We start from the raw sequence: 114259 nt of genomic DNA on the forward strand, positions 1-114259 counted from the left end.
TTAAACTTTAAGTGTTTGTTGGCTCTGTATGCGACTCCTCGTTTTAGCTGCATTTGAAAGCAAGCTGTGCTACAATAAAACCTGATGCAGTGGTCAGCAATTTTCATCGCACTCGATGGTGGAAATCCCTTCAGAAAACATGGCTGTAATTCTAAGGGACACATAAAACATGTGTTAAAAAAAGAGGTCTGCACGGGTTAAAAGGTGAGGAGGCCAGGAAGTGGGTGAGAGATAATGTGTTCAAGTGAGAGAGTCCAAGGACAACTGCAGTAAAACCCAGGGAAAATATACAGAAAAGAAGTCATTACCAAAGAACATCATAAATTCACTCATAGTTCAGTTCCCCTGACCGGCCAGGTATTTAGATTTGGCATGAGAGAAGAAATAAGAAATACAGTGTGGGACTCTTCAAGGACAAGAAAACCATATTGTTTCCCACTGCTGCTCATAAATCCAAATACAAGTCTAAAGGAATCTGTCTTGATTATATCAGAGACACAATGAAGGTATCTGTGCATATATCACTGGCACAAATAGTACAAGGTCAGCAAGCCCTTTAGACTGCAGTGTAATAGGGGAGGGACGAACCACAGACTATACATGTCACTTCTCTGCTCACTTTTCCTGCTCTGTTGATACCTCTAGCTGTGAACATTTCATGTATTTTAACACAGGTTTAGCGTAACATTTCACTCCTTCAAAACCTCCACCTAAATACAAGAAAAAAATAAGGATTACTTAAACTTTTATAAGTATACGTGGGAGGAAATGGAAATACATCAGTGCTTTGTAAGAGACACTCACAGGCCTGTGAAGTGGATAAACAGCTCAGTGCATTTAGGCATGTAGACAGCTCGTGTCAGAGGTCAGAGGAGAACAACTAGATTACAACTAGGCAACAGTAACTAAAATAATCTCTAGTTACAGGATCTCTGGAAGCACATTGTCTACAGCAGCAGAAGACCAGGACAGGAAACTGAAGGCAAGCAAACCAAAACTGAACAACAGAGGCATAAAAAGAGCTGCTGGGTCTGATGAGTCTAAATTTCTATTTTGACAATCAGATGGTAGGGTCAGAATGTGGTGCAAACAACATGAAACCATGATTTCACCATGTGTTGTATCAACAGTTCAGGTTGCTGGTGGTGTTAAGAGATATATTTGGGCTCCTCCTTACTAATTCAGCTTACCTCCTTGTTGTTTCCACCCATACCCATCCCTTTATGACCAGTGTGTGATCGTCTGGTGGCTGCTTCCAGCAGGACAACATGCCTAAGGTGTCAAAGTTCAGTCATCTCAAACTGGTCTCTGGAACATCACAATGAGTTCACTGTTCTCAAATGGCCTCTACAATCACCAGATTCCAATCCAATAGACTTTTTGGATGTGGATGAATGTGAGATGCTCATCATTGATGTGGCAAATCTGCAGCAACTGTTTGCCATTAAAACTGCTACTTACTTTCGAGTTCCCTTAAACATATTTTTACTGTAAAATATAACATCATATGCTTTCCAGAGACTTTACATCACATCTTTTCTGAACTATAAAAGGATATCAGATTTGTTGTAATGTCCCCTCTGTCCCTGCACTTCACAGTCACTGAAACACTGCTCTGTTCAACATTTAAAAAAAAAACCCTGAAGGCGAGTGCAGAGCAGAGGTTATTTATCGGTGCAAAGACTTAGGTCAGGTTGTGGGCCCGTGCTAGCTAAACCACACCACAGTTCACAGGAACACATCCACTAAAAGTCCAAACACTATCATAACACTTCATGATTTTAACCAACGAGACTTTGGGCTCAGCAAAGAATCAAATACTATATTATGTAATTAACATTTACAGTAGTTCTCAGTTATTTTTCCTACCTTCATGGACATAAACATTTGCAACATTCAGCTGTATTCACTAAGGACAAAGCTTGTAACGTGATCCACCAGAGTGCGTTTACCTGATAGCACTTGTAGTACTTTGAATGTTTTCTGCTTGTGCATTTTTACCATTCATGCATCCACTTTAGAAACATTTACACCAGCACAACGCAGAGAAATCCCAAAAATGGTGTCTTTACAATCCTCTGCCGCTGAAACGTTTTCAGTCTACAGATGGAGAGATGGTTTCTGTAAGACAGCTATGAAGCGGCAGCTCTTGGACAACAGCTGCTGAATGGCGTTTGCCACATCGCAGAGCAGCGAGACGCTAGAGAGCAAATACCATTGGCATATTTTACTGCATTCCTCGATGCACACATACCACATACTCTGTTTGTTAGCATTTTGAATACTATTCTTTTTTTCATATTTAATTGACATGGGGTAAAGTTGAATTTGTGCAATATAAAGACAGGATAAATCCTAGGTGCAGATAAAAAACAACCCCTGCTTAATTTCTTCTCAACAAAGAACAATTTTATTTATTCCATTACTGAAGATTTTTTTAATTTTTTTTGGTCAAACAGATGTGAGGTGGAGGAAAGTACACTTGGTTAGAGAGGTGACCGTGCACAGGGCAGCAGGCAGGGGGCAGCAGACGAATGAGAGAAGGGATGCGGTTACTGGCAAGAAAGAAACAGAACAATGGAATGAAATCACAGAAAAACTGGAGTGTTTTCTACCAGTTCTTCAGGAAATATTTAAGCTATTCAAACAGATTTTAATTCCAGTGAAAACACAATTTTCTCATCTGTGGACAAAGGGACTTTGGTAGAAAAGCAAAGATTTTGTGTTAAAAGTGCTCAAGGGGCTGACAGATCTTGCATTACTGAGAATATAAACCATTTTGCTGCAATGATTAACACTATGCATTATATATAGATTGTTCTATTCATAACTGTTCAGTGTCTCTGTCGTGATTTCAGGAATCTTTTTCCCACCCAAACCTCTCTGTGCATTTTGTCCTCTTGTCTTCCCCCACCCCCATCGCAGGCTGTCAGCGAAGCTAAATATACCCGTCTTCTCACACGCATTCATGCAGCAATCCTTCAACATATATGCGCTCACACATCAGCGTGATCTAGCTCGCTCACACTCTGTGATCCAGTTTATGATGCTAAAAAACGACAACAACAATAACAAAAAAAAACCACAATACAATGTCCTGTCAAGGCAACATGTACACACATACTGGTCATTGTTCACATTCTCACACAGCAGTACAAAGGCATGGGCGCAGTTTCACACACAAGCACAGTAAGTGCACGCACACCCCCGTGTAAAGTGCACGCATGGAAGGGACGCTCTGAAGGACGAAGATGTACATGGAATGAATTCGAAGCTTAACATGCTCAGTGATACCCAAGTTATAACGCAGTGTGTAAGGCCGATTTGTGGATGGAGGAGGTTTAAAATACTGCAGAAAGAAATGCAACCAAGTCAAAATTAATGGGTGTACAACAACTCATTCACTCACACACACTCGCACATTAACTAAGCCCTGAATAAGACACTTTATGCTGGAAAAAATGAGAACAAAAAACAGAAAAAGCAAAAACATACAGCTTCTTGTTGCATTGCTCATTTTTCCTAACTCAATCATTCCTCACACTAAAAGGCAATCCAGGTGAATAAAACTAAAAACACTTACGATACTTAAAATAAAAAAATAAAAAATCACCAAAATGTAAAAGAAAAAAAGAAAAATCAAGCAACCAAAGTGAGCAAAACTGCCAATAAACTGAAGCACAAATTGGTCAACATCAGAATTTTTAAAAAAGACGTAAAGGCAGGTGATTAAAACAAAAATAAAAGTCTGAGTGACAATGAAGGACAACAAACAAAAGCACAGTGGAAACAAGAGAGGCACAAAAATAAAGGTGTGAGGGGGGAGGGAGAAAGACACAGTCAGCTAGAATGGCCTCCAACATCCCCCCCCCTCCCCCGCTTCTCTCACTCTGGAACAATCAGCTGCCGGCCCCCCTTCACCGGGGGGGCACCTCGCTTGTGTCTGCCAGTCCACTTTTGGCACACACGGAACCCAACACATGTTGCTCCGCCACGCCGAGAGGCCCGACCAATGATAGGGTGCCATCTATTGTCAGCGCATCGAACTGCTGTTTGGATGTCCAAAGACGCTGGTGAGTGTCAAAATTATGGGATTGGGAACTTGCACAACTACGCAAAAACCCGAGGAGCGTTTTGAGTGAAGAGTTGGGTCTGCTCTGGGTCGAAATAAATACTTTTTTCCTTCATCCTGTCGTGCGCTTAAGAATGACGGTGAAAGAAAGGTAACACGCATCATCATTACAAGGCAAAGTGGAGTGAGCGTCACATTGTGTGGTTGGTTTTTTTTGTTTTGTTTTTTTTAAATGAGAATTTACCCCAAATAAATACAAGAAAATAAAAAAATGTAAACAAAGTCTGCGTTGATGAACGTTGTGGAGATATCATGCATGTCATCTGGGAGGCTGAGCTACTTCAGTGTTCGGGTGTCCCGCTGCCCTGACTGGAAAGGTGCGAAGGTGTAGGCAAGGTGAAGAGGCGAAGAGCTCCTCCTACTCGACTTTTACACCCAACTTCTCTGTGTTTAGTAAGTAGAGGCTGTCGTCTATGAGGAAACTGGAGGAAGAACAAAGTATCGATTATTCACCATAAGGTAGTTGCATCTCAGTCCCCTAACATTTCTCTCAGTATTAGTGCCAAAACACTTATTTTCTCTGCAATTCCATCTCTCGCATATTTTTTACAAACCTGTAGAAAAGGAAATGCACTGGGATGGTGCTGAGGTGCCAAACAGCGTGGGCGTCTAAGACCCAAAGCAGTGGGGGAAAGTCCAGAAGCTCCAACAGGGCCAGACCGTGGAGCAGCACCACCACCAGGCCACACTTCCACCAGTACGGCAGGGTCCGCCGGTTCTGCCAGCACCAACAGAGCCACCACAAGAGGTTTACCATGCCTTTAAAGCCCAAAAAAGATGAGCAGAGAGCATTAAATCACAGATATCTGAAAGAGCTGATGCCTGAAGGACAGCAAGGAATGAATTCCTCACATATCAACCATATACAGGCTTATAGGTTACTTGTGGAAATGGACTCTACCGATTGTGGCGTTTGCAGCCATGTTGTAGCCGTAGTCAAAACTGACAAAGGTCAAGTAGGACACGTGTGAGGTAAAGACCAAAATGAGCAGGACTCCAACCATGCTGGACACACCGGGTCGCTTTAGGCCCAACGTTCTGGCAAAGAGAGGAAGGAAGGCAAGTAACGTGAGCATATTCAGAGAAGTAAGACAAAGAGTTATAACGACCACACTTGACAAATATTCTCTCTCGTTTTTAATCCAACTTTATCCTAGAAGATATTTGAACCAGGATTAATGATTACCATCTAGAATGTGGTTTCGGATGCTAGTTGGGTGTGGAAGGTTTGCTTACCTGACGCAGCACAGGTAGATTGAGTAAAGAATGACTGCTGTTGCACAGAAATAGTCCATTTTCTATAAGAAAAACATACAAAATCTTAACTTAAGATCAACCAGTGCTTGTTTACAGAAACTACACCACGCACAGCTCGAAGGTTGATCAGTAATGGCATTAGGATGTTGCTCATTTGCTAAGCTCATTAACCAATCAAAGAGCAGAATGCTCATCTCAACAGGTGGTCTGGCAAGTGGAAATGTACATTAGCAGTTTTCCTCTCTCGGTGTACATTAAAGTAAAGCTTTTATTTATTATTATTAAAACTAGATCATGTGACTGCATGTAAAACTGTAAAACACTGTTTAAACAGTGTTTCTGGCAGAAAACAAGCTGACTGAACACAAGTAAATGGAACAAAACGGGATTCAAAGGTGGGAGATCCCCAGTAGGACACACACAAATCAACTCTTTTTTCTTTTCTTTTTAAGGTAATAAGTTACTAGAGGTTTAAAAGCCCTTACCTCAGTGAGATAGGTGTCCCGCGTGTGAAACACTGTGGACCAGAACCAGGCATTGAGAGATACCTGAAAACACCCCACAAAGATTTAAATATTAAAGTCTGAATAACTCATTGTTTGGATAATTTCTGCATCAGACATAGAAGTTTTTGATAGAATGCATTTTTTGTTTATCATTTTAAAAAACACAGCCTATTAAACGCAACCTATTGGCCAGGTAATCTAGAAGCGCTTTCTATTAAGTTAGTAACTATTTCTTGAGGTATAACGCTGGGCAGTTAATAAATAACGGGTCAAGCAGATGGGCTACAGTAGCACAAGACCACACCGGCTGCCACTCCTGTCAGCTGAAAACAGGAAACTGAGGCTACGATTTATAGAAGAAGATTTAATATAAGATTGAAAACTTTTGTCCTTTCTGATGAGTCTCCACTTCTGCTTCAACATTCAGATGGTAGGGTCACAATTTGGCATAAACATGTCCATGTCCATCCCTTTATGGCTACAGTGTACCATCATCTCATAGCTGCTTCCAGCAAGATAGTGCAACATATCTCAAAGTTCAAATCCTCTCAAATGGCCTTCACAGTTACTACATTTCAATCCAGTAGAGCACCTTTGTGATGTACTGTGATGGGAGACTCAGATCAGGGATTCCAGCCACAAAATAAAATCAGTCTATCCAATCAGTGTACAGACACAGCCAGCATATAGACAACTTTGTCCTTTAGGTGATCAAGCATAACAAAGATAACTGACTTTTTGCCCTTTTGAAGTACAATAAACACAAACACACACTTTTTTAATGTTCTCCATCACATCCGGATACAGAAATCAACTCACCAGGGAGAAGGCGTTGATGGTGTGGTACATGGGGCTCTGTCGTGGCACCGTGCTCCGATAGCGCAGTAGCATGAGAAGGCAAGCCAGGCCATTCAGCAGAGAGGCCAACGCGGATGCCGGCTCCTCAAAACACAAGAAGCGTGCAAACGGCCACTGTAGGGGAAAAAAATAATTCGTCCATAATTTCAGATTTGACTGAAATCAATGAAATCTCACAGAATACATAAAAGTGGACAGCATATCCTTTATTGATCAACCTTGGGTAGGTAGTAACAAACCTTGCCGTGGAACTGTGGGACCCTGTACCCCTCAGCCTGGTAAAGGCCGACTGTGGTCCACATGCACTGATAGCGGCAGTCATCACGGCATGTCCAACCTGAACAAAGAGAGGAGCAGAGTGCAAGCACGTCAGAGCTGCAAATTTTGGTATTGATCGGATACAACTAAATACAGGGCCAGCATTGTTGACACCAATAACGATATCTGAATCATTATTAATTTGCAAACTCTGAACATAGTTTAATGACCATTAAATCGCTGTAATTTTTTTTTAAATTTCTACAAAAATTAGTTAACACAATTCAAATAAACTCAACTTTACTTGTAGCACCCAGTCACGACAACAGTTGAATTAAGGTGCTTTATATTGCAAGGTAAACGCCCTACAATAATACAGAGAAAACCCCAACAATCAACCTTATGAGCACTTTGGTGACATTGGGAAGGAAAAACTCCCTTTTAACAGGAAGAAACCTCCAGCAGACACAACAAAAGACATCTTTCAGATTTTCATGTAATTTGAAACCAGGTGTTTTGGAAACCTGGAATGCAAATGTGCCTGTCTCTACAGCACGTTGGGTCAGAGTCTGTTGTTTAAATGTGCTATAGGCTATAAGTCAAATAGACGTGCCAGACAACACAACAAGATTCACACGTTTTTTGTTTGGTTTATTTATAGCCCATACTTGAGGTGTATTTTGTCAATAAAATAAGCATGGAAGCGGTTTCAATTCTTGTATAGCAGTGAATAAACTTAAATACACAAGCAACTACAAAAGGCATTCCCTGGATATTTTATACAACTTTAAGCATAGAGGTAAAAGAAAACAATTAATTAAATATTTAAAGGGGTTGCCTTTTGGCTAACTAGTTGTGTAGACACAGCACAGAAAAGATAATAATGGCAGAAGGGTGGGGTGACAATAGAGCTGTTGGGAGAGCTTGACCAGCCTGAAAATCTGGTTTTTAGTGTTGAAGGCCATGAAACAAGGTCACAGTTTTCTTTTTAAAGGCATGTGAAGACTAAAAGTCACACATGTAGGCATCAGTACAAAGCACCTGCATGCACGAGTGAATATAATGAATGTAAACAGCAAATGAATGGGGGTCAGTTAGCAAATGTTGCTATACAGATATATGCATGTACAAGTTGCCACAATATTGATAAGCACTGATGGAAAAATCTATTGCTAGCAAGGTAAGTTAGCTTAACTTACCTGCCGACAAGAGCAACTCACCTGTCAGCGCCATGTACTGCGGCTGGGCAGACAGGAAGCCGTTTAGCCGAGCTCCGGTGCAGTTTGCGCGGATACACTGCTTCACACAGTCTCGGTAAACCGGCTCCTTGTCGCCTTGAGAGGATTGCACAGTGGTCACCGACATCAGGAGCAAGAGGACGGTGACCACAGCGGGGAGTGTGACAGATGTGCCGCGGAGTGAAACCACAGAGGCCATGGCGGTTCTTCTGGGCCCTTCAGGATTCACGAAGGCACGAACGGACGACAGCGGCGTGAAGCCTACAGCGCGCATCACCACGGGGCCATCCCCAGTTTGTGCGGACAAACCAGGCCTGAAATGTGTTACAGTACCGCTGATGGACCGGGAAATGCCCACTCTTCCTCTGCTCCCCTGAGCTCAGCCAAGTTTCAAACTCGAACAGCGTTTCCTGTCGACATTTCAAAATTAAAACAACTTTCCCGGAAGCGTATTTACTCAAGTTGTAGTAGCCTATATCATACAGGTCTCAGCTAGTATAACTTACCAAAATTCTTCTCATAAACATAATTTCTACGTCGTAATACGGCTTATTTGATAAATTCTGGCTACTATCTTAAGATTGGTTGCTTTTATTTTGAAGGAGGTAAGTTTTGTCGCAAAAACCTTTACATCCTGATTCAGTCCGCAACGTCACCAGGTCACGTGACCCATTGATCTTTTGATTTTTAAATAATAATATTAATGTAATATAATAATAATGTAAAGTATAATATATAAAATTGTTATGATAATAATAATATGCAATGCCTCAATAAAATTTATTTTATTGCATATAATACTAACCATTTGTTACCATTTGTTTTTCAATTTTTAGTTTTATAATTTCTCTAATTCATTTTTTCTTCCTGTCCTTTGTACTGCTGCTGTAACAAATGAATTTCTCCAATGATGGATTAAATAACGTTTATGTATAATAGTTTATTATTATTATTATTATTATTATTATTATTATTATTATTATTATTATTATTATTATTATTATTATTATCATAACAACAATAATAGTAATATCAGAAACTGCACCAGATTTGTCTGGGATTCATTCATGACAGGAATTCATTAATATATTTAGATTTTATTTTTTGCAAAAGTTTTTTTCCTTTCCTGGAAACGAAAATGGGAATTACATTTTTCAGTCTAAATGAGGTATTACACTGCAGGCAGGCCAGTTTAGCATCCAGACTCTTTCCCTTCAGAGGTGTGTTGTTGGAATCATTGCAGAGTGTTTTGCTGACAGTAAAAAGAAATCATCTTAATGGTTTTATATAGCTTTCCAAAACATATGTATCATTCAGCTTTAATGGTCCCTTCACAGATATATAGCTTGTCTGTTGCACGTGCACTGATCCAGATGTGCGCCAATAACAAACCAGTTTGGTGAGATCCACTTTTTCCACTTTTCACTGACTCTGTCGTAAAGAGCTCATGGCTGAGAAGATGATGCCATTTCTCAACAATGTTTAAATACTTCCATTTCTTTTTTTTCATGATTGAGTTTTATTTTGCAGTGCAGTGTCAAACTGTGCTCACTGACAGTGACAGCAGATTTTCTTTTTCACAACCGATTGCCATGGTTTTCACTAGGAAATCACATCTGCTGCTTGCCACAGCATTTTGTTTTGTTTTTTGGTCTTATCTCCAAACATTTTGAATCTTCTGATAATATAAATAACTGTAGATGGTGTCTTCATGCATGCTCAATCAACCAGATTAGTGAATCCCAAAAGGTTGATTCTGTTCATCTGAACGTAGCGTCGTCAGTGGGAGAAACGTTTCGTAACTCATCCAAGTGACTTCTTCAGTCTCAGCTGAGACTGCAACTGACGGAAGAAGTCACTTGGATGAGTTACGAAACGTTTCTCCCACTGACGACGCTACGTTCAGATGAACAGAATCAACCTTTTGGGAACTGTAGATAGTCTTCTTCTACTATCATTTTTCCCTTTAGGTGTCTCCATGGATCATCTGCCGCCATCTCACCCTAAAGCTAGCATCCTCTTAAGACACCCCAACCCTCTGTATGTCTTTTTATTGGAACCTTCTCAATAGATCTCCCTTTTTTCCTCCTGGCTGGCAGCGTCATATTCACTATCCTTTATCCAATATATGACACACAATATGTCTGCCTTTATTCTCTCTATCATATCAGCCAGCTCTCTCCCTTTCTCCTAATTCCTACATTTAAAGTCCCTACTCACCATCTCCACACTCCTGCCTCTCCTTCTCCCCCTGCTGCCTCCTAACACCTTCACTCTGTTGTCTTCCTTTGTCTTTGGCCATCAGTGGCTCCATTTCCACTGGCACCCCACTGGCCAACAGCACCAGAGGTGGTTGTTAATAACCTGGACCCCAACCGATCCGGCGTCTAAATCTTGTTCTTTTTGATCTGGTTGGGGGTGGGGGTTCAAAATTCCCAAATTCTTTGCAATTCTGTCTCAAGAAAAACGATTCAAAATTCTGGAACTTTCTGTATAATATTTTAAATTTAATATGTGAGTTTAAATCATTTGAAAATCTGATTTTGTCGCTATTTTATCCAACAACTTTTGGTTTTACTACTCACAGGGTGTCACATTTATTGGAATCAAGGATTGAAGTAGATTCAAAGGTAGACTACAGTTCTTCTGCTTACTATGTTGGTTTGTACCTTTACCCTGAAAGTGTGGCACCCACCCCTGATTTGGGATCATAGATTTATATTGAGAAATGGGATGATGGATAAAGTTCCCACTGATAATGCTTCACCATATGCATAATACAGTCAGTCGGTGCTCCACAGTCACCCCGCAGTCCTTTCACCCGCGCTCCCACTTAAACCAAGAGACACAGTGTGGTACGAAAGATAGTGGATTTTATTTGTACTTCTTTATTTGTTACAGTGGAGACACAGACACAGTCACAGCAGCAGGAGTGGAAACAGCAGTGAGGGTGAGGTGGGGGGAAAGAAAAATCAAAAACAAAGCTGTTTTGCTTTTGTTTAGCTTTTTTATGCCCAACCACCGTCTTTCACCATCTCTTTCTCTATTTACAAGACTTTTAAAATCGTGCTTTCCTCTTATTACTGTAACCTTTCCTTTCGTACCTGTGTTTAAAGAGTGACAAAATAAAAGAGAGGGGTAGGCAAACTATTATAGCGCAGTACTCCCACTCTTTTACTGTGCACTCCTGGCCAGTACAAACAGAAGGAGGGATCCATTAAACACTCTGTGCCCGGTTGAGACTAACAGACCGCCAGGGCCAGACTGCTCGCCTGTTTCAAGCAAGTGACTGTGCATGCACCACAGCACCCAAGAGACATTTTGACCAACCACACTGAACTGCATATGCATATATATGTAGGTATGATGCATGCACTGTTGGCCTCAACGCAGGAGGACAGAATGAGTCATGGGCGAGGAGGGGAGGGAAAAGATGGAGGAAGAAGAGGCAGGGACAGAGATAGAGAGAGCGTTTCGGTGTCACAAGATTATTTTTTATTGAAAATAATCCCATGTTCCCCTGTTGGTACTCACACACAAACACCCCCACAGCCTCCCGTCCTCTCACTGAACATCTCGATAGAGGAGACAAGTCTTTTCGTAAGAAGAAAGAGCCGACCCGGGCGCGAGTGTGTGCGAGGAGGATGAGGAGATTGGTGGAGAGGAGGAAGAATTAAGGGTCTGGACAAGTGTGGGTTTCAACAGAGGTAAGAGATGTCGAGGATTTATTCCTCCTTCTCCTCTCCGTGTGTGATGACGTAGCAGATGTTCTTGTAGTCAACGTTGCCAGCCACATCAGGGGGGAAGGCAGCCCAGAGGTTCTTCATCTGCAGATGAAGAGGAAATGAAGAAATGCGTTACAGCCTGGCAAAAAACAAGGGCCAAATCGCGCTGCAAGTCCGATGAGCTCACCTCCTCAGCGGTGAACCTGTCGCACTGGGTGGTCAAGAGCTCCTCGAGGCTGGAGAGGGAAAACGCAGGAAATTTAAGATTAAGATGAAAGATTACAGCAGGAAGAGATGGAAGATAAACGCAAATAAGCTTACAATTCCTTCTTGATGCTGCCAGTGCCCTCGGGGTCCAGGACCTTGAAAGCGCTCACGATGACGTCCTCAGGATCAGCACCTATGAAAACAAAGACATAGAAAAAAATAATAATTCAGAATTATGTTAATCACATAACATTAAGTGTTTAGATAAATAACAACCATCACCTTACAGCACCAAGTATTTCATGAAATAGAATACAAAGGACAACTGATATGTGCCAACACACCCTTCAGCTTCTCGCCGAACATTGTCAGGAACACGGTGAAGTTGATGGGGCCGCTGGCCTCCTTCACCATGGCCTCCAGCTCCTCATTCTTCACATTCAGCTGACCCATGCTGGCCAGCACGTCCCTGAGGTCGTCCTTGCTGATGATGCCATCTCTGTTCTGGTCGATGATTGTGAAAGCCTGGCACAGACCGGGAGATTAGTCAGAGATTAGATCAGAGTTCAGCCAAACTTCAGCTAAAATAACACTTAATTAAAACCAGTGAAAACTGAGATTCTCACATTTCTCACAAGTCCTTGTTATCCAGCTTGTTTTTCATGATTATTTGTGCGAGGCAATGTAAATGTGTAACTGTGGAGCAGTTAGCTCCTTCTCCTTCCACATAGGAGGGCGTATCACCCAATGAAACCAAAGATGGCATTGCAAACCTTTTGGGACTTGGCAGCTGGTCAGCCACTTGTCTTTCTAAGGTGTTAAAATGGCTTGGGAATGTGAGACAAGCCCTTTGCGACATTTAAGGAGAAGGTATTGATTGCAGCTGTCATCCTTTTGCCTTGTGACTAAATCTTATGACCATGTTACCAATGTTCTCTCTGCTTCTGAGGCCTCTTAAGGTCCTGCCAAGCTACTGTTGACATTGTATTGTCTTTCATTTAGATCTGTTACTGAAGAAAACCCCTACAAATGAATCCTGATTTCTATAATCTACTGATAACGACACTATTTACCTTGTTGATCACAGTGCTAAAACCCCCCAAATTCCTTCAGTTTCAACCCTGAGCTCCCCTTCCCCTGTGCACCAGCTGTTGGGCCACATTCCAGTGGAGTCACGGAGCAAGTGTCTCCGAGGAGAATTCCTAAGCTAGCATAGAGCAGAGGTAACTGCTGTCAACAGGAGAGCTGAAATTTACTGTCCTGCCGTGCTGATGAAGGCATTTTTTGCTGTTGTGCCGCTAAAGTGACGAGATCTATATCTTCTGACAGCTCTCTCACGTTACATTCAAGGTCACATGATAGAGTGCTCGGTTACATCACCACCTTAGAAGGTACTGATAGAAAGCTTGAGGTGTGATGAGGAAAAGGTTACCTCCTTGTACTCCTGGATCTGGCTCTGCTCGAACATGGAGAACACGTTGGAGGATCCACCCTCACCCTGCTGCTGCCTCCTCTTGGCTTTCTTGGGTGCCTGTGATATGATGTGAGGTGTAAGAAAAGCCATACATACATGACATGAACTAAAGAAGCAGATCCTGGTTAACTCTCAAAATCATCATATGAAGAAAAATCAATCAATCAAATTTCTTCCTGATAAATTAAGTTTGGATTGGCAGTTTTGCCAGTTGAATCTATCTTTGGGGTAATGACTGAATTTTTCCCCCTCTTAAAAAAAATTATAAACTTTGAAACAATCACCCAATTTAGAATCTATGTAATGTGTTGAGGACTACAATAATAAGGAATAGGTCCTCCCGAACTTTAGCTCAAGTCAGCAGATAACACTGACACTGGCACTCCTTCAAGTTCACTTCCTGGGATGTTGGTAGTCCAGATAGCAAATATCTTAATGATACGCCCATCTCATCATTTTAATGTAGACAACATCCTAAAGACTTTTTTTAAACCCTATGAAGTGGCCACACTCACCATCTCTCAAGTTTGTGAGGTTGTTGTTGGTCAAGAAGAGAAGCCTACACCAAGCCGATGTGACTGACATGTAGGTATTGAATGCCTGGGGTCTTATATACTAGCCCATAGGGGGCTAACTTTAGCCACACCATCAGGTTTGGCAGGAAAATAGAGCTGGGGTATAGTAAGAAAAAGAGGGAGGAGCGAGGAGGTGGCTGGGGGGATCGGTTTACTGATGATCCAAAATAGGCCGCAGAAGTCTTGGAATGAGGTGAATTCAATGCCAACAGTGACTTTGGTGTCATGTGCGGACTAATATGGACAGACGGGACATGGTAAAGGACAACTGAAACGTCCCCATTTTACTTACTGAGTCTTTGTCGTGGCTATTTCTGTCAACTTTATATATCTATTGTGAGACTTCAAAGCCCAGTGCGTGATGGCAAAGTGTCGCTGCTTTACTGCTTTAATACAGACACAGATGGGACAGTTACCCCGCAATCAGCACGGCCCGCTGCCTTCTATTAATTAATACTCCAGTGCTGCTCAATATCTCAGCTAACATTTCCTGAAGTCATCACCTGTCTAAATGATAGGTTTGATCTGAGGTTTGTGGCCATGGCCAGATCATTAGTGGCCATCAGGGTGTATAAACAGTTGTGAAACCTGAAAACAGTTGGCTGACGGACATTGGTCCAGGTCCAGCAATGACACACGACCACTGGGTCTCTGGAAAAAGTGACCGTGCATCAGTGAGAAATCCAAACAGTCCTTTTAATACTGCCTCAAGTAGCTGGAAATGCTCAGTGGAAAGAATAACATTGAAAGTGTGACTGGGAGGGGAACAAAATAGATCATAGAGGCCACCTTTACAGGGACTAAAGACAAAACAGGTGCTCACACCCAGGATAGTGAATCATTTTCTGTTTTACTGATTCAAGTGTAAGAAAGAAAAAAAAGAAACAGGCAAAATGATGATTGGACTAAATGACCAGCTTTACCGCCACGGGTGCACTAATTTGGGTTCCTCCTCGAGGTTCCCAGTATAGTTGCTTTAGGATAGGAGGACAGTGACCCACCCACTAAACCCCATATATGAGTATCATTGGCTGGCCATCAATCACACAACTGTACAGCTTAGGTATGTATGTATTGGTATCCCACGCTGGCGTGAAGCGATCCAGAGTCTTAGCTGGCTCGTGGACGTAGCGTTTCACGTGGCAAAATATGACCTAAATTATCTGCAATGTTTTGTAATGATGGAAAACGAAGCGCCCGATTGGCAAGGAGGAGGCAAAAAATGTGTTGTATGGTATGTGAAGCCGATAAGCAGCCAGCTCAGCTGTAGGCTCGAAGGTTGAAAAAAGAAGCGATGCAGACACAGAAGGAGAAAGACCGAGCAAAGACCACGAAGACAAGACAGCTGTACAGACTGAAATAGCCCTGCTGCCCTCCTGCCATTCTGTTTCTCAGCCATTTCGACCCCCTTCTAAAATTTAGCGGACTTCACCCTTCTTGGCCTATGTTGCCCCCCAGCCAACTGTCAGTCCTTTTTTACCCTGTCACTGGTAAAATTGTTTAAATCTGTGAGGCAAAATGGACTCATTAGGTCATCAATAATAATAGAGCCCAAAGGGAAATGTTTCCTCGATCGGACAATTCCTGATTTAAAATGGAAATGTGGCCAACTTTCAGCTACAGATTAACTCAGGCCTTTTTAATGGCTGGCAGATTTATTTCTTATAAACACGCCAGGTATTATCAGCTCTGAAGTAATGAAGCTGTTATTAATAAGCAAATTTTATATCACCGTTTCACAGTTTCTTTCATTCTCTGTCCTCGGTGAAATTTGTTCGGGCATGTTAAGACAGACGTGTCAAACATAAGGCCTGCCAAAGACTCAAATCCAGCCCACTGGAAAGCTTTGTGCGAAGGAAAAACTCTGTTTTTACAATGTGTTCACAGTAAAAAAAAATCAACAAAAGAAATTTACATTTTCTGTGAATTAACAGAAAATTTCAGTCTAGTTTTGAGCTACCAGGATCCTTTCTGTAATTGAACACATTTATTTCTTACAGTTTAATCCCAAAGAGTCGTGCGGACACATTTCTTTCATTTGCCACAGCAGCATTTCTTTAGTAAATGTGTAGTTAAACATTAAAGGACAGAAAGAACAGTTTTACTGATCCAGCCTCCTTAAAATCAAAATGTGGTGTATGTGGCCCACAGTGTAACACAGGCTTGACATCCATGTCTTAAGAGGAAGGTTTTCACCTGAACTGGTTAGCCATAGTATGTCCAGTATAGAGACAGTAGACTAGCTGGAGCAGATGGAGGTCATATTTCAGGTGTGTGACTTTATAAAAATGCCAACTTAGGAAATAACATCATTGCAGTGACAAACAAAGGTTAATAAAACAGATGATCATAGATCATTTATTGACTAATCTATGAAAAAGTAAAAAAGAAACAGCATGTTTCTGGAAGAAAACAAATATAACTATGTCAACTATATATTACCGACACATTTCTAATCCAGTGCACGTATGCATGATAAAGCTTCTCTATAAGTTAAGGGTTAGAAACAAAGCCAACTTTTATCATTCAAAATCTATCAAGTTTTCTTCCTGAACATTCGCACCGCCGTGTCCTTTCTTTGACCACATGACAATCAGTTCCTTTACTTCCTTTCCATAATCTTCATGCAGCTGGTTAAAGTCGTACTCCCCAATCGTCTGAAATGGATCAAACATAGGCACCGCGTTGGCATTCTTCTTCGATCGCAGTTTGGGTGATTTCTTACTGGCCGTCTTGGATGAAATGGTAAGAGCTTGTAGGTTTGGACAGGAATTCGGGCTGGGTGCTGTTCCCAGCGCAGATGAGGTGCAGGTGTTTGAGGTCACAAAGACGGCAGCAGGCTGGATGGCGCTGAAATTTGGCATGACAAAAGGTTTGCTTGGTTTACTGGAGAGTGCACCAACTGCATCTGAAGAAAAAAAACAGTGAAATATAGAAATTAAGGAGCTGAATGCACATGAAGAGAAAGACAAAATCTGCTCATGCTGCATGTGTACGGCAGAGCTCCATCCACTTGCTCAATGACGCTTTAATCTAACCTTTAACTCTACAATCAGTGGGTGATCTATTCCGGCTGTGGGCTCTGGAATACTGAGAATCTCTTACTGATCACTACATGCTCAGAAAATGTACACAAATAAAGAACTGTGTCGTACATGCTAAGCAAACAGGTGCTAATCCAAGTTTTTTCTGTCAGTTTTTCTACATGATAAAAGAAATGCTGCTTTAGGCTCAAACTGTAAGAAATAAATATGTAAAATTAGCTCTGACTGTGTTGTAATTATAAAATGGAAATTTGGGGGAAATAACAGAATGTCTTTTTTTTCTTTTTACTGTGAACCTGCTGTAAAAACCATTAATGTCTATAGCATACAATAAAAAAACCAAAAAAACAACAACCAAGAAATCCATGTTGTTTCATTGTTTATCTGTTTCTTTATTGACAGTAGTGTTACAGGAATGACCGTGGGGGAGGTATTTATCACTTGGAAAAGCTGTAAACTTAAAAAAAAAAAAATACAGTTAAAAGTTTAACATTTAAAGTTGTCCTTCACATTTTCCAAAGCTCTATAGTGGGCCAGGTAGGAGTCTTTGGCTGGCCGATTCTGGCCCCTGAGCCTTATGTTTGTTTAACACCCCTGAACTAAAGCTTTAGTTTTTTGTTTTTGTAAAACCTCTTTAATTGATCTTTGTGTCTAGTTTTAGTTTAGTTTTTATTAGTTTCAGTTTTAGTTTTAGTCTTTTTTTGATTATAGCTGTAAGAAGGGCGCGTGTCAGAGGTGGTGGTTGACTCAAAGTGTGTCACAGAATTCTATCACACAGAAACTCTGGATATTTCCTCTATATTTTCATTTTTATTCACAAAATCATTTCAGTTACTTATACTTCTTTTCAAAAATCTAGTTTTTATTTTAGTCCTGTACCTCTCTCTCTCTCTCACACACACACACACACACACACACACACACACACACACACTGATAAATGTATTTTGCCCGAGGATTCTTCAGTGTACAGACTAAAGGAGCTGGAGATCGAACCATCAACCTCCCAGTTGGACGCCCGCTCTAGCACCAAACATAAATCTAGTAGGCCTACGCTTTCTGTTTTACGAGAGCTTTATGCTCACACCTCATGGTCAGGACATCAGGTCCATAAACGGATTCAATGACTGATATTAACTTAATTACCACTTAAGTCAATTACTACTTAACAGGTGAAACTAACCGTCATTTTAGCCAGTTTTTAAGCAAAACGCCCCCAAATCTGTGAGAGCATTTCAACTTTGTTTTAATGAGACGTGTCTGTATATGACATGAGATCGATTTTGTGGTGGCTATGAGAAATTTATGACCGATCTTTAGAACAAAAGCAGAACGATCAATAACAAATATTAACAATAAAAACTTGGTTGAAATGAACTGTGCTCTCATTACTACTCTGTTAATAGATAAAACATCAGTAGTGATCATAATGATGCGACTGATGCTGCGAGATCATAATATGTGCGTGTACGTGTGTGTGTGCGCGTGCGTGCGTGCGTGTGTACAGTATGTACCACAGTGTACCAGGTGTCTGATGTAGACAGTGATGCAACGCCTCTCGCAGCTGCCCTCCAAAACAAAGGCTGCTCTCTTTAGCCCCCCCCTCTCCCCAGCAAAGATAAACCCGCTCCATCTTTCTGCCCTCACCTCTGTACTTCGACTCCATGTCCACTACAAGCAGGGCCAGGTAGCTGTGGCTGGCTGACAGCAGGGCTTTGATCCAGCTCTCCTGACTGGCCTGGTTCTCCGCGGCAAACTTGTACGTCCGCAGCCCCGGCTCGCTCCACACCAGCGAGAAGGCGAAGTTCTCCTCGGACTCGCACAGCTGGACGGTGCAGCCCTCCAGAACAATCACTCCGACCAGATCCCGGTCGGTCTGCCGGTCTTTGTAGAAGAGGAGGTTCCCCTTCAGCACGAACCAGCGCTTCTGATAGGAAGTCTTGATCTCACCCTGTGTGTGTGTGTGTGTGACAGTTGTGTTTTACTGACTGCTGTACAAACGCCTTGTGTACTCAATTTCTTACATAACTGATTTGAGGAAACAGGCAACCCAGTGGGAGGTGAAATGTCACAGAGATTTTGAAAGCTGAACTTAAAAACAGTTTTAAAAAAATCCCCTCTGAGTTTATTTACTTTAGATAACCTCACTACCCTTTCTGTTTGTTTTTCAAAACAATACGTTAATCAGGTTCCCTGTAAACCTGAGCCAGGGCGTCTTACCTTCTTGTACAGGTACCCTTCCTTATCCACAGGTGAGTTGCAAGATTCAAAATAGGTGAGGACTTTTTCATCAATCTTCATTTCAACATCTCAGTGTGCCCGGAGCAAAATCTGCCACGCACACACCACAGATCGAAAGAAAGAAAAAGAAAGACTTTATGTACTTCCTCATGTTATTGCTGTGACTATTTATAATTATGGAGAAGTTATGTTAACAATATTTTAATGACCCATTGTCGCCCAGCGGCCAAATAAGCGCCCTTTTTCCGCGTTTTAAACAAGGAAATGCATTCATATCTCGGCGTTCATACTCAACAATAAGAATGACTGCTTTCTTTTCTACAACAGAAACTTAAATACAGTCGCGTTTCGCTCGTATTCAGCCGAAAACACGGCGATCGCCATGAATAAGACGAGTTTTTTTTTTAAGTAAGGCGTTTACGCGCGCCTGTAGTAACACAAACTTACTCAACACCAGTCTCCGTTGGCAATACGCCTAAAAGTTGAGAAACGGAGAGGCCGATGAGTTTCTCATATCCACATGGTTCTTGTTTACTCACCTCTGTGAAATGGGAAAATGAAGCCGTTCCTCTGTGAGCGTCTGAGTCAATCAATCGCTTCCTGGTAAGGTGAGCGCAGCTACACGTAAACACTTTAAATAAATGGGCTGGTCCCCGGGTTTTATCACTTAGGCTAGAAACCCTGTCAGTTTACCCAAATCAGTTGTAAATGTGTCATACTTGTAAAATCGGCTCCTTTGATGCAGCTAAAAGCAATTCAAATGCTGAAGTTTGGCACTGCTGTTGTGTAATTCAGCGGTTTCGTCTTGCAGAGGGGCCCTCTTACAAAACCTGCATTGCTTCACGCTGTTTTTATTTAAAAGTACTTTAAAATTTCATACGAATGAGGATCAAAAATCGACCTTCTTGATTAATGAAAATGGTCTTCTTGATTGGTGAAAACCTGATAACATAAATGCACACAATGAACGATAAACAAAATTATAGTGTTGTGCAAAAGTCTCGAGCCACCCCTGATCCACAGTCAAAGCTCTTTTGTGGATGTTGGATGTTACATTCTCTGTGAAGGTGACCCCACACTGCTCCAGTAATAATGAGGTCCAGGCTCCGGGGAGGCCAATCCACTGTGTTTTTTCCATCCAGGTGCTTCTACTGTGTTGGCAGTGTGCTTGGATCATTGTCATGCTTAAAAGTGAAGCTGTTATCAAGCTGATATTTCCCACGTGAAATTTTATGGTGGATCAAATCTGATGGTAGTTTTCTGCTTCCATAATTCCATCATATGATTGTTGGGGGTTTCTCCATATTATTGTAGGGCCTTTACCTTACATTATAATGCAGCTTGAGGTAGCTGTTGTTGTGATTTGTGGAAATGCAGCTCCAGACATGACAGAGCCGCCACCGTGTTTCAGTGACTGTAAAGACTCACTGTTGTGTCTCCCTCCTGACCTTTAGCATTTTAATTCATCACTCCATAAATCCTCTTATGTAAGGAAAGCATTTTCAGATATTGTTTATCTTCTGTGGATAGTTTTGTAAGTCTGCTACTTCCTAATTTCTCCTCCACTTGTCCAGTTTAAGGACACACTGCACACCACACTGTTATGTCAGGGTTTTGGCTAATAGCTCTTTGGGAATGAGCCAGCTGGTACAAAAATGCAATTTTATGCCTGTTAAACTTTTATCTTTGATATTTTATGCCGTTAAAATATGACGTTTTTAGGCCACTAATAACTACAGACACAATTAAAAACGGATTTTTTGCTAAGTTGTCTGTTATGTGTAGTTCACCCCTTGAATTATGCACATTTTTACGCTTTATAGGTCAGTGTTAAGTGGCTTAACAAACAAAGGAAAACATTTCCTGTGAAAATGTCCAAATACAAAGACTGGACTGGAGTGAAAAAGCAGCGAATGTCCAAATAGAAACCTCCAGAAAGCCTGGAGAACTCTTACTCAAGACCATTTAAAAAATGACAAAAAGTCTGACTGCTTGGAAGCAAAACATAAAGAAACGAGAGGTGGTTCAAGACTTTTTTGCAGTACTGTTAACATAATGCATATTCTCTCGTGGCATTTGAATCTCACTTGTGCCAGCACCTGTGGTTTCTCAAACGCTTCTGAGTGAACCGCCGCTTCAGAAAACAATGTTGATGTGCAGATTGCTTTAGGTTATGTGGTCACTGTTGTTTTTAGCAGAAAAACCCTGCTGACACATGCTGTGCAAAAACTCAAGTGGGTGCAAATGTGATAATTACTTACACAATACACTTGTGGCTGCTGACCAGTCTGCTGAAGAACAGTTTGCTTAAAATGTCACTCACTGAGCCATCGGTAATGGTAATAAATTAGTTTATTGCCTTTGCTTCACAAACCAAGTTTAACTTGCAATACATATGTCCAACCATTAGAAAGCCTTTAATCAGTCTGGAAAGTCGGGTAGCTTTAATGACAATCATGCAATTCAGATTTTTAAAAGGTTTCTCTGACATTTACCGAAATGACGACACATTCTGCAGGTGACCGAAAGAGGTCAACTCGTCGAGTTAACCTCCTTTTCAAACCAACGTTTCACAGGAAACTGTTATAACGGAGTCAGACCTAGAAGACACATCAATATAGCATTTGTAATGCTGGTACCATAGGAGACAAAGAGGCTCCTGCACACCATCTAACTTGCAAGAACATATTTATTTCCTTTTTGTATAGCCAAAACTCTGTGTTTTAAACACTTTGCTGCTTCATTTCTTATTTAGATTATTTCTTACACGTTTCCATGGGTTACAGGCTGCAAAACCCTAAGATCCACTGAAGCAGTGCAGCATGAGCTAATGAATCACTTACTAATAAGTTACAAATTAATTTTCATTGTGAGTACCATTAGAGTTCCTCTCTCTTTGTGGGTACAGGCTGTCAGCTGATAGAGTAACTGTTTTTTGTGATTTTAACATGACCTATGAAGCGGTTATTTCAACACCTGGCCGGTATAAAGGCAATATGAAAGGTAGAATTTAAGCTAAACAGCATCATCAGCCTCGATCCACCTTGGTGGTTTTTAAACTTCTGAATTACATTTTTTTTTAAAAATCAAACTATGTTAAATTTCACTTAAATAAAGGTGAATTTCATCAGTGCAAAAGCATCAGCAAAGTAAATTTACCTGAGTTTTATATCATATATTTCACCTGGTTACCCATCTCCACCACTGCTTCACCTAATTTAAGTGGCCACGAATACCACAGCCTGCTCTACAGCAGCACAACACAGCACAGTACTGTACACTGGATGTAAACACTGCTAACATAGCAGTTTAGCCTGCACTGAACTGTGTAGTATTTTCATACCATTTACATAACACAAAATGATTCCAATTCAAGTTTCACAACTTGAAATAACCGTTCAGCTACAGCAAAACATCCTGCACAGATCTAGCTTCTGATAAAAAAACCAAAAACAGAACAAGAACCATTAACGTAACAATACATGTAAAACTTTACATTTCTAGCTTGTCAACTGTCGCTCTCTGAGTTTATAGCTTTTGAAAATAACCTCGTCATCCTCTTATTATTTTTCTCCATCTCTGAGTGATCTTATTACAGATTCACTTTTCTCTCTCTGAAAAATAGCAGCTGTATCTTTAGCTTGCATAGCCAAGCTGCACAGACAGTTTGTGTGTTTATTGCTGAGTTCTTTGAAATTACCTGCCACTTTAAACACAGTTACTCCATTTATGCTACAGTACTCTTCCTAAGTAAGTATCTCCATGGCATCAGCTGGAAGGACGCCAGACTGCAGCACATTCATTACTCATTAACCAAAGACGTGGGAATGAAACTTTAACCCCTGCATGTTTCCATGGCACAGAAGCACAATCACAAGCATTTCATCATCTTCTTCATAACTTCTGCAATTCTTTGTGGCATGCAGGATATCAGCTTTTGAGATCTGCATGATCAGAGCTCTCAAGCCGATCAAAGCTTTTGGGCTTCTGCTTGTCCACTCATGGACAAGTCTCAGTTGTTGTGTCCTTGGGCAAGACACTTCACCTACCGCCTACTGGTGATGGCCAGAGGGGCCGATGGTGCGATATGGCAGCCTCGCTTCTGTCAGTCTCCTCCAGGGCAGCTGTGGCTACAACTGTAGCTGCCTCCACCAGTGTGTGAACGTCAGACTGAATGAATAGAGGAACTGTAAAGCGCTTTGAGGGTCTCGAAAAGCGCTATATAAATGCAATCCATTATCATTATTATTATTATTTCTTTGACTATCCTACAAATGTCCTCCAAGCCCAACTTCTTCCCGTGATCCAAGAGCAATCTGGTGGCAATTTTCCAGCATGATGGAGCAAAGTCCATCAATAACAATCCCCTATGAGTAAGCACTTGGTGAGAGGAAAGACTTCCTTTTAGCAGGAAGAAACCGCCGGCAGAACCAGGTTCAGGGAGGGGTCATCTATTTGAATCTTATAAAATGCTTATTATTGTTCTTCATAATATCATAGAAACATGTAAAAAATGCAAATAATCGAATTTTTTCAAATGAAGCAGCAGTGTTTATGAAACATTTGGGCACAACCCAACTTTTAGAAGTCACATTCCCTCGGAGCTTCACAAGACATACATATAAACACATTTTTAGCATACATAAGTTCGATTAGATTTCACAGGCCATACAAATGTATCGCTGAAGATTTACAGACTCTAGTTTCTTTACAAGCTGTTTCAAATGTAGCTCCAATAAAATCTTAACATCTCTCGATCTAAATGAAAAGCTCACATTTATATATAAACCTGCATGCTTTTGTGCCTTTCTTTTTACATTTCTAGCTTTATTCATTACACAGGGTGTATCAAAAGGAATAATCTGTTGTCAAAGTGCTTTAACTGTTCAGTCGTTCACCTGTAATGACTGAAACACTGTTTCTTTAAAAATACAGCCTTTCCAAATTGGATGACTCTTTTGATACACCCTGTGTAAACCACACTGATGCCCGGTGTTTATTTATATGTCCTGTGTAGCACCTTGAGAATGTAATTAGCTGAAAGGTGACAGAAGCTTCCTGTTTAAGATCCTTCTCTTGAGCACTGACATATATATTCTTGCAAGTTACAACAATGCATGGAAGCCCATCTGCTGCCGTCTGTTATTACAATTTCAACACTCGGTTGAGTTGTGTCACCAAAGTAACACTGCACGGATATGATATACCAGATATATCAGATATAGAGAGTATGCATTTTTTTAAGACTTCCCCTATTTGGTTAAGAGGGTAAAAAACAGACGCCTGGCTTCTCCATGCTTAGCGTGACAAACAAAGGAGCCTTCCAACAGCTCCAGTTAGCAACAATTTAAATACACTGCAACTGTTTCTAAAACTAGGATCACAGGTCAAAAATCAACCTTTAAAAATCTCTAAAAAAGAAACAAAAAACTCTGCTGATTTTATTGATGTGCACTCGACTCAGTGCTGTAATCACTACCGCTGCTCTGCAACTGCAGCGTCTCTCCGATGTGGATCCTCTGGTGTCTTTTGAGGTTCTCCCCTCGACTGAAGCTCTTTCCACACTGGCTGCAGTAGTACGGCTTCTCACCCGTGTGGACCCTTTTGTGTTTTTTCAGGTCTCCCGCCTGACTGAAGCGCCTTCCACACTGGACGCAGCCGTACGGCTTCTCTCCTGTGTGGCAGCGCTGGTGGATTCTCAGGTTCCCCACCCTGCTGAACGTCTTTCCACAGACCACGCACAAGTGGAAGCCGTCTCTCCTGAGGTGCTCCATCCTGATCTGTCTGCCGTCCAAACCGGCCCTGGTGTTCTTTGCTAATCCATGCCTCCTGTGTGCCATGTGATTTGAACGAACAAAAACGAGTCCATAAGGCTCGGCGCTAGCTTGCGGCCTGAGGGTCTCGGTAGAGGTGTGACGAGAGGAGTTGCAGCTTAAATCCATGCAGCCGGTGTACTGAGATTGAAGACATGGTTGTTGTGATGACATGCAGTCTGTGGGCTCTGATTCACTTTTGATAGCAGCCATGTTTAACCCAAACAGTGCGCTGGAGTAAGGGTCTGCGCCGGCGTCCCTGGTTTCAGACGGCATACGCTGCCCCTCTAAGTTGTGCGTTGCATCTGCCAGCTGTACTTTGTGGTGGTCTGTGGACATTTGCGCCAACTTGGACTCAGCTTGTGTCTGAATACCGCTGTGGCTCTCTTTTTCTTTAGTCTCCTGCTTCAAGCCATAGTTGAGCTGGTTGCTGTTTTGCTCTGCGAGAGCAATAACATCCGAGTCATGCTTCTGAATGATGCGCCGATCCTGCTTTGCTGTTGTGTCGCACTCCTCTGCTGATGGCCCACTTGTAGTCAGGACAGCTGTGAAATTTGCAATCATGAATAAGAGACCTTAAGCAGAACAAAAATGTTACATTATCTGTAATAATAAATTCCTCACAAAAATTATATGTGTTCTCATGGGTGCTTTCTTTTGGTATCTTGTCCTGGAGCTCCTGCAGTCTCCTCTTCAGACTCTCGTTCTCTCTCTGTGTCCTGGCTGTTTTCTCCTGGTACTCTGACACCGTCTCCTTCACCACCTCCAGAACCTCCTGCACGGCTTCGGTCAGGAGTCTGGCCACCCGGGCGTTCAAACGCTCAAGTTTAGACATCCTGAAATGAAACACCACTTATGAGAACACATCTGTTTTTATATATTCATTAAGGAGAAATGTATGATAAGCAATACCGTTGATGCTACCGCTAGGTGATTACACTCATCAACCACCTAGTTAGGTACACCTGCTTAACTGCTCATTGTGGGGAATATTTTTTTGACCTCCTTAATACCAACCAAGCATAATTTAAACACCACAGCCTACCCGGTAATAAAATCTATGCTATGAAGAATTAAGGCAGTTTTGAAGGCAAAAGGGGGTCCAACCCGGTGCAAACAAGGTGTACCTAATAAAGTGTCCAGTGATTGTATATGACAGCACTGATGGGTGCAGTTACCTGTTACTTCAAACAACGAATTAGAGCCACCTGTTCTTTCAGAAACCAGTGATTACCTGTCCTGTTATTAAACCGTCATGCAACGCAATCAAATGATTTCCTACTACACTTCCATTCAGCTACATTCACCTTATTTTGGTCCGAGATTTAAAACATTGTAAACAGGTAAAATGATGGTTACTCATCTTCTAGAACCTGAAATACGTGGCAGTGTTATCTTGTAACTGTTACTAATATCAGTTTTAGATACGAGAATATTTTTAAATCTCCAGGAGTACCTGTAAGCTAGTCCCGAAGTTAGCTTCGTATGTCAATGTTTTCCGTTTAAACATCCCAGAGGTCCAAACACTTGGTCATAAGGCTATCGTGTTAGCAAAAATATACATAAATAAATCAATTTTAATGACAAGTAATTTATCCTATCAAACTTGTAAAGATAATTTATTTAAAAAAAAAAACTGACAACATGTAACAAAGCAGATCCACGAACAGCAAAAACAATCTTTAACATCCGGAAGCAGAACTCTGATCACGTGTGCAGAGGGGTTGTTTTCAAAATAAAAGTCCGAGTGAAACGCTTCTGTCTTCTTCTTATCATACAATAAATTGTGATATTGTGAATTATTTTGTTATATTAGGCCATCCTGAACCCTTAATTTTTTGTGACATGACAGAGCCAATAAATAAAATATCACATATCTATATCTGAAGTCACAACAAAAGCATGAATACTGTCTCTGCACCTCAAGAATTATTACAAGAAGCCAAAATTAGGACCCTAATTGTAATCTACTCCTAACAGTGGCACATTATAAAGAGATCAAATTATTTTTTGAAGAGAACTGAGTTCATCCTATTGCTGAGGTCCTCCAAAACAGTCTCAGTTTCCCATCTGGGTCTTTGGTAACATTAATAACCCATACCTGCTAAAGAAATATGTTACAACATCACAGAGTAATCAAATTAAATAAGTAACCCTGAACTGAATAAGTAGAAGAGATCCCAATTGGTGGATATATTTTAGAAATGAGCTGTGGCTTCCAGTAGGTGCCTTTAAGTCTGATGATTCAGAACAATACAATTTTGGTTTTGAGACTGATTCAAAAGAAATTGTGCACCCGTCTCAAATATTGCAATGGACCACACAGAAGGACCAAAAGAATTTGATCAGCTAATTATTTTATTTGGAGATCACAATACAGAAACACACTACAGACTCCATGCTTCAAAATCTAGTAATGGAACAAACAAAATCTGACCAACAACAGCAGCTCAGGAAAACACAAGTGCTCCCTAAGAGGCAGTCTATTCTGTGAAGAAGGCATATTAACCTCTTTATATGTTTTTAGCTGACCTCGAAAAACCCACCAGCCTTCACAGATGAGTCTGCTGGTGCTTCTTTAAGTTACTTGAGTGACTGAAGCTTTTCCCGCACTGGCTGCAGGCAAACGGCTTCTCTCCTGTGTGGTAGCGCAGGTGTACTGTGAGGTACCCCGACTGGCTGAAGCGCTTGCCGCACACCGAGCAACAGTACGGCCTCTCCCCTGTGTGCACCCGGTTGTGTTTCTTATAGTCACCTGCATGCCTGAAGGTGCGACCGCAGAGAGAGCAGCTGTAGTGTTTTCGGACGTTTCTCTGCAGTTTCTCTGCTGAGGACGAGCAGCCCACTTCTGTGTTGGTTTGGTTTTCTTCTCCGGCATCGTTTGCACTGATGTGTCTCGCTGGCTCCTGTACGTCACGTTCTGAATCAATGTAGAAAACTGCAGACTCACCTCCGAGTCCTGCAGTGCTCGTTGATGGATCGCAATAAAAATAATTCACAATACGCAAGCCATCGTTATCTGATGCAGGCTCTACTTTCGTTTTCTGGTCATTTTCAGAATGCAGAGGTGCAATGAAGGGTCTTTCGTGGTTTAATAGTGAGGCTGACTGTCCATCATGTGTCTTTGTTTTCAGATTTCCCAGGCTTTCTGTTGCACGGTCAGGGGAAAAGCAGGAAGCACCTAATGACTCAGTGTCTTTATCAACAGGGATGACCACCTCTTCTTTCTCTTTCATGTCTGCTGGGATGGATGCAAACATTTCTGGCACAAATCCTGCAGGAAGACACACATTAAACTACTTTAAAAAAGTTTAAATCCAGCTGTTTCACCACTTGTACTCACAGCTGGATCCTTTGTTTTCTTACCATTGCTCTCCAGGTTAATTCTGTCTTGCAGCTCCTGCAGTCTCCTCTTCAGACTCTGATTCTCTCTCTGGGTTCTGGCAGTTTTCTCCTGATACTCGCACACAGTTTCTTTCACCACATCCAGAACCTCCTGTACTACTTTAGACAGGAGCTTTTCCACTCGAACATTAAGGCGCTCAATTTTGGCCATCTTTAAGGACTAAGAAGACAAAAAATTAAGGAGCATATTTAACAGACTTTTGCAGGATGCAACATGTGTTCTGCACATTTCCACTTAGATAAATGAAAGAAATAATGGCGATTGGATATTTATGCAACAAAGAACAACAACAACAAAAAATAGCAGAATGTATTATTTAAGAGGAAAGCAGAAAAAACGGGAGTGCATTTTTACTACCAGTTATTAACAAGCCGAATGCTCACATACCTTGAGTTTAATGCGATCCCATGAAGCATGCGCAGTCTCAACAGCCGCTCAAACTGCAATCGTGAATTGTTTAAAATATTAACACTCATGCAGGTAATCGTTTCCCTTTAAAATGATTCCTGCAGGTAGATTAAAAATGGCAGCCAGTGCGTCCGCCGAACATCTTTGTGTGAAGCTTTTCCTGCTGTAAACCGGGTCAGGTGTTAAAACGGTTTAATAAACAGCGCGATAGCAATAAAGCGGCAGCGTCCTCTTCATGGGTTTGAAGCGTTCCTGAGGCCCGTTGCTGCCACCTACTGGTAAGGGCTCAAAACATAACACCACAAAGCTGTACTGCGTTTACTAAAATTCAAATATACTGTACCTCAAACATGCACTATGAAAAATGTGTTTCTGTTGACTGTCCTATGGGCTCAAATTGTGGTCATAAATATTTTGTACTTGTAAATCAGAATGCGTATATATATTTGTGCATCTGCAGATAAGAATTTGTGTGTGCGTAAGAAAAAGATTTGTGTGTGTAAAAATATTTACACAAGTTACAAGTTGTTTTTGTTAAGGTCTGGTTACAGATACAAAGCAAAAAATATATATATAAAAAATACTGTGAAACTGCACTCAAGTTTCAACTTACAAGTACGAGTTTTGACCCGAGTTTTCTTCCTTTCAGCTGATTGGTCAATGTCTTGTCAATCACAAATTTAACTATCCAATCAGAGAACAGATGACTACTCTCAAAGGATAGCCTGTTATATCAAACTGTAATGTGCACAAGTCTAGAGAACAAAGAAACACCAGTCATGTCGTATTTTGAGGTGCTTTATAGTCACAACATGCTCCACAAGTTCAAACTCTGCTAGCTTTGTTTTGTATCTCACGAGGTAAACAACGCAGAGTCACAGTCACAAGTCGTTTCAGCAACTGATTACACTGGCACAAATCAAAAAAAGAAAAGAAAAGTGTTCTAAGGTCTGAGTACACATCCAACCCTTTTCCCCTAAATTCATTTTTTGTTTCAAATGCACATTAAAAGAAGCTGTTACAAAATGGCAAAAAAAATATTTACAAGCTAGTAAACTTATTACATTAATACATTAGGTCTTTGTCACATTACATTTTTCGCACAAAAACTCATGAATGAGATAAAGGCAGTGTTGTGTTCATCGTTCCCCCTCCAGAGCCGTTTCTTCGAACAAGCTGAGCAGGTTCTTTGGTTCCAAGCTGGGTCGAGGAGGTACGACCTCCTCCACTTGGACCCAGTTGCGCCCACGCCGCTGTGAGGACTTGGTGGATGGAGAGTGTAAGCTCTGGAAGGAGTCTGCGTCCAGCTCGGCATGTATGGGACTCACTTTAGGTGTCAGTGTGCGGCAGGAGCCATTAGTGTGGATGCTGGAAGGGGTCTGAGCAAGTTTACATGAGAACCAGCCACTAAGATTTGAGTGAGTGGGTGTGTGGGCAGGACTCTGGTGATAGCGCATTGGCGAGCCCGGGAGAGGCGTGGATGTGCTCTCTACAGACAATCTGGATTTTACCCTGTGACATGAAAACAAAGGAAGATAAAAAAGGAGAGTTAAACAGAACAAATATACTCACTTAAAAATTTTCTTCCATCCTATTGATGCGATAATTCTCTACCTTTGTGAGAAGGTGGGGGACAGTTCTGGGTCTGTGGGATGAAAAAACACTGCATCCTCTTCTGGGGTCCCGGAGTCAGTATGCATGGCACTGAGAGGCAGGGTTAAATCCCTGTCCCAACTGTCTTTAGGAGGAGTGCAGGGAGCTGGATTGTTCCAATGAGGGAGGAAGGGCAAGCGAAAGAAGGAGAGGAATCTACACCCAAAGGAGACTACGATCTATGAAGAAAAGAAAATATAGAAAAATGTATTTGTCAAGGTTGAGGAAAGTAAACTTTAAAGGCTGAAGTTTGGAATTGGCCAGGCTAAATTAACTTCAGGACTGATTCACTGGATTAGAGATTTTCTAACTGATCATCTGAAAAGCTTTGTATTAATCATGTTTTATTTGGTGAAACCATTGTTAGTACGGGGGATCCTCAAGGGTGTGTTCGATCACTATTGTTATTTTCTGTTTAAATGACATGCAGGGAATGTGAAAATGTTAAAATATGCTGATGATTGTCTTTTGTTTTTATAGGAACTCTAACTATTTTGTTCAGGTTCATAGGTTGAAAGAGAGGTTTAAATCTTGTTATTTGTTGATTAATGTCCACAACACGTGTTTCACTTGAATAACACAGACCCGATGGACAGGTTTTCCACTTTATATATATTGATGGCAAGATCAACTTTATGATTAATGCTTTATCCATTTACAAGGAAGCTAATCAGAGATTCATTGTTATCAGGACGTCAAGAGGTTTCGGAGTTAGGCACAACGTTTTGGAAAGAGTTTGTCAGCTTGATTTTACGTTCAGTATCTCAGCCTGGTTTGGTAGCCTGACTGTGGCAAACAGGAACACAATAGCAAAATAAACAGGATTGTCAGAATTTCTGGAAAAATGATTGGTTGACAACAAACTTTATTGGCTAAGCTGTGTCATCAGACCATCTTCAGGAAAGCTCGGTCTATTGTTGCTGACCGTGAACACCCCCATTATTCTGACTTTGAATTAATGTTCTCAGGACAACTTTATAGGATCCCTCTAGCTAAAGGGGTATAAGGGATCATTTGTACCAAATGCAATCAGCATGCTAAATAATAAGATGCTGTGGTGTATTTCTATAGTTGTATTGAATTTATAGATATGCATATCTATGAATGTGGGCCGATATCTCCCAGGATTCATGAACTGATTGGTTGATTTGTGGCTTGGTGAACCGAAAACAGCTGCCCATTATGTGGACAATAAAGTTATTCTATTTTTAATGCTGTGGCATCCTTACAAGGACATTTTACTAAACTGTTAATCAAAATAATCAATCCTAAAAGATTAATATTTAAAGGATTTAGTGATTCTGTTACCTGACACAGGGAGGCCAGTGTCAGCATCGTCTCAGCAGCCATAAGATACATGCGTCTCCTCCACCTGCGTTTCCTAACAGAGGGGAGGGCAAGAAGCTCAGAGACTGTGGGTCTCTCAGACGGCTCTGGGGCCAGCATCATCTGTAGGACTGTCTGAAGCTCCTCTGACAGGCCTGCAATCACACATGGAAGTTTAAAAGAAAAATCATTATATCAGATGAGGAAATTGATGAGGCCTCCTAGAGCAGATCTCACCGTTGGTAAACTCTGTGGGGAGACAGCCTCGCCTGAGCTGCTGCCACCCCTCGCCACCATTTGGAACCTCGATATTACAAGCAAGCTCCAGTATGGAAACCCCCAAACTAAATAAAAAAGGATGCGATAATATTTAGACACTTATTTCAAATCAGATCAGTCACATCTGTACATAATGAATCACATATGTACCTGAAAACATCTGCAGCAGGTCCATACTCCCCACGCAGCAGCTCGGGGGCCATGTATCTGGGATCACCCTCCTGAACATCGTCCTTTGATTTCTCCCCTGCAGCTCCCATCTGTTTGAGCTCAAGCAGCAGCCCGAAATCGCCCAGCTTCAGACGACCAGAGGCGGTGATGAGGACGTTGGCGGGCTTGAGGTCCAGATGCACGAAGCCATGAGAGTGTAAGTGCTGCAGTGCTGAGAGGAGATCGCACAGGTAGGCCCAAGCAGCAGGCTCGTCTGTTTACAAGCAAAAAACACAAGTCAGCATGAACGAGGATGTAGAAGTTTTATACAAAATCACAGCTGATACAAACTGTTTTTGGGCAGACCTGGGCCAGGAGGCTGGTTCTCAGCGTGATGCAGCAAGCTGGTGCTGCACAGCTCTGTCTGGATGTAGAGTCGGCCGCACTCCTCCCAGGCAGCCACGAAGTTCAAAATATGAGGGTGAGGACACAGGTGCTCGTGATTCCTGGCTTCCCTGACGCTCCGATTCCTCTCACTGTTACCCCTGAAGCGCTGAGCAGAGCGTTTGACTGCGTACTGACGACCATCTCTGTTGCTTTGCACCTGGAGAGAGAAAAGAAAATATCCAGAAATTACAACTTTTGGAAAAATAAACAAACAAATACTTAAAATCCTGAATTTTCCAGTTTCCTTGATGTGAAGAAACAGCAACACCAAATATATTATGTTATTATATAGCCCTCTTTATTTAAATCTGTGTTTTGCTCACCTTGTAAACTTCTCCAAATGATCCCCTCCCCAGCAGGCCCAAGTTAGTAAAGCACTGATTGAAGTAGGACTGCTGTTTGCTGGGATCATACGCAGAATTTGGAGATTTACTGAGGGAATTAGACAGGGGTGTCCAGGGGGATTGATGCTGAGGAAACATTCTGCTCAGCGGGGGGCATCCTTTAGACGGTGGCAGCGGAGGCAAAGAATTTGAGAGACGAGCAGGGGAATAGTAGGATGAGTTTGACGTAGACGACGAGGAAAAAGGCAGCCGGCGCTTTTTGAGAGAGAAGGACTGCTCCGCGTGGGAGAAGTGGGTTGGAAGAGGGAGAGCCACCCTCGGCATTGTAGTTTCCACCGCCACAGACATTGTGTCGACCTTTTCTGTTCTTTACTATAAAGACAGGAAGCTGTAACAGTCAAAAGTAAAAATTGTAAACATAAGCAATACATACAGCTACATATATGTAGATGTGGTGAGAATTTTACATACACTCTCTTTTCATAGTTGAATGATTTAACAGCATACATCTTAAGTGGCTGTAAAAAAGAAGAATTGGGTAAACGAGTTTGGATTTATTTTAGATTTTCTCTAATACACACAAGGTCAAGAGTATATTCCGCCACTTATATTTGGTTAAATGTCCCTGAGCAAGTTGCACCTCGATTAGACCCCTTTGGTACCCATCAACAAGCATCTGGCATAATTGTGGTTGGATATCTGACCACTCGTCTTGACAGAATTAATTTAAATTAGTTGGTTTCCTGGCACAGACTCTGCTTTTAAGCCTAATCAGTACATTTTCTACAGGGTTGATGTCAGAGCTTTGGGAAGGCCATTCCAGGTTAGCCTGCTTTATCCATTCCTAAACCAGTTTTGATATGTAATTGGGATCATTGACAACACAAGTGAACACACAGGATTACAGAAAATCCCAAATAAATTCAAACTTGTGCACCCAGTTTTTTGTTTTTGGTAATTAAAGATGTTTGCTGCACAATCCTTCCACCCTGGAAAAACAACAGTTCAAATAAATCATTAAAAGCTCCAATTCAACATGGTATTCATTCCCACATTGGGTATTTATAAATTTCCTCACCAGAACTGGAAGTTGATTTTTTTCACAACTAGTGCTCAGTTTTAATGGTTTCTTTTCATCTAGTTCTCCACAGAGCAAAGGCAAAAAGGTATTATTTATGAAGACTAAAAAAAACAAACAAACAAAAAAATGGGTCTTTCTAGACTGATCCCCACCCATTTAGCACTACTCCTGGTACATCTGGTTTGACAGGTTGTAGAGCTTTTGTCTGATATCGGTATCGGCACAGTCCTCTCGATCCATTGATACTAAACCCATTTGTAGGAAGACAGGTATTCCTTTTCCCAGCCCAGCCCCTGGCGTCAGGGGGAAAGTAAAGACCCGCTGATAAAACACAACTGATTAATTTTTCCAACATAACTTTTCGCTTTGTTAACGTAACATTACTCGAAGCACAAATACTGTCCATTAGTTTATAGCAATGACAACTGTCACCGCAGCTAAACACCTGTGGCTAACGTTAACCCCGGGCGGAACAAAACAAACATGACAACACAGCCTGATTAGCTGGCTAGCCCGCGAGAAGATAACTTACTCTAACTGACATTTTATATTTAACTATTTAATTAAAGCGGAATTAAAAAACGTTACCTCGCAGACCATAGTCCACTTTTGACGACAGGTTTCAAAACAGCGGTCTTCTATCCAAACCCTGCGCGTACACCCTTCAAGCGTCAACCTACCTCGCGCCAAATTCTGAAACTCTCACGTAGCGCTGCGTAGCTGGTCCCCGTGAATACGGAATGTACGAGTTGCGCATGTACATTGCGCAATATCCGAGAGCAGTGCAGTCTGGGCTTTTGCTGCAAAACACAGAGCTGGCGTAACTGGCTAGCTAGCTGACCACTTGAAATGGTAACTTTAATATTATTGCCGATTAGTTCGGGAGAGTCGTACGTAGATTTCGACACTCTGTTAATGTTCGGCGATGTGTTCAAACGTATTAACGTGATAATAACAGCGGATACTGTTGGCTATAGAAATGTTAATTTCACTTTTGCTTTGCTAGCTTAGCCTTTCCATCCATAACCGAGGGGGTGTAGCTAGCGAGGGAACTTAGCTCAGCTAACCTTGGAAATGCTGTAACGCTAGCTAGCTAATTAATCCAGGCAATATCATGTGGTTAGCTGAGTGTGTACTGTATTTGTCAGACCTATTCCGTGTGTTATCTAGGGCTGTTTTCCACCGAACTATCAAAACAGTTGACGTGTCGGCTAATATCGCGCTAGCCCAGAGCTACGTCTGCTTCACACTGTTCACTGTTATTTGCTAGCGTATGAATAAATGAAGTGACACTTATCAGAATATCTATTACAGAATCCGCTATCAAATTTTCATGTAATATAACCTTTTAAAAATCTTCGCTGTACAGTCAGGTTAGGTGTTTAAGCAGTTTCGGATAGGCATGCAATATTAACGAGTTTTGTGGCCTAATGAGATGTTTTGTCTAGTAAAACGGGGTTATTGTTGGTCATAATATATATTTACTCAAGAACTATATTTTTGTGGATAGACGTTCTTAATGTGGAGTAACGTTTCATAGAACCCAATCCTCAACTTCTTGGTAAATGAGCAACTGTAGCTGGTTTTTACATTGTGTGTCCCCCTTTTTTCCTTTCAGGACGTGTTCTTAATGATCCGGCGTCACAAGACCACAATCTTCACAGATGCCAAGGAGTCCACCACTGTCTATGAGCTGAAGCGTATTGTCGAGGGAATACTTAAAAGACCACCCGAGGACCAGCGACTCTACAAAGTGAGCTTACAGCATCAGAAAGACTAAATGTGCACTTTAATTTTGCCAGAATGTAGCCAGTGTTAATGTTAACATTCACAGTAGTTGAATATTACCCCAACAAACTTCAACCTCATGGTAAATATTGGTAATTATTGACCTATTTCAAAATTACCATTGAATAGGAAATTATCAGAAAAATTTGCAGTTGTGGAAAATCTATTTAGATTCTTTTACCTATGACAGATTTCTGATCCCTTTCAGGCAGGTTTTTAAAAGCTGGCATCTGATGTGGGACATTGTTCTGTGCTCATATTGCTTGATCTCAAATAGCTTTTCTAACCTGTGGAGTTTCACAAGGCTCAAACCTGGGCCTATTACATCCTTCCTTTAGCTGGGATCGTTCAAATCTTTCGGGGGCATTACTTGTCATGTCCATGCTGAAATGTCTTTTAAGCCTCACCAGCTGGATAGACTGTCCACCCTAGCTAATTGTTTATAATGATTTAATGTTTGGCTTTCCAGCAGTTACCTTGTTTTAATCTTCAGTGAGACTGAGACCAGGATTATAACTCCTCCTAAAATATATTCAAGAACCTGTCAAGCGATTGCCTCCTTTTGTTCATCTTTGAAGTCTAGTGTTTGTAATCGCTCTGTAATATTTTATGTCATTTTCTGGTTTCTTTCATTAAAGGAAGATTTCCAAATTGTAAGCTATGGTCTTCCATGCTGGACTGGAGAAAATTGTTCATATATTTGTGTCTTCGTGCTTATATTACTGGAACACCCTATTTACCCGCTTAGATTAATCATCTCTTTCATACCTCCAAATGATACAAAATGTTGCATCCAGACCCTAATACAGACGTGCTCACATTCTCTTTGTTTTATGCTCTTTACGTCGGCTCACAGTTGATTTTAGAATTCGTTTTAAAATTCTCATATTTACATACAGAGCACTAAATCAAGCTCAGACTACTAATCTCAGTTTCTCATTAAACACACTGCTTCGCACTTGCTCAAAATACATTAGTTGTTCCTCATATAAGATTGTAGACTGGGGTATAGAGCCTTTCAGTCTGTGGCAGCCAAGACTATGGATCAGTCTGCCACTCCAGCTATATTTAGCTCGCTCTTTAGACTTCATGGAAAAGTCGTTGAAACCTTTTTGGTTTAAGTATTTAGATTGTGTTGTAATATTTTTGGTTTTGTATTGCTATTGAACTATGTTTTAAGTATCTAATACATTTTATTGTGATTATTCCCAGTTTTCACTTGTTTTCCTGTGCAGTAATTTGTAACTCTGTAAATAAACATTGCTTACTTAAATATTTTCTATCAGAAACACGCTCTGCATATTAGTTGGACTATCTTCTTAAATTCTGAGGTCATGATATTTTTGTATTACAGGATGATCAGCTGCTAGAGGACAGCAAAACTCTGGGTGACTCTGGATTCACCAACCAGACTGCCAGACCTCAAGCCCCAGCTACAGTCGGTCTGGCCTTTCGTATTAATGGTATGTTGTGGTTATGCTGTTTGTTTGGTTTTAAAGATCAGGGGTACACTACACAGCAAAAATGAGTACATTCCTATGAACCATTGCTTAAATATCTTAGTATAAAAATCGTTCTCAGAGTTGAACTGTCATGTATTTACTCTTTATTTAAAATCAGAACAGTTTAGAGTTACAGTGTTAAAGTAGCGGTGTAGTGGTTAAGACATGTGAATGACCTTCTGAGGAGACACAAATCCTGCCTCAGGGGGTTGCAAGCTTGTGTACTGCCAGTGCGAGCCCAGATAAATGGGAGGGTAACGTCAGGGAGGGTATTTGGTGTAAAATCTGTTCTAAATCAAACATGTGGCTCCCTCTATTAAGGCGGCTTCTTGGGAAATAAGGGAGCAGCTAAAAATACCTCAGTTTACTTTATTAAAATACGGGCTTCACTATAGGAACTCACCTATAGGAAACACACGTTTTATTACTGAGATAATTTGAGATGTCCACCTTTACATTTGGTGGATGATACCATTGTTCCTTGTTTTTATATAGAGATGTTCTTCCTTTCTTTAGAGACAGTTTCTTTAACATGGAGAGCCTGTGTTGTTCTCTTTTTGTCTTAAAAATACCCCAGTAGTGTTTTCTTGGATTTGAGTCAGGCAACATACTTGGCCAGCTTATAGTTTCACTGTTTTCTCCTTAAGGAACTAATGTGTCATGTTGGCAGTCTGCTTTGTTCATGTCAGACGCGCTGGTGTTTTTATGTGAACCTAACTGATTTATTTCCATTTGAGCAAAGAAAGGACTCAAAGTATTCGCAAGCAAGCTATCTTTTTATTTCTTTAGGAAGGGTGAATCTGAAGTTTTTGTTCTGAAGCTCAAGTAAGGGTTTTTATTTATTCCCCAGGTTGTGATGCTTGGAAATTGACATTGTGCAATCTCCTTCAAACTGTCACAGAAACTCTGCTTTCCTCTGATAAGTCCTGTGCCAAATTAAAGGCATTTTTCCTTTTCTTTTGCACAGTTACATTATATAAGTAGTGCACTGGCCGTAGCATCATTCTGGGAAGACAGACACTCAAGCACTGTTGCTTGTTCTGTTGGCTAAATTACTTCCTCAACATGTCTTCAAGTTCTCCAGAGCCCTGATAATGAACTGATCATTTGATTCAGGTGTGTTGACCCAGGGTGATACCTAAAACCTGCAGGACACTGGCCCTTGAGGCCCAGAGTTCCCCACCCCTGTTCTAAAGTATTTGAGTTGAAGATTCATAAAAGGTTATATGCTACATGTAATCTTGGAAACAGTGTAATTATTGAGAAGGAATAAAATTTGAGAATCAAGTGATGTTCTCAGTTCTGATGTGTACTAAATTTTCCTCTGTCATAAAGAGTAGTTTTCCGTTTTACCAAGAAGTATGACTCTTTTTTTTTTTTTTTTATGTTAGTAGCACGACTGGTGGAAAACGTTTGTGCTATTCTCTTTTAATAAACCATCACTGATCTCATTTAGCAACAGTGTTTTTCAGTAGACAACCATGATGAATGACTGACTAATCCATTCTTTTGCACTGTAATCTGTGGTCTTCAGCACAACAACATGTCTACTTTTCTATTTTTTTTTTAAATATATATTTATTTATTTTTTAGTCTTTTTGCCTCTCATACTGTATTTATTTAGGAAATGAGAGGTGGCTCGAGACTTTTGCACAGTACTGTAAATCGCATCACTGAATGAGTGTATTGTGTGTCACTCAAAAGAAAGCTTCAAGGTAACTTCTCCTTCAAAACTCATTCCTTAAAAATTAAGGTGTGATTTTATTCTGTAACTAACTCAAGAAGACTCATTGTCGATTTTCAGCGTGGATTTACCAGCAGTTATATTTAAGAGCATGCACAAAGGGCCCTCAGCGGCATTAAAATGTGTTGCGTGTAACCCGAGTCCCCGTGCCTTAAAGCTGTGGCTCAAATTATGCACTTCTACCTTTAAGTGCATTGAGCAAAGCTTGTCCTTAGTTACACGAGCATGAATCTGTTTTGAAGGATTTTCCCCTGGATACACTTGCTCTACAGTAATGATTCATTTCAGCAACCTTTTATTATGTGCAGCCACATTAAACTCTGCTGTCACGATGGAGCTCATGCTTCCTTGTCTCTGTGCCCTGCAGATGAGATGTTTGAGCAGCTGCACATCGAGGCCTTTTCCAGCCCCCCGGAACTCCCTGATGTGATGAAGCCTCAGGACTCTGGTAGCACTGCTAATGAACAGGCAGTGCAGTGATGGCAGAGGCAGGAAGCGAGCATCGGCGGGAAGGATGGAAGTGGCAGTGTGCAGATTAACTGCGGTGAAGAAGTAGCGGGGTGGAGGATGTGTAAAATAGTTTCATTTGATTGGATGGGGACGTTTTAGGTAACCAAGCCGATCCATGTTACCTTCATGTTGTCATCTCAACATCCCCCCCACACGTTTTTGTTGTTTTTTTTGTTTGTTTGTTTTTTAACTCTATTGATTTCCACATCACATGCAGTTCAGCTCCTTGAATTTGCTCCTAAGCACCGAGTGAAGAAGTTGGTTTGGAAAGTGTGATTGTGTGTATGCGTGCGTGTGTGTGTGTGTGTATGTGTTGAGTTATTCTAATTATTATCATTAATATTTTGGAAAGGGTGGAGGCGTAGTTGTGTGTCACAGTGCTCTAGAATTAACATGCATGGGTAAGAGTCCAGTGTGTGAATCAGCAAATGCATGAACAAACTCAAAACAAAGGCTTTACATTCACAGAAGCAGATAGACCTACCACTGATTCGTTTCTCTGGTCTGATTCCCACTTTTCGTTGTACATTTCTGATTCGATCGTAAACCAGGAAGAATGTCTGTAAGATAGTTGCGTTCATTTTTGTTTTCATCATCATTTTGTTTCTTCGGTTTGTTTCACGCGTTAGTCCCTTGTTGTGTTTCACGCACTGAGACCAAAGGCAGGTACCTCTTGGACAGCAGAGGGATTATTTTTCTTCTTCTTTAGTTGTTTGGTCAAAGGATATTCTGTCTGTGACATACAGTATATACACAGGAGGAGCGTTTCTTGTGTTAAACTTTTCATTTTGTAAATGCACACATCACAAGTCACCAACACTTACGTGGCATCTTCCCCTTATTACACATGCATAGCCTGTAACTGTGATCTTGCTTAATTAAAAGTTTTTCCTGTTTGGTTTTTTACTCTGACTGCTTTTTGATTTGTTTGTTTTTTTATGTTTTTTAAGTTTGTGTCAGTATTTAATGAATAAATCAGTAATTCAGTGTATTGATCTGTGTTGGAGGCACTGGGCAGGGCTGTAGCAGTGATTCTTACAACCATGTAAAGCCTGAACCATGAAATAATTTCCAGAAAATTTTAACTTTTTGACAAAGGAGTGTTTATTGATCCTTGACAAATTAAAAAAAAAAAAGAACTTAAATATTAAATTGCATATGTGAGTTCTAATTTGCATCATATTTGCTTTTTCATTTGATTTATGTATCGCTCAAAAAATGTGTTTCTGTTTTGGGGGTAAAATCGAAATCACTGATGATGTAGAAGTCACAAAACTCATATACAGGTGTGATAGTGACGTTAACAATGCCTCTGTCCAGCCCATATGTGAGCCGGCATGCACAGTAAGCAGGTATAACAAATTGTCATATTTAAATTGTATTATTTACACTTGTGCTTTTTATTCTGTGATATGTTAACTGTGAAACTGCTATTTTCTTTCTGGGATTTGTAGAACAGGATGGACAGTTTTTCTTTTATAATATAGATTCACTGTAAAATTAAAGCTCAAATCAACAAAAACGCCCCCTTCAAACCTCCAGGAGGTATCCAAAAAGCACCAGGTTTATTTTAAGCTGTTGATATTTGGTCCTAACTTCTACACTAATTAAAATTCTCCAAAAGGCATTGCCAGCAAAAATGTAGTGTAGAGGTCCAGTTAAGTGACTGGAATGAGTCACTTAATGAGTTGTTTTTCACCATATCACTGTCATGTTAAAACAACCTGAAGCTGCAAGAGTGAAAAGCTTACCTGGAACCAGAGGAATGCAGCAGGGATTAGGGCTTTGGACATTTCGTAGCAGAAAACGCCACAAGTAGAAATTATGGCATTAAAGATGATTTTAGTTCTATTTAGGGTCCATGAGAGTGAAACACAGCTGATGCACAGCTGCCAGACCTCCACCTGTAATACGACCATAGGTTACTACGCCCTGCAGTGGCATGTCTAAACATTAACCGTGAAAGAAGTTTCTGCATCACCACCACCATCTGAGTATAGTTAACATTACATCACTAACCTTAACATAATTTACCAGTGTCGTGCTCCTTCAAAAGTCTGACACATTCATTCTTAGCCTTTATTTTTCTAAATAAAGCTTTTGTCATAAAACAATCACAAAAATGGTGTCAGGGAGCACTCTCATACAGAGTCCAGGTTTTGATCTGTGGTGATTTTAGGAAGGGCTGTTGGTTTGGGCCTCTGTACCTTGGTCCCGTTCTGCCACCTTTTCTGTCCTGCTAGGTGAGACCAGTGCTGTCAGGGAGCGCTGGGAATGGATTTGGTCTGCAGCGATATTAAGGTGAGTGATACATGTCAAAGTGGGAGTACAGCAACAAGATGATCATAAGCTGTGCAGTTTCAGTGTGAAAACCATATAACCAGTAAGATGGGAGTTTTAGTTAAAAAACAACAACAACTTAATTATTTCCAAGTTAGTTTCACTGTAAACAGGTTGCTGTCAATTCTACAACTTACGCTTTGTAACGCTTTGACTAACCCTGCATCCAGTTGCCAAAATATAAAATAGAATAGTTAATAAATAAAGTTTTTATTGTTTGAAAACGTTTTAGTAATAGTTTTACTTTCAGAGTAAGACGACAGATACATCCTAACATCTCCAATAAATAAAAAGCCTCACCAGGCTGGTTGTGCTGACAAACGATACAACGAAAGTCATTTCCTGCACATTCTTATTTTATTTTATTGCTTTGTACACTATCGCTTAAGTTCTTTTATTTCAGGTGACTTTTCCGTTTCTCCTAATTTAAAAATTTAGTGTGTATTAATTCGAATAAGTCTGACTTAAGAATTGAAATAAAATTCAATAAAAAAAAATTGGATATATCCTAATCCTGACACTGAGCGGAGAAAACTTTGAAAACTGGCTTTGGGATACGCGTATAGTTTCTGTTCTTTTTCTATAGCCTTATAAAAAATACCCCACACACCCAAAAGGAAAAGAAAAAAACGCTTTCAAAGTGTGAATCACTAATATCTCACTAATATTGTGTTGGATTTTTAGTCCTATGCACGCACACGGAAATGAAACAAGTACGTAAAGAAACCAAAAATGGGAAGGTCCTGGTATTAAAACCCTGAAAACGAAAACAAAACCGGGAAAATGAGCGTCATTTCCAATATTTTCTGTTTTCAGAACTACACGCTTGCAGCAGAAGCAGCGGCGCGTCCTCTCTTAGAGCCACTAAATCCTTAATTTTCGATCCCAAATATGGACTAGGAATGTCCAGGGTGACGTCTCGTGTCCGGGGAATGCGAGTTTGTAACCGCATTTATTTAACTACGCCTTCCTCGCTCTGAGGTCCTGGTAGGCATTACACAGGAAGAGAGCCGTGTTGGAAAAAAAAGAGACGGGACGCCCTCCTCCTCTTCCTCCTCCTCCTTCTGTTGGCGGATAACGGTGCCCAAGAAGTTATTCAGGACCGACGCAGACAATAGCGCCGAGACCTTCTATCCAGCTGTGATCCACGGTCATCACTACTGATTAATGGTGTCTGCGCTGTGTCACAAAGAGGGAAACAGTCGGCTGAGATCCTATCATGGAGGATTTGGGTGAGTATTACAGCTGCTCTTCGTTTCATGCCTTGTAACTACATGTTGAGATATCTTGAAGGGATCTGTGGGGAAGGGGTGGTGTGCCCAAACGGAGGAAATAAGGTCTATGTTGATTCTGGCAGTCATAGAGTACAGATCCCTGGCTTACAAGGACATGTAGAAAAGAGGGGCTGTAACATAAGGAGCAATGGAAAGCAGTAGGAAATACTTTTTAAAAAAAATGAGTGGTACAAGTTCCCAGTCAGCAACAGTGAGGAAATTTCTTATAATAACTCATACATGCCAATATTTTAGATGTTTGTAGAGCTGTGTTTTACCTTCATTGTGCAGGGGCACATACCCACAAATACATGCAGGTAACACATGAACCCGTGCACTGCTCTACATCTGCCCGACCTTCACTCGGGTCTTCCTGCACGGCCTGCAAATACAATAAAAAGCTCTGAAAATTCGATTTAAAGGGGTCCAGAGCAGGCATGTCTGTCCATTAACATTAACAAGTTATGGATGGATGGAGTGCCACATAATGTTGAAGAGAGTGTTTTCCATTTTGAAGGAATTGAAGACATGAGAGAAGACAGCATCAGAGAGCATCCCCCCCATTTCTGAATGATACTGGAAGCAAATGTCTTCTTTTCTCTAAAACAACATGATGGGAAGCTGACTCTTTGTGTCAGAAAATAGCTGTGTGTTGGAAAGGCCCTGAAATAGCCCGGGGCAATGCTGCTATTTGTAAAAGCCACAGAGTTCAAGGAAAATAGACATGGCTTTTGCCTCAGCTGCCCATTCTCTCTGGGAGTTTCTTCTGTTTTTTCACCAAGTACGCTTCAAGAGTGGAGCATTTGTGCTTCTCAAGCAACACGAGGAGGGGGAAAAAATGGCATGGTGTACACATCTGGGCACATCTGGATCGGATTGCACACGGTGACACGGAGGTGCTGGGCTTGAGCGCCATGTTTGAGAGTCTTGGCTTGCGCTGTCGTCCAACAGTGTTGTAAGTTTATGCATCGGATTTGGCGAGGCTTTCGGCGAGAGAGAGACCACTTGTTAGAGAGGCCTACGGCCAAGACAAACAAGTCTGCAGGCCGCTCTAAATATGGTCATAATTCCCATTGAGAGAAGTTCAGCTCCTTATATGTGCTGCTCAGCCTCTTCGAGTATGTGTGTGTGTGTGTGTCTGTGTGTGTGTGAGAGACACACAGCACAGCAGGGAGGTGGAGGGCCAGTAGTATATGCACACGGTTCTCACCGCATGGTCGTACCAGAAGTGTGAATCATCCGGGGTAGAAATGACCACAGCGGTGTGCTCGGGCCGGGCAAACTCAAGTTTTGTGACACATGGCCGAGCAGCGTAGGTTTAGAACATAGCACTTCACCAGATTCTGAATTAGAAATTCATGATTCATAATGTGACGAGCCTTGCGTAGCTGCTTTAGATGGGAAGTCACCCTGTGACGGTTTCTCCAAAGCCACGAATGAACTCTGACCTGCAGCTCGTAAATCAGCATGCAGAAAATGGACACGTCAAATTTCATCCATTAAATAGGCCGGAATTATCTGGCAGTGTGACTAAATGCTGTTCTTTTTCTACATCAATAACTAAGAAAACCAGTTGTGCAATGCTCGTCTGTCACACTGAGTCACAGCTGCAATACAAGAAAGAGTGTGATAATACTAGATGAAGCAGTTACTCCACATCTGAGGAGTGCCTGAGATGTGTCATCCGTGGCTTTGGGAGGAGGTTTCATGGAAAGACCATTCACCTGCTTCCAAGTAGTAATCAAGACTGGAAAACCTTATTGTTTTCTACAAAGCTCTGACTTGCATGACTCGTAATAATACAGAAGTACCAGAACCCCCCCAAGAAAGTACTTTTTTTTTTCTTTTAACCAAAATGTAATAGATATTGCATCACTGTAAACTGTTTACTGAAAACATTTGAAGGTCTTTTAAAGAAATTTGGAATTTTAAATATCCACCATCTGTTATCAGGATCCTCAGACCTAATTTACAAGCTTCCAAAGTTTTTTTAGATAAAGTGCTTTCGAACACTTTGCACGCTCTCACGTCGTACACCTGCACATTTCTAACATCTGCTGATGATGTCACAATGATGTTGTTATGGTTACGTTAGCTTGGGCTTTACAAATTGAGGACGTTAAGTTTGAGTTCTCAGGCATCCAGGTCCAGAAATTAAAGCAAGTGGACTTTTTACCATCCATCCATTCTTTTCCGATTATCCAGTTCAGAGTCTCGGGGCCCTTTAGCCTCTCCCAGCTGCCACAGGGTGAATGTTTTGCCTCCCCTGTAGCTGTTAAATACCTGGGACTCTCCGTCAGCTCTTGGATGAGAGGCAAAACATCTTCACAAACTAAGTCCAGATGCCTTTCTTCAAGCACTCGAGACAGGATGTTTGTCAGCCACATGATTGGATTTGTTTGTACACGGGATCAAAAGTCGGGATATTTTGTTGTCTGGCTTTGGCTAAGGAATTCTATCGATAAGCCTGTTTTCCATTCCTATCATGTTAAAGTGTTAAAATACAGTACAAAAAGCCTCTGTCTGGTAAAAAGTGTCACTCCTGTGTGCTTGACTTCAGTAACCCTGAGGTAACACAAGTCTTCTGTGTCAGTCTGGAACCAGCTTACAACTGGACTGACCTTTCTTATTTATTTTAACTTCTTGGAAGGGAAGGCCAAAATTTTCATTTTGATAATATAAAAGTTAAAAAAAAAAAGGGACTGGTACCCTTTCAGGACTCACAATAAATGGTTGCTATGTCATTACACATACATGGTAAACCACTGTTACTCATATGAAGTCCTCTTTCATCTTCAGTCTGCTTCGGTTGCTTGTCAGGATAAGTGATGTCACACAGCTGTAGATGCTAACACTTGAGTGAGTTTAGTTTCTGTGCAGCTTCTACTTCAGAGTGAGCGTGTGAGTGTGTGTGGGCGGAGGAGTGGACTCAGATATCAGCTGCCAAACACTCTTCCTCCTCTGCTTCCTTTCCACACTGGCATGTTTAGAATATGAATGCAGGAACGCTTGAGCGTCTGAGCGACCTCACCGTCAGTGGACTATCTCTGAGCTGCGCCGGTTCTGACTGTCCTGTCCTCTGAGTGACGAGCGTCCGCCAGCGCTCGCTGTCCTCTGTGTTGTGTCTCGGTGTGTGGGCTGAGTTGCTGCTGCTGTATTGGTCACAAAAGGCTGTCTGTGTCTCCTCAGGAGTGCCTGAGCCGCTTAACTACCCTCTCAGTCCTCGTATTGTTGTGTTTGGTACGTAGCTGCCTGTGCATGCGTTTGTATGTGTTTCGTCTCGTCTGTCGTTTAACTCAACTTAATACCTTCTTGTCATGCAGCGTAATACTTTGCATGCTTTTTAAATTACTTTCTTAACTTGAATCTCTTGATTGACTTTTAATACTTGGTAAATAAACTTGGCACCATTAGTGACAACCATGAATGTTTGTGACATGAAATGTGGCTTCTGTGGTGCTACAGAAACTTCTCTCTCCCTTCCAGATGCCCTCCTTGCTGATCTGGAGAACACAGGCTCCCCTTTACCTCGGTGTCCCGTCCTGCTCACCTCTGACCCGCCTCAAAATGCCGATCCCACCACCCAGGACCCAGCCCAGAGCCGGCCGCCGCCTCCTGCATACACCCCGCAGCAGGTGGTCAATCCGGGCCACGTTCATACCAGTTTTCTTTCTTCCTGATTATGCCGAGGCTTTGATAAAGTTTGTTTGATCACTCGTCTGTTTTGTCTCTTAGACCGTTTCTTCAGCAATGAAGACTACACAGAACTCCACCCCTGACAAATTATACAGGTAACTCCTTCATAGATGTCTTTTTCCATTGCTCACAGGATCACCGGCAAATTCATTACTTGTTCTGCTGTTTGTAAACACAAATATCTAAACAGCCAATCACACGGCAGCAACTCAGTGTATTTTGGCATGTAGACATGTTTCCAGCACTTTGTTAAATCTACGCCTCACAGAATTAAAGCAGTTCTGAAGGACCTGAACTAGCGTGGAGTACCTAATAAAAGAAGAATTAACTGTATGACATGTAATTCTGAGCCAGGTTTAAGGCATCTAAATTTCCTGCTGCTTTTAGCCTTGTTCAAAATACCACAAGCCAACACATCATCATTATTGTTTTGGCTCTTTCCTCTAAATTGCCCAGCTGAAGGTGATCAGACCTCAGCTTGTGTCCAGATGGCTTGCTACCTGTTTGTTCCATGGTTTTCCTCTCTTGCCACAGCCATCTCGAGGCTCTCTCTACCACATGTGGGGTGTTGCAGATTCCTCAGTTTTCCCTCGATGCCCAGTGTAATGAAATCCAAGGACAGCAGCTTCCCTGCTTTCAGCTATCTGCTCGTACTTAGGGAGCTTCTTCTTAAAGACCCACCAAAGCAATAATCCTGGGCAGGTGTTAGCCTCTAGCATAATGAAACACCCCAAGGACTCTAACACAACAGCAACTGGTTTCCGCCAGTTGGGTGTGATGATCTGATGAAAATGTGTTTGTTCTAATCCACCAGCAGCTGCCGGTCCCAGATGTGCTAGCTGATGATAATGGCTTCTTTTCCATTGGGTGACCCTCAGGACTTAATCAGGGTGCCTAAAGTGTCCCTCTGTCTCAGGGAAGCAGCTCAGCATGTGCTGCAGAGTTGCACATTTTGAGCACAGCTGGCATGTGAAGTTTTGATGGACTGGGATAGAGTGTTTTACACGGAGAGATAGTGTGTCAGCATGTTGATGTATGAACCCAAACCCTGTTAGGAATCTCATTCATTTTCTTTACATCACTCTTTGCAAAGCAATGTGTGGTTTTTAAGCAAGCGAGAGAATTCTCCTCCTCGCATAACGAGTCCAACAACATTGTTTATACTTTGTTTTTTTAATGCCTTTTATTGTTAATATTATCTGTCTCCCTGCAGCACAGTGTGTAAACCGCGCTCTCCCCGAAGCGCAGATCCTCCTCTGGCCTTCTCTTCCTCCTCGCTGCTGGGGGGAGGTCTGAGTGAACTGGACCATCTGCTACAGGAACTCAACGCCACCCAGTTTAACATCACAGGTTAGCATGTGTGCGTGTGTTTTAAATCCTCGTGTTTAAATCAGATTTCTTATCTATGATCCTGTTTTGTTGTTAGATGAGATCCTGGCTCAGTTCCCTTCTTCTAAGAAAGATGAGAGGGATAATATCAAGGATAAAGCACCAACCTCCTCCTCCAGGTACCAAATCCACAGGGAAATAAGAGAGTATAATCTGTCTGAGTATCACTGTATACGACTGAGGAAGTAGGTCTGTTTTATGCAAACGCACCCCTTTAAAATCTGCTTACATTTAAAAACCTGCAGTATTATTTTTTTATTGCAAGTAAAAATCCATATTTGCACATGTGCGAGTGTGCAGCATTTTAGCATGTTTCTGATCATGTGTGTAATCTGTGGGTTTGATTTCGGTGTTTTAGCTCTGCGAAGCCTTCTGCAACATCGGCCACATTGGAACTGGACAAGCTGATGGCTTCGCTGTCTGACTTCAGAGTCCAGAGCACCGTAAGAGTCACCCACAGCTGCATGAAAATGCTAACCTGTCAACTTTTTACTTGTAAATTCACAGCGGCGCTCACTATATGACTTTTACAGAATGCTAATATTAGTGTTGGATCCCTGTAGAGGTTGAGTTGACTTCATAATGGCTACACTGTTACTGTGCAGCCTGCTGGCCACAGCACATGCCTGCTGGTACAGATCAGTCACCAGATATGGCTTGTGGATGAAAATTAGTCTTGGTCTTAATTTTTCCAGAGTCTAAAATAGCTTCAGATTGTCAGTAGTCAGCTTAAAGATCAGCTTTTGGAACAGCGTATAATCTAGTTCTCTCCTTTTTGGTGAGTCGGCTTGCGAGCAGAGCAGGCAGTTCTGTCATTATAAGGCTGTTTAGTTTCAGTATGCAGTCCAGCTGTGAGTGATAAACAAGACTGCTGTGGGAACAGAGTCTTAAAAAGGAAACGTCTCCACTGCATATCCATGACTAACCAGGCTAAAGTCTCCAGGCAGAGCAGAGAGACATGTGTAGAGCCTTGGCTCAAACTATGTGCAGTATTGTTATGATTTGACTTTTCCTCACATTGGTTTCTTCCAAACAAATTAATTTCCACCATCTGTGGAGTGATGATAAACTCCCAAAGAATTAACATCATAAGGACTCTGTGCTTTGTCTTCTCTCAGCCAGCTGCGCCTGTCACTCCAGCGCCCGTTACAGCATCACCGCAGCAGCCGGCCGCTGCCCCTCCTCAGCCTCCTTCATCAGGAGGCTCACTGGACAGCATGCTGGGGCTCCTCCAATCAGACCTGACCCGACAAGGAGTGCAAACGTCCTCTAAGGGGAACTGCTCAGCCTGCCAAAAGCCGGTTGTCGGACAGGTGAGCAGTCAGAATATATCTGTCAGACATGTGATGAGGAAGACCCTCACTTGAGTTGACCTGGCTGTTTGTGCAGGTGGTGACAGCTCTGGGGAAGGTGTGGCACCCCGAGCACTTCGTGTGCACCGAGTGTGAGACGGAGCTGGGCAGTCGAAACTTCTTCGAGAAGGACGGGCGGCCGTACTGCGAGCCGGACTACTTCACGCTGTTCTCCCCTCACTGCGCGCACTGCAACAAACCCATACTGAACGTGAGCCGCTGAGATGGGAACATGTTTCTGTTACTCAACTCTGAGCTTATTTAAAGAGCTCAGATCGATATCACAGCCCACCTAAAGCTCTGTAACTTTCTCTTTTTTTCACTTTAATCGTTGTGTAGAAAATGGTCACGGCTCTGGACAAGAACTGGCACCCAGAGTGTTTCTGCTGTGTGAAGTGCAGCCGCGCCTTTGGAGAGGAAGGTAATGGGTGGTGCTGTTAATTCCTGTCAGGGGTAACAATACATTGCAGTCAGGCCACACTTACATGAAGCCCTTTATACCATACATCCATTAGCATTCAGACAGCATTTTATAATGTTATTGAAAGTTTTATACTATATATATTTCAGGAAATTCCTACCTTTTGCGGTAAATAAAGCACATCTTATCTCATTTATTAAATTATTAGATTATTTTAAACATTACAACCAGTTTCAGAGTTTATAATAACTTACAGTTTGCACTTCGAGACCCTAGAACATTTGATTTTAACCTTACATTAAAAAAGGCTACATCCTGTCTGAATGTTTCATGACTAGTGGGGTCATGACAGATATTCAGACATTTGCACAAATTTACTAATTTTTTGAAAAGATAACAAAGTTGCAGTGTCCATGACTGTAGGCGGCCATGTTTTTGTATCTACGTTCATATCACGTTATATAACTGAAGGGTTTAAGGCCACACCTCTTAATCTTTGAATGCTGGTGTATAACCATGCAGTCTGTCGTTGCAACATTTGTAAAGGAATGCGTCGTTCTAAAGAACTCGTCGAATTCAATTCAATTCAATTCAATTTTATTTATATAGCGCCAAATCACAACATAAGTCGCCTCAAGGCGCTTCATAGATACAGAGAAAAACCCAACAATCATATGACCCCCTATGAGCAAACACTTTGGCAACAGTGGGAAGGAAAAACTCCCTTTTAACAGGAAGAAACCTCCAGCAGAACCAGGCTCAGGGAGGGGGGTGACTGGTTAGGGTGAGAGAAGGAAGACGGGATAAAGACATGCTGTGGAAGAGAGACAGAGGTTAATAACAGATATAATTCAATGCAGAGAGGTCTATTAATACATAGTGAGTGAGAAAGGTGACTGGAAAGGAAAAACTCAATGCATCATGGGAATCCCCCGGCAGCCTACGTCTATGTGAATTCAAGAGGTCAGATTGTGAAATTTCCTCCCTCCTCAGATATTCCACCATCGAGTTTACGTGGTGCTTATTTAAAAGTGAAAGTATTTAGGAACCACAGCAGCTCAGCCATGAACTGACAGATCAGGCAAAGTTGCTGAGGAGCAACAAGATCGGCGACGCTCTGCTGTCTCAGTAACTGCAGAGTGGAATTAACATCAGCACTGACACTGTGTGCTGGGAGCTTCATGGCATGGTAGAGTTTTAAAATATATTTGCAGAGACAGGGATGGACTGACAGTAGTTTTCAGAAGTATTCCTGAAGCCAAGCAGCAATCTTGTCATTTTTGTAAGGCAGAACTACTTAAGGGTCAGAAGATAACAGCACTTTGTTTTTGAGGTTGCCCACAGAGATTTCTTCTGTGAGTTTTTTTTATTGACATTGTGCAAGTTAACTGATTAAAACCTTACATTCCTTTTAATTTGTAAAAACTTTGGATACATTATTCCTAAATTGTCTGTGCAGGTTCTCAGTGATTTGGTTCATGATAGTGTTAAGAGCTTGAAAATTGGTTTAAATGACCACTTTCAACATCTGACAATTTGTCTTTGTGCTGTTTTCAAATATGAGGTCGAAAACATTAGCAAATCTCTGCATTCCGCTTTTATTTCCAGTTTACACGGTTTCCTAACTTTTTTTGGGATCGGGGTTATATCGGCAGTTTCACTCTGCCGTGAATTTCGAGGCAAAACACTGAGTCTCTGTATTTCCTTGGCAAGAAAATGGCCAAATTTAAAGCAGCACGAGCTCTGAGATGGAAAAATACAGCCGGCCGTTGTTAGTTCAGATCATCCATCCATCCATCCATCTTCATCCGCTTATCCGAGGTCGGGTCGCGGGGGTAGCAGCCTAAGCAAAGAGGTCCAGACCTCCCTCTCCCCAGCCACCTCCTCCAGCTTGTCCGGGGGAATACCAAGGCGTTCCCAGGCCAGCCGAGAGATATAATCTCTCCAGCGTGTCCTGGGTCTGCCCCGGGGCCTCCTCCCGGTGGGACATGCCTGGAACACCTCGCCCAGGAGGCGCCCAGGGGGCATCCTTGCCAGATGCCCGAACCACCTCAGCTGGCTCCTTTCGATGTGGAGCAGCAGCTGCTCTACTCTAAGCCCCTCCCGGATGGCCGAACTTCTCACCCTATCTCTAAGGGAGAGGCCAGCCACCCTTCGGAGGAAGCTCATTTCCGCCGCTTGTATCCGCGATCTCGTTCTTTCGGTCACTACCCACAGCTCGTGGCCATAGGTGAGGGTAGGGACGTAGATCGACCGGTAAATTGAGAGCTTCGCTTTTACACTCAGCTCCCTCTTCACCACGACTGACCGGTGCAGCGTCCGCATTACTGCAGCCGCAGCCCCAATCCGTCTGTCGATCTCCAGCTCCCTTCTCCCATCACTCGCGAACAAGACCCCGAGATACTTGAACTCCTCCACTTGGGGCAGGAACTCATCCCCGACCCGGAGTGGGCACTCCACCCTTTTCCGGCTGAGAACCATGGCCTCAGATTTGGAGGTGCTGATCCTCATTCCCGCTGCGTTACACTCGGCTGCGAACCGCTCCAGTGCGAGCTGGAGGCCCTCACCCGATGAAGCCAACAGAACCACATCATCCGCAAAAATCAGAGATGAGATTCTGAGGCCACCAAAGCGAAAGCCCTCCGCCACTTGGCTGCGCCTAGAAATCCTGTCCATAAAAATTATGAACAGAACCGGAGACAAAGGGCAGCCTTGGCGGAGCCCATCACCCACCGGGAACGAGTCCGACTTATTGCCGGCAATGCGAACCAAGCTCTTGCAACGGTTGTATAGGGATTGAATGGCCCGTAGCAATGGGCCAGACACCCCATACTCGCGCAACACCTCCCACAGGACGCCCCGAGGGACACGGTCGAATGCCTTCTCCAGGTCCACAAAACACATGTAGACTGGTTGGGCAAACTCCCATGCACCCTCAAGTATCCTGGAGAGGACAAAGAGCTGGTCCAGTGTTCCGCGACCAGGACGAAAACCGCATTGTTCCTCCTGTATCCGAGGTTCGACTAGCGGACGAACCCTCCTCTCCAGCACCCTGGCATAGACTTTCCCGGGGAGGCTGAGGAGTGTGATCCCCCTGTAGTTGGAACACACCCTCCGGTCCCCCTTCTTGAAGATGGGGACCACCACCCCGGTCTGCCAGTCCACAGGTACTGCCCCTGATCTCCACGCAACATTGCAGAGACGTGTCAACCAAGACAGCCCTACAACGTCCAGAGCCTTCAGGAACTCGGGGCGGACCTCATCGACACCAGGGGCTCTGCCACCAAGGAGTTGTTTAACTGCCTCAGTGACCTCGCCCCCGGAAATCGGTGGGTCACACCCCTCATCCCCAGACTCTGCTTCCTCCCCGGAAGACGTGTCAGTGGGATTAAGGAGGTCCTCGAAGTATTCCTTCCACCGCCCGACAATTTTCTCAGTCGACGTCAACAGCGCTCCGCCAGCACTATACACAGTGCAGGTAGAGCACCGCTTTCCCCTCCTGAGACGCCTGACGGTTTGCCAGAATCTCTTCGAGGCAGTCCGAAAGTCTTTTTCCATGGCCTCTCCGAACTCCTCCCACACCCGAGTTTTTGCTTCAGCCACTGCCCGAGCCGCATTCCGCTTGGCCTGTCGATACCTGTCGGCTGCCTCCGGAGTCCCACAGGCTAACCAAGCCCGATAGGCCTCCTTCTTCAGCCTGGTGGCTCCCTTCACCTCTGGTGTCCACCATTTGGTTCGGGGATTACCACCACGGCAGGCACCAACCACCTTGCGGCCGCAGCTCAATGCAGCAGCTTCGGCAATGGAGACGCTGAACATGGTCCATTCGGACTCAATGTCCCCAGTCTCCCTCGGAATGCTGTTGAAGCTCTGCCGGAGGTGTGCGTTGAAGATCTCGCGGACTGGGGCCTCTGCTAGACGTTCCCAGCACACCCTCACTACGCGTTTAGGTGCACCAGGTCTGTCCAGCGTCCTCCCCCGCCACCTGATCCAACTCACCACCAGGTGGTGATCAGTTGACAGCTCAGCCCCTCTCTTTACCCGAGTGTCCAGAACATATGGTCGCAGGTCTGGTGATACGATTACAAAATCGATCATCGACCTACGGCCTAGAGCATCCTGGTGCCACGTGCACTTATGGACACTCTTATGTTCGAACAGGGTGTTCGTTATGGCCAAACTGTGATTAGCACAGAAGTCCAATAACAAAGCACCGCTCGGGTTCAGATCAGGGAGGCCGTTCCTCCCAATCACGCCCCTCCAGGTCTCGCTGTCGTTACCCACGTGAGCATTGAAGTCTCCCAGCAGGACAACAGAGTCTCCAGGTGGAGCACCTTCCAGCACCCCCCCCAGGGACTCTAAGAAGGCTGGGTACTCCGAACTGCCACTCGGCGCATAAGCGCAGATGACAGTCAGGACCCGTTCCCCGACCCTAAGGCGCAGGGAACAAACCCTCTCGTCCACCGGGAAAAACCCCAACGTACCGGCAGCAAGCCGAGGGGATATAAGAATACCCACCCCAGCCCGCCGCCTCTCACCAGGGGCAACTCCAGACTGAGACAGAGTCCAGCCCCTCTCCAGGAGACTGGTTCCAGAGCCCAGACAATGCGTAGAGGTGAGCCCAACTATATCTAGCCGGTACCTCTCAACCTCACGCACCAACTCAGGCTCCTTCCCCACCAGAGAGGTGACATTCCATGTCCCTATTGCCAGTCTTGGCAGCCGGGGGTCGGTCCGCCAGGGCCTCCGCTCCTGGCCGCCACCCGGCTCACAATGCACCCGACCCCTATGGCGCCTCCTGCGGGTGGTGGGCCTGCGGGAGGATGGGCCCATGTCTCCTCTTCGGGCTGTGCCCGGCCGGGCCCCATGGACTAAGGCCCGGCCACCAGACGCTCGCCCTCGGGCACCCTCCCCGGGCCTGGCTCCAGGGCGGGGCCCCGGTAACCCTATCCCGGGCAGGGTAAACTGTTCCCTCGATATTCTTTTCATGGGGGTCTTCTGAATCGCTCTTTGTCTGGTCCCTCACCTAGTTCAGATCAATAAAATGTAATGTTGCACAAACCGCAGTCACAAAGAAAAGGTTTGGACTGATTTTCCTTTTTAAATCTGTGATATTATACAGTAAATCTGACATTTATCAAAAGAGCTCTTGAGCTGAGTCAAACTGTGGCGATGTCCTCTGCAGGTTTCCATGACCGTGAGGGCCAGCAGTACTGCCAGCAGTGCTTCTTGACTCTGTTTGCTTCCCGCTGTCAAGGCTGCAGCCAGCCCATCCTGGAAAACTACATCTCAGCTCTAAACTCTCTCTGGCACCCACAGTGCTTTGTATGTCGGGTGAGTGTTGCATTTTACTTGATCAAGAGTTGCAGCATTAATTGATGCGTTAGGCTTACAGGTCGTTTCAGGTTAATTTGCTCTGAAAAAGGTCAGAAAGGTTGGAGAACACCATGAGAGGTTATGAGGAGATTAAGAGGAATTTACATCCTTTAATACCAAGGAAGTCCCTTTTCAAAATAAAGTTAAAATACCTTTATTTTCACAGCCAGGTTACGTCTAACCTAGACAATAAAAAGACTATTGGTGATAGAATAGCAGAACACAAATATGCCACATGCACAGGTAAGACATTACCAGGACTTTTATATTAACACTGGCCACATCTGTCTTTTACTGCAAAGATGTGGCAGACGAAGGCGTCTTAATTAAAGGGAAGCTTTTCTGGATTTATAAATAACAGCTTGCTAAATGTCATGGCTTAAACGGTACCTCAGTTTTACTTATTTCTCCTAACCTTTATTTGCCTTTATAAATGCATTTATGTCGTCTATGTTTGCTGCTGCTCTCTGTTCTCCTTCTTGCCTGATTTCAGCTGAATTTGGATGAATGCTTGGAGACTGCTCCTGTTGGTGGAGCATCACTAGAAAAGATTCAGTGTGTTCGTGGTCGTGTGTCGAAACAGGGTTTTGTTTTGTTTTTTAGCTTAAACACAACCTTGCTGTGAAAATAAATGCATTTAATGATATATTTCCTGTCCTAGGAGCACCTCAAATAGAAGTGAGTTGATTCAGTGATTGATTTTTTTCTTTGTAAGGCCGATTCTAAATTTCCCAGATTGAACATCTATGAGACCAGTGAGCTCATATTTATCCTTTGAGGAGTCTCCTAACCCACAGCTGACACACTGAATCTGCTCCGTGGCAAATAGATCACGATGGCTGTGCAATGAAACCTCAATGAGGAAGTTCATGCAAAAAACAAAACACAAATAAGCTGGAATTATGTCATGGGAAAGTTGTCATTTCACATGAAAACGCTGTAATTAGAGTTGCATGAGTCAGCGTTGTGACTAGGTCTCGCTGTGTCGCTTCCTCTCGTTTCCAGGAGTGCTACAGCCCCTTCGTCAACGGCAGCTTTTTCGAGCACGAGGGCAAGCCGCTGTGCGAGGCCCACTACCACCAGTCCCGCGGCAGCATGTGTCAGGCCTGCCAGCAGCCCATCCTGGGGCGCTGCGTCACCGCAATGGGGGCCAAATTCCACCCGCATCACCTCGTGTGTCACTTCTGCCTGAAGCCGCTGAGCAAAGGCTGCTTCAAGGAGCAGGAGAACAAACCCTACTGCCACCCCTGCTTCATCAAGCTCTTTGGTTGAGGGCCCAGCAGGTCTTCGCCAGCCTGCCCTGAGAAGAAGCCCTAATGTGACTCTCAGTTCTCTCTTTTTTTTTCATTTTTTTGTTACTGTGGGAGTTAGGGCGGAGCTGGACTCTTTGTAAATTTTGAAGAATATCTGAGTCAGCAGAGAGATGAGGAGGAAGACAGAATCATCCAACCCAAACCAGCCCTATTTTATTTTAACCATGGACTTTCAGTGCAAGGTTACAAACTTTATCACGGCTCAGAAACAAAAACACAGTGTGTTTAAATGAAATGAAAATTACGTTTTGCTACCAGGTGTAAAAAGAAGCATACATTTATACATCATTTGAGAATTTTTCCTGTTGTGCAAGGAAATCCCCTTTTAATATATTTGCTTTGTATTGCAGAAATTATCCACGTCACTGCAACTGCATTTTTATACCGTATGCTGACTGCTACATTTGTTTGTTTTTTCATTATTCATTCACTATTGCGCTGTGCAAAATGCCAAAAATGATTCCAAAGAATAAAATGAAAGCGAACGCGACTTGTTTTTGAGTGTTGATGTTTCTTTAAATTCACACGAGTCAGCTTTAAAAATGAAAAGCTCCTCTGCAGAAAGAAATATTTGATCTACTCCACTATTGGCAAGAACCTGGTGACAGTGGGAAGGAAAATCTGCCTCTTAATAGAAGAAACCTCCAGCAGAAGCAGTTGGTTGTGATAAAAGTCTGGTGAGAAAATTTACAAGCATCAGGCATAAGAAGATAAAGATTATTGATAGGTTATACGATTGGATGTTGAAAGGGCAGTTTGATAATTTTATTTCTATTTTTCAGTCATAAGTTTGTGTATGATAAGCAGTTGATTTATACAGAATTACTGTAAGTCATTTGCTGTGCAGGGTGAGACGGTAAATACTTTAGTTTTTGACTCCTTTACAATAAATAGAGGAGAAATATACACTCACCAGCTAAGTACACCTAGCTTTGTGAGATGGCACAATAACCAGCTGGAAGCAGAATGCAGAAGATGGTACACTGTGGTGATAAAAGGATGGAGATAGTCAGGAATGATACTCAGGTGGGCTGTGATGTTTAAACGATGCTCAATTTCTACTGAGACCTAACATGTTCCAAGATATCCACCACAACGTTACAACACCTGCATCACTTATGGAAGGCAGGATGGATCCACGCCTTCATGGTAGTTACACCAAATTCTGACCCTACCATCTGAATGTCACAGCAGAAATTTCACTATGTGTTATGCCTGTATAACTATGCATGTGACGAATAAAGAACCTTGAACCTTGAAAGTGAAGCTTCCTGTTCTTAGCTGACCAGACTGGGACCCAGTGTGGTCTTCTGCTGCTATAGCCCATCTGTTCACCTGCATACCTTAGTTGCAACAGCTGAACTCTGACATCAAAATAGGCATAAAGTTATTTTCACACAACAAGCGGCTCCTCACTGGAAATTTTCTCCTTTTCAAACTGTTCTCTGTGAGCCCTAAAGGCAGTTATGTGGGGAAAACCCAGTAGATCATCAGTTTCTGAAACACCCAGACGAACCCATTATGTTTAAAGTCACTTAAATCGTCTTTCTGATCCTCAGTTTGAGGGTTGAATATGTCTACATTCACAAAAGCATGTTGCCACATGATTGCTGGATATTTACGTTAATGAGCAGCTGTACAGCTGTACCTAATAAAATGGACACGGAGTAAATAAACGTTGCAGTCCTTTAAAATGTCTGCTGTGTGTGAGAAAAGGATTTTTTCCCCTCTTCTTCTGGACCATTAAGAGAAGCGAAGGGCGAATAAACGCTCCGTGTGTGAGGGAAATACTGACTTTGGCCACCAGAGGTCACTATTCGCTCACTGAGGATCGTGTGTAATTAATTGTAAAGTAGTTACAGGCAGGGTTTGAACACAAACGCTGAAAGAAACGAAGAAAAGACGAAAAAAAATCACCCAGACGACATGTGGGCGGCACGTGGGCGGAGGCGACTTGACAGCTGCTGGGAGCCGCGTGTGACGTGTCCACGCCTACGCGTCACCTCACAGGTGAGCTCGCTTAAAAGTTAATGAGCGTCACGCGCTGTCAAACGAGAGAACGCGGGTAACGCTGCGAAGGTGGTCGCGATCCGTCGACTTCATCAGGAGAGGAAAGAAGTTGTGAAATGAATTATGAGTGACTCAGAGCAGCAACACGTAAGTCTGCTTCAACCTGCTGCTCTTTAATGTGTGTGCTTTAATCAGGCAGCCATCGCATGCCCGGAATGAACAGATGGTGAAAGTTGGATTGAAAACTCCACACGTGTTGTTGCGTGATTTATTTATTTGTTGGCCTATTTGCCGTTTAGAAACACTCTCTTCATTAATAAATCTTAAAAAGCACTCTGTCTCCACGCACCAGGATGTGGTGCAGGTGTGCGAGCCGCAGTGGCCTGAGAATGGAGAGGACTGGAGTGATGGAGAAGGTGGGACGGATATGGACTCGGGGCTGCAGGCAATGGCCGAGGAAGATGAGGAGATAAACGTCCACAATGAGGAGACGTTTGGGATGGGTGTGTAACTTGTGCTTACAGGTGTTCTTCTTTTAAACTTCTTTGCCCCCCCACGTGTCTGTGTGTTAAACGTGAGCTTTTACTATCAAAAAATAATGTAAGCATCCAGCATGATAATTTGGCATTCCAACTTAAAACTGAGGCTTAATAACACTAAAAATGTTTATCTTACAGGTCAGATTAAGGTTAAGTGGAAAGAAATTAGTCGTCTTCTTTCAGCTGCTCCTTTAGGTGTCACACCAACCTCCTTCACTACATCCAAAAACCTCTTTTGTTGTTTCTTCCTCGCTCCATCTTCAACATCCAAACCATCTCAGCGTCTCCTCTCTGCAACTTTGTCTCCAAACCGCTCAACCTGAGCTGTGAAGATCTTAAAATGTTCAGCTCCAGCTCAGCCTCCTTGATCCCTTTTTATTGTGCACAGTCCTCTTTGACGTAGCTTAAATGCACTTCTTAAATGCACGACGGCTCATAAGGTGCTGCCTTTAGGGTTGAATCGGGCTTTGTTGGGTAATGTGTGCTTGTTTGGCTGCTGTGCTCGAACCCAGGGTTGTGAAACATACGGCCCAGGGGCCTGAATAGACTCCGGTCCAATAAAAGTTGGGGAGCTTTACCTGTTCGCAAACCCTGCCATTTTTACTCATACGATACCTTAGAGTAATAGGCAAGGTTATTATAGTTAAACTGAAAAACGAAATGTGAAAAAACACTTGGTTGATTAAAAGAAAAAAAGGAAAAACTTGACTTTTGGGGCCAAAAGATTTCAGGAAACCTCTGCAGCCTTTAGAGGACTTTTCTGGTTCTGACCACTTAAAAGAAATATGTGAAGTTGCATTTTTGCATCGTTTTTACAGGGTTACTGGGAATCTAACCTGTTAACCTATCAGAAAGCAGAGTTTCCACATCTGTTTCTCTTTGTTCCCTGCCTGCATGTCTAGATTTGGATGCAAACGGGACCACAGAAAAGTCCAGCAGCAGCCTTCAGTTTGGAGAGGCTCCGCCTTCGCCGCCGCCGCCGCCACCTGCAACACCCCCTCCCCCACAGCCCAAACCTCGGTCTCCCCGCAGAGCCCCGTCGCCTCCCCGACAGAAGCTGCAGTATTTTCCGTGGGCTTCCTCGAGGCAGCGCGGCAGAAGTAGGGGACAGAGAGCAGCTCTGGGCAGGGGGCAGATGTTTGAAGACCCAGCTGTGATGAGAATAATCGAGGGCCGACCGAGCCTTAAGGTGACAAAGATGAATCTGTGTGTTGTCAGAAAATTGCACTAAAAACGTTAAAATCCTCCGTTTGATCCATTTTTTGCTCTTTTAAGAGTCTTGACAGTGCCATAGTGGACTGCGGGACCACCATGTACCAGCGTCCCTTTGAGGATGATGTAAGTGCCAACTTTTAATCCTTTTACTACACTTTGTTTTTCTTCTGTGGTGCTGATGCTTCTCTTCCATGTTTGTTTTCCATCCTAGATGATGATGCCCTCTTACAGAAAAACCAGAAGAACCTCAGGATCCATACTTGAGGTTATGATCACTTAAGAATGTGTTATACATATAATGACAAGTTCATTGTATTTTTATCTTTGTATCTTCCTGTGTTCTGTAGGACAGTGCTATAGTGTGTGTAATTGGGCACAGAGGTAGAGGTCAGACTCTGAACTCCAACTTTGTTGACTTGCCGTACTCCGCCGGGCCCCTTTATGGGGTCAGGCGAGGGGAATCCAGAGGATTGTACTCCAGAAGACAGTTTGGCCATCGAGGACCCACTCAGGTGGGCAACTGGCTTTTTACCACCTGGATATTTGTGTAACTGGATAGATGCTGTTGATGTGTCACTGCTTCTAAACAATCAGCTGACTCACTGTAAATTGTGGACTTCTTCCCTTTTTTAAGTTCTACTTTTTTTTTTTTTTCATACAGGTGTACCCACCCATAGTACCAAGATCCCCCCTCTTCCCACGTCAGCCACTGACCCCACGCCAGCATTACAATCAGGTTGATTTCAGTATTGCTCACCCCTTCATTTCCGTGTTTTTGTGCAGATCTGATTTGATCTTGACTTTTATTTTGTACTAAAGCAGACCAGGGCATTCATGTTTCCTCCAACCCACCCCTGCCCCTCGACGCCTCAGACTCCCAAAATGATGCAACTTCGCTTCGGAGCCAACTCACCAAGGCCATCCCCTTTTTACAGCCCCTCTAATCCAGTACAGCCTTTCAGGTGCTTGACGTTAATGTTGCTGAAACAGGTTTGGTCAACAAAATGTATAGTCTGTTAAACTCTGACTATAAATTTTGAGTTCATGAAGTTTGAGATGCAAAAGTCCAAGACGAGCATCACGGTGGCTCACTGTTGGGTGTGACCTGGGCGGGGCCCTTTCTGTGTGAGGTTTGCACCAGAGAACATGTTAGTTTAAAGCTGCCTCTCATAGTTTAGGACTCTTTAAAAAAAAAACAAAAAAAAACAAAGAGACTTTTAATCTGTTTAAATAAAAGTTTGAGTATTGTGTGTCATGCATAAATATCAGTGAGTGGTGCTAATGTTTATCTGCAAGGTACAGGCAGATGTTCTTGGATGTATAAGCCTTCTGGAAATGAAAGATGGAGATTTCATATATATAAATGCATCTTCTCTTTATGTGCTCATAACCAAGCACAGTCTGAGATTTCATGCATACTGATGAGACAGTTCTCTAACCAGTAGGTACCCTGGTCCAGCCACGCAGCTCCATCCCCAACACAAACGACTGCTTAGTCAAAAACAGCGGCTATTCCAAAGGTTGGTGCATGGAGTGAAGAGTTTGATCGTGTTGGGTCATTCGCTATACTTACGGCCAAATCTGACCTGCTTATAGAAAGCCAGAGGGCTGGGATCCGTACTGTAACCTTATGACGGCCAAAGAAAAGGAGTGGATCACCCGGCTGCAGATGATCCAGCTGCAAAGTGAGAATCCTTACCTTGAAGACTACTACTATCAGGTAGGAAATAAAAGCTTTGCTCTTTAATTTTTTGATGGGAGAGGGGAAGCGAAGAAGCATTTCATTTTTGATTGCCGGTGAACCTTTAAACTGTTACAGGAGTACTATCGTCGAATAGAATCAAAGATGGCCGAAGAGGAGTTGGGCATCAGGAGCAAGAGGGAGCCACCTAAGCTCACCACGCCTTACGTCAAAAAAACAGACTCCTACACACCGGGTTAGTGAGGCACAGGCTGCGTTTCTCATTGAATGTTGAGATGCTTGTACCAGAATTTGCCCGTGAGAGTAGGAGAGACATTATCTCCACGCTGCTTTGATTTAACAAACATTTTTCCCTCCAGCTGCTGTTGGACTCATTTGAGTCGGTGAATAGTGCATGCAGGTAGTCCTGCCTTTTTGAATGTTTTTGGAGGTGCACGAGGCCTAAAATGCTTCCATCCTAAAACATTTGTCTCATAGATGCCTTATTTTTGATCCTTCTGAATGCATCTGTTTCTACAGGGGTTGCTCTGCTTATGTGTAAGAGTCTCTTGTTCTTGCAGTGGTGCACATTGAAGGCTCTTTGGGTCAAGTTGCAGTTTCCACGTGTTACTCTCCTCGCCGAGCCATCAGTGCTGTTCATGCAGTCCAGCCTCAGGGTCTGCTTGAGGTGATTGTGTATTTTGGAGGTTCCCTGTGTTTGATTGTTTTCGGTCTGCCTTTCCTGCTACTGACCTTTATTTCCTCTCATTTAAGTATCAGAAAGACACCAGACTACAGCGATTAGACATCCTTAACAAAATAGAAAAGGTACCTGATTATGACTTGATTTGACACAGCAGTGAGGGTTTTTTTTTTTTTTTTTTTTTTTTTTTTTTTTTTTTTTGCCGCCTTGTAAAATGGCTTCTGTCCTGCAGTTGTTCATGGTTCTGTTAGAGGTGGAGGAAACGGAGAGGATGAAAACTCCATTGTTGTCCGAAGCAGAAGAAAGGAGGTTGGTGGAGAAGATTCAGAGGAAAGTGGAGCACATCTACTCCCAGCTGCAGCACCACAATCCCCTGTGAGTCATGCAGTTTGTCATTTAATGCATCCTAACACGTGACTTCATCGTTTTAAACACTTTAAAAAATTTTGATGCAGGGAATCGGAAGGGGACTTCATTCCTTTTCTGCTCGTCTCCAAAGGCAAAAAGCTCGTCGCCCGTCTGCTGCCGTTCTTGAAACACGATTCTGCACTAAAAATCTTGCGTGTTGTCACCACTAACCTACCAACACTGATGAGCAGAGACGCAGACGAGGTAGGGCAGCTTTAGCTGTGCAAAAGGAAATGTAAGCTGAATGGTCTGCTTAGCAACACCACTTGGTGATATATTTATTTTTGGTTCTTGTTTGGTTTCCTGATGTTACTCAGCCTCTACCAGTTACAGCTGGTTTTACAGTCTACATGGACGGGGTGAGATTGAAGAATATATTGAGCCTTGATATATTCCAGTTACAGGAGAGATTTGCAAATGGAAAAAAAACAATTGGTCTTCTACAGGCCTACTTGGCACAGCTCCACCTATAAACACACAAGGCTGGAGTTATGCACATAAATGACGAACATCAAGTGTCTTTATAAAAATGACTGGGCTTAATCTTGTCTTTTCAGACCCTTCCTGTGCTTTACCCACCTCTTCGAAATGTGATCGGTGGGCTGGCGTTCAGTCAGCTCATTGGCGTCCTCAAAGATCTGACCTCTTTGGAGTCTCTAACGGCATACGAGTGTCTTGAGCTGGCATGTCAGAACAAGGTCTGTGCTTTTGTTTTTGTGTTCTGACCTACAAGGCCCTGAAAGTTCAACTTACCCAGGATGACATTCTATTTTCTGGCTTCACTTATCCTGACACGGTGGCTTAACTTAACTAGTTGATAGTTAAGTTAAGCCGCGGTTCATCAGTGGCTATGAGCACATTTACATGAAGCATGGTGTTGTAGCATCTGACCAAGCACAATATCGTTAGTGTATATTTGAGTAAGCGAGGCTAACGGCAGTGAATCCAGGGTTAACCCTGAAGTTGCCTGGATAGTGGTACAGGTCTTTGTTCTAATTGGTGGATTTCTCTTCTCCCTTTCAGTTCGGCCTGTCCTTGCTGTACGCTCTGCTCTCCCAAGGAGAGAAGCTGCTGTCCTCGGGTGTTCCTCTAGAGCCCAGCATCGGGGACTTTGAGACCTGGTGGGAGTCTTTTAGGTTTTAATATCAAATGAAGTGACGGGTCTAAGCTTACTCCTGAGACTGATGTTTTCTCTTTTAGGACTGACATCATATTCCAGGTGGCAGGACAACTATCCCAGTGTTCGCTGGTGGAGCCGCTCCTTCTGCCCTCAAACCTGCTCACTCTCTTCTGCCGTTACCTGGACAAGCGTACGGTGCATCAGCTGAAAAGCAACATGGAGTAGGTTCTTTTTGCTTCAGAGGATGACAATTTAAATTGCTTTAATAGAACTATTGTGGACGTGGATGCAAACATCACCAAATATCTTCATTCAGGTCTGTTACTGGATGCCTGGCTCTTCCATCTTAAGGTGGACAGCGGTGGCTGGTGTTCTATTGATGACCAGGATGCTGTGAGCACTAGAGTGAAAGGAGGCGAGGCACAAACCCCCCTCGGTGCTCATTGAAACGGACGCTATATATGTGTATATTTAATCTCCTTTGACCTTTTTGATTCTTATTCCCTCCCCTCACCCGTTCCCTCACATTTTTTTTGCACTTGAACGGTTTCCCTGTTTTGTTTTCCTTTTATCTGATCATCTGACTTTCCTCACTTTGGTTTCCAGTAGGTTACATCAGCGTTACAATGAAATCACAACCCTCCCATTTTCCCGATTTAGACCTTAAACCTCTACATTTAGATTCAGTCACTTCTAAATGTGCTGTTTCACACTTGGTGACCAGGGTGTGGATGGTATAGTAGTGTATGATTGTACAGCTGAACCAATATGTTGACCATTTGAAAACCATTTAAGGACGTTGTCGTGGCCCATCAATGTGCCGTGCAGTTTGGGGTTTTGTTGAAGGGCTTGCATTGTTTATACTAGTAATGAATGTAATAGGATACATTTGTAAATTTCTATCTGAAGGTTTATGTTATGAAGAGGGATTTTATTTATTCATTTGGAAACAGGAATAATTTAAACTGCACCTTTGTACAGCACTTGCAATATAAATAAAAAAACTTTGAAATTGCTCAAGTCTGTAGAAATGAAGTGAAATTTATTTTTGTGCTCCTTGCAGTCTTAAAGGTTCCTGCTGCTCTCATCAGACCTCATCTTTGTGTTATCTTGGACTTCTTAAATGCTCCCTGGCTATGGTCCACTCATCACAGTGGACTGTCTGCTTCTCTCACCCTACCCTCAGCATCCTCCTGTCACACAAACTCTCTGCATGTCACTTAACTACACCCATGAGTCTGTCTTCCTCTTTTCCTCCTGCCTGGCATCTCTGTGGGTCAGTATGTCCACTTTCCCTCCTGTGGACATGTCCAAACCACCTCAGCCTTACTTTTTTGTTTCTTTTCTTCCCAGTGGCACAGTATTCAAACCATACATTGCGGCATGTTTCGTTACACTCTTGTAAAGCTTCTTTCGCTCTTGCTGCGATCATTGTCAGAAATCGCCCCTGGCACGCCTCTTCACTCACTCCACCCTGCCTGCACTCCTTTTCACCTTTCTTGTGCACTGCCTGTTGCTTTGGATGGTTTGTTCCAGGTATTGAATGTCACCCACATTTGCTACTTCTGCTTCCTGCAGCTTTACTGTTACATACTCACACTGGAGATCAGTGTTTGCAAATATCAGCCCAGGGCCATTCCCACCTGACCTGTGTCAGCCTGTCCATCACCATGCATACACGAAGGGGCTCGGAGCCGATTCCTGATGTAATCCAGCCTCATCTGTCACTCCTGACTTCCTCATACCACACAGTTCCTCGCTTAACAGCCTGTCATGTCTTCTGGACAGCCTCTGTACTTTTAGATTAACACATTCAAAGTAATTGTAACATCTGCATGTTTTATCAAAGACACTTTTAAATAATCTGTTTTGTAGCAGCCTGATATGGCAAAACGGCGGATTTATGGAGTGAATTCAAATATATCACCTAAAGAAGTTTTAATAAAAAATTATTTAACAGCAGTGGGAGGAGATTCCCAGGCACAGTGATTGAGATGTGGTGTCAGCATCAATCAGGCAAACTAAGTGATTATAATGTGCATTACACGTTTTGCTGTTATTCCTGGTAATACTGTTTGCAAGTGGTTGCACTAGCTAAGTGCTAGACACAGTTTCCTGGAGGTGGAGGCCTGTTGACCGAGCACAGGTTTTCTCTAATTTAACTAGGATGGATGGGGGCAGGAAACATGAACGATGACTCACACTACAGCATTTATAGGCTAAGCTAATTTATCTTGCCTTTAGACATTTCTGCTGGCTCTGCATATCGTTGGGGATCTCACTGCCCCGTCCATCTCTACAGTGTTGAGTATGCAGATCACAGAGAAAGCTAAACTATTAAGACTGGCCCTAAAATTACACCTGAAGTGGACTGTTGCATATATTTTTGTTTTTAAGAGCGCATTTTATTTTATTTGATATCCATCGATCTAATTGAAGAAGCCTTCTAAAACTTTTTAAAAACTGGTTTTCTTTTTTTTAAGTGCTTGAGTGTATTTCAAGTATTTCACATTTGATCTTTCCCTTAAACTCCTGCTCAGACCTCTCACAGCTGTTGCCAGTGATGTAGGGTGAGGCTGGATTACCAGCACCAACTCCTGTCAGATGCTCGTGTTCAAAGATTCCTCCTCCCTGGCTGTTAACCAAACGCTGACGTTGATCCTCGCTGGCCAGGCTGCCTCTACCAGCTGCAGGATCAACATCTGGACAGGAATGCATGTGGCAGACATGGGTGTGTGCAGTCAGAGAATCCCTGCTGAACAAAAGCTGCTATGTGGTCCCGATCACAGTTGTTATTTTTTTTTAATGGCACACAGAGCAAGACGCCAACATCCTGACCGCCGTGTCAAACCAAAGTCCACCGCAGGAAGTGCAGTAAAGGCAGTTTAGGAATGAACTAGGGGTCGGCATCTGTGTTTAGAGGGATTTGTTTGCTGTGATGGTACAAGTGCTGAAACTGCAATCAATCAGGAGACTGAAGAAACTACTAAAAGAGTCTCTGACAGTTTTTTTTCCCCCAAGTTTGTTGCTCTGTACGTTATCAGTGTGCAGGGATCTCCTTAATTTGGTCATTTTGAGCACACAGATCTGGTTGTGAGCAGAGAAGGGCTTTTGCCATCTTCTGTTTAAACCTTCTCTTTATGAGGGGCAGCCTATGAGAAGAAAGTTGGCGTTAATATGGAGAGGAGCGGAAACAGTTTCCAACAGTGGATGAACTGTGGCTCTGTATAAGGTAAATAAGGGTGATTCTGAGCTGTGAAAAAGCTTTAGAAAACGTTGGGTCTAATAATCTAAAAAGCCTTCAGTTGATCCAAAATGATGCAGCGTTGGTACTGCCAGAGAAGAGAGAGAGAGATCGTATTTCCCCTATACTGGCTTCTCTTCACTGGGTCCCAGTTAAATCTAGAACTGATTTAAAAACCTTTCTCCTTACAACTAAAGTCTTGAATAATCAGTGAAAATAATGTCTTAAATGTTAGTTTGTAAAAGTAAAATGTGAGGCAGGTCCTTCAGCTTTCAGGTCTCCTGTCGAACCAGCTCCCAGTTTGGGATTCAGGAAACGGGCAGCTAAAAACATTCTGGCTGGCTCGGTGGCCCTGAACTATCCCGTAGTTATACCACTACAGGCTCAGACTGCTGCAGGACATCCCATCATCCACTGAGCATTTCTTCTGCATCATTAGTCACTCCTCAGCTGTTCATTTAGCTCTTCAGCATATCATTAATGTTTCTCTTCACTCTCACATGGTGTGTCTCCATAATCTCTAACATGATCTCTGGTAATCCCTGTTTCCCCAACAATACTGGGGAAACAGGGATTGATTCAGAAGACCCGATTTACTGCTGAACTCAAAAAAGGAGTACAAAAACTGGAGCCAGGAATCAGAATACAAGGAGTCATCAGGGAAACCGATAATTAATGAGACAACTCCAGATGGCTGCCGGTCCCTGACCCTGATTCCAGTGGATGCTTCTTCCTGTTAAAAGGGAGTTCTTCCTCCCCACTGTCCCCCCGGGCTTTATCATACAGAATCACTTAACCTGAAGTGACTTTTTTTTTTTTGTGAATCAGCACTATATGAATGAAATTGAATTAATTATTAACATCTTATGGTGGATAAAGTAAATAAATGTAAAAAAATAAATAAACTTGTGGATTAGCTGATAACTATAACAGTTATAAATTGTCTTAATACACAATATGTAAATAGGTATCATATAAGAACATATAAGGGCCTTGTTATTACTAATACTTATCACAAGAACCTACAGGTGAAGCTTTGGTAGCTGAGTGATCAGTGATGAACTGAAAGACACATTCATTACCAGGTGGTGAAAAGCTGGCTCAGTTTGTCCAGAAGCCAAGTATGTGAGAGGTCTGGGTGGGCTGGGAAGTGAGACATTAACCTCTTCTTGACCCCACAGGAAGAGGATTTGGACTTTAGGTGAGGAATCTGTGCGAAAGGTGAGAGATCTTTCTCTTTTTAGTCACTTTAAACACACATGAAGCCGCTCTGTGTGGAGGCCAGGACTGTGAAGACGTTCTAGGCTGAAAGAGATGTGGAAAAAAGCACCAAGCTCACTTCACTCAAGTTTCCATCATCATTATCTCTGCCAGCTGCCTACTCTGCATATGGAAGTGATGTCATTATTGTCCATTCAAAAATAAGGCTTCATTCAGAGGGGCTGCATGTTGAGCTTTCTGTTTGTGACTTATAGAAGTTTTGGTCTGTGGAAATATTTACCGAAGTAACCGTATTTTCTTTCTTTAATCTAAATACAGAGCTATAATGCTGCCTATTCATGTCACTGCATGCATAGCTTTAGTTTGGCTGTGTTCTGTCACTGTGGTGCAGCAATTTGAATGATGGATTATATTTACATTAATCAGTCCTTTCATAGTTGGCTGCATGGATGAGGCTCAGTTCCTGTCCATGGTTGTTTTTATGCTGTACGACGGTGCTTTTGTAATCCAAGAGTGACCGGTGTCGTCGTCTACCTGCTATTTTGACAAACCTTCAGGGAAACATCATTCATGCTATAGACACATAAGTAACTGCACTGACGACTGTTCACCCGTTTACATTGCAAAACTGCAGGCACTGTGGAAATAGAGCGACTTAAAGCCTACAGCTGAATGTTTGTCACTATTAAAGGATTAGATGTGGTTGAGAGTAGTTTTGGAAATGTCACTGATGTTAGTAGGAAAAAAGTTTCTAATCCTAATACATTTATAATTCATAAAAACATCCATCCATATAATTATGGAAAAAAGAAAGTGCACCTCTGTAAGTTCTAATATTTCACATATTAGGACATTAAATATCATGTTGTCCTAAGCAGGTCTTAACTCTCCAGATGAACATTGTATTATTATTTAAATACATCCTCTCTGCTTCTAAAGAAATTCATGTTGCAGGCAGGTGCTGATAATCAAATGCATTTGATTAACTGATCATCAGTTTGTGTGGGCACCTCTGTGAAAGCAGAGGTTTTGACATTTTGCTCGTCTGGAGCATTCAGGTGCGTGTTAACACAGTGGAAAGGTGAAAAGACATTAGCAGCGATTGTTGGTGAAGTCCATCATTTTATAGTTAGAACAAGTAGTTTCAAGACAGCTGCCAATCTTTACAGGAGTGGACCCCCCCCCCCAACAAAAAACTTCAAGCTACAGCTCACATGTCTCAGGAAGCATGTTAAATGTTAAAGTTCCTGACAGTACAATTATAATAATTAAGTATGGCTTGTTTGGAAAGTGGAGGCCATAATGCACATGTTTGGCAAAGAAAAAAACACAAACAGCACATATTAACTGTCAGACACGGTGATGGAGGGGTGATGGTTTGGGCTTGTTTTGCAGCCACAGGATTTGGGCACCTTGTCGTCACTGAGTCAACCATGAACTCCTCTTTATACCAAAGTACTCTAGAGTTTAATGTGTCCATTAGCCTGAAAGCTTGGCTCATATTGGATCAGCAACAGGACAATAATCCAAACTACAGCAGCAAATCTACATCAGAATAACTGAAAAAGAACCAAATGAAGGCAAAAACATTTCCCAGTGTACTTTTTTCAGTGTTTTTCACACACTGCTTCTCCATTTTGGTGTAGTTTGTATTAAATAAACGACACTGTCCTGAAACTGAGGGTTTCTTTACTCAAATTTCCTGCATACATCATTTCTGATTCTTTTCTTTCACTTTATACTTTTAAAAATGGTGTATACGTATAGTTTTCAAACTATCAGCTGGCCCAGCCTGTATGTGTAATGCACCCTCCACAGGTCATCAGTCAATGTCCAATCTGGTAATCTCCCTCTCTTTGTTTCTCTCTGTTAAGTGTTAATGTACTTTAAGAGGCCAATTATTCAGTTAGTGTGTGCACACCTCTGGTGCATCTGCCAGTAAGTGGGGGAGGGTCCACCACAAACAGAGCTGGTGAGAGGAGGGACGCCTCAGAGCTGAGTGTATATTAGGCCCTCGTAATCAGGTTAGGTTCCCCACTTCGGAACATCTTCATCCTCCCGCTGGGTCTCAAAAACATTGTCTTTTAGGTCCAGCATGATGGGACAACTTCTTCTTCACAGTGCAGTGATCCTTTGGCTGGTGCAGGCAGCACACACAGGGGGTGAGTGTGCTGAAGCGCAGATTATCTGATAACATCTCGTTTGGATGTTTAACGCTTGATTTACATTTATTTGTGTGTGTCTGTTTTTGCCATGTGTTAGTTGTAACAATTCAAAATACAGTCACCAAATTGTTTTACAGGTAAACCATGTTAGGATAAATGTAAATGAATATAGGCTGCAGGAAATAGCCAGAGTAAGTGTAGTCGCTGGAAAATTTCCAGGGGTGTAGTTTAGTGTGAGGAAAACTGGGATTGAGTTATGAGCTGGTATATGGCCAAGGATGATGTAACTGGCACAGAGGAGCCGCTCTGTGTCTGTACATCCGACATGTCTCAGTTTGTATTCCATCATTTCCTTTCCTGCACCTGACGTCCATATTTCCTGATATCAAAGAAGGAAATTTAGTTTGAAAGTAAAAACCTGACAATCAGAATATTTATTCCTAATTTTGGTTTAATTAAATTACTTCTTCCTAAATCTAGAATTTGGCATTGCAGTCAATGACATGGCAGTAAAGCTTTAAGACAAGTCTCCTTTCACCAACAGGAAACTGCAGCTCTTAGAACAATACTGGAAAATGCACTCGCTCTGTTGCTATAGATGAACCGTACCTGTAACTGTATCTGTTCCTTAACTGCCGTGTCTCTGCATGAGTAAAACATAGACTGAACACCTTAATGAATGAAACATCCATGTTAAAAGTCTTTATTTACATACACTGTGTAGTTTGTTTCCATGGTCAGTGGAAACCATATTCTTTGTACTTTGCAATTGAACCTATATGTAATTTTAACCTATATTATTGTATTACCGGAATAAGCTTCCAGTTGATATTCGCATGTCTGAATTTATTCAATCCTTTAAATTACGTTTGTTAACTTATTTATTTAACTTAGCGTTGCAGATTAAAGTGCTCTGTGTTATCTGGTAATGTATTTTGCACTTTGTTATCACGTCCTTATGTCATTTTAATTTTATTTCATATTATTGTATTATTGAGAAGCACTTTGGTGTACCTGTGGTCTTTAAATGTGCTATATAAATAAAGTTGTATTGTATTGTATAAACATCAACCCTTTGAGGGCTGGATTCAAAATGACAGTGAAACCATGCCATGTGCTTCAATTTAATGCAAAATCAGTTAGAGAATTTAAGATTTCCTTTAACGATGTGAGAAGGAAATGCAGGAAAGACATTTTTTCAATTCTTTTAGAATAAATAAAAGTGTACATGTGGTTATGTTTTCTGCAAGACTCTCAAAATATCCTGGCTACACTCCCAAAAACCTCAGGAATCAAGTTATCCGGACTCCGAGGAGTCCTGAAATAACATAAAGTCGGTTATGTTAGTCGGGCTTGCCTGCCAAATTTCTAACAATCGTGTTAAACCAAAATCTGAGCAAGATGAGCCGTAAATCTCTTTCGTCTGGTCGACCCTCTACCAAGTATCCTTGTGATGATGTGAGGGAGCTCTGTATTTAGTTTTGTCTTTACTCGCAGACTCGGTTTGTGAAATCAAAGCTGCTGTGGCAGCAGCGGTCTAAATTTAACATCCCTCTGTGAGAAAGTAAGAGAATAGTTTTACCTCTGACACAGTCGGTTCTCCGTTCTTTTGTAGAGGGGCTAAACTGCAAATCAAATAAAAGTGAACAAGGAAAGACATCTAAACATTTTTGTTGTTATTTTGGATCCTTATACGCAAATTAAAGGAGGACGCTAATTTAATATGTGAACAAAAGCAACTAAAAGCATAAAAATACTTTTAACTAACAGCATCTAAGTGGAATTACACATTTTTACTATAAACACTAAAACATCTAATGTAACTGAATAATGTGAACTTTTCTGAAGCAAATGAAAAATGATCTGATTAAAAATTAAAATCTGCAGCAAAGATTTCTGGCACTTACAACGCAGGAACTCCAGCAACACTTAGCCGAAAATGCGCTGGCAAGTTAATAAAGAGGAACAACTTTATTAACTGACCAATGCGTTTGGGCTTGTGGCCTTCATCAGGGTCATAAAAATTAAAATCTGTCATGCGTGGAAAAACAACCCGCTCTTTAAAAACATGGAAAATACTAATTTCTTAATGTTGCTTACATTACATAGACTCCAAGATGATTTTACGGATTATATAACAGGGTAAAAATGTATTGTCTAACCGCTTCACTTGTCAGAGTTATGTTTGTTTTATATAACACCATTGCCAGATATCTTCTGTGATGTTTTCGATTCCTTTCTTTAAGTTATCATCAATGCGGTGACCATGATAGTGATGAAAGATGGAAACTGGTTTTATTTTGTTTTAATTGGAGTGTCCTTCATCTGAATTTGTAGTCTTAACTTTATCTGAAACACTTTAAGGATGCAAAATATTCAATTCAATTCAATTTTATTTATATAGCGCCAAATCACAACAAAAGTCGCCTCAAGGCGCTTTATATTGTACAGTAGATACAGAGAAAAGTCCAACAATCATATGACCCCCTATGAGCAAGCACTCTGGCGACAGTGGGAAGGAAAAACTCCCTTTTAACAGGAAGAAACCTCCAGCAGAACCAGGCTCAGGGAGGGGCGGGGCCATCTGCTGTGATTGGTTTGGGAGCCAGAGATGAATAATAACTAATGATTAAACGGAGAGAGGTCTATCAACACATAGTGAGTGAAGAAGAAACACTCAGCTTCAAATGTTGGCAGAAAATATAGTGGGTAAGAGCTGTAGGATGACAAATAGTAATCAATTATTGTAAATGTAAATGTTATCAGGAAATGATCAGACAGGAGAGGGTTTTCAGGAAACACTGTTAAATGTTCAGTTTCTATGCCGTATGTTAAAACAAGATCTAGAGTGTGATTAAAGTGGTGGGTGGGTTCTTTTACATTTTGAGAGAAGCCAATTGAGTCTAATAACAGATTAAATGCCATGTTGAGGCTGTCATTTTTAGCATCTACATGGATGTTAAAATCACCCACAATAATTATTTTATTATCTGAGCTGAGCACTAAATCAGATATAAAGTCTGAGAAATCAGACAGAAACTCTGTGTAAGGCCCAGGTGGACGATATATAATAACAAGTAAGACTGATTTCTGAGTTTTACAGCTGGGGTGGAGACGAGGTTAAGCATCAGGCTTTCAAATGAATTAAAAGTCTGTCTTGGTCTTTCGTTAATTAATAGGCTGGTGTGAAAAATTGCTGCCACACCACCCCCTCGGCCTGGGCTTCCAGGTTTCTGGTAGTTAGAATGACTCGGGGGTGTTGATTCATTTAAACTAACATAATCATCCTGCTGCAACCAGGTTTCTGTAAGGCAGAGTAAATCGATTTGTTGATCAATTATTAAGTCATGTACTAACAGAGACTTGGAGGAGAGAGAGCTAATATTTAATAATCCACATTTCACTGTTTTACTCTTTGGTTCAGATGTGGATACTGTATTGTTCTTTCTTTGTAATTGTTTATGTTTAAGTTGTTTGTTGCTGGTTTTTAGTTTGTTTTTTGTCTGTTTGGGAGCTGACACAGTCTCTATGGAGATGGGTTTTTGGGGGGTAGCAGGAGGAGAGAAGCTGCAGAGCGGCGTGTAAGACTGCAACTCTGCTTCCTGGTCCCAACTCTGGGTAGTCATATTTTGGGGGGTTTAATAAATTTGTCCATATTTCTAGAAATGAGAGCTGCTCCATCCAAGACCAGGTTTCCTCCAGAAGGTTTGCCAATTATCTATGAAGCCCACATCGTTTCTGGGACACCACTCAGACAGCCAGCAATTTAAGGAGAACATGCGACTAAACATGTCACTCCTGGTCTGATTGGGGAGGGGACCAGAGAAAACTACAGAGTCTGACATTGCAAAATAAATGGCTGAGACCAATGCTTTGTATTAGTGGGTTAAAATTTGGTGTGTTCAGAGGATATTTTTGCTAATCCAAATGTTTTTCTTACTATTATTAAACTGGTAGTCTTACACTCAGCGTCTTGTGTTTAAGGTTACGGTGCTGTGGCTGGAGTACATAATGGACAACTTCCACAGCCTAACGGTGAGTCCATCACATCCTGTCCATTTTGTGTCACCTTTGTTGCATTATGTCCATGTAAGTCACAAGCTTTTGTTCACCGGCTCACACTTTTTATTTCTAGGAAGGACACCGCAGAATGGTGGAGGTGTAGGAGCAGTGCTGATGCCATCAAAACGTAAATTATCTTCACAGATTCAAAAACCATGAAGTGAACTGTTTGCCTGATTTTGAGATTTATGTCCTCTTTACTCTTTTTGTAAGGTGTGGGCCGGGCAATGGGGCCAAGAACTGGATATGCTGGCTATCCTACAAAAGGAGTCGGTCAGTGATAACACAGTTTCATTGCTGTTACTGAGGTTACAGATACAAACAGTAAATCTGTGTCCATACACCTACTGTGTACATTTACCAAATCTTTCTGCTGATGGTTACTCATATTCCTACAACAGATTTTTCTCTGATGCCGGTACTGAAGCACATTCAGTGGTTATGTTACATCTCAGAATCAGTCATTTGTTCTAACATTGGATCTCTGTTGGCACTGTGTTTCTAATTCAGGGGGATATCCTGCAGTTTTATCCCACCAAAATGGAGATAATTCCAATGGTAGACATTTCTCCATTTTTAAAATCCACTTAATGATCAATGGCACGATAAAAATCACTGTGTGAATTTTTTTGTTGCAGGATATCCTGTTAAAGCCAGTCCCACCAATAGACAACAAACTAAAGGTGCTATAACACATGTTTTATAACTAAGGCCTCACACATCTACACTAAATCACATTCGATTTTAACTTTGTTCTTTTTGCAGGTAATGGCGCTCAGGATGGCAGATATGGATGGCAAGGACCTAAAGGCAATGGTAACGAACATGTAAACCAATACAACAGCACTGCTCTACTTTAATAAAACTAGCATAGTTTCCATTTATGCTATTGTCTTGATTATTAAAGCCTTCTTGTGGTGGCTATGTGGCAGAATAACGAGCAAGATGATGATACTGGGACTAAAAAGGTTTCTGAATCTGTTGTGTTGCTAATTTGTAGGTAATGCAGCTGCTGCACATGGAACAAAAGGCAATGGTAAGACAGTTATATGAAAAAGGACTCTCACTTCACAGTCCTCAAAACTCAGAACACCCCATGATTCAGTAGTTTGTAGAACTGCCTCTAGCAGCTATAAACTCTATGAAGTCTCTCACATCTTTGTGGAGGAATTTTGGTCCTCCTTATGTCACTTTTGTTCTTTGAGATTTGAGGGTATTTGTGTTTATTCAAAGCTCTCTTAAGATCTTATGAGAGCATTTCAATCGGGTTGGGGTATGGACCATGCTGTTGCAGATTGGTTGGTGTCCCTGGGATCAAAATCTAAATCATCATCACGTCATGAACTTCAAAATCGAACATGCTAACTGAGAGATGCAGAGTCTGACAAGCAGCTCTTGGGTTTTCTGCAGATTCTCTGAGCATTGCATGATCTCATTTTGAGGTGAATTTGGTGGAACAGGAAGATGTTGAGTTGTGTCTACACACACATGAATGCTCCAGAGCAACAAACTGTCAAAATGTTTTAGAGTGCTGCTCACATTTGCTGCAGAACCTGCAGAAACGGTGTTTTTAGTTTTTCAGGACTGTACAGAATCATGTGAATTTTTCTTTTTTAACATAACTATATTTTCTTTATGTTTTTATCGGTGGTTAGTGTTTTTGGTGTGTATTTGGTGTTAGTGAAGAACCTGGTTGCGAATTATAAAAACATAACAATGTTTTAAAACTGGGAGGGGTCATGATTAAGGTGTTAATTAAATTAAGAACCTCACATCTGTTGCAGGTTATGGTGCTGGTTCTACTGGAAATGTGCCTAACACCAAAGGTATTCTTTGCAAAACATGAAGTTCAATGCATGAAGATTAAAAAAAGGAAATTAAATAGTTTTACAATTTTGTATATTATCATCACTCTTTAGGTCAAGGAGCTGTAGCTGGTCCATCGACTGGCTATGGGACACGACCAAATGGTAAGAAAGTAAATGGGTCATTTCGGAGCAGGCAGCTGGACTCTTTGACTTTTAAAAGCACACATATATGTTAAATACTCAAAATATTTAACAGGCCAAGGAGGAGCTGGAAGTAAACCTATGAAAGGATATGGCCGACCACCTTATGGGGCAGGTAATGCAACTTCAGTTGCTTTGTTGTCCACAAAGGTGAAAACGGTGATGTAACATTGGTATATCTACATGAATAAAGGACTGGGTAAGGGAGCCTTCAAAGGTCTGGGAATGCCTCAGTTTGCTGGAAGTTATAAAGGTTATGGAGCTCAGCCCATGGCAGGTGAGTCATATAGATGTCACACGCTCAGTCCTACAGGTGTGTTTGGCTAATGTACTGGTTATCTGTGTTTTTAGGTTACAATGTTGGTTATGGCAGTGCTGGTTTGGGTCTGGGGCATCGGTATGGGAATGGGTGGATGAAGGGACCGAAGCCAGGTAGGACAATAACAACATGCTTCTCTGCTTTTCAACTTTATGTCTTCATCTATACACTCAACATAAATGAACTCATGTTGCAATGTTAAAACTGTAGGCTATGGTGCAGCAGCTGGTGCTTCCAATGGACAAGGAGCAAAACCCAACGGTAAAGATCACAGAGTGAATATTGGTGTATAATTGGTGTATAAATCAAAAGCTATAAAATAAAATTCATTATTCATTATTCATCATTGTTATTCATCATTGTAAAGGTTATGCTGGGGCCAGAGCACCTTTCAGCAATGGAGCCATGTCAAATGGTAGGTTAACATGGACAAATAAATATTATTGCCACATGGAAGTTAAATATTGAATTTCTGCTTGTGAAACTATTAAGGTTATGGATCCCAGAATGGTGGAGCTCCCAAGTCTGCAAAGCCAGGTAACTGTGCATCCACAATAAAATGTTATATTTCAACCTAAGTCAGTGTCAAGATAAGTATCAAGCTTTATTCTTAAAGGTGACTTATGCTAAACAACAACAGGATTTTCAAACAGGGTAGAAAACTTTTCCATGCCATTAGCATCAAGCTATCAATTGCCAACGATGCTATTCTTCCTCAAATATTATGTTTTTTTACACTCATGTGTGCATAGGCTGGCATTGTGTAGTGGTTTACACATTCGTCTAACAAAAAGAAGGCCCCTGGTTTGCAGGGAGTACTAATCTCTTTTTCTGCCAAATCAAAAATGTGAAATTACCCACCCCATATTTCCCAAATACTTTATTGAGAGGGGGATTGGTTTCTGACTATTTTGATCCAGGTGCAAAAAAAAAAATCTTTAGCTTTAACTTGAATGAAAGGATCTATGAGTGAAACATGGATAGTGTTTCAGAACAACTGTCATTTTTCTCCTGTGTATTTCTTTAGTCTTCGGAAATGTTCCATACGGGTATGGTGCCAAACCCAACGGTGAGACCATTCCTTCTTTTTCAGATTTCAATTTACGATTCAAAACGTCGATGCACATCTTGAATATCGATTTGAACATTACTAATATTCCTTTTATGAACATTTGACAGGATATGGAGGCTACAGAGGAGGTGCAGTAAGACCACCACCAGGTAATACTTGTGTTGTACGCACATCACAAAATAAATGTGGTTAACTCTGTAAGGATAAGTATATCATACCTTACACATGGGTTTTTGTTGCTTCTGAAAAATCTGTGATTATTTTACCCTGAAAAACCTGAATAAATTACACAAAAATGTCAGATTTACTTAAAATCATAAAGATTAAAACTCATATAGTTTCTTTTCTTTACTTTCAACTTGTCAGAATGTTCAGTAAACATCCCAGTTTCAAAAACGTTTAATTGCCTGGCAGTCATTTCCTGTTTCAGGCTTTACAAGGTTAAATTAAGTTTTGAAGTTTCTTTAAGGAGTTTTTTGATCTCAAGGTTATGGGAAAGGACCTGCTGCCAATGGATATGGACCCAAACCCAGTGGTAACCAATTACTATTTTCTGTTCTGGTGCTCTATAGTAAATGTTTCTGGTTTAATGCCATTGGTGTATTTATATAACCTCATGTTTGACTAAGGTTATGGAGCTGCGGCAGGGCCTGGAGTTAATGCACTCAAAGGATACACAGCCAAACCCAATGGTGACAAGCTACTCTTTATTGTTTATCATTTGCTAATTTCTATTCACGTCAAAATTGTCATTTTTAAACATAAAAATCCGCCTCGAGAAATTATTATTCAATTCCGCACTAGGTCACGGAGTTAGAAATGGTGCATTGGGTGGATACAGAGGAAACCCGTACGGTAAGTTTGAGTTATGAGATGGCAAATTCATACTTGAAACTCCAGCAGCTAGGCCCAAGCTTCAATGCTGTTCTGATTCTGATGCCGTCTACAGGGTACGGAGGGTCAAAACCTCAGAAAACTACTAAAGGACTTGGAGCACCAAGTGAAGGCGTGAAAACACTCGACAGTGGTACGAATTCTGCAGAACACATACAGCATTTGGGAACCAAACAACTGAGTTGTGGACAATCAATTGTTTTTTTCTTTTTGCATCTGTTAATGGCCCCTCATGTGTTTCTAATGTCTGCACTGTTTAAACAGGATATGGTGGTCCTGCTGGTGTAACTAAAGGGCAGTTGCCTAAAGCAGCCAATGCAGGTAAATGCTCCTATGCATGTGTTCGGTGCAAGGTTGAGATCCCATATCATTAGATAGCACTACAAAAATGCTTCTGTAAACTTAAGCAGACAAATGCTGGGTGTGTACATTTGAACATTTGTACATTTTAATTTATGGTCTTGGAGGTTTCTTCCTGTTAAAAGGGAGTTTTTCCTTCCCACTGTCGCCAAGTGTTTGATCACTGGGGCTCATCTGACTGTTAGGGTTTTAAATTTTTTTGTTTTTTTTTAAGGTTACAACATGCTGCCGAATACAAAAGGCCAAGATGGAAAGGGTGCAGGTGAATTTAGTGGAAAGAGCCTCAAAGGTGGAGTTCTTTCTCCTGAGCAGCCAAGTGTAGCACCGCTGGAGGGCCTTTCCCTCCGACAAGCAATAACTCGTGGCGCAGTGCCTTTTTCCCCGACAGGTGGTGTCCATGCTGAGGTGTCAAAAGAGAAATACCAAAAGCTTGTTTCCCCTTTGCCACAAGAAAAAAACTACAAGCAGACACCGCTGGTCCTTCAGGTTCCACCAGAACCAGCCCCAGCACTTCCTGCCAAACACTCAAAGTCTTCAACCACAGGTCCACAGATCAAGGGAGAGAAGGTCCCCATAGCCAGACCTCCACAGGGGGTTTCCCAGAGTAAACCAGCACCAGGCCCAGCAGCTATCTATCCAGAAGGCAAGTACCATTACCAGGGTTAATGCTAGCACCAATATGTCATATTACATATCGCTGTGGTGACCCTAATGAGAGAGAGAAAAGAAGATGTTTAAATGTAGTACTTTAACTTCAGGGGAAATCTTATCAAAGCTATCGCTGTTATTACTGGAACTGCAAGTGACCTTTTTCATGGAACTGGAAGTTTCATTATGGTTAACAAAACTGAGTAACAAAAAGTTTTTATAATTTAGTTTGGTTTGCATTAGTTTACACACACTGTGGATGCACAAAAACATAGATTTTCGACATTTTCTACACTACAAACGATAAGCTCATTGTCGCAGGTTTAGTCAATTAATCTGCATAAATGCTGATGACATTTATGACCTCTAGGTTATATGACTGGGAGTGCTGTGCCTGAGCAAAAAGCTGCAGAGGCAGAGGTTATTTTGGGGGTAGACAGCACCGGTGAGGGGAACGCTGCCCCTGAAAGCACCAAAGCTGTTCCCGAAACAGAGGCAGCTCAAATTACAGAAACCACCGCCGCCGCTCGGGAAACAGCGACTGTTGTTGTGCCTGAAGTCGCACCAGAAGAAGCCAACATCAAACATGAGGCTGAGGCAGAGATTGATAACCCCGGGGTCAAAGGTCACCCTGCAGGGGAAACTGGGGCAACGGGTAAACTAAGTCTCAAACTAAGTGGGTGTGATTACTAGACGTGGAATGCATGCGTAGATGTTTAATGAATGCTGTGTTTTTTCCTAACTCTCAGTATTCTGATGATATCATAGCTGTTATGATCTCACAGGGTTGACCGCACTGTTCACTCTGTACCATGTTAGTAGTTGAATTCAAACTAGGCTCAATGAACATTTACAGACCATCCAGACCCCTCAAGGTGACAAACACACAAATGCCAGTCGTTTGTTTGAGAGTGAATCGTTGCTGCTGGACCTGGTTCTGTTTCAAAAATGATTGTTGTCGTGTTGCATGTTTTCTTCAATGCTGACTTCAAAAAATTACCAACCTTTTTGTTTGGACTTTTTCTCTTTTTAATGCCAAACCCCTCACCTAAAAATTGATATCTAATGGTTTTAAAGTAATGTTTTGGGAAATTTGCGCCTAATTCAACTTTTAATAAAAACCTGTTTTGCTACAACTGAAAGCTTTCTGCTGAGGTGTGACATGCTGGTGAGGATTAGTGGGTTTTAGTTCCTTTGATTAGCTGTTAGGCTATATTTCTGGACTTTATGCTAAGCTAATTTTAACTAGCTGTACAGCTACAGGAGCAAATATACATATACAAATATACATATACAAATATACAATTATATGCTTTTATTGTTTGGAAGTACATGACTGAAAAGTTCACCAATATAAAATATGTCATTTAGATTAAAGGGTGTTTTGTGACATTTTAACTTTTGTTACGAATTTAATTACAGCATATTCAGTGCATGAGTTGAATTGCAAGTTTAACCTACTAATCTGATTTTTTTTTCCACTGCTAACTGTTGATGCCGCAACACCTGAAAGAGCGACTGTAGATGGAGCAATGCCAATCACACCCTGACCTTTTGGTTTCCTTTTTTCAGAGAGTGGAAGAGCTTCAGTCTCCAAGGGTCAAGGAGCTAAACCAACCAAACATGGTAAACATTTCTCTCTTTTCTTTGAGTAACAAAAAGAAAGCTTCCAGCTCTGTCAGAACTGCCTTAATTCCTCATGTTAGAGGTTCAATGAGGCACTGAAAGACATCAGTGTTTAACAATCAGTAAACTGTAATAATAATAATAATAATAATAATAATATAATCAGTTACTGATCAATAATAATAATAATCACCAACGTGATTACATTTAGCAGTCATTTAAGCTGCTGGTGTTACTACTGATCCTCTTTTATGAACACAAAGTCTGCCTGTTTGGTAGATTCCTCAAGTCTAAAGTTCATATATGTGTGGTGGTTGTTGTGCTTATGATACTACATGCTGTTACAGACTGTGGACCATCAGGAGTACCAAATGGGCAATGGATGAAAATCCCTAGACCTGGTAAACTGAGAGTCTCTTACTATAGTACCAGTGTGTCTTAATATGATTATCATGCACTATATTTAAAGCTCTAAAGCTCTCTGTTTGCTAAAATGTTTGCTAAAATTTCCACTGTTTCTCCATGTGAAACGTATGGCAAAAGGAAATTAAATAGTTACAGCAACCTCTTCACTCATAAATAAAAAAGTCAAAATATTAAAGGGAGTGAAAACAAGTCTTAACTTTGGTTTCTGATGTCATTTCAGATTATAACACAGGTGCTGGAGCATCTATGGGCACAAACACCAAAGGTATGTCTAATAATATATAATAATAATAAGACCATTTTGCACAGGTATAGCATTATTTTTGCTTGTTGTTCATATTGATTTCTTGAAGTTGCTTTGAGGTTATGAAGCAGGAGCAGATGCTCAAAAAGGAAATTTAACTGTCAACATTTTTTGACAATTATTGCATGGGTCAGGCTTTAACAGGTTAAATCTGTTAACAGTGATCTTAGTTTTTAGTTTCACAAAACAATGTCAGGAATCGTAGCTTTATTTTCAAGGCGTTTATTTTATAATTCCTCATTTACATGAATGTGTTTTCTTCCTTGGCGTACACACACACACACACACACACACACACACACACACACACACACACACACACACACACACACACACAATTTGAATTTTCTTTTTCCAAAAGGTTTTATTGCAGGAAGCCAAATGTTCCCTGGACTTGGCAAGGGATACGGAGCAGGTAATATTTGCTAGCAGTAAATGTCTTGATCACAAACAGAAAAATTTCGATGTAATTTTTAAAGTACAATCTGATTTGTGTAGGATTTGGAGTATTTGTTTTGGGGGGGTTTTGTTCTCAGCTGAAGTGAGGATATTTTTCCTGTATTCACTCAGGTTTTGGACGAGGAGGCTACCTTGGAGGTGAATATAGGAACGGACATACTTTTGGAGGTGAACTTTTAAATGGAAACGCGTTAGATTTAGTGCATTGTATCAGTGTGTAAGATGATGAGTAGTTAGGCGTAAGGAAGTTTGCATCTTTAAAAATCTGCCATTGTAATTTTACTGAAATTGCTGTTTCTCTCTGGAACTGTTGGGCCATATTTTGACTGCCATTGTTGGATATTAACAGCTAACATAGTTTATGTTTTGCTGCAGGTTATGCAAATGGCTACGGTGCAGGTTTACAGCCTGACTATGCAAGTAAGAGCATTTTATGACATTTAGTTGAGAAATGTTGTTTTGCAGAAGTTAATTTTTGTGTAAACGGCAACATTTCCCTGTGTTTCCAGGCACTGGACAAGTTGTGCCTGTTCCTGATGGCAAATCAGGTATGGTAATGAGTAATAGATAAGGGTGGGTAGATAGTTATAGCTAAATATAAGATAATCGTGAAGTATATTAGGTAAATATGACACAAAAGGTAAATATATTCCAGTGATGCTGATTGGACAGGTAGGACAGGACAGATTCCATACAATGGAGCTCCAGTGGTTGCTGCTGGAGTAGATGGTAAGACCATGTCACCATGGGAAAAACTGATCTAAGCACGTGTGAGCAGAATATCAGACAGAGAAGAAGTCTCCTTTCTCCCGTGGAGTAAAACTTTGGTTGAAATTGAAATATTTTTCATACATTTGTGCAGGGATGAGTCAGTTTGAGCAGTCGGCAGGTCTTGGTCCAAATGGAAAATTAGGCAATACATATGGTGCCTAGTAAAACTTAACATGTTCACATGTATTTTATTTTAACAAAATACAACTAATCTTTGTTTAAAATCCACAAAAATAAATAAATTTTAGAGACCTATAAACAGCAGAGTTTTTCCTGTTGTTATAGGAATGAGTGAATTTGCCCTTGGTGGACTGAAACTGGGTGCTGGGAAAGGGGGAAAAAAGAAAGCACACATCTAATAACATTGTGCCTTTCTGCAATGCACAACCTTCAACCTTCAACAGTATTTGTCTCTCATTACTTATGTCCCATCTGATCACGTGTTCTGCTTGCTCTGATTCAGGTATTGGCATCGGTGGGCTGCAGTTTTCTGGGCAGCCTGTTGGTACGGGAATTAATCGTGCAGGAAAATATGGTACGTCTGTCACCGTGCTGTGGCTTGGCTGAAATTGTGCTCAACAAAGAGGAAGTATAACCACACTTGTCCCATTTTTTCCAGGTTATGGATTTAGCCCCTATGGTGCTGCAGGTGACGGAAAGCCATTTGGAAAATATGGTGAGAACATATTTCTTTTAAGCAGTCTTTAAAACATACACTCACCAGATTTTAGGATTTGATTTCGTAAGTATTTGGACCTTCTGCAAAAACACTTGAAATTTAGCTCAGGCTCCAGTTTCTCTTCATCATTCCTGCGATTCAGAACATCCTCTGAATTATATAAATTCAACACACTTACTGGTGCTGTTAGTGCCAACTTACACATGGATCCTATACCTGGAGACTGGCTAATCATTCTTCTAATCCAACAGGAAACACTCTCTAGTCTATCCAGAAATGAACCAGGAACCCAAGGGGAGAGGAAAATAAATTCAAAACTTACACTTAGCTGTGAAAAGGCTTCCCGTATAAAGGTTGTGGTCGTTTTAAAAAGTTTTCTTTCCATCTATGCCAGGATATGGAGGGTTCCCCAATGGTGGACAACTACTTGGCCTTGGCAACGCTGGAAATACAGCTGGTAAATATGGAGAGTAATGACAGTCACTAAGTTCTCTTCAGTTTGAATTACCTGGTAAACATCTAAACCTCAGTCACGATCCTCTAACCATTTTTGTTTTTCTGTTTCTTGTGTTCCGCTGAAGGTTATGGAAGGCTGCCTTATGAAGCTCAACCAGCTGGACTGGGCCTGGAAACAAAATCTACCGGTAAATATGATTAAAACAAATAAAATTAATTTAAAAAAAAGCCTTTTAAAAATGCTGATTGGCTTGTCGTTAAGGTGAATTTAGTTGCCAAACAGATGGCTAACTAAAAGCTAACTAAACGGCATAATGTGTTCATTTGCATATGATACTAATGATACATTTTCCTCTACTTTTGAAATGACCTCATATCACCTCATCGCTTTTATTACCGCAGTCATCTCCTATACTCGCGGCACGCCAACATCATAGAGCTCGTGCAGCTTACAAACACTGGGTGGTGCCCCTCAGCAAGCTTGCAGAAGTCAGCGAATCAGAAGAAAGTTTTTGTTGTTTTAGGGAATGGGGTCTTAAAGAGAGAGCAGGTAAATGGCTTCTCTCAAACACAAGTGCAAACCTATGAAACCTTCCTGTAAAACACAAGCGGAAAAATACAGGAATGAAAAGGATTATAATATATAATACAGTATTTTTAATGTAGGTGTTCCCCCTGTTTGAAATCTTTATGCTAAGCTGGGCTGAAGTTTGACTGTAGCTTAGACATGAAAGCAGCAGTGGTTTTCTAAATGTAGCTCTCAATGATGAGTCCACAAAAATGCAGACTACAATAAAGAATAAATAAACCAGAGCTGTGAAAACCACAGGGTGACAGGCTGTGCACAGAGAGAAACCACCGTACACAGCATCCATGCATTTGTTCTTTTATTGTATTTCACTTTTTATGATTTTTCTTTTCAGGTCTGGCTGTGTCACAATATCAACCTGACCCACTCGGGCTTGGACATAATGTGAAAGGAAAATATGGTGAGACTGAGCAAACATGGTGCCACCATGTACCTGTCAGCTTTTATCTGGTTTAATTATCACCTTCATGTTTTCATCTTTGTTTAAGGTGGCGCTGAGGGTCCCTATCTACCACAGGCTGTTGGTTTTGATGGTGAAGCTAAATCTTCTGGGAAATATGGTACATAATATCTGTTTTATGTGTTTTTTTCTTTTGCTTTCTGTTTTAACTGTTTAAAATAAGATCAACTTGATGATTTGGTGATAATTTCTTAACAGATAATCAGGGAGCTTACCAGTCACAGCCTCTTGAAACTGCAGCTGAAGGTAAAACTGGTCATAACTTGTCATTAATTACCCGACCAGTCAGGCTTGAAGTGTACAAATAATTTATCTTCATTTTGGCTTAAACAGGTGCAGCAGGTTTAACTTATGAGCCCCAGCCGCTTGAGTCCAATTCAGCTAGAAAATCCTACGGTGCGTCAGAAAAAGGATTTGATCTCTGAGAGATTCACAGAACATATGGACCCCAACATCACCTGCTTCATTCATCTACTCTTTCTTTTCTTTTTTACTCACAGTGAAAGGAGAGCTGCCTACTCCAGGGCCTGCAGCTGAAGGCGTGGGGAGATTCATTGATGGATACGGTGGGCATAAAAGCTTATTCTGCATTGGTATCTGCTGTGGCTTCACTCTGCTCACGTCACTGTTCATCTGACAATTTCAGAAAACCTGGGCTACATAAATGGCCGAGTGCAACCACAAGGTAATAAAAATAAATAATAATACTGATATTTAGGTTTACATTTATATATTGTTTTCATGCATCTTTTCTGCCCCCCCCCCTTTATGGCACTGTCTCATAATTGCTGTGTTTCCTGCAGCCCCCACCCCAAGCCCGGCCTATTCGTCTGTCCACTCGCGTCTCCCTGCAGAGTCTTCATTCACAGCTGACGCGATGCCCGGTGATGTTCGGCACTTCCCCGATCTAGAAGGGACAGCCGGCCTCACGCTCGACTCAGCACCCGCTGCAGAATCAGAGGGTACGACTCAGGTGTCCGAGCAACCCGATGACCTGCCGCGTCAGATACACATCCAGCAGCATCTCAAACTGCATTTTCAGCCACAAGGTAAGGCCTGAAGGCTTTAGACACTTCTGCACAGACCATCCAGTCTATATTTCTGCTCTTGTCTTTCTCCCAAGTGTTGACATTTTGTCACCATGTCATCAAAAAAAGGGAGTGTGGAAGCTAATTGTAAAAGTACATTTCGTCATAGTTGTAGTCCTTCTGCATTCGATTGATTTAGTTCAGTCTGTGTACCAGCTGCATGGCTGTTGAATTACTACATATTAAATAATAAAATTGAATATTTCTGTCTGTTTAGGAGCAAAGGACAACAAATATGAACTGAATGGCTTCTTTGGGGATACTGGGCATCAAGGTGAGAACAGACCTGTTTTTTCCTATGTGCTGTATTTATCTTAACCAGCCTGCTCACCTTTCTCCTGTATTCTTGTCCCCTCCCACAGGTTAGCTCTACTGAGACAACAAATTGAATCTCTCTTAATTGTTGTTGTATGTGATATAATATAATAGTGATAATTTGGTGTCTTGTTTAGTTTTGTCCTTCACATTTTTGTCCCATGTTTACTGTTATCCTTACAACTGAAATGTAATTTTGTTTAGCATTTTTAATAACCCCTCAAATTAGTTGAAATATTTCTAAAAACAATAACTCCATCTAATTTATTTTACATGAGAAATTCTTTTTTACTACTTGTGGCAATCATGTGTTGTTATTGTACAGTATTTGAGTTATTAAAACTACCAAAAGAACCTCAAAGTGGAAGTTGTTTCTTTACTGACCTGTGCATGTTTTACACACACTGCTGGCTCTGTAATTTGCAAACCTGTTTTCAAATAATAAGTGGACACAATAAGGAATCGTCAGTGCTGGTTAAGAGTCACGAAGAAAACAACCGCCCAGTAAGGATTTGTAATCCTTGAGCCTGGTGCAGCAAACGTGAGTGACAGAAGCACACATGCATTACTGTACATAAGGGAAGTACTTCTGTTTTGTTAAAGTGCGTTACGTAAACCATGAAGCTGGTTAGGTGTGAGTCAGTTACAAGGGAGGAGCAGCTGCAGAAGTGCACATGGCTTTTTCTGGGGGATTACCCAGCTTAGGAATAAAGGCCGTGCGCTGATTGGTCCAAGATCATGCCACTTAGCCAGCTCAACAGGTTGCTTGCATGGACTTATACCTGTCCAATGATGGGTTTTGAGGACCAGAGTTTCCGGCTGGTCGTGGTCAAGACCAGCCCGGGAGTCCCGAGTGCGCCCTTTTATGATCTAAATGGTGAGGAAGCTAAATGTGAGGGCACTGGCTGCAGGAAGTCATGATGGTGCTTTACAAAGGACCGCGGCTCTTGGACTTTGCAAAGGCTCCTGCTCACCTTCAGTTCAACAAATATGTCCTGACGGGTTACCGGCCGGTGTCCACAGCTGAAGAGTGCGTCAGGAGCCTCTTCTACATGCACAATGAGCTGGGGAACATCTACACACACGGTAAGTCCAGCAGTTATGCTTCTTTCAACTGGTGCATACATACCTAAACTAGAAAATGCCATTGCAGCCGTTCTTACTATACCTGAATCATTATTGAAATATATTTTTACACTTTATACGCAAAGCAAGTTTCTCTCACCTTGAATCGTATTAACCCGCAAACTAAACAAGCCACGCATGTCAACTCTCACTTATGGCCAGATACAAACACACTTGATAAGGATGGGTAATGAGGATATGGGGTATTAGCTGTAATCTGCCCTGGGAATCAGAGCCCTGACAGTGTCCACTGGTTAACTGGGCCGTTGAAGGTGACCGACACCTCTGATCTGTAAATGCCCATACGGATCTTGAGTGAAGCATCCAAAGACAACTTTGCACAGATTCTGAGCTGCTGTAGAATAAGATATGTGTTAAGAAATCTTTAAAAGTTCTGGTTTTAATGTGAAACTTTTCAAGGCTGGCTCATGGAAAAAAACTGCAAAAAAGGGAAATTGGTCCATGCACAAACTAGAAACTTCATAGCCTTGAACTTCAGTAGGCCTTGTCGTCTTCTTGCCCCATTTTCAACATGGCTATTCCATAAGTTCATTAAACCTAACACTCTTACTAAGGGGAAGTGAAGCATATTAGCATTAGAGTGCTGCTCGAGCTTCTCTATGTATGTAACCAACTACTCATTTCTAGTAAAAATTACAATTAGACAGAGGAACCGTTTCGGTCCATTGAATTCCTCATATTGTTCTGCAACAGGCGGTACTTCTATGTGTTGCACTAAGGTACTGTGATTAAAATGCCACTACAAATTAAGCTGACACTAACCTACAGCAGTGGCACATACCTCAAAATACTCAACAAATTATTTTTATATTCTGCATAATAATGATGTTCTTTTTCCATCTTCCTGTCATTTCAGGAATTCCTTTCTTCCTTTTCTTGGTGCTGCTACCTTTTAGTATCCCCTGGAAGGAGGTGGACAGCATCTGGATATGTGTTGTCCACTATCTGGCCTGCCTCTGTCCCACCATGGGATCAGTGGTCTACCATTTGTTCATGAACCACGTGGGAGGAGAACACGTGTACGACACGCTGCTCTCCCTGGACATGGTCGGCGTCTGCCTAGTTAACACCCTCGGTAGGTTGACGAAAGAAAGTAAATGTAACCGCAGAGATTGCTCCTGATGCTAAGACCGGGACCAGAGGGGCTTACTGGTCATAACTAAGATGTTTTCAAGTTTTAAGTTTTTGGAATTCAAGCCATTAACAAGCATTGATAAGTTACAACAAAATTTTAGAAATGCTGAATACTATGGTTTTGATACAATTCAGGGGTGCCCCTGCATCCACATTTCTTTCTTATCTTCTAATTCTTATCCGGGTCCAGGTTGCAGGGGTAGCAGTGTTAGTAGATACCCACCTCCTCCAGTTCTTCTTGGGAGACACCAGGGCATTCCCTAAGCCAACTAAGAGATAATCTTTTCTGGTCAGCCTCAGAGCTTCCTCACAGTGGGACATACCTGAATCACTTCACCAAGGAGGTCCCCAGGAGGCATGCTAGTCAAATACCTGACCCAAATCAACTAGCCTCTTTTGATGTGGAGTAGCAACTCTCTCTAGCAGTAGTCCCAACAACGACCGAGTTTTTAACCCTTTAGTCTAGATCTCGGAGTATTGAGGATTGTCTGATTAGCAGACCTCAAAGCTCTGACAGGAGTGTGAACGTGAATAAGAATGGACAAAATACTGTGGTGGTCTTAAAAACAACCAATTAAGTCTTCAGGCAGATTAAAGATATTGAACATTAAACAGTTCCTCCCAGAATCACTTAAGTCGGTCAATAAGCCTAAAAGTCTCATGTAAAGTCTTTTGCAAAGATAGTTCAAGCCTACCAAAAGTCAAAGTCAAGCCTCATTTAACAGTGCATGGGATTATCCACAACTTTAAGGCTAGACCTCAATAAATATCAGACTGATTGCCATAAAGTTTGTGTTTTTCAGAGGAACCCTGGATCACTCCTGATTTTTTTTCTTTAGTTCGACCTAATGGTTAACATTTGCTTCTGAAAAACAACAGCAAAAATAACAAGATACTAGAGCTGGGCGATATGAGATTTTTTCATATCACGATATGTTTTTTTCATTTCAGGCGATAACGATATCTATCACGATATAAGCCAAATAACTATATTTGTAAGATTTAAATGTGCCGTTGCTCACAAGTAAAATGTGAAATAATCAGCAGCTTGTTTTTAAATATTTATTTCCCATAATAAGTTCAACAGGGTAGATGTACTTAAGGAACATGAGACTTTTTCAGATAAATAAAGGCAAATATTGCAAACTACACAAAAGGCAGCCGCTAAAGCGTTTAAGTTTCAAAATAGAACAAATGAAACAGACTAAATTGTCAATTCCACTTAGAAACAAAATATTAATTCTAAAAATAAATCTTAGTTTGTTTTACAGAAGAACAGACAAAACTGACTAACTTTTGTCAATATCAAATAAACTGAGAACTAAAAGGAAATTCTCAATCTCTCCTTGTTGTATAGCTTAGCTTTTCAAACAGTTTTAACAGTTACTTTAGTCTGACAAAAGCCGAATGACGAATTAGCGCTTCCAGTCAGAGACTGAGGCTACGTCCACACGTACACGGGTATTTTTGAAAACGGAGATTTTCCGTTTTCGTTTTAAAAAATAATCCCGTCCACACATAAAGGCAGAAATGAAGGAAAACGCTGCTATGAACATGCCAAAGCAGCAGGTGGCGCTAGATTCCTAACCGTGCAGAAATGTTGGCCAATCAGAAGTCTAGAAGCCTCGGTGGGAAAAAGTAAACAAAGCTGGGGCATAGAAGCAGAACAGAGTCGTATGTGTGGACGGACAGTAACTGTGTGTATATGTAAGCATTTAAACACTGCAGAGAGTAGAATTAACAGTAACAGTATTGTAGAAATTCATTTCACCGAAACAATAACGCGGCGCACAGTGTGACGCATGCACCAGTTTATTGTATTTCCAGACTTGCTTTCGGCACAATTTACAGTGCACGCTACTCTGTTTTTTGTCAGACTTGAAATAGCCGAAATACCTTCAAACTACGGAATTTCTATGGCTCTTCCGTTCGACAATCTCTCCGGCATTGGAACCATCATCGGTTTTCTCTTCGGTCACGCTCGGTTGATTTTTCTAGTCGGCACACTCATTTCCTCCATTATGCGCTGGCTGCTTCCCAAACAAACACACGTGCGGCTTGGCACTTGTGCTGTACGTAGCAAGTCACGCGACGTGACGCTGCGGCTGTGATTGGTTCAGCTCTGCGCTACTGAATTTGGATTGGCTGACCTTTTTTTTTTTTTTTTTTTTTTTTAAAGAGGACAAGAGCGGCGAGGTCTATCGCGATAGCTTAATTTCTCTATCGAGTAAAAGTTATATCGCGATACATATCGTTATCGTTCTATCGCCCAGCTCTACAAGATACCAAACGATTTTTAGTGTTGACTAAAAATAACCATGCTGACAACAATGCCAGTAACAGCAACCTTGCATTATCTCTCCAGGGGCAATTCCTATCATTCATATCACCCTCCTCTGCTACCCAATCGTGCAACAGACTGCCTTGCTGGTCTATATCCTCCTGTCAGCCCACGGGATCTACTGTGCCACCACTGCCCGCACTAACGTCCGGCGCCTGCAATCGTTTGTCTGGCAGGCCTTGTTCCGTTTCAGCCTCTTCCTGTTTCGGGTTTATGGCAGCGGGGTAGGAAGCCCAAATTCCCTGCGTCTCTTTGTCATCATGGACTGTCTAGCTTTATTGGGAGGGCTTGTCAACATTGTCCAGATCCCTGAGCGCTTCAAACCAGGATTGTTTGACAACTGGGGCAACAGCCACCAGATAATGCATGTCATGGTTATCTGCTCAATTATCTACCTACACTGGGGCACACTGGAGGATTTAGCCTGGATTAAGAGCTACCAGTGTCCTGCTGAGTGATGCCAAGTGCAGCTAGTTCACGCATGCTTGCAGTCAAGGCTACATTTGAATTTAGCATTCAGTGAGGGAGGAATATATGGAGGGCCGAAACTGCCAAAATCAATACTCTATAGATATATATATTAAAATATTAAAGAAATATGCCATTAACTGCCCAAAAATAACTACTGTAAATTAATATAGCCATTAATACGTTTATAAAATCGGATATAAAAATAAATGTTTTGATTTATTTCCATATTTACATTTGTATTCCCCCATTTATTTACCTTCCCATTTAATTTTCAATGTATAATTTCTCTAATTACCTAACTTATCAATTTATTTAATTTTCTAGCTAACTAGTTTAGCTAGCTTTAGATAACCCCACTCTAGGTAACGTAACTACGTTAGCTAACTTAGCTAGCCTATCTAAAGTAGCTAGCTTTAGTTAGAAGTTACATTCACACTTATTTAATCACAGCCCCTTATTCAGATAATGAAGCAGAAGTGCTTCAATAAATCTGACAATTAAATACTGATGTGTATAAAATAAGGTTGAAAAATGCAAAGGGGAAAAAAGTCCCCACAAAAAAACCCTATTCTTAAATGTAACGTTTACATAAAAAGCTAAATTAAAAGGGAAAGTCAATAAATATGAAGTTAATATACAGAAGCAAATTGTGTTTTTTTCTTAAAGTTACATTTAAAAAATGCACTTTAGTCCTAGCTGCTGAAATTCTTCACAGGGGAAGTTCATAATTTGACATTTTGCCAAAGAAGAATAAGAGGAACCTACAGTGTTCTAACTGTAAATCACATCATTGTATCTAATTGAAAATCCTGAACATACTTGATTTATAGAGGTCGATATGCAGTAGTTTGGGGGTGTAATGCCCTTAAATAGTTTTTTAAATGAAAGAAAAAAAATAACTGTGAGAAAGAAAATATCTATTTTTATATCTTGGTCCAATCTGTATTTAACCCATGAATGGTGATAAACGAGAGAAATAACAGGAGTAGTTGCATGCTTCTGCTGTTTAATTGCAAGAAAGATATATTGTATGTACACTTGACTCAAGAAGTCACTTATTTTGCTATTGCTATCATTTAAAATGAATGGGTTTTTGTGACTTGGCAAAAAAAAAAAATGTTAGATTCATCTTACTGCCCTTCTTGTGAATTGAGGATTTTCTGTCTTTAGCTTAAAAACCATCAAAACTGCATCAAAATTAAGTGAATTTATGGCCACTTTAGAAAATCAGGCATGTTCATTTGATTTGTAAAAGATGTGGCTGTTACAGGGGTGGAATTTCTCACGACTCGTTGTTTCATAACACATTGAACATTCCCATGTTTATCTGCAAAACTGAGGGCGGGTATCGGGAGAAGTCTGGGGTGTTTGTGTGGATCAGTCTTCATCTGAGCTACTGTTGTCCTCGGCGTCTGAAAGGTCGGCGATGGGAAACCGCAATATGGCAGCCACCCCGCTCAGCTGAGTCAGTTCTGGTGAGACAGTCCAGAATAAATCAAAAGGTGACACATCCTGTACTGCGGACTGGCTTTATATTTAATTATAAAAATCCAATCGGTGCAGTTGTAGCACAAATTCTTGACTTCTTATTTGAGTAAGACATCAATAAAGAGTGAGATTATCACTTTATGTGTGTGGCGTCATCAATTCACTGAGTCCAAATGACAGCGGTAAATTAATCCTACGCTTTATTTTTCATTATTTTACTCTTATTAGTGATTTCATGTTAAGTAACAAACCCTGCAGAAAAAAAGGTGCACAGAAATGCTCCCATTTGTTTCAGTGTCGCTCCGCCAGGGATGACCATACAGGCCAGATACAGTTTTTTGAGGCTTAAGTGATGTAGCTATACATCAACAAAACCAGTGCAGAAGAGGAGAACAAATTAGCAGACATGGATTTAAACCATGATGGTATCAGATTAAAAAAAAATCCTATGCAATCCACTGCAAATGTTCATGTGAAATCAAATCCAGACGAAAATGCTAAAAAAGTTAAGAGGCATTTTTTTAGAAGTTGCCTGATGTAGTTCAAAAACTGTATATTAACATCAACTGTAAGGTTCACATATGAACAACAAGAGCATTTTTAGGTTGTGGCCCAACCCTCCAATATATCCAGATCTGGGACCAGCAATAGAAGAAGACCAGATTGTCACCCCTAGGCGCAAGTAATTGCTAACAGTTAACCGACTAATGTTAACGTAATGACAGCAGTTCAATACTTTAGTGCTGTTGCAGTTTTCCTAAAGTCTTGTTCAGGTTCATGAACTTCAACTACTTCAGCTTTTAGCGAGGGACAGGACTGTGAGAAGTTACTTGTCAAACTGAGGAAGTAAGGATGGCACTGTTGGTATCAGTACTGTGGCTGTAGTGATAGTAATGGGAATCTATGGGGGATTTTTTTACGCATTGAAAACAAACGTGACAGGACATCAAGTTGAAAAACGACAGCTCCTTAGAGCCTGAGAGAGCTAAAGAGTTAACTTCAACTACATGAAGGGAGCAATAACTTACGTTCACCCGAAACGTGAAGGCTTGAGAATATTCTGCATGGAAAAGAGAGAAAAAGTCATTAGCCTGATGTTTTCCAAAGTACTTTAAACATGTTCTAGCCAGCATGTAAATCTACAGGAGCCTGCATTTCTACTTTTAACAAAATTGTCACATATAGTACATAACAAAAATTCAGTTTTTAAGTCTACAAACATAGTATTTACAAAGTTACCTGACAGTGCCACCATTGTCTCTCACATTGTCCACCAAGCGAACGTAGCGACTCCTGGTGGGGATATCCTGATGCCTGACAAAACAAATTAAGCATTGAAATTGGGAGAACTGTGGGCCCGTAATGACGATTTTAAGGATATCCTCTTTTTTTTTATAACATAGAAGTCCCAGAAAGCTGTCATAAATCAAGTGTTTAAAGAAGAGCAGTCTAAAGACTGACTGCTCGGAGCGTATACATGTACATATGCTGACGTCATTATTTGATCTTGGCTGTGTTCAGTATGTGCATCCACCCTAGTAACGTTATACTGATATGACAAAAATAAAAACACAGAAAGGAAAAGTTCTTTGAACGTACTCATCAGTATGTTAGTGAACATGTTACACATAAACAACAGCAGCAACGAGGCAGAATAACACTGCCTGTCAAAAGCATCCCTCATGCACACCTACCTGAACAACTTGTCGCTTACCAACAAGGTGTCGACAGCGAGGGCCTCAGCAGCTTTCTCCACATGAGCGAGGCTGTGAGGATGCAAAGATATGCAGGTTGTTTATAATCAGTGTTAACAATATAAGTTAACTGTTACATTCCATCATCAAGCACGCACCCGTAGAAGGCTCGGTCAGGCTCATGCTGCAGCATTTTATAGAAGTCCTCCAGGGCTTTCACCTCTCCGGCTGCCTGAGGAGCAAGACACAAAACAACAGGTCAAAATTATTTATGTCTCCAGTGAAAATAATTCATAATTCCACACAGATTAATACAATTTATAATAAAAAAAATGTTTTTTGCTCAGAGTTTAAAAAGCTGTGTGCACAGTTTAGCAATCATATGCACAAATATGCACAAACTCTTAAATCACAGGATGCATAGTCACCTTCGTATCAGACAGCCTATTTGTCACAGTGGGGTCAGAAAGGACTTCTGCAAAACAACAGTTGTCTCAGTGAGTTTTCACCTTATGATGAGATCAATTTAACTTCGCTGTCAAGTGGCAGCAGCTCCTACCTTTGAGTGAGTACTTATGACCTGACGATGAGTGGACCAGCATGAATTTGGGCCGATTTTCCTGCAGGATCTTGTTGTCCTGCCGTACCGCCTCATTAAAGAGGTAGGTCGTAAACTGGTCCTTCACATAGCCTGGGCTGGCCACCAGGATGCACTTCACAACTGGCAGAAAGTAAGAAAGAAAAAAAATCTAAATCTCAACTCTTTTTAAATGATATCTTCTGTAAAGAGAAACTACCTGAACCAGCAGTTTACATCCACATCTGTCTAGATTTATATATGTAGTAAAACACAGAAGCAATTTAATAAAAGGTATTATGTTTACAGGAAAATAGAGGTTACTACTCTAAAACATGTATGATCCCACTGAAAAATATCCAGTGAGAGTGAAAAGTCTTCTTAAGTTATAACATTAATAAACAGTTTCAGGAACAAAACACAATGGTGCACATCACCATGAATGAAAGCTTCACAGCAAACATTAAACTGGAACTGTTACAATAAGTTAAAAAAAAAAAGGCAGAAGTGTCTACGCGCACACAACAGCCTTACCATCAAAATTGATGTGACGGAGAATGGCTTGCATCACAGCTTCATAAAACTTCTCCAGTCCCTGCAAACAGACACTTTGACAGTAAGCACACAGGATGAAAAACTCTCTCAGTGTTACATCCCCAAAGAAAGGGGACAACCAAATTTTTTGTTACACTATCACAGAAATATCACAGAAAACAAACAAAAAAACTGAGGTTGACTTCCTGAGGCTAAAGAGAAATGTAATCCACTTGAACTCCACTCAATCCCATTTAAAAACATTTAAATATATTTGAATGTGTATATCTGCCTACTTTGTTTTAGTCAGTAAGCTCTTAACTCCCATGACATCTACACCAAAACACTCACGCAATATGAAAATTATAATTGGGTTGGCACACTGTGTACATTTTAGCTGTATCTTCATATTCAGATTTGACACTGTGCCCTTTTCAAAACGTCACTTCATTCCCGTTTGCTTGCTTTTAGAGCTCCCAATTCGCTAACAGCTGATCAGTTGCCTATAAATCATTTTTACCTTGTCGTGCTGTGTGCAGCTTCCTTTTCTCTTACGGGGAATGGTGACTTCCACTTTTGCACGAAGCAGCGTCATGGCAGGTGTCACGAGCACCAGGTTGGCCAGGCCTTCCTGCATTACCACAGCAGCCACATCTGCCCTCTGGGTCGGGTCACATGCCTGATCTAAAACGTAGACAATGATATAATGGAAACAAAAAGAAGAAGTTATATTTAAAACGTAATTGACAAAATTTCCAACATCTTCTACGGTGGTTTTCCTAATAAAGTGTTCGGTGATTTTATTCACTCGACTTACAATTTTTGCCATCTGGAAAAAGCTTTCACTGCTTGACCAGAATTTTAGAAAGAAAAGGTCTTTGTTTTGTTTATGACTGTTTATTTCAAGAATAAAAAAGGTTGATATAAAAATAGTAAAAGCTACTTTGAGCTGATCTTTTATTCGCCTGCTGAGATCGAACTGTGGACCCTTTTTGCGTGAATGTGTAAACCCCTACACTATTAACGATTAACTCAAAGTATATCTTATAAGAGAACTGTTGACAGCCTGTTGAATTTGAACAAATCTGAATAAAATGAGAAAACTAGCCAAACAGCTGCAGAAATTTTGAGAACAGTTACCAAAGCCAAGAAATTTCTATCTGCTATAATCAGTTCAATTTTATTTATTTAGTGTCAAATCACAACAACTGTCACCTTTATGTTGTAAGGTTAAGACCCTTCAATATCAGAGAGAAAACCCCCCAAAATCAGATAACCCCCTATGAGCAAGGACTTGGTGACAGTTGGAAGGAAAAACTCCCTTTTAACAGGAAGAAATCTGCAGCAGAACCAGGCTCAATGAGGGGCAGCCATCTTCATCAGAAAACAAGTAAGATGTTATATATATATATATATATATATATATATATATATATATATATATATATAAATAACTTGTATGTATGTATGTATTTATATACAGCTTAAGAGTCTTTGTGACTAGTTGTGGTAGGAAGTACATGCTTTAAAATAATTGACAGTCAGACAGTAAACAGTTTATAGTTGTTTTGGTGGTCGGAGTACTGAGGTAGCATCTGCTTACCAATTCTATCCAGCACGACGCTGTCCCAGTTCTTTTTAGCCAGAGTGAACTTCCTGTTGAGCTCAAGCTCAATAGTGTGATAAGCCCCCATCTGAAGAGCAAAAAAATACAACACAATCACAACTACTTTTCATTTCAAACACAAGTTAGCCTGCATCCCAGGGTTGGGTGGTACGTGAGATTAAATCGGTTAATTTCTGCTTTTGTGCAACATGACAAAGTCATAAAATCAGAGACCGTAAAAGACAGAAACATTGGTTCTTGAGACAGCTGTTGATGGGGGAGCTTTCTTGGTGAAAAGTAAACAGACAAACCTACGATGCTCTATAAAAGTAAAAAAAACAAACAATGTTCAACCTAAAAATCAGATAATGGATCTGGTGTCAAGAAGAAAACCACAGCAGAAAAGCAGCTGACATTAGTTGCTTCGTTTTGGTGTCACTTATTTTTTATAATTTTTTTGCCTGTCCCGTTTGGCTCTTTTGCCATCAGAATTATTGTCTGAAGGCAAAAAGAGAAGCCCAACAGAATTACTTTACCAAGTGGACCATCCCTGCCTTGCCGTATTGGTCCATTTGATTGACCTTTGTTGTTATTATTTATTTATTTTATTTTATTTTCAGTTGTTACAGACAGGACAGACATGACCGGGGGGAGGGAGGGAAACAAAGACAGCGGGGAAGAGGAATAGTGATGAAGGGCAAAGAAAGGAGAAAAGAAGGGGGGGGGGGGGGGGCAAAAAAAAAAAAACATATCTCTATATATATATCATCTAAATAATATATCATAATAATATATCATTATTATGCAGCACATAAGATTTACAGCACACAGTGTTCTTTGAGATCGGAGCCAAAAAGGGTGTATTTTGTGTCTGTGAGCACCTGTGTGTACACCTGTGAGCATGAGCGCGCTTGTATTTAAAAGGTTCCTTCATGTAATGATCTGCTAGAGCAGGGGTGTCAAACTCAAATACACAGTGGGCCAAAATTCAAAACTGGAACAAAGTCGTGGGCTAACGCTAATATTTATTGAAATATATTTATTCCTCCAGATATAAGAATGAATCTTTTCTTATAGACTCAAACACGTTTTGCTGAAAAACTGAATATGGAACAAGCAAAGCTTAATACTAAACAATATATATATATTAGCTGTATAATACCAGTAAGCCAGCTCTAATAGTAATTTGGTATGGCTTGGCCCGCGGGCCAGAGTTTGACACCTACAGTGGGGCAAAAAAGTATTTAGTCAGCCACCGATTGTGCAAGTTCCCCCACTTAAAATGATGACAGAGGTCAGTAATTTGCACCAGAGGTACACTTCAACTGTGAGAGACAGAATGTGAAAAAAAAAATCCATGAATCCACATGGTAGGATTTGTAAAGAATTTATTCGTAAATTAGGGTGGAAAATAAGTATTTGGTCACCTCAAACAAGGAAAATCTCTGGCTCTCACAGACCTGTAACGTCTTCTGTAAGAAGCTTTTCTGTCCCCCACTCGTTACCTGTATGAATGGCACCTGTTTGAACTCATCATCTGTATAAAAGACACCTGTCCACAGCCTCAAACAGTCAGACTCCAAACTCTGCCATGGCCAAGACCAAAGAGCTTTCGAAGGACACCAGGAAAAGTATTGTAGACCTGCACCAGACTGGGAAGAGTGAATCTACAATAGGCAAGCAGCTTGGTGTGAAAAACCAACTGTGGGAGCAATCATCAGAAAATGGAAGACATACAAGACCACTGATAATCTCCCTCGACCTGGGGCTCCACGCAAGATCTCATCCCGTGGGCTCAAAATGATCATGAGAACGGTGAGCAAAGATCCCAGAACCACACAGGGGGACCTGGTGAATGACCTGCAGAGAGCTGGGACCAAAGTAACAAAGGTCACCATCAGTAACACACTACAACGGCAGGGAATCAAATCCCGCAGTGCCAGACGTGTTCCGCTGCTGAAGCCAGTGCATGTCCAGGCCCGTCTGAAGTTTGCCAGAGAGCACATGGATGATACAGCAGAGGATTGGGAGAATGTCATGTGGTCAGATGAAACCAAAGTAGAACTTTTTGGTATAAACTCAACTCGTCGTGTTTGGAGGAAGAAGAATACTGAGTTGCATCCCAAGAACACCATACCTACTGTGAAGCATGGGGGTGGAAACATCATGCTATGGGGCTGTTTTTCTGCCAAGGGGACAGGACGACTGATCCGTGTTAAGGACAGAATGAATGGGGCCATGTATCGTGAGATTTTGAGCCAAAACCTCCTTCCATCAGTGAGAACTTTGAAGATGAAACGAGGCTGGGTCTTCCAACATGACAATGATCCAAAACACACCGCCCGGGCAACAAAGGAGTGGCTCCGTAAGAAGCATTTGAAAGTCCTGGAGTGGCCTAGCCAGTCTCCAGACCTCAACCCCATAGAAAATCTGTGGCGGGAGTTGAAAGTCCGTGTTGCTCGGCGACAGCCCCAAAACATCACTGCTCTCGAGAAGATCTGCATGGAGGAATGGGCCAAAATACCAGCTACTGTGTGTGCAAACCTGGTAAAGACCTATAGTAAACGTTTGACCTCTGTTATTGCCAACAAAGGTTATGTTACAAAGTATTGAGTTGTATTTTTGTTATTGACCAAATACTTATTTTCCACCCTGATTTACGAATAAATTCTTTACAAATCCTACCATGTGGATTCATGGATTTTTTTTTCACATTCTGTCTCTCACAGTTGAAGTGTACCTCTGGTGCAAATTACTGACCTCTGTCATCATTTTAGGTGGGGGAACTTGCACAATCGGTGGCTGACTAAATACTTTTTTGCCCCACTGTATGTGCTAGAGGGTGTGGGGAGCCACAGCCCCGACCTCCAGGGCATGAAACAGGTATGGAGGAGCTCAAGGCTCCAGACATCTCCAGACATTTTGGTGTCACTTATAATAAAAGACAGACGATGCTTTTTATGTCAGTCCTGACATAACCACACTGACACAGTGGAACAACCAGTCTTCACTCAGATGCTGGAAAATAAGTATGGAGTGTGGTCTAAACCATTTTCCAAAGGCTGCATTGACTCCTGCTATTGCTAGCCAGCTGATCCTACTGTTCTTCACTACAGCGTGCAGAATATGTAAAAGGTGCCAATGATGTCGTTGTATTGTCCACAGACGGAGGGCAAGTGCATTTTTTTTTAATTTAAGACAGGTTCATATAGGAAACAGAAAATAAAAATAGTAAATATTTCACCCAGCCCATTTACAAGAGTGTTTATAAAACTCAGACCTTGACATATTGGTTCTCCTCTATGTTAGTTCCCTTTACTCTCAGCTGGCAGGCCTGGGTGTCGAAGTCGATAGTCTCCACACACAACGTCAGAGTAGTTCGGACTCTCGAGCTGCCCACGCTTCCTGTAGGGGACTCGGTCTGCACCTTTCTGTGGGAAAAGGACAGAAGCCGAAGCTTTAATTGCTGCACTGATGATGAGCTGTGTATTTTTCAGAACAAAACACTAAGGTAGAAGAGTAATGCTGAAAGCTATAACAATCCTTGAATAACACAGAATGACTATAATAAACACAACTTCACGCCGGTGTCAGAGCATCGCTCCACACACTGAGTCACAAAGAGGCATAAACTTGAGTTACAGCTACATCAATGCTGCCCGAGGGATGTGGGTGTTTTTTTGTTTGTTTGTTTGTTTGCTTGAACATTCTGGTATATCAACTACAATGATCCCACCAACACTGAATGGAATACCGATACAAATACTCAAAAATGGAAACTTGCACTGCAGATATAACTAGAACTTTTATTAAAGATTATAGGTGGAGGGGAAAAATTGACGTGGTGATATTGTATTGTTACACGAAGACTAAATATGATATTTTATTGAATAAATTCCGATACTCTAGGAATACTACAAACAAGAGGCCTGATCCCATGCACCACCATCCTGAGACAATGTTAACTTAGTCTGACCGAGTGACTTACTATCATAATGGAGGACGTGTGGTCTAATTAATATCTACCTTAATTAGATAATATCAAAATTCATACAATAATCAGGATACATGAATACCATATATTTCTAAAGTATTTCTACAAAGCAGTCTTGCACACACAACCTTTCTTTTGCAACTTAATTGTTGCAGTGAGTGTCTAATCTTTAACTTCTTTTGCCAGCATATTTTACAAACCCATGAAATGAAGAAAAAAAATGAAGAAATCTGCATTATTACAGGGCTTCACCTGTGTCTTTGTGTAATATATTGATTATTACCTGATAGTCGAGGCTCTTAAGCTGTCCCCCACTTGGAGCAGGTTGTAGGTATGCCACATATCCTCCGCCTCCTCGGGCACCAGAGTCACCTGACTGAATTAAGCGTTGGTGATCAATAAGCCAGGATCTGCACTCGTGTGGTTTTGGTATACAATTTTTTTTTAAAAATAGATATGCTCCCAATTTAAGATGCGAAGGTGGTAAAATGGCACAGGAATTCCCAAAGTACACAGTGTGTATTACTATATTTATTTACACAAGTTTGTTTGGTTTACTCCCTAAGGTGTGGTTTGTCAATTCAGTCTGTAAAGCTAAAGCTAAACCAGAAGTTGTAACATGTTAGTAAAGGTTCAGTTTTAACACATATTAAGACAAAATGGTCGGTTGGCTTATTAATACAAAACCCACACCTCTCCCGTTCTCTGAGTGTACACGGGAATGCAACTCACTACACTGACACATGTATAGTCAGCTACAACACAGCAAGCTGGTTAGCCTACTAGCATTAGCCATCAGCGCTCACTCACCCGGCATTATCTTTCTCAATATCTTTATGGAGCAACTTCATGGTTGGATGATTGTATGATACAAACCGAATTATTAGTGTAAAATATATAGGTTAGCAGCTGTCCGGCTAAGGGACATGTTTATCTCTTAGTGAAATAACAAATTAGCCAAGCCATCTCCCAACTTTACAATGAATCACTCGCTGCGTGTTGCCAGGCGCTGGGACATTGCGTCAGCGCCCAAATACGTCGCCTGTTCTTCCAATCATGGTCACTTCCGTGGGAGTAGCATTTGCTGCGCAACAAATACGAAACGAATACAAACACACTGTTTGAGTAAATGCGAAAAATTTGCTTTTTTTCTTGTCTTCACTCATAAAGTCTTTAATTTACAGTAGCCTAAGCGTAACATAATCAAGAAACAGTGCCCTTTTTTTACAAATTAGTTTGAGATAAGTAAATGCTGATAGACACGGAAAACAACCAATCAAGGAGTAGATAGGATGTCACAAACGCCGCCTATTTTTAAAGCTAACCAATGGGGGCACGACAGCGGTCAGCCCACTTCCGTTCAACACCGCTTTGAGCTAACGCTCGTCCAGCAGCTTTTTTTGTCGATGGCATGGTGCTAGTAGCTTCCGCACAATAACGTAGTCGAGAAAATACGAATAGACTAAACGAAATTCGGATGCCTAAATGGAATTAGTCGATTAATGTGATTTCCGAAGTACATGACAGCCATCACATCGTTAACATTTCAAAATCTCGCCTCCAATATTGAGGTAGCCGATTCTTCCCCAAGGTTAGCTAGCTAGCGGGCTAACGATAGCCGATTAACACTAAACTAGTTCAGGTAACTATAATTCGGCAACCAGTTAATACCCAGTACCTCTTGAATTCGTAGAAGTTATTAGAAGTCGGCCGGAACAGGGGCAGAACATGGCAGAAGCCGACAAGTTGAACATCGACTCCATTATACAGCGTCTCCTCGAAGGTAAGACCAAGTATTTCGCTCGATATTTATTCAAAGAGGTAGCCATTTTAGCCAACTGCGGCTAGGGAACGGTAGCCGCCAACGCCGTAAAAACAAGTTCAATTCATCCGGCGCTTCTTGCAAAGAAAGCATAGCACTTAAACGCTCAGTAAATTTAATTTGTTTGAATGTTGTCTTCGGAAATTGAATACAAAAGAGAGACGGGTTGAATATATATTTTTGAACACAGTTATATATTCGCACCATTTGTATTGTGAGAGTTGGTCTCGTTAAACTTGCATTGAAATATACTATGATGCAGAAATATGCATTATTTTATACTTGTGCAGACATCGTTTGGGTACACACTGAAGTGGTTATACGGTTAAATTTAAAAGGTCACTCCTGTATGCTAGCAGGGTGAGGTCATTTTATTTTGTTGCTTGTAATCACATTTTTATTGTTTTGTAGGACAGAGAGCAAATGCTCCATAACACCAGTAAAATCATCCAGGGTGCTACTGAGTCTTGATTTGTTAACTATCACTGTTCACTATATATAGGTCGACCTCTGGATGCCTCTGAAAATGTCTTTGTCTTTATGTTTGGTTTGGCTGTATTTGGAGCCATACAAGATTCTTCACGAAAAAGTGTGACATTTGCAGATTATGATTATAAATGAGTGCTCTGATTACCACTGTAAAATGTGTAATCCACAGATTTGTTCTCCTTTATTTTGAGATATCTTATTCTAATTATGTTGCTTCTAATCAAGAACATAGCAGATTCACTGCTACAGTGTGCACAAAATGAAATGAGCCAACTGTCCATGGCAGTATGCCCTACAAATTACACTTTAAGCTGCATTTATGCAGAGAGAAATGAGAATAATCACCCAATAGCCACTTGTAATAATTTACCCCTTTCTTATTAAAAACAGTGTAAGAATTTGCTGTTGTTTTCTGACTCATTTTTTCCCCTTACAGTGAAAGGCTCCAGACCTGGCAAAAATGTTCAGCTGACAGAGAATGAAATCCGTGGTCTTTGCCTCAAATCCCGGGAGATCTTCCTCAGCCAGCCAATCCTGCTTGAACTTGAGGCGCCCCTCAAGATTTGTGGTGAGGCTTAAGTGGCGTTCTTTGGAGTCGAGGGAATTCTCGAGGGTGGTCAAACAACATAGCAAGCTGTTGAAGCTTAGAGTGCTGGACCATTATGAGTCAGCTTATGTGCATACTATGCTCTAGTATTCACATGACCAATGCTAAGTTATTATAGTTAATTAAAAACAGACTGGCTCTAAAAAAAAAAAGAAAGTGTTTAATTCTTCATGGCTGTAATCTTGCCACATAAACAACTCACGGGATAAAGTGGTACTGACTTGCTGGTTCAATTCTGTTTTGTACTTTAAGTTTCCCTGGAGTTTTCTGTTGAATGTTAGTTTAAGGAACAGGTTTCAGGAACTGGAACAGTCTGTACTGCAGTAGAAATCATAAGCATCCTTGTACTAAATGCAACCTCTTAACAAAACACACACATAAGGTAACTCTGTAATAAGTGTTTATTTAAAATAACACTTTGTCAGTCATGGTATAAAGTGCTAATCTTCAAGGTCTCTAGTCACGTTGTACCTCCATCCAACTCCCTCAGCCTTTGTTGTGCACATATACTGAGCACGATAATCACACCTTTGAACAACATTGCTGTTTCCACTCTAACACTGCTTGTTTCTCTAGGTGATGTTCACGGGCAGTACTATGATCTGCTCAGGCTGTTTGAATATGGAGGCTTTCCACCAGAGAGCAACTACCTGTTCTTGGGCGACTACGTAGACAGAGGCAAGCAGTCCCTGGAGACCATCTGTCTGTTGCTGGCTTACAAGATCAAATACCCAGAAAACTTCTTTCTGCTGAGAGGAAACCACGAGTGCGCCTCTATTAACAGAATATACGGCTTCTACGATGAGTGTAAGTCATGATATATGCACACAGATACAGACAGTAATTTGGAAAGTTGTGCGACTGCTCTCTGTGGTTACCAGTTGAATAGAAAAGTGTAGGCCAACACAGCAGACCTCGGTGTGGTCAAGAGGACACCTTGGTTTTTCTTTTTTGTTTGTTGATACCGAAACTGTAAAAAGAGGAAACACGTGTACACAACATCAAACTTATCATATATAGAAATATATAAAATATAGATAAATAGATGTAGGGTGAGAGAAATGGATGTATATGTGTCTATATCTTAATACATCAAAAGCTAAATAGAATAGAAATGAAAAATAGGAAAGTGTTTCAGCAGCAAAGTGACAGGCAGATGCAGATTTACACATTAAAAACAAGAAGGAAGAGACTGTACAGGGCAGATTTACACATAAGGAGGAAAAAACAAAAGAAACACCAAGTAATTAGTGAAGTAATGTTTATCAGCACTTGCAACAGGTGTGGTGGTTACAGTTTCTTTTTATTATTTTTTTAATTGCGATTAAGAAAATATGCCTGACACTTTGAAATCTGTCTGTAGATTATTAACTAATTAAGTATTCTTAGATTAACAGTGTACACAAGATATCTATTCCCTTGTGAGTTCCTTTAAATTGATGGAGAAACATGGGCAACACTCAGTACTCCGGGCTTCAGGCTAAGGAGCATGATCGGGCAGTGGGAACAGTGATTCAGTCACATGCTTTTTGTTCTATTTAGAGCTCAGCTTATGTAAAATGTGTTTTCAGCTTGAAACAAGTGGCGCTGCTGATTTTATAGCTCTTATGATGAGATTGTGACAGAGTAATTGTAATTTCCTCCCACAGGTAAAAGGCGATACAACATAAAACTGTGGAAGACCTTCACTGACTGCTTCAACTGTTTGCCTGTAGCAGCCATTGTTGATGAGAAGATCTTCTGTTGCCATGGAGGTATCCTCTTCAAACAGTTAATTTGGTTTCTATCCAGAGCGAACACACAAAGACTAGACTCCGCTCTGTTGTATCTGTCAACATATAATGGTCATGGTCTAGCAGGGACCATCTTAATTTGTTAGACTAATTCAATTTTATTTATATAGCACCAAATCACAACAACAGTCGCCTCAAGGCGCATTATATTGCACAGTAGATCATACAATAATAGACACAGAGAAAAACCCAACAATCATATGACCCCCTATGAGCAAGCACTTTGGCGACAGTGGGATGGAAAAACTCCTTTTTAACAGGAAGAAACCTCCAACAGAACCAGGCTCAGGGAGGGGCGGCCATCTGCTGCCACCGGTTGGGGTGACGGTGTTTGTAATTCCTTCTGGATCAGTACACAGATATAGCTAAAAACGGGTACAGCTTTAACAGACTGTCATTTAATACATCAATCCCTTTTGTAATAAGCGTGTACTGTGCAAAGGTCTTGAGCCACCTGTCATTTCTTTATATTTTGCATTAAAGGAGCCAGGATGTCCTGTGCTTTATAAAGTGGTCTTGAGAAACAGTTCTCCAGGCTTTGACAGTCTTTCAAAGTTTTTCTTTGGACACTTGCTGCTGCTTCACTCATTTTCAGTCCAGTCATTGTACCTGATCAATGTCAGAATTATTATTATTTATTAACACTATTATTTATTTAACAAACCTATTTATAATTCAAGCATTAAGAATAAGAACCTAACTCAAGGGATTAATCAAAGTATTTTTGCACCAAAAAGATGATTCCCAAAGAGCTTTTGGATAAAAACTTTGTACATCTTGGGATGGTGTGCAGTGTCTTTTAAAACTTTATTTTTACCACTCTCTGTGGTAGATGTTTTTTTTTTTTTTTTTAATCATTTACCAAATGTTATTGATTAATTCAAGCACTTCTTTGTAATCTGTTTGCTGTCATATTTATGTTCAAAATGTGAAAAAAAAAAAAGTTAAACACATTCTGACACTAGACATTTTCTTAAAACTTCGTATGAAACATTTTCTTATGGATGATTATCATGATGTGATACAGTTCTTAGTTATTACTGCAGTTTATTTTCTTAAACATCCAGACATCTTAGACACTAAATAATTCTTAATCTGTCAGGACCTGTCAATAGGTCCTCAAAGTCAGTGGTAACGAAGCGCCGTGTGCTGCGCTAACACCCAAGTTGAGCAGCCAGCGAAAAACAGCTGCAGTCTGCTTGTACTGCGTAATCTTTTGTGGCCACTCAAGGTCTTCATAGGTTCTGCATTTCCCCGCTCCCTGTCATTCTGCATTTCTGTACCCCCAGTGTACGTTTCATCGTGGCACATGCAAGCTCTCCCCAGTCAGTGCTCTTAGTCGACACAGCAGCAAACAATTTTTTTCCACCGCAAAAGCCGTAGAAAAGAATGGCTTTCAGAGCGTGTGCTGCTTTCTGTATTAAAGGGCCTGTAGGGAGACACTGATGTGCCAGCTGTGCTCTATTCACAAGAGAAATTAGGCTAATTATTGCAGCAGAGGCAGTCATGTCCTGTTGGCACTCTGTCAGATATCCACGGTTACATTCATTAAAAACATCCTACATTATTCAATAGAAAGTACTCATTTAAAAATTTCTTCTTCAGAAACCTAAGTTCTTTATCTTGTGAGGATGTTTCAGGTGGTGTTTGTGCGTTGAAACAGTCGGTGTGAGCAAAACTACCATGGAGTGTCGTGGCTTTGGATTGTAATTCCAGTGATGGGCTTTTCTTAAAAGGAAGCAATCCAGTCTACTTGCATGATGGCGCTATCTTATTAGCTGGGATATGGGTGAAGTTAACATCGGATGACCGGCCTCTCCGTTTTCTGTACCTTCTGATTTAAAAGTTGAGCACTAAATTTACCTTTAAACATCGCCAGAAATATCACAGGGTTTTTGCGGCATGTGATATTCATTTTCTTTTTATGGTTGCTCTTTGAATCTTTTCAGGATGCAAACATTTTTTACAAAAACAAATTCTAAAATCAGATGCTGATTTTTATTTTTTTTTTCCTTCACTACTGAAGTTTAATTCTTGGACATTTATGTTTTCCAGGTCTGTCTCCAGACCTCCAGTCCATGGAGCAGGTGAGAAGGGTCATGCGTCCCACTGATGTTCCTGACCAGGGCCTACTGTGCGACCTGCTGTGGGCAGACCCCGATAAAGATGTGCTGGGCTGGGGTGAGAACGACCGCGGTGTCTCTTTCACTTTTGGTGCAGATGTGGTGACAAAGTTCCTCCACAAACATGACATGGACCTCATTTGTCGAGCCCATCAGGTCAGTACCAAAAAATGTAATTGAATGGTTCAGTTTCATGGTAGTAAAAATGAGTAACACAAGTGAAAGGGTTTGATAACTTACAGGATTTGGTTGAGCCTCATAGTTAAGTGTTTAACTGCTTGGAGTTGATTGGGGATTTTTTTTCCACCCTTGGTTGCCTTTAAAGATGCTGGAGGGTTGTCTGGTCTTTATTAGAAGTTGCAGCAGGGTACCAGGTATTGTTTTGATCTGACGAGGTGCGAGCTGTTCTATGTCATGTGGGTAAAGGAGCTATTAGCATTGAAGCGGCTCTTCCTTCAAGCTACAAGAAGGCTGCAACATTTATCAAACAATAATTTTACCGATGCTGTTGTGTATTTTAAGAAATGTCATGTGGAAGTGCTGCAGGGGGAAGTGTTTAGATAGTGGCAGTGACACAGCAGCTAAAAACCTTTTAACCATTTAAGCACAATTGGATTTCAGGCCAGCTTCAGCAGCTAAATTTTGATTTTAGTCTTAAGAATATCTTCAATGTGTTGATATTTAGAGTAGTTTCCAGCAGTACTGACGCTGATCTTACATGGCTGCAGTTATCGCTTAGTTTGTGTTCAGCAGTTAGATGTGTTAGCGTAATTTTCTTATTTGTCAAGCTGTGCTAGTAACGGGGCATTTATAATGTCATGTGTTATCATCCGTAGCAGAGTCTATTGTTCTGCTGTGTGCTTGATCCTGTGTGAGAGTTTGCTAACCTGTTTGTTTTTCAGGTGGTTGAGGATGGATATGAATTCTTTGCAAAGAGGCAGCTTGTGACTCTGTTCTCCGCCCCAAACTACTGCGGGGAGTTCGACAATGCCGGCGCTATGATGAGTGTAGATGAGACCCTCATGTGTTCATTCCAGGTAAACTAGAAACTGATTGAACTTGCTAATCTTAAAGGTTGTTGTCATTTTTAACTCATGGTTTTTCTTCTTCTTTATTTTCCTTGTGCAGATCCTCAAACCTGCAGATAAGAAGCTGTTCTATGGTGGGGGCGGGGGCATGGGCTCCGGTCGCCCAGTCACTCCACCTAGGAAAGCTAAGAAATGACACCAGTAGTTTGCCCTTGACCCTTGTCCTGCCCTCTCTACCTCTTCTTCTCCTTTCTTTCACCAAACAGCCAGAAATCAAACCTATACCCAGGGCTTTTATTTCCTTTTTTATCTGTACTTCTTAAAACATTTAATGTTACAGATGGTCTGAGTGAGTGTGCGCGTGTGCAGGCTTACAAACGTCTGCAGGTGAGCATTAAAATCATGTGTGCACGTGTATATTCTGTGTGAGAATATTAGAGATTTATAATCCCTGCTCTCCCCCCCCCCCTTTCTCTGACCACTCTTCCCACTGAAAGGCTGAAACCACATTGTCTGTACAGTAACTTGACTGAAACGACAGGGTTTGGGAGAAGGTGGGAGATTGCTGATGTAATGAATTTGGCAGCAAGCTCTTGTTAGCAGATGGTGTGTACGTACATACTTGTGGAAGGGGGATTTTTTTTTTTTTTTTTTAAATATATATTATTATTATTTTTTCCCCTGTCCTCTGTACTGTAAAATCGAAAACACAGGTGTGTGCGTGTGTGTGCATGCTGTGTCTTGCCTGTTGGAGTATGATCACAATATGCTTGAACAGGGAGGAGTTTGTCACCTTATCAGAGCGAGCGCACATTTGCACACATGCCCACACACGTGCATATGACTCGTCAGATTCATATGAGCCAGAACTGTTTTAAAAAAAAAAAAAAAAAAAAAGAAGGAAAAAAACCCCCACAAAAAAACAACGACAAATAAAAAAAAAAAACAGTCCAGTTTAGGTTTGTACAGATTTGATTACTTGAAAGATTTTTTGTGAATTCGTTTTGTAGTCTTTCATCAAGTTGACCAATAAAGCGAGAATCTGAGCTGTACTGTCTCTCAGTCGTTTTTCTGTATCTGCTTCGGTATACAATAGTACTCTTAGTTGCTTGGGCGGTTATTTTAAAGGCTCTAAATGAATTGGGAGGTGACTTTTAATTTCAAACATGATAAATGCATGTATAGACAAATCTTATTAGAATTTTCCTTTTCTTAAGAATGAACAGATTATAAACTCATCTGTCAGTCTCATTTCTTTCTGGTCATATTCTATTTATTCTCTGGTGTAATGGGCTAACTGGTTGGCAGAGGGAGATACTTGTACCCGGAGATTATCTTAGACAATGCATTTCATCACAGAAAAGTTGCAAGTTTTGTTTTTTAAACATGTTCCTGTAAATGTTTCACAATAAAAGTCTTTTCCTAAAAGAGGTTTCTGTGCACTGAAATTCTGGAGGGCTTTTAATTTGAAACAGATATGTGAAGTGTTGTTAAAGAGTAAAGGCAGCAGAGGGTGAAAGTATTTAAATATTACCAGCAATAGCTATCAAACTGAGAATAGGAGAGGGCACAAGGTAATAGGGTAAAGGGCATGAGAAACAAAAGACAAGATAAACTATGTTTATGTTAATGGATATGAAAATATTTGTTAGACTTTAAATTTTCTTCCATTTAACTGTTCTAAAGGTTGATTCTTTATTAAGTCTTTATTATACTTCATCTACACCAGGGGAATATATCTTTTTTTTTTTTTAATATATTTTATTTACGAACAAAACAAGACAGCAACTTGGAGACAGATCCAGGACAAGGACATGGTCAACTTACAAACACAGACGATACAATAATCGAAACACGGGGCGAGTGGAGTGCGGATAATGTGCAAGGAACCTCCACATGGGAAGTGTTTCTAACCAAATCCCTCATGGATCGGGTGAAAGATAAAATAGGTGACAACAGCAGCAATAATTATATCAACACACTTACAGTGATACAATTATAGCAAATATAGATGCACATAAGAAAAGGAAGAAAATGACTATATAATATATATATATATATACACACGCATCTAAAAATTGATAAATGAAAGGGGGGAAGAGTAATCAAGCATATCTAATGAGAGCATGGATGATTCTTGGTATAGCAGGTTATTATTTTGACTTCTCAGGTTCTGAATCGCTCCCTGACCTGATCGGAGAGAGCTCTCCAGAACATATCATCGCCAAACAACACAAAATAACCCCCATACCCTAAAGAGAGAGCGTATTTATCAGGTGGCCATTGGTTAATGACTGTTTAATCTGTATTAATTTACTAAGCGTGGTTTATAATGAAGACCTGCCAAAGGTGTGTATCCTACCCATTCTCCTCCAACACGTTTATTAGCTTGCTTTCCAAGTTGTCTGTTAGAACAGACGCTTATCTACAGCAGTTTAGAAGCGTTTGGTCGTCAGGAAGAACAGCTCTGTTCTAGGTTGCCCCCTCGACCCAGTGCAGGTGGTAGAAAATAGAAGAACTTTGGCAAAAATAACACAATTTTTGGACAATGTCTCCCACCAAATGCATGAAGCTGTTGCAGAACTGCAGAGCTCCTTTAATGACAGACTGTTGCGTCCTAGGTGCACAAAGGAGTGTTATCGCAGGTCCTTCCTCCCAGCAGCTGTTACACTTTAGACTTTAACCTTCACTGCTCCACAATAAATTATTTAAATCCCTGCTGTTATTGGTACACTTTTTTCATTTTCTGTAAATAGTCTGTGGTTGTTTTTAAAGCATAAGTATGCAGCACTTTTGGTACATTTAAAAAAAAAATCAACCTACTCAGTTGCACATTTCTTTGAATCTGGTTAGGCTATTTTTATCAACTGTACAATACTTTTTTTTCTTATGTTGTACATTTGCCAGGTACAGTCACTTATTTCTTGTTTAGAGTTTTGCTTATAATCTTAATGTCCATATTTATGAGCACAGCATTAAAGTCACCTCCTATTATGTGTTCTGAGCCAGGTAGGTTATTAAGTATAGAGAAGAATTTATGTGAAATTCACTATTGTCAGGGGGGAATAAGTATTGACATTACAAAACATCCATCTGTGTCTGCGATTGTACTGTTGTGAGTGACTGTAATTGTATTATGAACGAGGACAGCAGTTCTTGTTTTCCTGGAGTTATAGTTGACAAAGATACATGGGAAACCCGAGGTGACTTCAGTGTTGTGATTTTCACACCAGTTAAATGGGTTTCTTGTCATAAACATGTCTGCTTGAAGTCTGCTGAGGTAGTCCATTATTTGAATGCTTTTTGCCTGATTTCCCATACCACAAATATTATATTCCAGCTGAGTAGTTTAAGTGATACCATTACTTAAAGGGAAGTGAGTATGTAGCATAGATATGTTTGTGTGAGAGGCACTATTACATTATTTAAAGTTAGTTGCGTA

At 41.4% G+C, this 114259-nt stretch overlaps 13 protein-coding genes across 26 annotated transcripts; 6 read left to right on the plus strand and 7 right to left on the minus strand.

Annotated features, from left to right (window-relative positions):
* Positions 1-3008: 3008 nt before the first annotated feature.
* On the minus strand, positions 3009-8660 carry pgap3 (post-GPI attachment to proteins phospholipase 3). Its single transcript, XM_026162999.2, has 8 exons — positions 8232-8660; positions 6993-7090; positions 6715-6867; positions 5875-5937; positions 5369-5430; positions 5034-5170; positions 4687-4891; positions 3009-4554 (listed from the first exon to the last, which is right to left on the minus strand). The coding sequence occupies exons 1-8, from the start codon at positions 8521-8523 to the stop codon at positions 4491-4493; spliced, it is 1074 nt and encodes a 357-aa protein (XP_026018784.2). The 5' UTR covers positions 8524-8660; the 3' UTR covers positions 3009-4490.
* A 2445-nt stretch (positions 8661-11105) lies between these two features.
* Positions 11106-14335, minus strand: LOC113019349 (myosin regulatory light chain 2, skeletal muscle). Its single transcript, XM_026162998.2, has 6 exons — positions 14171-14335; positions 13614-13712; positions 12526-12706; positions 12296-12374; positions 12162-12210; positions 11106-12076 (listed from the first exon to the last, which is right to left on the minus strand). Exons 1-6 carry the CDS (start codon positions 14171-14173, stop codon positions 11975-11977), a joined length of 513 nt encoding a protein of 170 aa, XP_026018783.1. The 5' UTR covers positions 14174-14335; the 3' UTR covers positions 11106-11974.
* A 2226-nt stretch (positions 14336-16561) lies between these two features.
* LOC113019348 (sesquipedalian-1-like) lies at positions 16562-20322 on the minus strand. Of its 2 annotated transcripts, none has more exons than XM_026162995.2 (4): positions 20055-20322; positions 19495-19605; positions 18922-19225; positions 16562-17138 (listed from the first exon to the last, which is right to left on the minus strand). In XM_026162995.2, the coding sequence occupies exons 2-4, from the start codon at positions 19573-19575 to the stop codon at positions 16753-16755; spliced, it is 771 nt and encodes a 256-aa protein (XP_026018780.1). In that variant the 5' UTR covers positions 19576-19605; positions 20055-20322; the 3' UTR covers positions 16562-16752. The 2 variants fall into 2 exon arrangements, with proteins under 2 accessions (XP_026018780.1, XP_026018781.1); XM_026162996.2 differs by having other exon boundaries at positions 19963-20079.
* A 3865-nt stretch (positions 20323-24187) lies between these two features.
* Positions 24188-27004, minus strand: LOC113019346 (uncharacterized). Of its 4 annotated transcripts, none has more exons than XM_026162990.2 (3): positions 26785-27004; positions 25953-26164; positions 24188-25873 (listed from the first exon to the last, which is right to left on the minus strand). In XM_026162990.2, exons 2-3 carry the CDS (start codon positions 26161-26163, stop codon positions 24957-24959), a joined length of 1128 nt encoding a protein of 375 aa, XP_026018775.2. In that variant the 5' UTR covers position 26164; positions 26785-27004; the 3' UTR covers positions 24188-24956. The 4 variants fall into 4 exon arrangements, with proteins under 4 accessions (XP_026018775.2, XP_026018777.2, XP_080161234.1 ...); XM_026162992.2 differs by lacking the exon at positions 26785-27004 and adding an exon at positions 26507-26614; XM_080305108.1 differs by lacking the exon at positions 26785-27004 and adding an exon at positions 26374-26398.
* Positions 27005-27668: 664 nt separating this feature from the next.
* LOC113019347 (uncharacterized) lies at positions 27669-29390 on the minus strand. Its single transcript, XM_026162994.2, has 3 exons — positions 29122-29390; positions 28695-28893; positions 27669-28602 (listed from the first exon to the last, which is right to left on the minus strand). Exons 2-3 carry the CDS (start codon positions 28882-28884, stop codon positions 27881-27883), a joined length of 912 nt encoding a protein of 303 aa, XP_026018779.2. The 5' UTR covers positions 28885-28893; positions 29122-29390; the 3' UTR covers positions 27669-27880.
* A 534-nt stretch (positions 29391-29924) lies between these two features.
* On the minus strand, positions 29925-35211 carry pkmyt1 (protein kinase, membrane associated tyrosine/threonine 1). Of its 5 annotated transcripts, XM_026162984.2 has the most exons (9): positions 35011-35144; positions 33813-33859; positions 33321-33729; positions 32917-33154; positions 32551-32824; positions 32359-32465; positions 32104-32276; positions 30757-30974; positions 29925-30654 (listed from the first exon to the last, which is right to left on the minus strand). In XM_026162984.2, the coding sequence occupies exons 3-9, from the start codon at positions 33687-33689 to the stop codon at positions 30282-30284; spliced, it is 1752 nt and encodes a 583-aa protein (XP_026018769.2). In that variant the 5' UTR covers positions 33690-33729; positions 33813-33859; positions 35011-35144; the 3' UTR covers positions 29925-30281. The 5 variants fall into 5 exon arrangements, with proteins under 5 accessions (XP_026018769.2, XP_026018770.2, XP_026018772.2 ...); XM_026162985.2 differs by lacking the exon at positions 33813-33859 and having other exon boundaries at positions 35103-35211; XM_026162987.2 differs by lacking the exon at positions 33813-33859 and having other exon boundaries at positions 33321-33713; positions 35011-35150.
* LOC113019345 (elongin-B-like) lies at positions 35135-40878 on the plus strand. The gene is made up of 4 exons (XM_026162989.2): positions 35135-35274; positions 36041-36175; positions 37565-37673; positions 39824-40878. Exons 1-4 carry the CDS (start codon positions 35272-35274, stop codon positions 39934-39936), a joined length of 360 nt encoding a protein of 119 aa, XP_026018774.1. The 5' UTR covers positions 35135-35271; the 3' UTR covers positions 39937-40878.
* Positions 40879-43270: 2392 nt separating this feature from the next.
* Positions 43271-57617, plus strand: LOC113019342 (transforming growth factor beta-1-induced transcript 1 protein). Of its 2 annotated transcripts, XM_026162981.2 has the most exons (12): positions 43271-43538; positions 46770-46820; positions 47067-47215; positions 47316-47371; positions 48490-48626; positions 48703-48784; positions 49024-49108; positions 49784-49978; positions 50055-50228; positions 50357-50438; positions 55624-55772; positions 56820-57617. In XM_026162981.2, the coding sequence occupies exons 1-12, from the start codon at positions 43526-43528 to the stop codon at positions 57084-57086; spliced, it is 1440 nt and encodes a 479-aa protein (XP_026018766.1). In that variant the 5' UTR covers positions 43271-43525; the 3' UTR covers positions 57087-57617. The 2 variants fall into 2 exon arrangements, with proteins under 2 accessions (XP_026018766.1, XP_026018767.1); XM_026162982.2 differs by lacking the exon at positions 46770-46820.
* A 1486-nt stretch (positions 57618-59103) lies between these two features.
* Positions 59104-65818, plus strand: patl2 (PAT1 homolog 2). 4 transcript variants are annotated; one of them, XM_026162979.2, is made up of 19 exons: positions 59104-59284; positions 59490-59640; positions 60579-60865; positions 60952-61014; positions 61103-61156; positions 61239-61403; positions 61553-61627; positions 61711-61853; positions 62337-62411; positions 62488-62611; positions 62711-62828; positions 63154-63260; positions 63347-63400; positions 63508-63650; positions 63731-63887; positions 64241-64381; positions 64707-64804; positions 64884-65024; positions 65120-65818. In XM_026162979.2, the coding sequence occupies exons 1-19, from the start codon at positions 59261-59263 to the stop codon at positions 65151-65153; spliced, it is 2154 nt and encodes a 717-aa protein (XP_026018764.2). In that variant the 5' UTR covers positions 59104-59260; the 3' UTR covers positions 65154-65818. The 4 variants fall into 4 exon arrangements, with proteins under 4 accessions (XP_026018764.2, XP_026018765.2, XP_026018762.2 ...); XM_026162980.2 differs by having other exon boundaries at positions 61714-61853; XM_026162977.2 differs by having other exon boundaries at positions 59105-59284; positions 62334-62411.
* A 10269-nt stretch (positions 65819-76087) lies between these two features.
* On the plus strand, positions 76088-88331 carry cmn (calymmin). The gene is made up of 39 exons (XM_080305109.1): positions 76088-76178; positions 76261-76311; positions 76496-76531; positions 77280-77321; positions 77415-77465; positions 77560-77619; positions 77856-77936; positions 78034-78084; positions 78191-78238; positions 78316-78360; positions 78851-78892; positions 79003-79044; positions 79383-79430; positions 79525-79587; positions 79700-79750; positions 79845-79922; positions 80054-80110; positions 80364-80792; positions 81168-81452; positions 82370-82423; positions 82771-82824; positions 83070-83114; positions 83515-83568; positions 83724-83780; positions 83988-84032; positions 84122-84160; positions 84847-84918; positions 85003-85059; positions 85457-85519; positions 85644-85706; positions 86442-86507; positions 86596-86667; positions 86766-86813; positions 86901-86963; positions 87068-87133; positions 87214-87252; positions 87371-87616; positions 87873-87929; positions 88018-88331. Exons 6-39 carry the CDS (start codon positions 77586-77588, stop codon positions 88020-88022), a joined length of 2619 nt encoding a protein of 872 aa, XP_080161235.1. The 5' UTR covers positions 76088-76178; positions 76261-76311; positions 76496-76531; positions 77280-77321; positions 77415-77465; positions 77560-77585; the 3' UTR covers positions 88023-88331.
* Positions 88332-88627: 296 nt separating this feature from the next.
* paqr4b (progestin and adipoQ receptor family member IVb) lies at positions 88628-93699 on the plus strand. Its single transcript, XM_026162969.2, has 3 exons — positions 88628-89056; positions 89973-90191; positions 92616-93699. The coding sequence occupies exons 1-3, from the start codon at positions 88888-88890 to the stop codon at positions 93047-93049; spliced, it is 822 nt and encodes a 273-aa protein (XP_026018754.1). The 5' UTR covers positions 88628-88887; the 3' UTR covers positions 93050-93699.
* A 349-nt stretch (positions 93700-94048) lies between these two features.
* On the minus strand, positions 94049-104198 carry pelo (pelota mRNA surveillance and ribosome rescue factor). Of its 2 annotated transcripts, none has more exons than XM_080305111.1 (13): positions 103766-104198; positions 103239-103331; positions 102242-102392; positions 98959-99049; positions 97876-98039; positions 97356-97416; positions 96804-96965; positions 96673-96719; positions 96403-96476; positions 96265-96316; positions 95790-95864; positions 95579-95610; positions 94049-94534 (listed from the first exon to the last, which is right to left on the minus strand). In XM_080305111.1, exons 1-12 carry the CDS (start codon positions 103804-103806, stop codon positions 95581-95583), a joined length of 1041 nt encoding a protein of 346 aa, XP_080161237.1. In that variant the 5' UTR covers positions 103807-104198; the 3' UTR covers positions 94049-94534; positions 95579-95580. The 2 variants fall into 2 exon arrangements, with proteins under 2 accessions (XP_080161237.1, XP_026018751.1); XM_026162966.2 differs by having other exon boundaries at positions 96245-96316.
* A 115-nt stretch (positions 104199-104313) lies between these two features.
* ppp1cab (protein phosphatase 1, catalytic subunit, alpha isozyme b) lies at positions 104314-111863 on the plus strand. The gene is made up of 7 exons (XM_026162967.2): positions 104314-104738; positions 105703-105834; positions 106450-106680; positions 107523-107627; positions 109722-109945; positions 110692-110826; positions 110918-111863. Exons 1-7 carry the CDS (start codon positions 104684-104686, stop codon positions 111011-111013), a joined length of 978 nt encoding a protein of 325 aa, XP_026018752.1. The 5' UTR covers positions 104314-104683; the 3' UTR covers positions 111014-111863.
* The last annotated feature ends 2396 nt before the right edge of the window (positions 111864-114259 follow it).

This window comes from Astatotilapia calliptera, chromosome 8 (genome assembly GCF_964374335.1).
Source record: "Astatotilapia calliptera chromosome 8, fAstCal68.1, whole genome shotgun sequence".
Lineage (NCBI taxonomy): Eukaryota > Metazoa > Chordata > Actinopteri > Cichliformes > Cichlidae > Astatotilapia > Astatotilapia calliptera.

Bases quoted from the DNA above. Each gene is read 5' to 3' on its own strand.
- pgap3 (XM_026162999.2), bottom strand. From the start codon at position 8,523: ATGCGCGCTGTAGGCTTCACGCCGCTGTCGTCCGTTCGTGCCTTCGTG. The intron at 6,868-6,992 runs GTTTGTTACTAC...TTTCCCCTACAG, and splicing joins TCCCACAGTTCCACGGCAAG to TGGCCGTTTGCACGCTTCTT. The intron at 5,171-5,368 runs GTAAGCAAACCT...TCTCTTTGCCAG, and splicing joins ATCTACCTGTGCTGCGTCAG to AACGTTGGGCCTAAAGCGAC.
- LOC113019349 (XM_026162998.2), bottom strand. The intron at 12,707-13,613 runs GTAACCTTTTCC...GGTCTGTGCCAG, and splicing joins AGATCCAGGAGTACAAGGAG to GCTTTCACAATCATCGACCA. The intron at 12,077-12,161 runs GTGAGCTCATCG...CTTCATCTGCAG, and splicing joins ACAGGTTCACCGCTGAGGAG to ATGAAGAACCTCTGGGCTGC.
- LOC113019348 (XM_026162995.2), bottom strand. From the start codon at position 19,575: ATGAAGATTGATGAAAAAGTCCTCACCTATTTTGAATCTTGCAACTCA. The intron at 19,226-19,494 runs GTAAGACGCCCT...ACACACACACAG, and splicing joins AAGGGTACCTGTACAAGAAG to GGTGAGATCAAGACTTCCTA. The intron at 17,139-18,921 runs GTGAGGGCAGAA...TTTTTTCTTCAG, and splicing joins CATGGAGTCGAAGTACAGAG to ATGCAGTTGGTGCACTCTCC.
- LOC113019346 (XM_026162990.2), bottom strand. From the start codon at position 26,163: ATGTCTAAACTTGAGCGTTTGAACGCCCGGGTGGCCAGACTCCTGACC. The intron at 25,874-25,952 runs GTGAGGAATTTA...CAAATTTCACAG, and splicing joins TGAGAACACATATAATTTTT to CTGTCCTGACTACAAGTGGG.
- LOC113019347 (XM_026162994.2), bottom strand. From the start codon at position 28,884: ATGGCCAAAATTGAGCGCCTTAATGTTCGAGTGGAAAAGCTCCTGTCT. The intron at 28,603-28,694 runs GTAAGAAAACAA...GTCTTCCTGCAG, and splicing joins AATTAACCTGGAGAGCAATG to GATTTGTGCCAGAAATGTTT.
- pkmyt1 (XM_026162985.2), bottom strand. From the start codon at position 33,689: ATGTCTGTGGCGGTGGAAACTACAATGCCGAGGGTGGCTCTCCCTCTT. The intron at 33,155-33,320 runs GTGAGCAAAACA...TTCTCTCTCCAG, and splicing joins CATTTGGAGAAGTTTACAAG to GTGCAAAGCAACAGAGATGG. The intron at 32,466-32,550 runs GTACATATGTGA...TTTTTTATTTAG, and splicing joins CCTGCTGCAGATGTTTTCAG to TTTGGGGGTTTCCATACTGG.
- LOC113019345 (XM_026162989.2), top strand. The intron at 36,176-37,564 runs GTGAGCTTACAG...TTTGTATTACAG, and splicing joins AGGACCAGCGACTCTACAAA to GATGATCAGCTGCTAGAGGA. The intron at 37,674-39,823 runs GTATGTTGTGGT...TGTGCCCTGCAG, and splicing joins TCTGGCCTTTCGTATTAATG to ATGAGATGTTTGAGCAGCTG.
- LOC113019342 (XM_026162981.2), top strand. The intron at 48,627-48,702 runs GTTAGCATGTGT...TTTTGTTGTTAG, and splicing joins CACCCAGTTTAACATCACAG to ATGAGATCCTGGCTCAGTTC. The intron at 49,979-50,054 runs GTGAGCAGTCAG...CTGTTTGTGCAG, and splicing joins AAAAGCCGGTTGTCGGACAG to GTGGTGACAGCTCTGGGGAA.
- patl2 (XM_026162977.2), top strand. From the start codon at position 59,261: ATGAGTGACTCAGAGCAGCAACAC. The intron at 59,641-60,578 runs GTGTGTAACTTG...CTGCATGTCTAG, and splicing joins TGAGGAGACGTTTGGGATGG to ATTTGGATGCAAACGGGACC. The intron at 61,854-62,333 runs GTGCTTGACGTT...TTCTCTAACCAG, and splicing joins AATCCAGTACAGCCTTTCAG to TAGGTACCCTGGTCCAGCCA.
- cmn (XM_080305109.1), top strand. From the start codon at position 77,586: ATGAAAGGATATGGCCGACCACCTTATGGGGCAG. The intron at 86,814-86,900 runs GTAAAACTGGTC...TGGCTTAAACAG, and splicing joins TCTTGAAACTGCAGCTGAAG to GTGCAGCAGGTTTAACTTAT. The intron at 87,134-87,213 runs GTGGGCATAAAA...TGACAATTTCAG, and splicing joins GAGATTCATTGATGGATACG to AAAACCTGGGCTACATAAAT.
- paqr4b (XM_026162969.2), top strand. From the start codon at position 88,888: ATGATGGTGCTTTACAAAGGACCGCGGCTCTTGGACTTTGCAAAGGCT. The intron at 89,057-89,972 runs GTAAGTCCAGCA...CTGTCATTTCAG, and splicing joins GGGGAACATCTACACACACG to GAATTCCTTTCTTCCTTTTC. The intron at 90,192-92,615 runs GTAGGTTGACGA...TTATCTCTCCAG, and splicing joins CTGCCTAGTTAACACCCTCG to GGGCAATTCCTATCATTCAT.
- pelo (XM_026162966.2), bottom strand. From the start codon at position 103,806: ATGAAGTTGCTCCATAAAGATATTGAGAAAGATAATGCCGG. The intron at 99,050-102,241 runs GTCTGAGTTTTA...TTTGCTCTTCAG, and splicing joins AGGAGAACCAATATGTCAAG to ATGGGGGCTTATCACACTAT. The intron at 96,966-97,355 runs GTAAGGCTGTTG...ACTTTCTGCCAG, and splicing joins CCGTCACATCAATTTTGATG to TTGTGAAGTGCATCCTGGTG.
- ppp1cab (XM_026162967.2), top strand. From the start codon at position 104,684: ATGGCAGAAGCCGACAAGTTGAACATCGACTCCATTATACAGCGTCTC. The intron at 104,739-105,702 runs GTAAGACCAAGT...TTCCCCTTACAG, and splicing joins TATACAGCGTCTCCTCGAAG to TGAAAGGCTCCAGACCTGGC. The intron at 107,628-109,721 runs GTATCCTCTTCA...TATGTTTTCCAG, and splicing joins GATCTTCTGTTGCCATGGAG to GTCTGTCTCCAGACCTCCAG.